This window comes from Microcebus murinus, chromosome 15 (assembly GCF_040939455.1).
Source record: "Microcebus murinus isolate Inina chromosome 15, M.murinus_Inina_mat1.0, whole genome shotgun sequence".
In the NCBI taxonomy this organism is placed as follows: Eukaryota; Metazoa; Chordata; class Mammalia; order Primates; family Cheirogaleidae; genus Microcebus; species Microcebus murinus.
The window spans coordinates 63,778,200-63,914,848 of record NC_134118.1 but is presented as its reverse complement, the minus strand read 5'-3'; the positions used below and the strand labels follow the sequence as shown (position 1 = coordinate 63,914,848).

Sequence of the window (136,649 nt, the reverse complement as noted above, 5' to 3'; positions counted from 1 at the left end):
TCTGCCACCAGCAGATTCATCAGAGGCCTGACAAGTAACTGGTAACTTGTTTGACTTCCGTGGGACTCCCTTTTAACCACTTCGGTACCAGCGTCGACTGTAGTCGACAGCCACAGATGAACGTGCACAGCGACTTTAGCCGACAGCCGTGATAAGACTTTTCTAATTTTTCATTTATCAAAATAAAATTGTGAACATTTAAAAATAACGTCAATGTTACCTATTCTGATTTACATTACAAGTAAAGCTGCCTGTAAAGTAAAACAAGCTTTCTGTGCTTTTAAGCTTTCCTCATCACACGAGAGCAAAAGGGATGCGTCGTCAATGCACAGCACAGACTGTCGTGCGGACTGTGAGTGCCGGCTGTGGGCGAGGTTCCCTGGCCAGTGAGCGCCGTACCAAGGTGGTTAAGGATGGGCTGAGAATTTATCTTGGGAAATTATTTTGGAACCTTCTTACATCTGTGCCTCAAGCCAGCGCCTGGCGTTCTTTATGCTGCATTCTGGGAGCAGCTCCCCCTGCAAGGCACCTTCTCTAAAGCCGGTAACAGCTCAGTGGCTCTGGCATTTAGGGGTCAGGACATCTGTCCGACACAAAGCAGCTTCGCATTGTTCCTCATCGTTGATAAGACAAGTGCGACAGATGACGAACAAATCTTAAATGGATTGGAGAAGACAGTTTTTTGCCCCTCTTTTGTCCTTCATATGTTATTTGAAGGCCGTTGATGAGAAGGTATCTGTCAAAGGATCGATGTTCAGATTGGGAAAGTTTCAAGATCCTCGGGGAGGGAGCGATGACCTTGGAAACAGAAGATGTCATTTCCCTCCCGTGTCTCCTTCTGTCTTTAAAAGGGACCTAATTAGGTGGATGAGGGGGCTCCAGATGGCCCCATAAGAAGTCAGACAAATGAGCACAACACAGGATATCTTTTACATAAATTGACTTTTGCACTTGCCAGTTGGTAGAAGGACCAATCCTTTAGAGAGACTTTCCTAGGAATTTCATCAGTCAGCATGTTGCGTAGAAAGTTCTTGTTGAGTAAAGCACTTCCATTGCACTTAAAAAAAAACCTTTTATAACATTTTAGATGTACAGAATTATTGCAAAGATGGGACTGAGAGTTCTTGTATACTCTATATCCACTTTCCTCTAGTATTATTAACATCTCACATTGGTGCGATACATTGGTCGTAATGAATGAACCAATATTGATACATTATTATTAACTGAAGTCCACATTTTCCTCGGGTTTAAGTTTGTTCCTACTGGCATTCTGTTCAAGGAGCCCATCCAGGATACCATATTACATTTAGTTGTCATATCTACTTAGTCTCCGGGATCTGAGTCCGTGTCTTGAACTTTCCTTGTTTTTGATGACCTTGACAGCCTTGAGGAGTGCCAGTCAGGCGTTTTGTGCCATGTCCCTCAGTTTGAGTGTATCTTACGCTTTTCTCATAATTAGGCGGGAGTTAACGTGTTTTAGGGAGGAGGACCACAGAGATAAAGTGCCATTCTCATCATATCATGTCGAGAGGACTTGCTAGTGATCATGACTTCCAGCAGGGTGGCTGCCAGCAGGATCCTGGGAGGGCTGAGGACTGTGGTGTGGTCAGGCGCTTCCCCCCTAAGGAGTCCCAGGGAAGCTGCTCACTAGCTGCTGCTCCCATTTTGCCTCCGTGTGTCTTCCTTGTCACCAAAGGAAACTAGGAACTAAGCTGTGGCCTTTGAAATGTCAAGAAGTTGTTAAAAGATTGGAAGCTGAGTGGGAAGCTTCCGGCACCTTCTATCGCAAGTGCACGTGCTGCAGAGCTTCCAGCCCTTGGCTCTTGCCTGGGATTCTGTGGAGCAGTCATGTCTCTGCACAGCACCCCGTGTGTGTGTGTGTGCGCTACACCAGGTGGGGGGCAGTTAAAAGGGGTGGAGAAGGCCACCGAGCCACAGGCCAGAAGCAACCAAGCCCTGCTCAGCAGAACGCAGGACCTTCGCCGGGAAATACACGAGGCTGTGTGCTCCACAGGGCTGCAGACTGGGGGACAGGACGGTCCTCCCCAAAGCGGTTGGAATATTTATGACACAGTCACAATGTGTTTCCTTTTAACCATATCTTAAAATCTGAAGACATCTGACTATTGTTTATGCAAACTTTCCATAAAAGTATAACAAAAAATTTATTTTCTCTCTCTCGATTTAAGTTTTCTCCCTGCCTCCTGCGTTTGGCCACATGTTTTTCTTTGTTTCTTGTCATTTCTTCCCCCAACCTCCTGTTCCTTCTCTTTTTGCATCTGTGAGATTTTGCCTGCAGCTAATTTTTCATTTCAATTGTTCTCGTTCTTCTCCCCCCCTGCCCCACACTTCTAAAACAAGTCCTTGAATTTGATTTCTTGATAACCTTTTTCATATCTTCTTAGGGCAGTTTCCCCACCTATTACTAACTCATTTTGAAGCCCTAATGTGGCTATTTTTAAAGCTTAACCAGGGAGGTCTACTACTAATGAACTATGTGCTATTACTCCAAATACTCAGGTTAGTTTAAAAAAAAGAAAAGCCAGCATCTCTGCTTGAAGCCTTGCTCTGATTGGCATAATACCAGAAATCTCCCAAAGCTCTCGTTTATCTGAGGGGTTGGGAATTGGTGCAGCCAGAGGGATTGCTAGAACAAAGTTATTCCTGTGGCACCAAGATTCAGACACAACTGAGGCTGGGTTGTAGTTAGGGTGAATGGAGTGACCACAAGGTCAAGTTCCTACTGGAAGATGTGGTCTTACAGGTAAATTGCACAGGGTCTTCCAAATCCACGCTTCTTGAAAGTCTTGTCTCTATAAGAATACACCTCTCAATTTTAGTTGTCTGTGTGTTCCAGTTTTTCTACAGTAAGCATATGTTATTTTAAAGTCAGAAAACTGTTTATGGAAAAATAAAATCTGTAAGCATACAATAAACAAGAGAAAGGTCACAAATTGGGACTTGTGGGCATCCTCTCTTTTGACACTCGAGCTCAGCAGTCTTCTGGTGAGCTAAGTGCTTCTCTCTCCACAGCATCTCCTGGACACTTGGGTCACCTCTGACTGAGGCTGAATTTTGAAGCTTACAGATTTCTTGTGAGTATAAAAACCCTTACTAACTTTTTTCAAGTTGCAAATGGATGTGCATCCCGCTGTACCCAGAGCAAAGACGCCCTCCTGGTGTCTATACAGCATAATCCAGAAATCCTTTATAGGAGGTAGGATTGAGGGGAGGTAGAACTAGAGATTGTGTCATTTCCTCCTTTAGGCACAGAGTAAAACCATCATGTAGAGAAGACAAGTGGATCGTTAGTAGCCATATAAGTTGGGGCTAGACTTGTTCTTCTTACTCCTTACTTCAGAACGTAAACATCCTTCCCAAATGGTGTGTCGCAGCCAACTCACTTCCCTTCAGAATCAGGGGAGAAGCTGCAGACACTTCCTGCAGACCCAGAAATCTAGTGCTTATCAATTAATGTTGTGCTTAATTAATGCTTACCATAATTTGTAAAAAGTATGTCTAAATCACAGACTTTAAAAGTATCACCCCCCAACAGGCAGTCCACTTTGTGTGTGGGATTTAATTTTTTTTTTTTAATTTAGCATCTTCCTGTTGCAGACTAGGTTTTTGCAAAGTTAGATGAATAAATGAGGTTTAAATTTGATATTACCTTGAACACTGCTTTTCCAAATTCTGAAATTAATAATACGTGTTTGAGGAAGGAACCCAAGTCAATAGAAAGATTATACACAAGGATGCCTGAAAGACACAATGGCTATTTTAACAGATATGATCAATATTTTAAGTAGCAAATAGTCAGTGCTTTTCTCCTGGTTGTAGGGTATGCTGGTAGGGTTGAGGGACACAAAGTAAAAGACCTGATCGTTGCCTTCCAGGGGATTCGGAAGGGAAGGCCACCCCTACACATGGAAAAGCAGCGATGCAACCGGGCTGCAAAGTGCTCAGGGTACCATGGCAACACGCACCTGCCGGAAGCATGTCCAGGTTCCAGAACTGTCCCACCTGCTCACCAACTGCGGGAATTGGCAGCCAGCACCACTCATCTGACCTCTGGGGCTCAGGGTTCCGGCCTGTTACCAAAATGGGGGTGGATCCTGCCTTCCCTGCCTCACAAGGACTTCTGTGAGGATTAAATGAAAGCTGTACATGCCAGGTAAGGTACGAAATTGCTATTGTGCATGTTCAGGGGAGACAGAGCTCACTTTGTGCTGTCACAGCAGGGGTATTCTTACAGAGAATTGGGATTTAAGCTGGGCCTTTCAAGAGGGGTGAGATATTGGTAAGGACCGACGGGTCTGAAGAGTATTCCAGGCATGCATGGATAATAAAGGCTTAAGAGCAGGAGCAGCAAAGATAACGTTTGCAAGACAGGATATATAAGGAATCTTCCTCCAGACTCAGCATTGTAAATGCTGTGTGTGTGTGTTTATAGGGGGAGGGGGATTAACATCACAAATAATTTTGCCAACACAATTTTGGTACAGAACATTAAAAATGAGTGTTGGAATGTGACACGTTGGAAGGTGGTCACATGTTGGTGTTTTGTGCCTTGCCTGTAGGTGGGCCACCACCCCCACCCCCAGCTTCCAATCACTGCCTAAAGTCTGGCTTTCAGTGTGAAGCCCTTGTGTTGGTGTGCCCCCCTCCAATGCTCTCCTGCTCCATACTTTTCCTTGTGGGCATGTCGTGTGTCCCCCGTTGGATGACGACGTCCTTGAAGTTGGGAATGTTTTTCAGTCACATTATCTCACAGAGCCTGATGGAGTGGCTGGCTCCAGGTTGGTGTTGCTGGTCCAACGCTGACAAACTGTTCTTCCTCCTTAATGTCAACACGGTCACTAATCCTGCAGTCAGATCTACTTGCAGTCGCACCAGTGGGTTTCAGGGGATCACGTGTAGAGTAGTATACTTGCACTTGAGTGGAGAAAAGCCAAATACGTTTTTAAGACTTCCAAAACCCCACAGTCATGAATTTTACATGCCATGATCTCACCATATTTTATGTTTGATTTGATATGGTTAAATAGCAACATTAGATTCTGAACCCCAAAACCACACTTATCTGAATTTTCTCTTACGATTTTTGGCTCTGCCTTCGAAGGTCCTCTGCCCACCCCTTGAATTATGGGGGTTCCTTGAGCATCTTAGGGCCTCTTTCTTCTTGTCCCTGGCCCTCTTACTTTAATTTTCATGTCAGGGACTTGGCGTCTTAATCTCCAGCCCAAGCTTCCACCTTGAGTTTCAGATTGGGCATCTCCATTTCTTCAAAACCAACATTTCCAGCTAAGCTTGCGTCTTTCCCATCAGAATGTGGTCTCCCTTCTGTGTCTGTGTCTCTCAGAAGGGTCTCCGAGTAGCCACCCAGCCACAGCCCACGTGTAGGGGCTCCCTTGTCCCTTACAGCTCAGAGTTGGGGATTTCCTGTCACAGCCCAGGTTCCGGGATACAGACACTGGGACAAAGATTTATGCAGGAGGAAATGCTCTTGGGATCGGTCCCCGTGGAGAAGACAAGGGAAAGAAACGGGGCTGGCCGAGGGGAGGATGGGCTGTGTCAACACCTTTCCGCTGAAGACCACCAGCAGACCACCTGATGTTAAGCTGAATTTATTACTCATTGCAGCGAAGGAGAACACACACACACACACACCCTGGGCAGCCGTCGGGTGTCTCAGTAAAATATTGTTAGAAAGAACCTATTCCGGGATTTATACTTCCTGAGTGATTTGGGAGAAGATCTAAAGCTCATTTAGATAGGACGCTTCCAGAAATTGGAAGCATTTCTGTGACTGGATATCTTCTGACATCTTACAGGGAGGAGAAAATAGAACAAGGAAAAAGTTGTAATTGGTTAAAACAAAAAGTAGCGGTCACTCGTTTTAGCCAAGAAAGGGTTGGGAGGGAGACTTCGTTATCTTTTTGTGTAACACAGTGACCTTGTTTCTGCCGTGTTTAGACAAAATTACGAAGAAAGCTTGCTTTGTTTCATTTTCATCGTGGCCTCAGCATACCCTTGGTTGAGGTTGGTGTTCTGTGAAGTTGCTTATGTCCAGTGGGAGAGTAACGTGGCTAGCCAGCTTCCCAATTCCAGGGGCTGCCTTGTTTTTCTTCTAAGCAGTGGTGCAGACTCATCAAAGCCCTCAGCTGACCCGCAGGGAGCTGCCAAACTGGGGGCGTCCTGCAGAAATATCCTCTGGCGGGTGAGGGAATCAGAGCTTTCTACCCCGCTCCACCTGTCAATCACTGGAAGCAGGCTGCCCTGGGAAGGAAGGATTTCCTCGGACAAGGTGGCTCTCCTGAGCCCAGGCAGTTCCTGAAGAGAGTGAGAGCTGAGAGCTGTCCGACAGCAACACGCCCAGCGGTCAGGTCCTTCATTCCAGAGGGCTTGGGGGGCGTCTGAGCCACCCCTCCACCCCTTGACCTTTCCGTGTTCTCTCTTTGACAATAAACTCTGCAAAGACCAGTTACTGAGCCTCTCTTGATCTTCATGGTATCCTCAAAGCCTAACACAATACCTGGCCCTTAGTAGGTTCTCCATTAATGTTTGCTAAATAAATTAACCCTTTGCACTCGGATGTCGAGCGTGACTCGACACGATTAGCAAAAGTTATAGAGATTAAAATTACTCTTTGAATGTATCAATAATTTGAAATATAAAAAATCCAAATAAATAAGTTTGTATGAAAAGAAACTCCAGCTTTTTATTCTACTGCCGCGCTTTGTAAAATCTGGGGTATTTAAAAAATTAAATCCCGAGTAGAATACAGGAATCGAGAAAAAAGCAAGCGAGTGCAAAGAGTTAATGAGCTGCGTGGCATGTGGTCTCGATATTCTGCTTGACTCAGTGTTTTACTTCTAGCCTTTGGGTGAATCCTTTTCTCTCCAGTTGGCAACTTATTTCCTGTGGACTGTTGGTGCGTTGTCCAGAATATCTAGGGCGGTTGTTCTCATCAGTGCATGGCGGTGGCATGAACTAGTTACTGGAGGAACTTCTCCAAGTGTGCATGGTTGGCCTCCAAGGAGACCCTCATTCCCTCAAGACTCTGACTCAGTGAGTACAGAGAGGGCGGGCATGCGTGTTTAGACAAAGCTCCCTGACACCCACCCTGTTTCCCCTACGCCCTGCCCCTTCTCTCGAAAAGAAGTAGCTGGAGTCCGGTGGTGATCTCTGAAGATGATCTGCAGAAATCAGAGAACACTTTTCACGGTTTTTTCCCTCCTCAGACATAGTTCTAAAACGCCGAACGTGAAGTCGTTTGTGTCCCTGCCACGCTGGGAGGTCTCAGATTAAAGACGGTTCTGTGGAGGCGTTCTGTACAGCAACTCACGTGTGCCGAGGACCTGGAATCCCTCTTTAAAAAAAAAATTCCTTCCTACAATTACGAGAAACCTCTTTAAACTGACAACTCCATCCTTAGGTAATGGTAGAGACTCCCTGGAGATGTCAGGGTTTGCACTGTGTGGGGATAACTTGCTGGCCCACGGCACCAATGCAGACCCCCCGGAACGACTGCCTTGGGATTCAATGTCACGTACAGCCTCTGAAACGGGCCTTCTGTAGGGAGAGGAAGCCATACCCAAGGACACCCCCTTGGCACATGTGGGGAGCAGGGAAATATATCTCGACCCACTATTCTGTTCTCTGCCCGTCAGCCCTGTCCGTCCTGTGCAGGAGCAAAGCCAATAAGCATCTCAAACTGTTGTCTTTTCCAGGGTATCCCTATTATAAAAGAACCTCCAGTGGGAGGATGCTGGTGAACATGACCTCTGCATAGTTGCACAAAGGTTCATTTATGTGTCTTTCTGCCCTGTTAAGAGTGGAGCAGGCTTTTTGAGGAGAGGGGCTCTTTCTTGCTCATCTTTGTACTTTCTGTGCAGACACAGGCAGAGTATTTATTGAATAACTCAATGAACAAATGAATGAATGCATTCATTCATGCATGAGAGCAGTACAGGGAATGTAGGCATTTGGGGTAGGGTGACCTTCGGCAAAATCACAGATCCGTATAGGCGCCTGGCCCTGATTTTATTTTTAAATTTGAATGGCTAAATGAATGGCCTATGAAATAGAGGTCCATTCTTTCAAGAAGCTTTCCAGAAGCATTTTCAAAGCATTTTTCAGGAAGCAGCATCTCGTGGCTGTGGTGCTGGTATACTTTTAGAGGGGCATTCTTCAGCCCTGGGGCATTTCTAGGGAAGCATTATTATTCATATTTTCTAAACAAAATAATTGACGCTTGAATAGTATTTGAGATAGAATATATTTGTGTACTTGAAAAATAACTTGAATAAAACAGAAATTTTGATAACGTCAGGCTTATAATACAGTCAGCCCTCCGTATCTTATGGTTCCACATCCACAGAGCCAGCCAACTGTGGATTGAGAGTATTTAGAAAACCAAAACAATTCAACAATATAAAATAATGCAAATTAAAAAACACAACACCTATTTACCTAATATTATGTTGTATTAGATATTATGAGTAATCTAAAGATGGCGTAAAGTACATGGGAGGATGTGCGTAGGTTATATGCAAATACTATACTAGGTTATGTCAAGGCCTTGAGCATCTGGATTTTGCTATCTGTGGGGTTCCTGGAAGGGATGACTGTTCAAATGTATCCTGAAATGTCTCTAGCTTTGTCTTGGAACCCCTGACTGCTTGTGCCGCCTTACCTCTAAATTCTGCATGGCCTGAGAGATTCCAAAACCCAGACAGAGGTTTTGGAATATGCGTATATGTTTTCCCATAAGCAATACAGGTGCAGCATTAGACAAAAAGGGGAAGTACAGGGAGCTGTTCATGGAAAACAGATAAACATTCAGAATGTCTGGTCTGTTTGTTAAAACTCACTGATATTAACATCTATTACTATTTTTATTAAAAATGAATATATGTTTATTATAGGAAGTCTGAAAATTACAGGAAAGCAGACAAGAAGCAAAGGAATTAACCCATTATTACATCAACCAAAGATGATCACAAGTAATATTTTGATATACTGTATTTCCTTTGAACAATTTTACATATTTTTTGACCAAAACCAGGACCATACAGTCCAAAATATTTTGTAAACTGCTTTTCCCCCATCGTTATCCTTAACATTTCTCATGATTTTAAATCTTCTTCTACATTACTCCAAATGACTGCATAGTGGTGCCTTCCTTAAATCATTTTCCTTCTGTTTCTCACTGTTGGATATTTCTTTAAACATTTTCCTGATGGGAATTTTTAGGCTACGGCAAACTTCCTCGAAGAAACCTGGACATGTTCTGGAATTGGAATTGCTATGTCAGAAGCTATATGCATGTTTAAGGTTTTTGTAATATATTGTCAAATTACCGCTCATGACTTGTTGTGTCTAGTTATTATGAAACTTATTTTCCATTATAGCTAAAGGTCACTTTCATTTTGGGACTTTTGCAGCTGTATCCATTCCTCTATTACACGCATTCAAGGGTGGATTTGGTGTATAATCTGGAAAATTATTCTGCCTGTTGATTGAGTCTTTCCCAGATAAGGTGTCACATCTTCTAATTAAGTTTCAATTAAACAGGATTATGAAAAAGGATTTCTTTAACATTTGAATCTCTAAAAGTGCACCGTGAGAAACTGTATTAGTCATTTCTAATCAGAAATATTTTGAGAGAAAATAATTTCTAATAACTTTTTCACCTGGATGGCCAAGAACAGCATATTCAAATTCAAAATTGTTTCTACTTTCTCGTTCTCAGGTATTCGAGCACCACGCAAGTCTGATTTATTTGGTCTCCAGCTTGGTAGGGAAACATTTACAGTACAGCCCAGATATTTTCATCCTGTTTGCATGGGTTGTATGAAAGGCATCTCTAATTCCCATGAATATCCAGCCTCTCGTATAAGATATTTTTCATTTTAACCCCAAGTGAAAGCTGCACAGAAACTACTTCACTGTATTCTTCTCTGCTGGTAACATTAGATTCCCAAGATGCAACAGGCTTTCAGATTTATTATTCTTCCAAAATGAAGAAACTCAAGGATACGAAAACCTGGAAGAGCTTTTTATTTGACATCTTCCTTTCAAGGTAACAGTTCTGCTACAGTTTTCATAATATGCACCAGGTTATTAGCAATAGCTTTGCATGAAAATGTGGTTATAAAAAAAAGGTAATATTTAATAAAGAGCAGCAGCTCCCAATCACAAACTATTCATAAATAGCTTCTCCTCTCCCCTCAAAAAGACCCTCTATTCTCTGGTTATAACAGTCAGCAGAAAATTCAAACCCCATAGGATGATAAATAGTTTAAAACATATTTCTACCCAATGTTTTAAATGTTGTCATGTAATGCAGTGCACTTTCACTGAACCAGAAATTGTCTGCAATAAAAGAATATTGGGGAGAAATGTTTAGATTCTCATTGAATTCTAGAACTTAGAAGGAATGTTCTGGTTTTACTGTTAAAGGTTAATAGCTGAGTATATGTCATAGGCTGCAGTAAAATGAGAATTTTTAGTCTCTTGCCCCCAATAAACAGTTACAATTTTTAACACATAAAAGCTGGAGACCTTTTTTTCCTAATTTAAAATAACAGCCAAATGAATTTCTTGGCAATAAGCAAATGATTGCTTTTAAAAAATCCTATAAATATTTCATTTTTTAAGTCATCAAAAAGAAAACAAAATCACTTCTTTCAGCTGTCTTTTGACACAAAACTATCTTTTCTGTATACACAGTGAACAAATATTGTTCTTGGTGATTATAGTGATGCCTTTTCTGACTATTAATCATCTGTTTATACATGATATTGGCCATTCCCTCAAGGCCCTCTGAACTCCAGCTCCCCTTCCTTATAAAAGGAAATCGAGACATCACAGAAATAATTTTAGAATTTCCCAAGACCTGTTAAGACTGAGGTGAATTCTAAACGACCAAACCATGGTAGTAAGTTCATTGTCAGTTCTAGGCTGTGATTTTCTACTTGAAGAACTTGGTTCCACCAGAGGTTAATTGACTGTCTGTCTTTCCTATAGGGGACTCTTCAAACTATTAGCAATCGTCAATATCTATCTCGGTTGTAAGTGGCTGGACTGAGTCTAGAAAATGCAACCTTGTTCTTACCCTAGCTGACTGATGTCTCAAAAGTCCTCGAAATTTCATCTATTCTTTGGAGTATGTGCTCAGAACAAAGAGAGTGAGCCTGTTTTGCGCAGTCTGAGTCTTCCATAGAACAGACGGGGCTTGTGTTTATCTGGATGGGCAGAGTCCTGAGGACTCCCACTTTGACAGTGCAATGAAAACTTTCCCTGCAATCTCTAATTCTCTCATCTGGCACAATAAATTAGAAAAGCCTGCTGTTCCCTTTGGTAGGCTTATAGAGTGCCCCCATGTTAGATTAATATCCCGAAATCATCTCCTCTCTGGTGTAGCAGAAGGCACATGATGAGTCCCAGATGTTTCTTCAAGGCTGTCATTCCCAGACATAATAGATTACATCAGGGAAACCAGCGGCAAGGACTTGAGCGCTTTCTTCCTCTCTTCCCCCCCCCCTCCTCACCAGCCCCCACTTCTGTCTCTGTCTCTGTCTCTGTCTCTGTCTCTGTCTCTCTCTCTCTCTCTCTCCTATCTTTTTCTTTCTTTTCTAAAGGATACAGAGGGTTTGAAGGGTGACCAATAACCTCCCTTTATGGAAAAACTTGCCCCACATTTCAGTAACTACAAACTGGCACTAAAAGACGTTTGGTTGGTTGGAAATACTCCAGATGTTGCAAACTTGGACGTCACAGTGGAGGGCACTGCGGCAAGAGTGGCACCTCAGACAGGGCCCTGCTAGCCACCTCTGGCCTGCCTCCTGCAATTCCATTTTGGAGACGAGAGCTGTGGTTAGTTGCTTCCTACTTGCTTTCTTCCTCCTTGCCTTAAAATCATAGGGAAAGCTAACAGAGCTCCCTAGGAAACGCCCGAAGGTCTCCAGCTGTCCTAGAGAAAGTGACCTTAGTAATAATCGAACTTCCCTTATTTCTCCAGTTTGGTGCGAGGCACTTTTCATAGATTAGAGATAATGACCTTCAAGATGAATTCATCACCGTGATTTCATAGATGAAGGGCCTACGATTCATGAGAGCACACGGTCCCAACTCATGGTGCGGAGCCGACAAGAGGGTGAGCCCAGTGACAGATCCAAATCCAGGCTCTGAGGCTTGAGTGCAGGGGCGTGTTGGTGGTAAGTGCTCCCACCAAGGCTGACTTCGGGCTATCACCGTGACCTCAGCCAACCCCACGGGGCTGGGAAGAGCCTGTGCCTTCCCGTGCATCAAATCCCGAGACTCTTCCCAACGTGGGGGAAGAACATGGATGGGAAAGAGACAAGCTGTGGGTCTTCCTGTGGCCATGGAGTTTAGAACATGCTTTTTTTTTTAACCACAGAGCTGTCTCTTTTAGTGCTCTCAGGTCTTCATTCACCTGGGCCATGCTGGAGTTGATTTTTCTCAAATGATTCCCCAAGTGAAAATTGAGAACAGACGGAACGGCAGGCACCACACTGGAGCTCTCCCTGCGTGGCTTTTGCTCGAGTAGACTTGCCTTGGCACCCAAAACCGTGAGCAGCACCTTCCTGTTCTGCGGCTTCCCCTCTACCTGTGCGAGTATCAGGGGCGCCTAGAGGGCCACCCTCACCCCTACTGGCTGTGACCCCACTGAGGAGTCAGGTGCTGGAGGGAGAGGGAGGAGCTTGCGAGAACCCGCAGACCCCTCTCTCTCTCTCTCCCTCCCTCTCTCTCTCTTTCTCAACCCGCCATCCTTTGCTCAGACTCAGTTGGCCGTGATCCTTTGGGGCAGAAAGTAAGCTGGGACTTTGGCCTCCCTCTCTTGCTGATGAACGCAAGCCTCTCAGAGCCGGGAGAGGATGGCATGGGCCCCTTGCTCCACCCCCAGCACCAGGCTTCCTTCCCTGGCGGAGTACACGCCAGCTCCTGCCCTGAGCGCGGCACTGGCACGTGGGTGCCTCCCGTCGCCTGCCACTGTTAACCACTGTGGCCACGCCGTGTGGACAGCATAACGTGGCTGGCATCCTCTTCCTTTCAAGAAGAGGGAATTCGGACTTGGAGGTCCATTGTGTTGTCCAAAGTCACATGGCTGGTAAACATGAGAGTCAGGAACCAGACCCTAGCCAGCCTCACGCCAGAGCCTGTGAACTCTGGCACCAACAGAGCCTCTCGTTCCGCCTCCTATTTATACGACTGAATCAGTTACAAAGATTATGACTCCACTCTCTTGGGTACCTACCGTGCCAGACTAGGCTCACAAAGGGTGTAATATGTCCACAGCCCAACCGTGATGTTGCTTACCAAAGACAGACTTCAGGGCAAGATAAACCCCACAAAGCATGCTGAACGTGTTTCTGTGATGCCAGGTCATAAGGAAGTTCCTTTTTAAAATAATGTTTACTTTTTTCTGTTCATAAATATAACACACAATTATTGGAAAAAGAAAATCTAGGAAAATATAAGGAAAAATATAAAAACCAATCCATAATGTTAACATTGCAGCATACGTAGTTTTAATTTTACAATTGAGCGTATGTTCGAAATGACTTGGATTTTCTCTGGCCATGGCATCTTGATATTTGTAGCATGTCTCTCTCAATTTTCAGTTCTGTGAGTCTCGTTGGACTCGAGTTGGGGCTGTTCTAGGTAAGGACTGCCCATCATGGTGTTTCCTTTGGCACTTTTCCAGAGTGAATTTTGAGCATGCCACCGATTCTATAATTAAGTTATATAATTCCAAATTTGGCGAAAACCTGTCCAGATATTTTGTGTGATGCAGGGAGACTGATTGTTTATTTATGTTTTGCATTATTTTTGGTTGTGTTGACCAATACTCTTTAAAACCAGGTTAAAGTAATATATATAAAAATATATATATATACTGTATTACTTTAACCTGGTATATATATATATATATATATATATATATATATATATATATACACACACACACACACACACACACATATATATGAATTAAGCAAGTGTCTTCATGACAGTGATACTGAGAATAAAAATAGTCAATGATGAGAAAGTTCTTATTATATGCCAGGCACTGTTGTAGGGAATTTGCATTAATTTATTCGTTTTGTCCTCGCACAAGCACAGGAGATAGCTGCTGTTATTATCGTCATTGCACAGATGAGGAAAGTGAAACTAGGATAAAAACCCAGACTTGCTGGCTCCAGAAGGAAGTTTTTTTTTTTTTGAGACAGAGTCTCGCTTTGTTGCCCAGGCTAGAGTGAATGCCGTGGCGTCAGCCTAGCTCACAGCAACCTCAAACTCCTGGGCTCAAGTAATCCTCCTGCCTCAGCCTCCCGAGTAGCTGGGACTACAGGCATGCGCCACCATGCCCGGCTAATTTTTTCTATATATATTAGTTGGCCAATTAATTTCTTTCTATTTATAGTAGAGACAGGGTCTCGCTCTTGCTCAGGCTGGTTTCAAACTCCTGACCTAGAGCAATCCGCCCGCCTGGGCCTCCCAGAGTGCTAGAATTACAGGCGAGAGCCACCTCGCCCGGCCCAGAAGGAAGTTTTTACGGAAAGTTTTTTTCTTTTGGAAATGGTCCAGAAAATACCTGGTCCTAAGGAAGAGAGATGAATATTAGAATTACCAAGGTGGGGAAATAGGAAGGAGGTGAATGTGTCATTTTAGAAATCAGAAGATGATAAAATAGTTCGTTTAGATTTGTAACAATTTGTATAGGAAGAACCAGGTAGAGGAAGCCACCAGAGCAGAACATCCAAAAGAGACTAGGCTTTCTGACTTTCAGAATAAGCACTACCCCTACACACACCTGTGTTAAAATTCCTCCACATGCTATGTTCAATCGTGCCTTCTAGCGTACAACATTTTCAAAAGGATTGTATACCTTCATGCACACGTTTACTCATTCATTCAGCAAATACTTGTTGCGTGCCAACTTTGTGGCGGACCTTAGAGGGAGGGAATATGTTAGTGAGCGTATTCCTGCCGCAGGGAGCAGGAGTGTGTGTGGGCTGGGTCCAGTAGCAGCGAACATGAGAAATGGGTGGTGTGCTAGGAGGGTGGGTGCTTCATGGGCAGACGTGGAAGCCCACAGAAGGGCTGGGGCAGGTTGCAGTGTTCAGTGTGGTGCAGGGGCAGCCTCCCAGACCAGGTTAGATTTGAACTAAGACTTGAAGGAGGTCAGGGAGTTAGCCTTGCTCCCTCAAGGGGAAGGGTGTGCCCCCCAGAAGGAATGGCGAAGGCAGGAGCGTGCCCAGCGTGTTGGAGAAACAGCATGGAGGGTTTGACGTGGTCTGACTTGCATTTACAAGGAGTGCTCTGGCCACTGGATTGAGAACCGGCTGTGGGGGGATTCGTGAGGAGCAGAGACCAAAGCAGTAGCAGGCGAGCGAGGACGGCAGGACGCGTGACTGTCACTGCAGCAGGGGAGGTGGGGAGAAGTGTGCACATCTGAATGGTTTTTGAAGGTGGAGCCAGCAGGGTTTCCTTACTGTCTGGTTTGGGCTGTGAGAACACTAAGGGTCCAGAATTGGACCCGAGGGTTCGGGCCTGAGCAGCTGTGCTGCTGCTGCCACCAGGTGAGCAATAGAAAGCTGCAGGCGGACCAGGTTTGAGCGCCTCCTGTTGAGGTGGCAATGGCAGTTAGACCCCCAAGTGCCAAACAGCAGGTAGAGCGTGCAAAGGCAGAGTTCGGCAGAGAAGCGTGGGCTAGAAATATCAATTTTATCTGTGAATGTGTGTCTGTCTTAATGTAGTTAATTTACAGCTGGCTATCGTTTTTGCATAATTGTCAAGAACATCCAGGAGTTCTTAATAAAGTGAGAACCTTTAACCTACACATTGTTTTAAGTAAATAAAATATTTGTAAATTCTAAATTTAGTGACCATATTCACAGAGCAAATTTTATAGATGCTATAGGCTGAATTGTGTCCCTCCTCCAAAGTTGATATGTTGCTGTCCTAACACCCTGTCCCTCAGAATGGGGCTGCATTTGGAGACGGGGCCTTCACAGAGGTAATTAAGGTAAAATGAGTTTATGTGGGGGTGGCCGTGATCCCACAGGACTGGCGTCTTTAGAAGAGGTAATTAGGACACAGACACAGGCAGGGAGAAGATGTCCATCCACAAGCCAAGAAGAGAGGCCTTGGGAGACATCAACCCTTGATTTTGGACTTCCGGCCTCCAGAGCTGTGAGGAAATACATTTCTGTTGTTTAAGCCCCCCAGTCTGTGGTATTTTGTAATGGCGGCCCAACCCGACTAATATAGTAGATACATAATTGCACCTGCATCCATGTTGGTTGTGTAGTTTTGCTTTCGTATTTTTTTTTTTTTTTTGAGACAGAGTCTCACTTTGTTGCCCAGGCTAGAGTGAGTGCCGTGGCGTCAGCCTAGCTCACAGCAACCTCAAACTCCTGGGCTTGAGTGATCCTTCTGCCTCAGCCTCCCGAGTAGCTGGGACTACAGGCATGTGCCACCATGCCCGGCTAATTTTTTATATATATATCAGTTGGCCAATTAATTTCTTTCTATTTATAGTAGAGACGGGGTCTCGCTCTTGCTCGGGCTGGTTTTGAACTCCTGACCTTGAGCAATCCGCCCGCCTCGGCCTCCCAAGAGCTAGGATTACAGGCGTGAGCCACAGCGCCCGGCCTTGCTTTCGTATCTTAAGGGCAGTTAGGTTTCCTTTTAACCCCTCAGCGTTTCGTAAGCCCCGGGACACGCTCAGCCTTGGCCCTGCGCCAGGGGCTGAAAGGACAGGGACGGCCGGACAAAGCTATCGAAGGCGCCAGCGGAACCTCGCTCGGAAGTGACTTCCCTCCTGTGAGGATGGAATGTCCTGTTTTCAATGTGCATCTGTAGGGACGATACCTTTGTGTTTTCTTTATTTTCACGTTCTGCCTTTTCCTTCTTCCTGTCTGAGCGTCGCCTTTCAGAGGGAGTGCTGGGAAACACTTTCTTCTCAACTCTGCTCTTTCAAAATCAGGGTTTATCAGCGTATTTATCTCCCCAAAGTCTAGCAAAGTCACCGTAATTCAATCTAGCTCATTACCCTGAATCTGGCGTGTACTCTGTATCTATTTCAATTTGTTAGAGGGCAAGATATTGTTAAAACAGTTGGTGGGGATTTAACTTAGTGTAGCTACGGGGCTGGCGGCCGGGGTGGCAGCGAGTTTCTGCCTGTTATTTACTGGCAGGTAAACAGACGGAGTCACCTGGCCATGTGCTACATCCCATGGTGCCCCCAGTGTTGCAGAGCAGTGAAAGGGAACCGGGTTAGCTGGGATTCGTGCCCCAAATTGGCCTTTCACAGACCCGAGGGCCCAGAACACTGGCCTCCAACTGCTAGTGACATGGGATATTCTTTCAATAGAGGATAAAACATTTTCATTCACAGAGAGAAAGCTTAGAATGGAAAGAGCTGGGGGCCCAGCACTGACCAATAGGATCTCAGCTCCCAGAACTCCTGCAGCCTCCAAAGCATCACCTGGAGCCTGGTACCGGCACACCTTGAATACACCTTTGCTGAATAAATAGGTCTGTTTTTTGTTGTTGTTGTTGTTGTTTTTTTTCCTTAGAAGCAAGTTTTGCAAGGAAGTAGAGGGCAAGAGCCTGGAATGTAAAAATCACCACTTTCCTATTAAAACAAAATCCGGAGCCAAGAATCAGAATGCCAAACCCAGAGTCAAGGGTCAGAAGCAGGAAGAGGAGCTCTTTGCCGAGAGAGCCAGCTGAGCTCTGTTCCCAGGGTTTCAACCTCTGCGAGGCTTCTTCACTTCATTCAGCTCTGCTGCTGTTCCTGGCCCCAGAGGTGTGCTGAACACACTCGAAGGCTCTTGCCCACGCGTGGACGCCGTTGCTGTCGCATCCTCCTTCATGGAGCCAGGACAGGGCCCTTCAAACACTGCTCTAAAAGGTGGGGCAGATGGAAAGTAAAGCACAGCGTGTATGAGCATTAAAACAGCCCTGCCGTCCAAGGCGGAGCTGATTCCCTTCCAGCTCCACAGACCTGACCCAGACAAGGCCGCCCGTCTGGGTTCCTGATTCTGCTCTTGGCTCATCCTTGGAAGGCATGCTCATTCAAGGTCAAGGCCAGGGAGCCAGGTCCCCTTCTCCGTCCTATCTGGGGCTCTCCCTCCAAATTCCAGGCTCAAGTTTGAGAAGTGGGCTTCTTGTCCTGGTGACTGACCTCTCCCAAGTGACTCTCTGTAGTTGAGGCTCCCCCCATACGCAGGGTGGGGCCCTGATCCCAGCACAGGATGTGTACATCTATACCACAGGACCAGAACAGCGTCATATGACAACAGGTGCATGTCACATACACCTGTAAGAGGATTATCCACCACAGTTCCAGGTACCACATGCAGACCACAACGAATTTGGAGGCTGAGAGGAAAGAAACATCATGAAAAGTCTCAGGTGGAGAAAGCTGGGGTGACCCAAGAAGCTAAAGGTTGCCTCCTTTGCAGTTCTGCCCCAGGCATCCTGCGTATTGGTCATGTTTGAGCTGGCGACCTGAGGACTGACACTGAGCAGCTATGTCTTTAAAATGGTCACAGGAAGCTCGAAAGCAAGTGGCAACCCTGTTTTGATGGTTTGTCGTTAGCACCCCGAGCTCTCCGTGTCCCTGTATCCAGAGTCAGGTTTCCCTGCCTGGGAAGGGAAGAGCCCTCCCGGGAGAGCAGAGGGGTCCAGTTCTGTGTGTCCTTGTTGGCATTGTTGGTGCACATCTCTCAGGAGCAAGGCTGGCCTCTCACACCTGCTCCTTCAGTGTGTTTGTGAGCCGGGCCTTTGTGGACCTGTCATTGGCTCACGGGTGCCAAGCGGTCTCATGTTCTAACGCTCCCGCTGCCAGCTTCCCCGCCAGCGGTGCACCCCCTTCTTGATGGGCCCGAACTTGCCGCTATCCAAACACGAGCTACTGAACTGAAAGCTCAACTCTATGATCTAATGCATGGGGTGTGTTTTTTTCTTTTTTTTTCTCAGAAAACTTATCTGATTTTGGCCAGCTTTTAGTTTGTCATTAGGCTTGCACATTGCAATGTTCTTATATTAATCTGCTCACTCCCTTAGCTTTGGTTGACATCAGTCATGCCCTGTTCATAAATTCCTTCCTTATTCACATTCTGAATACTAATGTTTTAAGTAGACATGGGTAGTTTTTTTTTTTTTTTTTTAAATGGGCTGGGTATTTTCATTTGACCAAGAGAAAATATCTTCCTATATTTTGTAAGACATAAAAAGTGCTTTTCTGTTTTTTTGTTTGTTTTTTTTTTAATGGATGATCTGGGATACACTTGAGGCTTCTGGAGAGATTGAGAATGTCTTCGGATAGATCCTGGTCACTTACAGTCTGGCACTTTTATCTTTTGCTACTTCCTGTCTCAGTTTTATTCTGTGTGGGAAAAAATGTCAATGTGGCATCAAGCAGAAAGTCGACTTTAATACAAAACGTTAGAGGTGACCTCTTTGTTCTTTACCAAAACATAAGGGAAGGGAGATCCAGAATTTAAACTTTTCTCCTTTTTCTCCGTTAAAATATCAGCTCTTCTATGGAAATAGCTCCATACCAAAGAGTCTTCTTAATCACACATGTTTTTTAATCTCTGTGACTTTTATGCTAAATAAAGCAAATGTCTTTGACTTTCAGTTCAGATTCTAAATGAGGAAACCATGTACTTGGTCCCTCTGTGGGCCTTTTTGTGATTTTTTTTAAAACTTTTTTTCCTCCCAAATTATGAATGTTCCTCAGTGAGTCTTGACAATAATTTCTAAATTAGCTCTGTCTGAACTTGTGTGTGATAATCTTAGGTATTTAATTGTAAGTGTCACAGATTCCTAGCATTTCCAGTTCAGGTGTCAGATTAAGAAAGACAGTTTGACATCCTCATTGTGCAGGTCATTGTAGTCATTTTCCATGCCAGGAGCAAGGTGATTAATTCGCTCTTTCGCTGCAGGGCCAGAGGAGTGACTTTCTAAATGTTACACTTCACGTACATGGAGATGATGAATATTCTGCTTGTGATTTGTCTAATGTGGTACCACAAACGCTACTGTGGTTAGAGAGCCATGCCATGGAGGGCAGTTCTCTCCAGAAGCCAGGTAGCCAAAGTGAATATGCAGTCTTGTTTGCTGCAGTGTTTATTTTACACAATTAATGAAAAGTGAATGGAATCCATGATTTCAAATCTAATTAAGAGAGATTATGTTATGGGGGGAATCAGATGTGCAAAGTGTTTAAAGGAGATCAATCTGGAGCTTAGAGTCAGACTTTGTTGTTGTTGTTCTTCATCTCCCTACAAATTGCTTCCCAAGGCTCCCAGCTGGTTTAATGGCAGCAGGAGTTCTAGATGGGGTGTGAGGAGAAACAAGAATGGGGACACAGTGATTTCTAGGTACTGATTCTGAAATGTTTCACGGTGATCATTTTTCGGTGCTTCTCAAATAGTTATCCATTTCCAGGGATCAGAATGCTCATGCCTTCCCTTTTCTAGTTGGAATTTCACCTGACAATTTAAATAAGCCATCAGTAGATTTCTTGGTGAGCAAAGAATTTGGCGCTCAGGGGAGTGAATTATTTCAGAAGAGGCTGCATGAGTGGGTGGGGTGGATCTGCCCATCTCTGCAGACTGCAGCCTAGCACCTCCCCCGACTGGATTAGTATCCATTGATCCCTGTCCTGTGTCTCTCTTTGTGGATCGTACCTGTCAATCTTGCCAATCTTTGGTTATTTGGCCCTAGCTCTTTACCTGAGCTCTGGACTGCATTCACACGTCAACTAAGTCATGCACATAACTTGGTGCCAGTTTTGGTTCCCAGTCTTTCTCCAATCAAGGTGCCATGCAATTAATTACATGTTCCTTTATTAACTCACACTCAAGTCCCTGCCTTCCCACCCCATATTGATTTTAATTGGATCAGAGACATTTTCAAACTTAGTTTATTGAATGACCGTTCACATGGTTTGTACATAACGTTGAAACTGAAATATGTCACATTTTTCTTCTGGAGATATCCAAAGGAAAACAGAGCCCAACGAAGACTGGTAGAACAGAAAAGAGTACCCCAAATGCGTAAGTGGTATTGCTCATTTCATGGAATCATATAATTATTTTCAGTTTATATTACATAAAAATTTCTAGTCCATCACACCTCCTACTGTAAAAAAAAAAAATCATTGAATGGTACACTTTAGACCAAATTTGAAATAGATTAGCTGTCACTTTTCTGATCAACTGCATGTAGACTTATTTACCATGAGCTAAGAGAAATCAACGGTCAACTCCAGAATATCCCAAGTTAATGTTCTCAAGCAGAGGAATATGCAAGAACCTGAATATTTCAGACTTTCGCTAGGGGTCAACAGCCTCAGAAACCTTTTAGACAACCCCATGCCCCCCCCAGGAGGCATGTTACTGCAGTTCTCAGGTAATGACGGTGCTTCACACACGTTTGAGCTGCCTTTGCTGCCTGCTGTGCCTGCAGACCCTTCTTTGGACTTCCATGGGGTAGAGCAGAGGCCGGGAGCAGAGCCTGTGGGCTGGGGAGTCCTTGGATAAGCAGAGGCAGGAGGGAGAGTTGGTCTGTCAGCCATGGCATTGAAAGAGCAGAATCCCCAGAATGGCGGAGCCCTCTCGTAGGCGGCAATGGGTGACCCCATCCAAGGCACCGATGACAGCATCTCTAGAGCTGCCTTGCTCCCTGACCTCTGCCAGGGCTCCGCGAAGTCTGGCTGGGCTGCTGCTGACCACGCCTTGCTCTGTCCAGGGTCCCCATGCGTCCCCACCCCTAACTGCCGAGACAAAGGTAGCCTGAGTGTGCCGTGCTCCTCTCGGCGTGAAAGAGCTCATCGGCCACCACGCTGTAAGGGATCGGGGCTTTACGAGGGTGGCTGTGCCTTGCGGAAACATTTGAGTTTCCATTTCTCGTCTAAAAGGTGGTTTTGTGAGGAGGGCTGCTTCTCTGCGGAGCACTGACCACGTGCGGGGCAGGGGCTTGGCGCTTCACGCGCCGATGTCTTGCAGGCGTTGCAGCAGCCCTGTGTGCTGGGAGGCATTACGGTCATTTTTGCAGGTGAGGGACGGGCACTGGGAGCTCAGTGACTTGCCCAGAGTCACTCCTGAGTGAAGGGCTGAGCCCGGTTCTGCACCCTCCTCTGATTAAACCCAAAGCAGGTGTCCTCGGCCACCATGCGGTGCTCCGTGGTCTTTCTTGGCTCACGTTTATCACTGGTGTTGATTCAGGAGGCTGCTGCAGTGCTCCATGGATTGAGGCTGTCAGACACGAAGTCACAACACTTGGTGCTTTCAGTAGGGTGTCATCCTTTCTACTCAAAGACAAAAAGGCTCTTAATTCTGCCAGTACGGCACACACTTTGAGATTTAAAAAAAAAAAAAAGCAGTAGGAGAATTCTGCTTATTCCTCTGTATTCTGAATGGGTTCCCTTTGTCTTGCACCCTGCAGCTCACAGTTTGCAATATCTGGCATTTAAAGAGTAGCTCCATGAACTGAAGATTGGGGGTGGGTGGCCCAAGCATTTAGAAAGACTAGAAAAGGACAATTTCTCATGCTGCCCCTGACTGCGGATGCTCTTTATTCCAAACAGGAAGTCTCACTCATCAATTTCTGCATCAGAGAATGACTTGATAAAGAGCGACAGAGAATCTCTGAGTCGCCCTTCACAGTGTGTGTTCATGTTTGTGTGTCTGTGTGCCGTGGTGTAGCCACCGTACAAAACCCTCAGGTCCAGTCCCCGTGGGGTGTTGGGCTCCTAGGGAATGTGTGTGAGGATGGGAGACACAGCACTAGAAGGCTTACAGTTTTGGGGTGGAAATTGTTGGTTTTACAGTTGATGGAGAAGGAAACTTGCCTTTCATCTGATGTTTCTTTTCTTCTTTTTAAAACTAGAAACATTACTTTATAATCTTATTATAAAGATAATAGATCTTCATTTTTGGTAAATTGGAAAATACAGAAAGCTCCAAATTATACAGAAATAAAAATCTCGACTTTTATTTTTGGTCCCTTTGTTTTTCCCACCAAGGTTGCATAAGACGTTTTCAGAAAGACAGAATGCCCACGTCTGAATCTTGCCTTCCCAAAACTCACCTCCCTCGAGGAAGGCGACGTCTTTCTCTCCGTCAGCCCCCACTTGCCAAGGGGCAGCAGCAGAGCTTGGGTGGGGCCCTCTCCTCTCTCCCTCGGCCCACCCATGATTTCAAATATCACCTCGACTCCAAAATCCAGATTTTCAATCCTGACATTCCATATAATTCATCTTCCATTGAAAATTTCACATTCATGCCTACTTTTCACTCGCCATGCTACCACACAAATGCAAATCTTGTTACCAAATGCCAAGACTGTCACAGCATCCTCTTAACTGGTCTCTCTGATCTGGTGCCTTCTTCCAAGCCATCCTTCCTCCTCGGACTGGTCTCATGTTTCCAAAGCAGTGCTTTTCCCATTGGCCTTCCCCTCCCGCCTCTCTGACAGGGCAGCGTGCTAACACTCTAACCTGGAAACCCAAATGCTTTGCGAGCTTGCCCTCGTTTACCTGTTCACTCTGCCTTTCCCGTCACGGTGCAGGTTTGGCAGAATGTTCCGTGGTGAACGTGTGACTGAACCTCCACGTGCTCCCCGGTGTTTCCCAGCCTCACTGTTAGACTGGGCCTGCCTCACCAAGTTCTGACTAAAAGGGTGTGAGTAGAAATAAGATCTGTCACTTCTAGGCCTTAACAGCCCCTTAACATGGCTTTCCGGCCTCCTTGGCACATTTCACAGCATCCTCGGGGCCTACAAGGGCGGCAGCTTTAGAAGGTGCAGCTACAAAATGGTGGAGCCTCCATCAGCCCGATCCCTGAGTGACCATGTGAGCTAGACCCATGTTGGATGTATAATATGCATAAGAAATGAATTTGGTTGTGTATTAATATTAAGCCCTTGAGATTTCAGGCTTCATTTGTTAATGTAGCATCATCTATCCTATCCTGGCAAACACCCATGGGAATACGTCTCTGGTACCTCCGGATTTAGCCAGAGGCTTGATCTACTACAACCAACCAGAGAGCGAGAGGGAGAGAGATAATGACCAGTGCAATGATCCCCAGATTTTGAGATGTCACCAACTAATAAGAGTCTAAATAGAAACTGAGAGCTTGACAGAGTTACCAGCTTAAAATCTTGCCAAGAAAAGGCATTTAAAAACAATCCTGTCATCTACAATTACAATCATTTCATAAAATAAAGAATGTGTAACACTGCATACTTCCTCCCAGAAAGGGAAACACACTATTGAAATTAAGGGCAAATTTAAAAATTAAATATATTCAGCTTCATAAAAAAACGCAACTCTCTACATTATTTCCCAATAAACACATAGCCATGGCAGAGCCTTCACCTTGAGCAGGCTGAGGAGGAGGAGGGGTTGGTCTTGCTGCCCCAGGGGTGGCAGAGATGGGAGAAAGGCTGCACGTAGTGGAACACACACTTCAAATCGGTGTAGTTCGGGGGTCAGCTGTGTGTCACAGCCGGGTACTTTCCGGTCTGCTATAATTACCTGCTTTCCACGTTCCCTGGTTGAGTTGTTCCAGGGCAGGCGCTGACACCATAGCTCTGTATTCCCTTCGCCTTGTTAATCTTGTACATCCCAAGCTTTTGACATGCGTTTGTTGAATGAATGAATGAATGAATGAGCAAATGCCCCAATATTACGCTACTTCTCATTAGAATAAAGGTATGTTAAGTATTTGCGATTTTTTAAAAAAAATTACAGTTGTTACCTAAAGGGTTGAAATTTTCTTATTTCCATTGTATCTGACTATAACTTATTGCCATTTAAGGTCTAAAATAGTATCTAGCAGCTTTTCTTTTGTGCCTGTTTTCAGATCCCCCTGATGGGACATGTCGGAAGGTGAATTACCAGTACAGCTGTCCCTCGGTATCCAAGCAGGACTGGTTCCAGGACCCCCAGGGATACTACACCCCGAGGATGCTCAAGGCCCTGGTGTCCAGTGGTGTAGTGCTGGTACATAACCTACTCATATCCCCCTGTATCCTTAGGTCATCTCTAGATTACTTTTAACCCACACGATATAAATGCTATGTACATAGTTGTTCTACTCTACTGTTTAGGGAACCATGACAAGGAAAAATAAATCTGGACATGCTTAGTACAGACACAATTTTTTTTCAAATATTTTTAATTTGCAGTTATTTGAATCCATGGATGTGAAACCACAGATATGGAGGGCTGGCTGTACCTCATGCTCGGTTTTGTAAATAGGTACTGGACTGTTTCTGCCAGGATCTAGCTTCTGTTGCCTTTCACCATTTCTTTTTTTCTTTAATTTTGAAACAGGGTCTCGCTCTGTCTCCTGGGCTTGAGTGCTGTGGCGTCAGCCTAGCTCACAGCAACCTGGAACTCCTGGCCTCAAGCAATCCTCCTGCTTCAGCCTCCTGAGTAGCTGGGACTACAGGCGAGTACCATTATGTCTGGCTAATTTTTTTATTTCTGGCAGAGATGGGGTTCTCCTATGTTTCCCACACTGGTTTTGAACTCCTGGTCTTAAGCGATCCTCCTGCCTTGACCTCCCAAAGTGAGTGCTAGGATTATAGACATGAACCATCACACCCCCCTGTCTTGAACATTGTCTAAGATTTTAGATTTCACTTTCTTGCCCTGAATATGGGAATGATGGCTTTCTCTTCCCCATGCCTCGTCTGGTGCTTAGAAGGAGTGACAGAAGAGGGAGCTCTGAGTTAGGCAACAGCTGCCATTGGTGGGAAGATTTGCCTTGCTTTAAACCTTCAAGATAGACGGCCTACTATTAACAATTCCAAATGGGAAGAGTCTGGGAAGGAGAAAGTCTCAGGATTGGCACCTCCCTGGCCTGGCCCTGTGTGGGGAGGAGGTAACCACCTGTGGTAAGAAAGACCTCCCGGGCCTGCCTCCCCCTGCATCCTACTGAGATCTTCCGGCCTTACGTTCCCTGCCCGGGGGTGGCTGACCCTGTCACTCAGCACCACCTCTCTGGGAAAGGGCACTGAGGAGAGAGAGAATAAATAGCAAGCTCCTGAGCACCCGTAGTTTCCTCCCATGGCTCTTCCTACTGCAGGTCTTCTTGAGTTGTTGTGAGAGACAAGAAGGGCAGGACGGGCAAGAGCCAGCCTGGCAGCACCACACATGCCTCTGGAGAAGCTTCTGGAAAAGGGGGAAGAGCCCTCAAACCAGACACAAGATTAAGCTTTCTCCCAGCTCATCTTTTAAAAACTGCCACATCCCAGGACCCTATTGTCATGGCCGGGTGTCTCAAGAACCCGGTGAAACAGATCCGTGCTGCACTTAAAACCTCACGCACTGCAGTGCGTGTCTTCCCTGCTGGGTTTACCTGAGACCAAACCACTGGTCAGTCAAAATTGCCAGGAAGTCAAAATTGCCATCCGGTACCTGGCTGCCAGCCCTTCCTGCCTCTGTCCTCCTGCTAACACTCACACAGCGATGGTCTAACTAGAATTTTCCTTGAGAACTCTTGGATTTTCTCTCTGGCAGAGTCTTTCAGTGTTCCCCCCCAGCCCTCTCCTCTCCATTCATAGAGATGGCAACAACCATCAAATTCAAGTTGTTGGCTGAAGGCACCACACCACTGAAGGACAGGGGTCTGGGAACCTGTATCCTGTCCCTGGGAACCTGTCCCTCTGCCCCCCGCCAACAGATGAGGTCCCGCTGCAAATATGTCGTTCTGAGTCAGACCCCCTTTTCGACTAAATAATTCCTTCCTGACTTCATTTTTCAAATAAAGCCAATTTTTATCTTATTTGGTCATTAACAGTTTTATAATAATGCTAAATCAACATCCAGAACTCTGACAAAGAAAAAAATAGCAGGTCGGCAAAAAGCATCGCATTGATATTGTTATTTTTTAGTGATCGTTATTACATTATTCTACTTTAAAATGATTTTATTTTCAAGTCATTAAATTATTTTGTCATTAGTTATTTTTCACTGAGGTAGAATTCACGTAGAATAAAATTAACCATTTTAAAGTACACAATTCAGCGGCATTTAGTACATTCCCTTTGTGTCTGACTTCTTTGTTAATTATTTCAAAGCACTGTTTGAGACATTAAGAGGTAGATAAAGTGAAAACCAGTAAATTTAGTAAGATTGTTAACTGTTCACTCCTTAGCTTCCATGTTCAAGGGTGGGGTGGTACTTTACTTATTGTCAATGTCTCCCTTTGCCTTGGCAAACTAGTACCATTGTCTTGTTTGTACCTTATTATTATTGTTATTAATAGGCTTTATTTTTTAAAAAAGTTTTAGGAAACTTAAGCATGTAGTACACAGAGTTCCTACATAGTTCTTCCCTGCCCTTTACACAATTTCCCCTATTATTAATGTCTTAAATTAGTGTGGTACAGTTGTCGTAATTGAGATACTGATACATTATTATTGATTAAAGTCCACAATTCGTCCAGGTTTCCTTAGTTTTTACCCAAATGTCCTTTTTCTGTCCTCAGATCCCATCCAGGACACCACATTTAGTCGTCCTGTCTCCTTAGGCCCTGCCTGCCTGTGACAGCGTCTCACACTGTCCTTGTTTTTGGTGACCTTGGCAGTTTTGAGGAGCGTGGTCAGGTGTACTGTAGACCTGGCCTTTGGTTATGGGTCTTGGGAAGAAAGGCCGCAGGTGTAGAATGCCGTTCCCGGGACGTGGCATCAAGGACACACATCAGCATTATTGATGACTAACGATACCGATCCACCTTGCTCACCCAGCTGAAGTGTTTGTCAGGTTTCTCCCCTGTGGAGTCCTTCTTCTCCCTGCTTCCTGACTCTCTTAAATTTCTAAAAACCTTGTTCCCATGATTATGCTGCACTGCTGGTATAACACCGCCAGCCTTGAGGGTCTGGATGGCCTTGTTGTCTGCTCCGCAGTCCAAACATAGACCGGAGCATTCAGAGGCTCAAACTCAAAATCTTCCGCAGCTGCAGCGTGGTAGACAGTGCACGTCCCACAGTGCACAGGAGGAGTTTCCACTGCAGTGCCAGGTGCTTTCCCGTGCACAGCCAGTAGCTCTTCTCTGCTTGAATCCTTATTTAAAACTCTCCCCAGTTCTATCGGTCGTGAGATCCCAGCCAGGAGGAACAAAAGCGTGAGTGCAGGAGCAGGTAGCAGAATCCCGTCTTCACTTATTCATTCGACAGACGTTTCTGCAAACAGGCCAGGCATCCGCAAGGCCACTTCATCCAAACGGATGAGGGGGCTCCCGTGACGAGCACAGATTGTCCTCTGCAGGGTCAGCCACCACGCTTAACAAACAGCGGGCGTCTATTCAAGACACGGCCGACAACTGAAGCCCTGATAGCCGCAAAGCTCTTGTCTCCGCGAAAGTTTGGAAAAACAAGGGGCTCGCTCTGGGCTCTTGGCACTTGGACTCAGGAAGGAATTTCTGCCTGGATGGATTTCAGTTAGAGATAAGGGTTCCAAGACACAGATTCAGGTGATGAAGTGACAATGCTCTGAGGCCCCTGCACTGCAGTGACAACGCTTCTAGAGCCGGTCGGTGAAAGCTCCTTGGGCCTGGCACTGTGCCACTCTTGATTTCAGAAAAGAGAGGAGAACAAGCATAGGCGCTCATCAAGTAAGGTGGCGAGGTGGCCGAATACAGTTATCTGGGTAGTAGGAGGCTTTACACAGTGAGATGGAAATAGCGTCTTGGGCCGGGACCTTCAAAAGCCCAGGACATGGCAGCTAGAAGGGCTGCCAGGTAGCAAGGGGGACCCATGAGCCTGGCTTGGCCCCCAGCGTGCCTCCTTTCCTCTCTCCAGCCACCCGCTCTGCCCGCTGGTGCCGTGCAGCATGCAGACAGAGGGACGGAGGGCGGAGTGGGAAGAGGAGTGTCTGGCAGCCGGGCCAGGCAGTTTGGGTCCAGGGGAGGCTGCTCTAGGACGCTTTTGAAAGCACAGGTGACAGGGCAGATGCAGCAGACAAAAGCCGTTGACTGGTAAACACACTTAGAAAGGTGGAGAAGAGGAATTGGGTGTTTCAGTAGATGACAGAAAACAATGTCCTGGTGTTTGGCCCTCATCACTGACTGTCACAGCAGAATCACCTTGGGCGGGGCGTCTGGGCCACCAAGGGCTGTCACATCCATTTTCTCAACCAACCTTTGAGAATGGGGATTTAAAACTGGCCAGTTCCTTCTGGTGCAGTGACATAACCTATGATCACATTTGGAGCAGCCTTACGCCCGTGTTCTGCCTGCCACTGAAGGTGAGGAAATAGACAGATCCAAACCTCCTCATGTGCTGGGACTTTGCAGTCACTGCTTCAGAAATAGCTGAGTGTCCCCGGAAAGAGTGAAATGAGCACTGTCTTGAGTTTCGGTTACTATCTCTGGTCCACCGGTAGGGTGACCGACTCATCCGGGTTTGCCAGGTTTTAGCACTGAAAGTCTCACCCCCTGGAAATCGCCCAGTCCCCTGCATACCTGGGCAGTAGATCACCTTGCCTCCCAGTGATCTGCTCTGCTGTCTTCCCTTTGACAACTGGGTTCATGGATGACCTGGGTTCACTGTGGTCTAAAGTGATTAAATGGCTTGAGAGGTGTTCCTTCCCGGCTCTCGGAGGGCGACCTAATGAGAAGGCAGCTCCAGGCACCGCCCCCACCGGGACAGGTCAGATGCTTCTCAGGAACGCAAGTGAAACCTTGAAGGCTAACGTAGCTAACGTATATTGATGCAGCAATACCTTTTTCCAGAATGCAGAAAAGCTAGTACTTGGCACCAGGGAAATTTTGGTAGAAAAACTGGAAAAAGCTCCTGAGCTTGTGCTGAATTGGGAAATGCTTGGAGAGGAATTCCCGGGAGAAACTGAATCGTGGAAGGGTCCCCAGGGCCTGGCGTGGATGCTCAGAGAAGAAATCCCCCAGAGGGGGAGTAGGAGAGTGAAGTCTGTCCCAGTCTTTAGCTGAGGCTTCTTTGGGACTGTCACCATTCCTGTGACTTCTAAACAGCTTTGATCTCCAGGACAGGCCAAATGGACCCCTTCGATTTTCTTAAAATTACAGTATTTATTTGTGTTTATATCATATCTGCAGACATGCATTACGTGGATTTCCTCCCCTGTGTTTCCTCAGCTGCAGTCTGATAATTTATTCTGCCAGGCTCGGCATGTCCTTGACATACCAGGCCATTAACTTGAAGTTAGAAAAGTTCTGTGGGGTCTCTAAATTCTTTCCTCTGATTATCAGGCCTCATGCGAGCCGAAAATACAAATCACTGGGCTGGGAGAGAGAGAAAAAAAAAAATAATTGGCCTAAATGGTCATGGAAAAGTCTAAACAGAAGATTTTCTTTCTCTCTCCACTTGCGATGATTTATTTTTATGGTTTTATGAGACTTTAATGAGGAAACCTTATCTGTACGCCTGGTAATTATCAACCAAATTCCCGTTTCCTGTCAGAAAATCCACGCTAAGTAAAACAAAAATGGTGGGATTGGAAGGGTCTCTGGCCTCTGACCCGCATGGCTGAGGAATGACTCCCTGCCGTGGAGAGTCTGTGACTACGGCGCACGCCTGTGACTTTTCTTGTACCCTATTGCTTAAACTGGATCTCCACGTTCGACTCAGCAGGGCTCAGGGCGACAGACTGGGACGCGTCCTGCGGGTCAGCCTTTGGGTGAGGGAAGGTATGGCTTCCCTCTTTAGGGTTCCGCGTCGTCTCGAGTCTGGTCCAGTTCACAGCCGAAGCCAGGGCCTAACAAGACGCCGCGAACTTTGCATTGCAAAAAGTTGGAGTTTTTTTCACCATCCATCACAGCTCTTGCCTATGAATAAAGATGCCGCAATGTGGGTCGCTCAGCACAGTTGCCATGGCCACTGACTCCAGGATGTAGGGGCCGATGCCTGGAAGCGTCTCGAGATCCAAGCAGAGAGCTCGTCGACAGCTCACGGCCCGGTGTCTCCGCAGCCTCTAGAACAGAAGGCACAAGCGAGAGGAACTCAAATGAGCACAGCAGACAGCTGGAGGCTGGTGAGAGTTCTCGAGTCTTTTTAGGATTTCAGGGCACTGTAGCACCCAAAGCAGCCAGGAAGTCAGAACACATCTGAATTCTCAGTTCTAGCTCAGTTAACAAGGTGAGAATCTCTTTTTATTTCCTCACACTTTTCTCCAGGTGTAAAATTTGTCATGCTCCCAGATAACCTACAAATTTATCTCTGCTTGTTCTGTCATTTACAAAGAATCTTGCTAATGCTTTAATTGTGTCTTTATTGGCATCTGGGCCAGTGGTAAAAAGAACCTAAGTAATAATGACTAAGTGTAATGATTTATTTTAAAGAAAAACTTTTCAAAAATGTCATTTCAAGACATTGTAGATGGGACCAGGTAGGTTTGTATCAGGTTCAGGGTCTACTCCTGAGAAAATGAGATGGTCCTCATTTGCTCTTGTCCTCTCTAGAGTAGGAGGTACCAATTCCTTCACTCTGTTCCTACATCCCTTCCCTGTCAGAAAGATAGGAGCAGGTCACCAGGAGATAGCAGCTGCTATATAGCACACAGTGGTCACAAGCTTAGGACACGGCTGGATTTTTATTATCTTTCCAATTATTAAGTATACCCTTGACTCCTTCTCTATATAGTAGTGGTGTTTATATTTGGCAGGCTTTCTGGACTGGAGAGTGAGCTGGGCCAGGCCTGTCTGCTCCTTATCTCTCTTGGGGGCTACTGCAAGTAAGCCACCCTACTAAGATAGCAATAAAGGGGCTCCAGGCACAGCAGTATTATCTAGAAGGAACACTGTCCAAGATCAAGGAATTCTATCCATCAAGACCTAGACAGTATATTGGTCTAGAACAGCACTGTCCAATAGAAATATAATTCAAATCACATGTGTATTTCAATTTTCTAGTAGCCTCATTTCGAGAAGAAAAAGGAAACAAGTGAAATTAATTTTAATATATTTTATTTAATAGAATGTGTCCAAAACATTATCACCTCAACATGTAATCAATATAAAATATTAAGGAACTATTATGTGTATATCTCTCTCACCAAGTTCTTAAAATCTGATGTGTATTTTGCACATACATTAAATCTCAATTCTGACCAGCCACATGTGGCTGGTGGAAACCGTACCAGACCCTAGAATACTTGCTCCAGGTGACTACGTGGCCTCAGTTAGTGACCACTGTTGCTCTAGGTACTCGAGTGACTGTATTTAGCAATGGTGGAGAGTCTGTCCTAGAAAATTTTGCTTTTCCTGTCCTCTGCTATTATATTTCTCTCCACTGTTCATTCTGGAACAAAATTTAGGACTAGGGTTAGGATTTGGGTGTCTTCAGAGAACGACGTGCCCATCAGTTCCCTACAGACCTTTGGACTGGAAAGTTTAGACCCCTGGTTGAGAATAAGGGTTTTCTTATTAAAGTGCAGGTCCCTGGGCACAACCCCAGACCAACCGATGAGCGTCCCTGGAGGGAAGGCATGGAGATCCGCCTTTTGTCAACATCACCAGGTGATCCAGCACACACCGAAGTTTGAGAACACTGCCACAGACTCTCAGCGTAGGATGGTTTCTCTAGGAACTTCTGTTTTTTTCTCACTCCGCCTTTGTTCAGCTTCCTGCGACAGACAGCCCCCTCTCACACATATGCAAGGCATGCGCGCCTCCCTCAGGGCTGCCCGTCGGCCCGTGCGGGGTGCTCGGAGCCCCTTGCTCTCAGCCAGTCGCATCCGGAGACCTATAGGACACCCGCGGCAACTGAGAAGCCGCTCTGGGGTGTGTTTTTAAGAGTCAGACTCTCTTTTTGGACTTTTTCCCCTCTATTTTTGTGTATGCCAGGATAGCTCTGCATTGCAACACCTCATGCTTACACAACCACTTGCACTCAGGGGATTTTTGGGATATTTATAAACATCTGCTCATTATTCTTCATCGCACTTCTGGAAAATATATAAGTGAGATTGCCTTCATTTGGCAGGAGGGAAATCGAGGCATCTGAGAGTCACGTATAAAGAAACTTTAAGTCCAAAGTAAATGGTTGAGTTGCCGCTCTCTTTGGTAGCTACCATCCTGGCGCCTTCACGTCCTTGGCCACTGAACTCTGCTGTGGTCGTCGAAACCCATTTGGAAGGATTTCTGAGGAAAGCATTTCACTAAGATGCTACGGTATGTGTGTCAACTTCCTGCCTCAGGTGAAGAGAGAGGATTGTTTTAGTGGCTGTGCTGCAGGACTTCAGGTGGGTGATGTGTTCTTCCATTTCATACTGATTTGGGATACCATGTCTTCTGGAAAGAAGTTACCTATAGCTCCCAGCCCCCTGCAGCCAGGTGGTAAGCGTTTGGAATGAAAGCTGGTGTCTCGCCCCGTCTATGTGCCTTTGCTCCCCGGCAGAGCTGACACAGCGTTACTCATTCTGGGCTGCAGGGGGCGCTGGCCTGCATTTTTTTCCGCATCCCAAGGCCATGTCTCCCGGCCACAGCTATTGAAGAAAACCTTTGCCAATTTCATAGGCAAAAATCTTACTTATTTACAATTTGGGTTATTCATGAAGGTATATAAAAATTCGGTTTGTTAAATATTTGTATGTAGTAATCTATTTCCCTTATCCGTTTATTTACTGAGGTCTAAATGATTTCTGTTTGCTTCATGTGGGCTTTTTTTTTTCTGTACTCTACCCAGGGTGACAGAGCAAGACCTTGTCTCAAAAAAAAAAAAAAAAAAAAGGAAAGGAAAAAAAGAATATCAACAGTTGGGCCCCCTCCAGAACATTCGAGTCAGAATCTCCAGTGTGGGGCCCAGACGTCAGTACTTTTAAATAATTTCCTCAGATAATTTTCGACAGCCAGTTTTGAGAATCAGTGACTTTGATTAAAGTCATTTATTTGTTCTAATTATCATACAATACCCCTAGATAAACAGTACTCCCCTTTAGGAGTTTATAGAGGCCATGTGATGGGGTCTTTGGGGTCATCCAAAAATAGTATGGAGGACCCTGGGGTGATGGTTTGACCGGGGGCTATGCTGAGAGTAGGTCTGAAGCTGTTTGCAAAGAAAGCCCAGCCTTGACTTCATGTCTTAGTGCGTTTGTGCTGCTATAACAAAACACCCCACACTGGGTAGTTTATGAATAATAGAAATTTATCGCTGACAGTTCTGGAGGCTGGGAAGTCCAAGGTCAAGGCCCTTGACGGCTTCAGTCTCTGTGGGCAGCCGTTCCTCGTAGATGGAGCCTTCCGTGTCCTCACACAGCGGAAGAGGGTGGGGAAGCTCACTCAAACCTCTTTCATGGGGCACCACAAGGGCTTCCGCGTCTCCTTTGTCCTGGACCAGCACCCCTCCGTCTCTGCCCCTCCTCCCCAACGGCAGGAGTCACGAGGTGCTCTGAGCACCCCCTCCTTCAAAGATAGGGGTTGGGGCCCAGCTCCCAGCTTGGCAGGACTTTCCTCACCAGCAGAACGCAGGGAGAGACGAGAGGTGTCAACAAGGCCGCCCCCACTTCCCGGGGCTGCTGGAATGAGAGGCAGATCTGGCTGCAAAGGCGTGGGCGGGAGGAGACGGTGTCGGGAGTCTTCCCCCTCTTCCACGTGCTCAGTCGCGGGCGTTCAGGACGCTGAGCCCTTTCCAGTGTGTCTTCCCAGGCAGGGGGAGTTGACAGTACGCGCTTGTACCACCGTCTTGCTGAAAAGTCGAATTAAGTGTGGTGAAGACAGAGCTAATTTATCTTTTCTTCCTTTCTCCTCCTCGCTCCGCTTCCTTTTGTACATGCCTAAAGCAAGCGGCTGCTGAAAGGCTGAAACAGAAACCCCTGCCCTCTGGATGCCGTGTCACACAGCCGTCATTTCTCAAATCCTGATTCTCTCGGCAAGACATTTCCTGCGTCTGGCTTCTCCGCCCCAGGGCTGCTGTGTCCAAACTCAGGTGCTTTTCTGACCAGAGCACCCTGACCCCTCCGCTTTATTTATTCATTCAATCGATAGGTCATTCATTCAACAGACAATTATCCACTATTTTGTGGCAGGCGTTGTTGGCCACTGGGGGAGACCCCCACAGTGAAAAGACACGAACCCAGCATTCTGGGTTACACTTACAGGTTCGTTGGAGAAAACTTGAAAACAGCCGATTACGATACAATGCGGGTTATTCTGCAATGGACAGAACGCTAAAGAGCACGTGAAAGCACAACAGTGCGACAGAGGTTAAATAAGCGTGCTCTCGGCCGAGAGCAGGAAGGGGGTTGGACACATGGCCGGCGCAGGGGGGTCGAGAAGGGCACGGGCGGCGCTCCGCTGCGAAATGTAGGGGAGTCACAGAAATGGGTTGGAGGCAGACTTTGGGATTTAATGCTACAGGAATGCGACAGACAAGGGTGGCTTATAAGCAGGCGAGTAACGCTGTCCTCTTCCGCTGTTGGTGACAGAGAGTTGCAGGGACGAGGCGGACAGCAGCCTGGAGGGGGGCACTGGGCGGCCAGGAGTGAGATCCCCAAGGAGGCAGTGACGACGGGGACGCCATCGGGAGCGCGTGCGCGGGCGGTTGCGCTTCCTGCTGCAGCTGCTCTCTTCCTCTCGTGTGCCACTGACTCCTGTCTCCTCTGGGGTTCTCCCCACGCACTGCCTGTAGCGACCGGACACCACGTTGTCCCACGGAAGTGAGAATTCAGCTCTGCTCAAAAATGAAAGAATGCAAGGACCACAGGGTACGTTATGAGAGGACAGCAACCACATTTTTGTCTTTGGGGTCTGCCCGGAACGCAGGGCAGTACCGGGTATGAAGGAGGAGCTGGAGAAATCTCAGATGGCTGGATTGACTCCACGACAGTTTGAAGGGCGTGGTAGCCTCCTGTGGCCACGGTAATAAGTTGCCATAAAGCAGGTAGCTTAGGACAGAAGCATATCTTCTCACAGCGCTGGAGGCCAGGAGTCTGAACTCACGGTGTCAGCAGGGCCGTGCCCCTTGAGAGCTCTGGACCCTTCCTTGCCCCAGCTGAGCCTCTGGGGGCTGCTGGCAGTCCTGGGCTTGCAACGGCAGTACTCTGGCCTCTGCTGTCATTTCATTGCCTTCTTCTCTTTGTCACTGAGTCCAGATTTCCCTCTTATAAGGACACCGGTCAGTGGATGATGGCCCGCCCTTATCCAGAATGACCTCATCTTAACATGATTGCATCCGCAAAGCCCTATTTCCAAGTAAACTCACATTCATACCTTTCTAGGGGCAATGACTTGAACATGTCTTTTGGGAGGACACAGTTCCACCCGGACTCATTTCCCATGGGGCAGGTTGTCCCAGAGGCAGCTCCAGAACTTCCGGTAATTATTAGATTACACAGTCAGCACTCTCTCGTCTAATATTTAGATTCATTCATTCTTCCAGTGTCTGAGGACCCACCGCATGCCTGACTCTGTTTTAGGATCTGGATATGGAGAGAGAAATAAGCAAGGCCAGGAATCTGCTCTGATCAACTAAAATTGTGCTTTAAACTTGCCAAGAGTAATAAGGAACTCTTCTGGCAATTATTAACACATGCTTTAAAAAAGTTTTAAGAGGAAAGAAAATTAATCTTTTTTTTTTTTTTTTGCCAAGAGTTAAACTAAGATACATGATTGGGAAAATGTCATTTTATAGAATTATGGCTTAATCACAAGGGCTCTCGGAGTGCCCATCTCTGAGCACGCCAGGGTGGCAGGGGTGGGCGGCCTGAGGGCAGGGCAGAGGGAGGGGAGCCTTGGGGAGCTCCTGAGTCTTCCTGGGGCCGCTGGAACCACCAGGAATGCTCCTTAAGAGCTTATCTGGGTCTGGTGAGCGCGCTGGCTGGTATAGAGAATTATCCCCGCAGGTGTTCACTATTCAGGGAATTGAGTCTGTGTCTTTGTGGCTTCTTCCCTGTCTCAGTTTCCCTAGCGTGGCCTCTGGCTACCATCACACCCTTCCTGTCCTAGGCCTTCTGGCTGGACACGATGTTTGCCTCCCGTCCTGCCTCCTGCCTTTGACTTCAGTCCTTGGATTCTGAGCAGCTTGTCTCCCCCGTGGCAGCACTGAGAATGTGCAACAAATGGCAGAGCCCCGGGACAGCTGACACCTAAGAACGGGTCTGTGGGCAGCTCCTCCAGCCAGGCCAAGCCTGCAGCTTCCCGGGTAATGACAGCAAGCGAGGTGGCTGTGACCTGGCCCAGGGATCTCGGGGTATCCCCAGCAACAAAAGGGAAAGCTTAAGATGCAGAATGAAATACGTGGATGAAACTATCGTTGTCTGCTATAACCCCAAATAACTGGGAGCGACTCTCTGTCTCTCTCCAGCTTTTCACTTGATGATACGCGATGTATGTATGAGAAGGAAGGAGGGATTCTTACACACGTGGTTCCTACACACAACTTGCAAGCACCATCAGTAGGTTATGGTTATAGTAAAAAATCCTGTCCAATTTCTCAACTATCACACCACCATAGGTGTTAGGATTTTTTTGTTGTTGTTCTTCTAAAAAAATTATTTACTTAATTTTTAAAATATTTGTATATATTTAGGGGGTTGTGCGCAGTTTTGTTGCATGGCTATACCGCAGAGTAGTGAGGTCTGGGCTTTTAGTGTAGCTGTCACCCAAATGGTGTACATTGTACCCATGTGTGTTAGGATCTGAGTCATCATGACCTGCAGGTGAAGTTTAGTGTTCAATAAAATGGGCAGCTGTCATCTCTGGCTGTCGCCTGGTATACTGTAGGTTGGCGTTTCCTACTTATGCTATAAACAGACTTCCTGCCCTTATTAATTCCCAGGCTGGGGTTCTAGAAATCAAGCACCTATGAAAAAATGGCTAGACTTTCTTCCTGAGCTATCAGAAGTGGTTTCATAGTATTTCGTATTCATCTGTTTGAGATTTATATTCATTTACCTTTTTTTTTTTTTGGCATTTTACAGGAGCACAAATATTTATATCCTTTTACTATTTTTTAAATCCTTAATTCTAAGACTTGAAAATGAGTTAAGGAAATCCATGGGCAGAGCATTTAAGTTCAGGACTCACAGAAAAACACTACAGGTGGCCAAGGTAAACTTTTCACCAAAAAGCTAAGGAAGACTCCAGATACTTGTGAGGCCGAAAGTTCTCTATCCGATGTTTTATTCTGCTGACCTTGAGATGCGTCCGTGTGAGAAGCGGAGACGCACAGTCCTCGCGGAAATAAAACACTGCATTTCGTCCATCAAATTCGTCCCCCACGTCCCAGCGAAACCCTTGTCCATGCAGAGGCCGAGACGTCCCTGCACGATGGCATTCTGGTGGCACTGCTGTTCTCCAGCGCGAGCCTGTGCTTCATCCACAAACTGTCGTCATGTTCCACGTGCGTCGGCCTCCCGCTGCTGTCTAGCCCGGCCGGGCCGTGCCTTCACTAAGCCTCCACCAGCACGTCTCACAGGCACGGAAGCTGCTTCTGGACCTTGCAGCCTCTCGTCCTCTCGGTCAGGAGAACGTGCTGCGGTCACATTCCCAGCGCTGAAGAGGCTCCACGTGGTGGGGGAGCATTTGCCCCCACTCCTGGCACCTCTTTCCTTTGCAGATGCCTTTGCTAGAGTCCCAGCTGTGGCCTTTCTCTGCCCCCTGCACCCATGTCTCCCCGGGAGAGGAGAAGCGGTTTGCCTGTGCGGTGAGCGTGGGAAGGAGCCGCTTCCCCTCCCTTCTCTCCGAGCGGCCTGTGCGCACCAGGCGCACGGTGCTCTGGGCCCTGCAGGTGCAAGGCCTAAGTGGGCAAGTCTGTGTAATTCAGAGGTGTGCCGTTGTAAGCCATGTTTTCCAATAGTTATCAGCTCTGTTGTAAGAAAGGGAATGCTTTATTCTCTGTCTGCCAAACCCTGTGTCTACATCAGTGAGTTCCAAAATGATTAGGGTGCAGGCATGTCAACTCATGTAGTGTCCCTCAAACTCTGACATTCTAGAGAGAGAGAGAGAGAGAGGGGAAGAGAGGGAGAGAGAGAGAAAGAGAGAGAGAGAGAGAGAAAAGAGTTTTCTGCTTCCGAGGAAACTGTAATGAAACAGAGAAGAAAAATATGTGTACGAATGCAAGGAAATAGAAATAAAACTACTTGCGAAGTGCAGTATTTCTCAGTGCTAAAGGGAAACAATAGTGAAGTAATTGAGGAAAAATGGGGTTGGATTAGAAGGCTGGCGGTTAGACTAAAATGGTGAAGCATAGACTTTAAACAATGGAGCTGGAGGGGGTGGTGTTGAATGAAAATGGGAAGAAAATGCAATAAAATGCAAGTAAAAATGCATAGTCATTCACGCATTCAACAGGCTGACAGATTCATGCCAGTGCTGGCGGACCATGCTAAAAGTGTTCAGTTAAGACAACAGAAAGTCACTGAAAGGTCTGGCGCCTGGGAATGGCCTGATCTGACTTGCATTTTAAATGCAAAGTCCTTCTTCAGGTGACAGAGAGGAGAGCGAGCTAGAGCCCTAAGGATCTCAAGGAAACCCGACAGGAGACCACTGCACCAGGATGAGGCAGAACTCTGGTCAGGGCGCTGGTGAGGAAGGGCTGGGGTGTTGGTGGGGTTCTGCTGGATGCTTCAGGAGAGGTGGGGGAATTTGCGTGGCAAAGCTGGGGGGACACTGGACGGGCTGTCTGTCACAGGGGTCGTGGTGGAAACGGCCTTGACACCGTCATGGCTAGAAGATGGCAGAGACTCCCCTTGGTGGCGTCTTCTGCCCTTGGATCTTCCCGTGGGCGTGAGCTATTTTCAAGAACAGCAGTTGTGTTCGCCTTCTATAGAAGATATTTCTCTTTGAATTTATGGGACACTCCTTTAAGTGTTGCACATCCAGTGTGGTGTAACCAGAAGTACAGAAATTCAAATTCCTAAGTGATCTGGACCTTTTTTTTTTTTTTTTTTGAAAAGAAAAGAAAATAAGTATTTTGATCCACAGAATCATTTTCAGACCTATCTAAAATGTAAACATGCTTTGCAACAGATCCTGCTGGGACGACTGGATATCCACGTGGAAAAGAATGACGGCGTGTCCCTTCCTCACATCAAACACAAAGAATGAATCCAAAATGGATCATAGACCTAAATGTAAGAGTTAAAACTGTAACACTCATAAAAAAAATTAGAGGAATAAATCTTCCTAATCTGGGGCTAGGCAAAGCGTTCTTAGATATGACACAAAAAGCACAACTAACAAAAGAAAAAATAAGATAAGTTGGACTTCATAAAAAATTAAAAGTTTTTGTGTCTCAAAGGATGCCGTCAAGAAAGTGAAAAGAAAACCCACAGAAAGGGAAAAATATTTGCAAATCACACATATGATAGAGGACTTGTATTTACAATATATAAAGAATGCTTACAACTCAATAATAAGAAGATAAATAACCCAATTAAAAATGAGGAAAGTATATGAATAAACTTTTCTCCAGCAAAGATAGGTGGATGACCATTAGGCACACAAAAAGATGTTCAACATGAGTGATGATTAGAGAAATGCAAACAAACCCACAATGAGATACCACTCTGAATTCACAAGGATGGCTACATTTAAGAAAGACAGATAATAAAAGTGTTGGCAAGGAGGCAGAGAAATTGGAACTCTCACACACTGTTCATAAGAATGCAAAATGGGGCAGCCAATTTGGAAAATAGTCTGATAGTTCCTCAAAAGTTTAACATAACCCAACTAAATGACCCAGTGATTCTACTCCTAGTGGTGTTCCCAAGAGAAATGAAAACACAGGTCCACAAAAACGTGTACACCGGTGGTCAGAGCAGCATTATTTATGATATCATAAAAAGTGAAAAAAATGGGCATTTATTGAAACCTTAAAATCTGTACCCCCATAATATGCCGAAATAAAAAAAAAAGTGAAAAAAAATGTCTTTCAATGGATGGACAAATAAAATGTAGTGTATCCGTAAAATGTAATATTCTTTGTAAATAAAAGGAATGAAGTACTGACTCCTGCTATAAACTTGGAAACATTATGCTAAGTGAAAGGAGCCATCCACAAAGCACAACATATTGTGTTATTTTATTTTTATGAAATATCAAGAAGAGGCAAATCTGTAGAGCCAGAAAGCAGCTTAGTGGTTGCCTGGGGTGGTTTTGGAAGGAAATGAGGAGTGACTGCTAGTGTACTACTGGGCATGGAGTTTCTTTTTGGGGTGATAAAAATGTTCTACAATGGATTGTGTGACGGTTGCACACCTATGAGAATATACTAAAAGCCATTGAATTGTATACACTAAATAGATGAATAGTATGGTATGTGAATTCACTCTCAATAAGGCTATTATAGTTTTAAAAAGTTAATAAGCATAGTATATTTAAAATCTAATCTCTCTCCTCCCGGCCACCTTCTTCCTTCTATCTTTTCTTCCTTCCTTCCTTCCTTCCCCATATCTAATCTATAAGTCTGGGATAGAACATGTTTACTCCATGAAATAAAGTGTAATTATATTGTCAGTGGGGTAACAAGGAAAGATACCAAACCCAAAGCAGAAAGTTCATTTAATTTGAGAAACTACAGAGAGAGAGAACATCTGAGGTTTAAGCAGTTCTCCTTAATGACATTTATTCTTTTTCTCGTTCAACACATATTTATGGGACATTTATTAAACATCTGAGGCACTGTACAAGGTGCTATTTTGTGATTTCAAAGCAACACATGAGTACATTTTCCATAGCACAAACCTGAGACCAAGTTTCAAACGCTTTATACCTAGTCTGTCAAAGCTACCTCCTCCCTTTCTTCTAGCCAGTAGTTTGCAGTAGCTGACTTTGGTTTGTCACAAATTGCTTACAAAGATAAAACACACAATCACATTTGGAAATCTCTTGATATTTACAGAAATGCAAAGCACTTTCTTAGAAAATTCATAAAATAGTTGTGTGTCTTGACCAATGTCTGAGTTTGTCTGATAGCACCGCTGGGAATCTTAGAGCCACAAGGCGTGGGTGGTGAAGAAGCCAAGTTTTCCTTTTTGGGATTCTTGCTCCACCAAGAGGGCTTGCAGACCTACTTTGGTTTAGGAAGCCTGGAAGCTTGGCTCTGCTGAGGTTAGTGCCCGATGTCAGCCTAATGACCTTTGGAGAAACCTGCTGATTATGAAATAGCTCTCAAGGAGACTCAGGTCACCTCTCCTGGAAGCAAACCCAAACCTTAGATCAGTACTTGAAGTTGTTGTCTGAGGCCCCATCCCAGATCCCCTGAACCTGCATCTCTGGAGCTGAGTCAGATGACGCTTAAGAGCCCAGAAAGTTTGCAAACTCTCTTCTGTGACTGACTCAGATCTGATGTGGATTTCTAAGGTCCCTTTAAAAGTAAAGGGAACTGGGACTTTATAATTCAAGACTCTTCTAGGCTAAAAAGAAGTCCCTGAACCTATGCTAATTTAGTTATGCTAGGTCTTCAGATGCAATTGAATTGGGTTCTGGAGGTTAGGCACACAGGTAGGGAAAGCAGCCTTCATCTCATCTTTGATTTCAGGTTGTTCCTTTCATTTATGTGTGGTAGGCCAACCCAATTATTTTCTTCCCGGAATTAGGAGTGAAGTCATAAAACAATCCAGGAGAAAAGGTGTCTACACGTATTCCTAGTACAATTTGCTCCTACAGAACAAAACACATTCAGAGAAAGTATAATTTTCCTGGGGAGAACAATGTAACTTTGAAACAAAAATAAAAGGGAAAATATTTGAACCAAATAATTGAGTCATCAAAATATATCCATTATTTTAGGCAAAAAGGTTTTGTTTCCACCCAGTGTCTGACTTTTCTTTATTATTTACCAGTATTCATGATTTCTTTTGTGTCTTATTCTCATTCATTTATTTAACATTATTTATTGAACAATTACACTTTTTCAGACAAATATGTGAAATTTTATTATGTAACTTGCAGATTTTTCAGGATGAGTGAAGGAGGAAAATGGCAGGAGAGCAAGAAAGACAAATGCCAGACTGTGCAAGGCTGGGTGTGGTGGCTCACACCTGCAGTGCCAACATTTTTGGAGGCTGATGCAGGAGGATTGCTTCAGGCCAAGAGTTTGAGATCAGCCTGGGTGACATAGCAAGACCCCATCTCTGCAAAAAATATTGTGGTGTATGCCTATAGTCGCAGCTACTCAGGAGGCTGAAGCAGGAGGATTGCTGGAGCCCAGGAGTTGAGGCTGCAGTGAGCTGTGATCATGCCATTGCACACTAGCCTGGACAACAGAGCAAGACTCTGTCTTTAACCACTTGTGTACGGCGCTCACTGGCCGCCAAACCTCGCCCACAGCCGGCACTCACAGTCCGCACGGTAGTCTGTGCTGTGCATTGAGGACGCATCCGTTTTGCTCTTGTGTGTTGAGGAAAGCTTGAAAGCACTGAAAGCTTGTTTTACTTTACAGGCAGCTTTGCTTGTAATGTAAATCAGAACAGGTGACATCTACATATATGTTTTCATTACGTTATTTTTAAACGTTCACAATTTTATTTTGATAAATGAAAAATTGGAAAAGTCATATCACGGCTGTCGGCTAAAGTCGCTGTGCGCGTTCATCTGTGGCTGCCGACTACAGTCAACGCTGGTACCGAAGTGGTTAAAAAAGGGAATGAACAAAAGAAAGAAGAAGACTGTGCACATATTAGCCTCCTCTCCATTTTGATGATCTAATTTTAATTTAATCACGTGGATATCTCTTAGGGATCCTTCCTTCATAAGACAGGAAAGTGGGCCTGGCCGAATTCACCGGGACACTGTCCTCTAAGGAGAAAGAAACTTTGAACAATAGGTTTCTTTTGCAAAAACTACTACCCATGTTTGGAAAGTACTGATTTGCTTTCAGCCAGATAACAAAAGCCGGTTTGCCTTCTTTCCAGTGGATTCGATGGTTTGCCGGAGCTTTAAAAACACATTACATAAATCCTTAGAAATCTTTTGTGAAGGCAAATTCAGTATTTGTAAGCAGTGATCCTTTGCTCTCACGACTCAAGGCACGGAGTCGGCTCCCAGCCTTCCTGAATCGGGCTGAGTGTCGGGATTCATTTTTCAAGGTAAAACACCGTGTAAGGGCTGCCTCATCCAGAGAAGACCTGGTATGTTGCCTTTTGCTGACAAAAAGTCTCTCTTGTACTTGTAGGTGCGCCTCATTTAGGGCAGACTCGTTTTTAATGCAATAATAGGGAATGTGTGTGTGTGTGTGTGTGTGTGTGTGTGTGTGTGTGTGTGTAAACGACTCATCATGTGAAAATGCCCTTATCCCTTGTTTCACAAGTTCTCCTACAGCAAACTTAGGCAACTCAACTAAGCTATTTCAAGTCAGGCTCAGTGGTTCTTCTCAGGGGTTTCTAAAGAACTGAGGTGGCATTTTGCCCAAACTGTTTCCTAATCAAGTGGCTGGTCAGTTGGTTAGGGCTGGGGCTCAGCTCCCATTCCCCGCCCACTGCCATGTTTTAGGAGTTGCGTGTCACTGGAAGGTTCTCTTCGCCATGGTTAAGCCAGCCTGCTTCAGGACTGCTCCATGCAGTGAACTGAGCGCCTGCCAGTAGGCACAGCCATATTCTCGCCGGTGACACGCCCTTTCCCGGCCTGCACTGCCGTGTCCGGTGTTCCTGTGGTCTAGACCCTGATCCGGGGCCAAAGCATGGCACTGCCTGGGGAAGCTCACACGGGCAGGCGGCCCACCAGTCTGATGAACGCTTCAGACCGCGGGACACCATGCGGGTGGGTCTCACAGAAGCCCACATCTGTTGGAAGCGTTTCTGCTCCTCAAGGCAAGGGAGAAACGTTTGTGCATTCAGACTTAGCGAGGGAACCCACATCTTTCACCGTGTTCTATGAATTCTTCAGTTCTTAGTGGCTTATATTTTCTTTCTTTTTCTTTTTCTGGTTGATTGGTGGTTGGTGCTAAGATACATACTTCCTGGGACTTTGTATAAAGATGAAAAAATTTTGCAATCTGGGTGACAAACAGACTGTAGCTTTTGCTCTCATGCTCTTCTTTTCTGGGATGGAAGAAACAGTCCAGGATTGTGGCCACAGACCCCGAAGATGGCTCCTGGGTGTGGACAGGGAACAGATAAGGGCCCAGTCTGAGGACCACTTTGTACAAGGCAGGACAAAGAGGGGCCCAGGATGACCAGCCAGTATCCACTCAGGGTTTGGTTGCTGCAGGAGCAGGCCCCTGCTCAGACAGTTCAATCTATATGAACTATATGAAAAGAAAGGAGAAAATTACGTATAGCTGAACAAATGAACGGCTAGGATATTTCCTACCTTCAGGGTAAACAAAGTTGTTTTTTTTTCTTTTAAAGAAGTAGGTACTTTTATGTATCGAATCATCCAAGAATAATATATTTACAATTTGTATGGCTTTGATTGTGTTAATGAAGCTATCGTTCACACAGAAGATGAAAATCACCCCACTTTGGAGGCACACTTTGCTGACAGTGCTCTGGGACAAGGACCGCGATCAGTCACGCAGACAGTAGGAGCAGGAGCAGGAGCAGGGCGTAGCTGCCGGGCGGGCCGGGCGGGGCGGTGCTGGCCTGGCCCTTGAGCATGCACACCACCCGGGACCAGGACCCGTTGTTGGGCAGAGGGGCGATGCCCGCCGCGTGGCACATGACGTTGTAGACATCCACCGATCGGATTGGCGCGGCTCTGAAGTTGGATTTGAAATCTGAAATGGAAAGGCAAACAGACAAGCTGTCATAACCGTGCGCCAGGCAGAGAGGGTGGACCACAACGCGGAGGGATTACACTCAGGCTCCCGGGGACTGTGGGCTTGGGAAATGGCTTCCTCACCGAGGTGTGGCCCAGGCATTGCAACCGTGGAAGAGGAGACGGAAGGCTGCCTGCTCTTATGGAGGGAAATAGCTTTCTATTTCTATGTAAAGAGGAGCTTCTTTAAAAGATGGGTCAGCAAACAGACTTCCTTCGTGCACGACTGTGCTCTCTTTGTGACAACAGCACTTTCTGCACGGGGGGACCGGAAGGGCCGTCTGAAGCTGCTCCGTGTCTGCAGAGCACTGGGTAGCTGGCCTGGTCGGCAGAGTGACTGTCGTGCTAGACTCCCTCCCCTTAACCAAATTATGGTACCCTTGTCTCCCAGAACATCTGTCTAGCCAGGACCGATGGCCAGGTGCCGACTTCTACTGCAGAGACCCCACAGCAACTCAAGATCGGTTTCTCCTCTTTGGGGATGTGAGACCCGCAGCTTCCTCGGGACTGGCTAGCTCAGCAGCAATGGCGACGGTTCCCTAAAAACGCTTGTAAGGTCAATGGGACATTCCTCGGGAGCCTTTCTCCGACGGGCAGAATGAATTAGCCATGTGGAAAGCGAGCAAACTGGTATCGGAGTAAGGGGTGCAGGTAAGGGCTGAGAGACCCCCCGGAGGAGAGGGCTGTGCCTCTGCCAGAGGCCAAACTCAAGCACTCGGGGAACACACAGGAAGGGCTGGCCATTCACAGCGTACTAAGGACCGAAGGTGACTCTAATTCTCGAAGGAGTGTTAATGCAGCGAATCTTCCCCTTCTCCACAAGGGGCACATAAGATGCTGAATTCAAAGCACTTGTCCATCTAAAGAGTAAATATAAGATTTCAGGGATACACATAAGCACCTTCACTTTTAGGCCCCAAACCAGAGCTTCCAAGAAAATACCTAAGGCTCCATTAAGGTTGAATTCAGGGAGGAGATTTTATCCGGGATAAAGCCCTATGCATGTGCTTTTAGTTTACCTGAGATTTTTAAAGGAAATGAGTAGTTTAGGGGCTGTAAAATCAAGTCTTTTGTCTTAGAAAATGATTTTTATAATTGCTTTCCTAAAATGATCACAGATACTTTATTTAAAAAGCAAACGGATAACAGCAGCAAGATAGTCCAGAGGTCCAGACACCAAATCCTGCTCCTGTATTTATCCTAGAATGGCAAGTTGGAAAAAAGTTACGTACAGAAAACTGTGCTCCACAGTATGTTATATCCAACGCAACTTCCCAAGTGACAGGGTTTGCTCGCTTTGGAGAATTAAAGTAGAATTCAATATAAAGAGGTGTACGGGCTTGACTGGCAGCCTGCACCCACTTACTAGCTGGGGGACCTCAGGAAATGGACGTGGGAAGTCATGGTTTCAGGCACACTGTATATGCTCAATAAATGGTAGCTGCTATTATCAATAAACACGACAAGAGCAAACTGTGGATGGAATATATTTACCTTATAAATTATTTGGAGGGGTTTACTTTTCTTTTGAGGCAGGGAAGTTAAGGGTCCCCATCCCCTCAGAGTAAAAACTGGCTAAACAATGACTTAAACCCTGCCTGGGGAGGAGAAGGGAGGGCTGCCATGTGTCCTGGCCCCTCAGTATGAAGACAAATTAGACAATTAGACGAGGATGGTGGTTACACTTCCCCACCTGAAGAATCAGCTACAGCATGGGAGATCAATGGGAAGGTTGTCCCCATGACACCAAAGCAGCTCATCTCTCTCCTTCCGACTGCCTGTGTGCCCTGGATGTGACAATCCTACTGCCACCACTGTGGCCACGTCCTTGTTGTGTGTGGGGATCGGAGGGCACCTGGGGTGGTGGCCCATCAGAAGCCTTTCAAAAATCTACTTTCTTAACACTTTGCAGGAAAAACTGAGATCAAGTTCTCCTGACAAAAGTGTTAGAAAATATTATCTTTTTACATTGAAAGTATAAAATCCAATTCTGTGCACGTAAGCAGGAAGAGAATTGGGTTTTCTTTCCCGCCCCCTCTAGTTTGTGGCTTCCTGTTCTGCAGGGATGGGACTTTGGGCTCCATGCAGAGATGATCCAGGCTGGATTGAAAACTTCTAGAAAATTCCTGAATAGCAACTGGGGAGGACCCATGGCATTGCAAACCTGCACTGGGAATCCAAGTTACCCTCATGGGTTTACATTTTTTTTTTTTTTTTGAATATTGAAAACGTGTCTCCTAAAGAGAGAAGGTTGTGCAGCCCACGCATGCCTGGCCGCCTTGGGCTGCTTTCCAAGGGAGGCTTGCTGGCTCTAGGCAGCTCACTAAATCACACCCCTGCTGTCTTATCTCGAATGTGGAGTTCTCCAGGGCAAGATTAGGTTGTTCAAATTAGAAACTGGGATTAACCAGAGAGAGGCTTTCTTCCAGAATAATTTCCCTTTCTCTTTGCTGGACGAGACTTAGTGATTTCTCAGGCCGTCTCTGGGCAGCTGCAATGGTGCCGGTTGCCTCCCTGAGCAAGAGGCACGCACCTTTATCTCAGCGTGCAGCTAGACAGCTATTAAAGGCCTTGCTCTTACATTCTCTCCTCGGTAAACAGTCAGTGCATAAAGCTGTTTAATCTTTCATGAGACTTGGAGCCAGAAACGTGATGGTTTGCGGGAGGCTCTCAACGCTCTATCTGCCTGGAAACATTTTGCAATTAGCCCAGTTATTTTCATCGGGGGTCATCTTTCCGTCTATAAAAGACTGAGGGCTTTTAGTTTTCAAGAAACATATAAGGAAGGTCTCTGTTAATGGAAGGAATCTCCCCCCACTGAACTTAAGTTAATGCGGCTTTGGATACTTTTTTAAAAATTTGGGTTTGGGGCTAGATTTGGTTCTGCTTTAAAATATACCTGAAACTCTTGCTCATGTATGTTCCCCCAAACAGACAACTGTTTTGCATTCACGATCTTATTTCCCTCTTCCAGGGAAAGAGGAGCAGTGCTTTTGAATGACAGCCCTGTTGCCTGATATTCCCCCACAAGAAGGCCACGGCCCTGGAAGGTCTCCAACCTAATCTAGCAATTGACCTTAACATTGTCCATTTCTAATTCCTTTAGCTTTGGCCTCTGCATACCTGCCCCTCCCTGGTGACTGTTACTGGTCTATGGCAACATGCTCAGGCATCCTCCCAGCTCTTTTAGGCCACTGTCATGAACCCACTTATCACTGCATAAATGTTTGCTGCTACTGGTTCTGATGCTCACTTCAGGACTTGGAAACTTGGATCACATATGAGAAAGCATTTGGACCAAGGTGTTATGTTCCCTAAACTCAGGCTTCCAGAAGCACCTGTGAAGGGTGCAGATACTGACACCTCATAGTTCCTAACAGTGATTTTTGTGGTACGTGGAATGAACCAAGGCAGACCGAATGAGGCACGTTGACATATGTCTTTGGCCTTGCCACATGCATGGGAGAGAAAAGCAGAGCTTGTGAGTGTGATGTCTAGCCTGTAATTTGAAAGGAAAACGTGGACTGTGTGGGCTGAAGCATTTGATCAACATCCATAAGAAGGCATTTGGAATGCAGAGCTCTGGGTAGGCACATGATACTCAGTGAAGTAGCGTGGACGGTAGCGAGAAGGAAGAGTAGCCCCCGAGCCAGTCAACGGGTGGTTGACGGCTTTTTTCCCTTTTTTATTTTTTGGAAGAGGGCAATGTTTAGGTGGTAATACAATCTTCAGATTGTATTATACTGATTGTATCAATGTTTGGTAAATTTTTACAAAGTGTGAGCCTGCAATGCTCTATCAGTTAAATCAAATGACCAGATAGACCCTGTCCATCTCCCCTCTCCTCCAGCCCTGGGAATTAGTCTGATTAAGAAAGGGCACAGCAAATTTGCTTTCATCCAAGACATCCATGGTCATCCTGGCTCAAAGTCAGTCTCAAGGTCATTTCCGAGCCTGCCCTCCAGCCTGCCCTAGCTTCTGGTTGGGCCCTGAACTGAAAGAGCCCCACAGGGTGGGTGCTGTGGGCGGGGAGGTCTGTGGAAGAGCCAGACCCCAAGAATTGATCTCATCAACCTCGAGACTCACAGCTGTCAGCAGCCTGGTGTCCAATAAGCTTTCCTGGACACCAGATAGCTGTGAAATAACATTTTGATGAATTAAATAAAAAACGAATCACCAACATGTGGAATACATTTTCTTCACTGCACTCAGGATTTAAAATTTACAAGGAAAAGTTTTTGGCCATATTTGCCAAAACCAAGAAGCATTTGAAAGGAAGCCAGCACAAGCTGTTTCCCGGAGCCCGGCCGGGTTTGCTGGGCTCTGCCCAGAAAGGCAGTGCGTGAGGAAGTCGCTGCAGCCACTACTGGCACCACCAGCCCCTAGGAGAGACGCCTTCTGGGGAATGGTGGACTGAGAGCATTTGGTCATGTCCTTGCCTACCAGGTCCAAAGGCCAGGAAGATGCCCCGCATGTCCATCAGCTCGTTGTCGTAGCCGTGCCACCCACGCTGCCAGCCTTCCCTCTTGCCGGTGCTGTTCATCCAAAACGGAAGCATCCCTCGATTCTGAAATCAAGCAAGGCAGTTACATGACACTGCGTCTTGACAATGGTGATGAGTGGGCGTCTGCTCCAAACTGCCACTCAGGGTGGGACTTCCTCCTCAGCCTCCCCGATGGGGGTCACCCCACCTCAGCAGGCTCACTTGCCACCCCAGGTAGCTCGGACCTGGGGAAGCAGCATGTTACGCTGCAAGAGCTCTCGTTCAGAAGAGCTGAATTGTATCTCATCATCGGTTTTAGATCCACTAAATATGGCACGTTAGTGACAGAAGGGAAATTAAAGTTCGAAACCAGCCTGAGCAAGAGCGAGACCCCGTCTCTACTATAAATAGAAAGAAATTAATTGGCCACCTAATATATAGAGAAAAAATGAGCCGGGCATGGTGGCGCATGCCTGTAGTCCCAGCTACTCGGGAGGCTGAGGCAGGAGGATCGCTTGAGCCCAGGAGTTTGAGGCTGCTGTGAGCTAGGCTGACGCCACGGCACTCACTCTAGCCTGGGCAACAAAGCGAGACTCTGTCTCAAAAAAAAAAAAAGTGTATATGTGGTGTAATAAAAATGTATTTGATCTTTATCCCAGGTTCCTGACCTAGAGCTCCTAAAACCCAGGGAATTTCCTGAGTGGTGGGAGTGTCTTTGGTTATTCTTAAGAAGCCCCTTTCTCCCACACCTGAGTTCATGCTGATGAGATGAGTTGTGGGGTGGGCTTGGGGGACCAGGTAGCTTCAGGGTCGGGCTGGTCACCAGAGGAACCAACCCAGGGGAGGGAAGAGGCACTGGAGACTGGGTTCAATCACGTGACCACGATTTACTCACTGGTGCCTACAGCGTGAGATCCACGCAAAGCCCACGGGGCACCTGGGTCAGGAGCTTCTGGGGCCTGGAGGCTCTGCGCCCTCCCCTCCCACACTGTGTGCATATTTGCTACTTGGCTGTTCCTAAGCGGCATCTTTTATAATAAAACTGCAATCATAAGTATAGTGCTTTCCTGAGTTCTGTGATTCACTCTTGCGAGTTATCGAACCTAAAGTGGGGTCGTGAGAAGCCTCGAATTTGTAGCCCAATCCAACACCAGTGCCGGTGGCCTGGGGACCCAGAACTTGCAGCTGGCATTTGAAGTGGGGGCCCCGTCTCGCAGGACTGAGCACCTTGACCCGAGAGGCCCGCTCCAGCTCCAGGTATCCGTGTCAGAGTTGGCTTGACCTGTAGGATACCCAGCCGATGTGGGCGAATTGCTGCCAGAAAACATAGTATCTGGCTAATCGCTTCACCAGCAAAGCAGCTGAGGCCCAGAGGGGTCCCCTCGCTACCTGCCAGCGCCCTGCCACCGTGCAGCCACCTGGCCTTCCTCCCTCCTAGTCCACCTCGGGAAAACTCAGGGCGGTCAGCCTCTTCGTCTTCCTTCATGCAGGCATCCAGGACAGCGCCCACGCTCCTTGGCCAGGCCCTGCGGGTCCTCATTTCCCTCAACCACTCTTCATTTGGGATGGGTTCCAGAACCATCGCTTCCCGTCACCCTCCGTTCCTTCAGAACCAAATTCTCTTAGACTCACATGCTCACTTGTTGCAAACCAAAGGGCTTGAGGGTTCTGTGAATCCTAACGAGGATGCAGCCCGTTGAATGCAACCCCCGCCATCCATTGCAGACCAACCACTCATTCCTGACACTCCCGTCATTTCTGCTAAGCAGGCTTTAACATTACAAATATTTCAAATGCAGGAGGTAGACTTGGCTGGTTGTGAAGAATGAGTAGAATCAAAACAGCTAAACGACCAGCAGTTGACAGGTTGGCTGTCAATGCCAGTGACAGGGCCACGTCTAATATTTAGTGAGCCAAGCAATTTGCAGAGAGCTGACACTGACGTCCACTTAATTGTCAAAACATCCCAGCACGGTTATTTTCCCCATTTTGTAGTTGAAGGGACTATGGCACAGAGAGGTTATGTGGCACTCTTAGGGTCACACAGCCAGTGCAGGGCAGCACTGGGATTGGAAGCCAGGTCGTCTGCTGCCTGGTCCTTGTGCCCCTTCAAATGCCCACAGCCAGAGGTCGCTGCAGTGCTCCTGCTGGCACTAGACAGCGAGGTGTCACCTTGTCCCTTGCATTGTCACTTACTCAGTGTGGCCAGAGATTTTGGGACTGGATCAGCACGGAGTAAATTCCAGTTGCCAGTTTCTGGCTGTGTGATCCCAGCTACTACTTCACTTCTCTGAGCTTCGGTTTCCTTGCTGGGTCTGAGGATGGTGACCCCTGCCTTGCAGGGTGTTTAGGGGACAGGCTGACTGTGTGCTAAGTCCCCGACCCACCCTAGGTGCTCAGTGAGTGGCTGTGGTCTGGCCCGCAGCTGCCGCTGGCAGCAGGGCCGTGCGTAGCAGGCAGCGGGGGCCGGGCGGGCCGGGCCCTCTCTTGCTTATTTAGCTGTCATATCACATTGCACACCCATCCGGTCTCACCCCATAAATCGCCCCCTTGCATTGCTGCCTTCCAAATCTCTCCGTTTCCTGAATTTCCATCATCCCCGTCCCTCCTTCTCCAGCTGTGGCTTGTATTTTTCCATGGGAATGCTTCGTTAACTCGGTGCAGCTCCGACTGTTTCTTTTTGTTCTTTATCTGTCTGTGGTGATGATCACACCACTTCCCAGTTTAGCTTCGTCAGCTAACTTAATGTGTTGCTTCTGCCTCTCGCAGTCTGCCAGGACGCGAGTCCCGAAGCACTAAGTAGGGCATCTTTGTTCCTAACGACCTTACCAGGTATGACCCCCGCCGTGCGTGTGTTTCCCGTCCCGGGCAAGCAGGGGAAGGGGGATGAACACGCGTGGCCCGATTAAAAACTTGCTCTCTAAATTCTATAAATGAGCACAAACACCCATGAAAACTCAGCCCTGAAGGTAATTTGGGATCTGTCTGGTCATAGGCAAATCCACTGGTTTTCAACAAAATGACAAGTTGCCCCAGCAAAACAACTGCTCTTACTGATTTCGAACAATTATAATACCCTTGTTGGTTACATGAGAAGGGGACCGTTTCGTCTACGTGAACAAATGGATCACACTCCACACACAGCCTTCAATTCAAAATGGTGCATTGGTGACTTTCTTCCTTGTCTTCTCCCTCTGGCTTCTGGCATCTCTGTTTTGTGCCCCATATTGTCCTTTCAAGGCCATGCTGATGAAGGGCTGTGCATCACCCCCCTCTCAGCCTCTGCAGCGGGGACCCCCAGCCTGCCCTCCTCAAGCTACTGGTTGGGGCTGACCCCACCCAGCCCCTACCAGGCCCATGGGCTGCCACACAGTGCCACCTGGTGACACCTTGGGGAGGTCACCAACCCCCCCCCCCAGCTGTTCAAAAGTGAGAAACAAGAGTAGAGGAAGGGTTGGCAGGGGCAGGGGGAGAGGAGAGGACGGCCCTAAGAGGGAGCCCTCAGGTGTAGGCTGGGCAGCCAGTTCCCAGGGTTGCAGGAAGCACCTGTCCTGCTCCACCATGTGCTGGAAGGGGCGGTCCCCACAGACAGACTGGTGCAGGAGGGCATCATGGCATCTTCACTCCATGAAGGTAGAGAGGAGTGGCCTGGTAGGGACTCTAGGTGATGGTGGGGGGGGGTCCTTGCCAGCATGGGGAGAACCAAGGATCACAGGGCTGGTTTATTCGGTTTCACAGATGTGTGCCGAGCTGCCAGGTACCCTGCTAGGCTTTTGGGGTCAGGAGCACAGGGGAGGAGGGCAGCTCCTTCACCTAACAGAGCTCCTCCTTAGTGGAGGGAGGGGGCTGCAGGGAGGTCAGCGGGGCAGGGGCTGTGTGCATGTGAGCGGGAAAGTGTGTGTGTGTGTGTATTTATGTGTAGTGTGTGCACAAGTGTGTGCATGTGTATTCCTGTGTGTCAGTGTGTGTGTGCACGATTGTGAGTGTGTGTAGGGGTGGGGGAGGGTGAGGGAGGGGGAGGTTCCACAACAAGGAGGCCCTAATAAAGAGAGTGGGCATGTCCCAAGGCCCCCAGTGACAGGACCTTGGGGACTCTGTTAGTGGGGAAGTCCTGACACAGGAGGCCCTGAGAGGAGAGGCCCTGTGTGACCACACACGGGAAGAGCATCCATTAGAGGGAGATGCCAGAGGGGCAAGGAGGTGAGGGGACCAGGGCTCTCAGTGGCTACCCAGGGCTGTGCCAATCAACAGGGTGGCCAGCTGTCCCGGTGTGAGGCTGAACAGCTTCCAGGGATGCACAACTTTCAGTTTTAAAACCAAGACAGTCCCAGGCAGGTGACGATAAGTTCAGCACTGTACCATCAACACCGTCTCTAAATAACACGCGCACCCCGCGCAGCGCATTCACTCCCCAGAGCCTTCCGGGACCCCCATACATGGGTGGACAGCAATGCCAGGACCCTCCTTGAGAGCCACTCAGCCAGGCGATCATTTCCAACAGGAAAGAACCAGAAATAGCTACACACGAGGAAGCGCTGTGAGGAATGGGTGAGTTGCTCTGTTGGGAGTGTGGGCTCTGCTTGGGTTCCTTTGTGCCGGAAGCCAGGGACCAATTCTGAGATAAGAGTTATCATTCTTAGACTAGAGTTTGTCCCAATCATCCTTAGCATAAAAAAACAGAGAAAAAAAGAAGAAAGAAAGAAAAAGGAAGAAAGGAAGGAAGGGAAAGAGCGAGGGAAAGAAAGAAAGGGAGGAAGGGAAAGAAAGAAAATGTAACAACCACTCTTTACCCCCAAATCGGAAACCCAGGGATGAAGTTTGTTCTGCCCTTGCCAGGGCTGGGCTCACCGAGGTCACCGTGTTGGGATCCTTCATGGAGCTGGGCTGAGCTGCTTGGGGAGCCCCCTTAGAAGTGTGGGGCCGGCTTGGGCATGAGGGCGAAGGCGGAAGGAGGGCTGGAAGGGCAGAAAGAAGAAGGAAGCGCAGAACAGTCTGTGGTCATTTTTTCTATGCTTGCACAGGGGCAAGGGACTTGCTTTGGCAAACACGTGGGGTGTTTACCTGTTTTTTCTTGTTGCATTTTTGGAATACATGAGCACACGTATTTCTCACCTGTTCCTTCCTATTTCTCCTCACTGCAGATCAAATGGCTGCTAAGTCGCAGAGAAAAACACCCCTGAGGAGGTGGGAGGTTCAGCAGCTGCCCGACATGTGGCCCCGGCTCTGCCCTGCTGTCTCCAGATGACTCCTTGCAGGGCAGCTGGGGAGGTTGAAATTGGTCCTCGAAGTTTTCCTTCCAACACAGGATCTGTGGCAGGGTCTGGTCTGGTCCTTCCTGCTCCTCCTGCTGCTCCTTCTCTGGCCTTCTTCCTATGGAGGCCACTGTCGTCGCTGCTGCTGGAATCCGGAACAGGCGCTGTCCACACGGGACTGCCCACGCCTGCCTGCACTTGGATATTTGCATCACATAGGTCTGGCTGAGGCTTAACAATGTCTTCTTAACAATGTCCCTCTCTTCTTAACAATGTCCCTGGGTGATCGGCTGTCAGAGCCCCCGGAAGCCATGCACCATGTTCAGTGATGAGCTGTCCTTTCCAAGGAGATCCTGAGATCGGAGACAGTGTCTCACGTCCCTCTGCGTGGCCCCGGCCTTAGCAGCATGGGCCTCCCTCCCAGAAAGTCACTGGGGTCTCAGTGACCCCAGAACCAGGTACAGCCTCAGCTGACACTTGGCTGCTTTCCGACAGATGGGAGCCAGTGTGGCCTTAACCAGCTATTTCCTCTGCGCCCTGGTCTCAGTGGCTGGCGCCTGTGGGTACGGCTAGTTGCACATTGGACCATCATCCCGCCTCCCAGCTACTAAAAGTGTGATTCTTCCAGGGTGTGGGGGCAGGGACCCAAGTTTCCCCTTTTGTCCTTTGAAGCATCTCAACAGACCTCCAGGGCAGTGGGAACACCACTGAAATCTGGCCAGATTAAAATAAAGAAAAGGTGAGAACCTGTCTAAGGTGTGTTACGGCCTAAGGAAAATGAAATCTACTTTATTCTCCTAGGACATGGTTACAACCAAAGCCTCCCATCTCCTCGAAAATACAGTGACCTTCTGACATCACCCCAGGCTGAGAAAAGCACCCAGCGATGTATGTTCAAGTCAGGGGCAGCTTCGAGCTTCCATGAAAACTCCTGTGACACGATGACAGCGTGGCTGGCTCAGGTGTTTTTGCTGCCAGGGTTGAGGTCGAGCTATGGTTACAAACCATGGCTTCTCGGATTTTGTGGCACTGCTGTTCTCAATTGTCCTCCGGAGCGGCTTCCGCTGAGCGGGCCTCTCGGGAGCCCTCGGGAGTGCAGTTAGGAGCCTCTGCGGTGTGCTGGCCACGCGCCGCTCCAAAGGGGCGTCCCTCCAAGCATCCCCTTCTCTGTCTTTCGAAGACAGAATGAAATCGCTGGGGCATCAGGGCTCCAGCTTGACACCAGAGAGCCCCTTGCCACACACGGCTGGATCCTGAGATGGAAAAGCCACGCGGCGGAATCAGCAGGAGCAAGAGAAGCGAAAGTCCGCGGAGGGGAGCAAAGTGTCGGAGGGAAGCACTAAGTGGACAGGGTCTCTTTTTTCTCTTTTTCCCAGATCACGTGTACACAGAAGGGCAGTGGGGAAGGAGGGTACGCGTGTGCCCCACGGCGCTCACACACTCGGCCCTGGTCACCCCCAGAAAGCCCAGGGCCGCGGCGCCCTCGTCCGATCCCCTGGGGCACCGTGCTCTGCTCCGCTCCTCTCTCGCTCGCTGCCTCCAGAACGCAGGGCCGGGCTTTCCAGAGTGTCTGGATTTCCCCAAATATTCTAGGTGCGGGCCTAACTGCCATCCAACCACAGGCTTCGGAACTGAGCCTGGCATCTCATATCCTTTGCCAGTTTTCAAAATAAATCTTTCCTCCGGAGAAAAACATTGGCCTCCCTTAGAGCGTGGGCCTGGATTTGCTGCCTTCCTCCCGGCCCAGGCGGGAGTCCGGATCGACAGTGCAGGCCCAGGTTTCTTCATCCTTCCTAGGCTCTGGGCCCAGCCCGCCTTGTAACACGGGAGTGGCGGCCCGAGGCGGACACTGTCCAGGAGGGGCAGAGAAGGGGTTGGGGAGAGCAGGGGTGTCTCACCCTCAGACTGCAGCGCTGGGCTGACCGAAGCTAGGAGAATTGCCATTAGTGGTTTCAGCACCTCGTCCCTGCTGAAATGCCTCTGCTAGGGCTGACTCAGCCTTCCTGTCTGTTGACTCGGTAACCGATTCACAAACCCGCAAAGTGAACAACCTGTCAGGGAGTAACCCACTGCCTCAGGAGGTATTAATTCATTCAATCCACCAATCCATACTGAGACCCTAGGGTCAAGATGCCAAAGACCTGCCCGCCCCAGGAGGGCAGAGCCCACGAGCAGGTGAACGTGCCAGGTGGAGTGAGCAAGGTCTTAAGAAAGTTCTGAGACGGAGGAAATTTGGAACTCCTTGGGTGTCTCCTGGAAGAGGTGGTGTTTGAGTTGGGCTTCGAAGGACAGGCAGGAGTCAGGATGGAAAGGGCATTCCAGGGATTCCACTGACTGTTTATGAGCTGATGGAAGCTATTTGGAAGAGCACAGTTACCCCTCCCTGGCCACTTACTTCCCAACACTTAAGTCTTGGACTGGGAAAAATTACTTCCACAAAAATGAAAATTTTGATTCAAATATATACAAATCACCCATGTTGGTGATGGGAAAGGAGAGGGCTGGGTCAGGAAGAGGAACAGGGGGCAAACTGAGCCGTGGAGCAGCTGCAGAGGTTTGCAGCAGCACACGAGCAGGGAAAACAGAGGAAGATGATGTCAGAATGTGTGTTCTACCAGTGTGAAGGAGCTGACACGCATCTCTAGACCCCACGAGAGCCAGCAGGGTGAGTCTGTCTCGGGGAAACATGAGATCAGAATACACTTAACATTCTATAAAAGGTTTGGGAGATTTTTAGAGAACTGGACAGGACTTCATGCTTAATGGCCACATTTGAATCCAAATCCTGGCTTTGTTACTCAGAGTTCTGCAACCTTAGGCTAAGGCGCCTAAAACTCAGAGACACCTTGTCCCTGTTGAAATTTCTTTTCTAGGGCTGTTAATAATTAGCCAATGTCGAAGGCCTGACTTAGCATCCTTAAAGGGTCAGAGTTTCAGGTACCTTGCCTAACTCAGTGAAATTGAACTCAGTAAAATTGGGATAACAATGTCCACAATGCAGAGGTAGTGCCCAGAAGGTACTTAATTCAAGATACCTATTATTGTCATTGTTGTTATTGAGTGAATTTGTTTTTAATTCTCTGGATATATTTATTATCTGCAAAATGTAAAAAAAAAACAAAAAACTTTATGTGTATGTCATTAAAACTTTTTTTGGAGTTGTAGGGGGTTCATTCCAAAGTCTCTAAGGACCCAGGCATGATACATGAAGATTACTTTTTACACTACCTGGTATTACTAATTAAAGGTGTATGAAGTAGCATTAGTAGTCTCTTTAGTGGGTCAACATAAGATATATAAAAATTTCTATGGGAAGGGCTCATGACCTCAGTTCTTTGTCTGTTTTCCCCATGAGCTGTGGATTATATACCCTGAGGATTATGGATCATGGATCACCTCCTGCCCCCTTGTTAAGATTCCCTATGGTTTCCCATTGGACTTGTGATAAAATACCAGTTCCTCTAATTCTCGAAAGACTTTCCAGCCTCTGGCTCTTCACGCATCCAGTTCCTCCCGCGGAGGGCAGCCTCTCCCTGCCCAATCCCTGACAACTCCTCTTTCAGGTGTCTGCCCGAGCTCCCTTTCTCAGAGGTACCCCTCGTCCACATGGGCCGCCTCCTCTAGATACAGCACTGTCTCTCATGGCCCCCTCTGTGTTCATGACAGCAGCGAACACATTCTGCGGTCACGCACTCCTCTACTCTTAGGGCTTGCATGTGTATTTAGCATTTGGCTCCTTCGCTGGACTGTAAGCCCCTGGGGTGGGGCAGGGACTCCCAGTGGGTCCCCACTATGGAATTAGGACTTCGCGTGGTACGTTACGCATAGCCTTTGTGGTTGAGGATGGGAGAGGATACTTGAGTTTGGTGGAAACTACCCACGGTATTTCTCCACTTGGCATCGTGCCGTGTTGTTCCTGCCTTTCCCATATGCCAAGGACATTTAGCACAGCTGTCCCTGCCTCCTCAGTGTCCTTGGACCACCCCCCATAGGCATTGTGACAACCCAGTTTGACCCAGCCCTCCTGGGGCAGGGAGTGGCCGGCGGCTGACTGAGAGCCCCGGTGGAGGTGAGCCAGCTCGAGTGGAGCCCCCATGCAGGGCTCCGGTACTCCAGGAAAGAGTGGCCCTCAGCCCCTGGCAGGAAGATGCAATGCCAAAGCTTTCCAGAGGGCAGTGACCAGGCCTTAGGTGGGGCATCAGTTAGGAAGCCCCATTTCCTGTCCCTGAAGGCTTGGCTGGACCTTTGGAAGTGGCCTGCGTTTTTGCCTCTTTCCTGCTCTGGGAACAGGAACCCCTTCAGATTCCTGCCCTTTCAGGAGAGAGATGGGAGAAAGGACTGACAGCAGCTGGAAACCCAGCCGTTTATTAAGCAGCGAGGGGCAGGTGCACAGTGGGGGGCCCGGGCAGGGAGCTTGCTTTCTTGTGGCAGTGTCAGCAGTCGGGCTGGATCATTGTGCAATTCCAGGTGACATGTTAAATCCCTTTCCCTGTCTTTATCTCTTTCAATGACAGCTCTCTAAGCAACCAGAAGAAAAAAGGAACTCAATTAAGTCTTCCTGTTAGAGCAGCTTCCTCAGAGTCTGCGAGACTTACATTGGTGGCAGAAAGTTAGCGTTTGTACGGGAATGGCATTTGTACCAAAGAAGCCAAGTCACACATCTGGATGGGATGGCAGCTGGGGGGAGAAGGCAGGGGGTGGGGCTCTATTTTATGGGCTCCCTCCAGCACCACCTTGCCCTGACTCAGCTGTTCTGCTAATCATGTCTAATCCAGAAAACAGTCCTGTCTTTCTCCAGACCCAGCGAGACTGCTTCCGGGGCTGGCAACGATGCCGCCCTGCAGATGTGAAGTGTGACCGACCCCGCACGGGAGCACCGTCGCGTGCACTGCGGGCTGCGTGTAGGTTTCAGAGCCAAACGTGACGTTCTTGTACCATTTGGGGAGAAATTTTGCAGATAGGAATGTGGGAGATTAATGGCCCTGGCATAGAGCAAGAACTCCATATAGAATGGAGTTTTTAATTCTCTGCAGCCAAGAAAGTATAACAAACAATAGAATGATGTTAAAAAAAAAAAAAGTCTAAGCCAATAAAGAAAGAATGGGTGCTTGTCTTTTAGGATTTTTCAGAAAACAAAACAAAACAAAACCTCAATGTTATATATATTAAGGTAGAATCAGAAATGACAGTTTTTTGATAGAGGCCAGTCTCACTGGGGTTAGGTGATATCTCATGGTGGTTTTGATTTGCATTTCCCTAATGATTAGAGATGTCGAGCATTTTTTTTATATGTTTGCTGGCCATTATTCTGTCTTCTTTTGAAAAGTTTCTGTTCATGTGCTTTGCCCATTTATTGATGGAGTTGTTTGGTTTTTTTTGAGTTCTACATAGATTCTTGTTATCAGCCCTTTATCGGATGTGTAGAAAGCAAATATTTTCTCCCATTCTGTGGGCTGTCTATTTGTTCTAATGATAGTTCCCTTGCCTGTGCAAAAGCTTTTTAATTTGATCGGGTCCCATTTATTTATTTTTGTTGCTGCTGCGCTTGCACTAACTGATCAACACGAAGGTGCTCGCACAGTAGGAATATCCATTGAGGGTTGGGGGGATGGGAGTGGGTAAACTCACAACTAACGGACATGGTGAGCATTGTATGGGGAAAGGGCACATCCCAAATTCTGGCTTGGGCAAGGCAAAGTCATAACATGTAACCAAAATGTTTGTAACCCCATATTATCCTGAAATTAAAAAAATAAAATAAAAAGAAATTACAGTTTTTATATGTGATGTCTTAACATCCATAAATTCAAGGATAGGAGTAAAATAATTAAGGTATGCAGTCTAGGAGACTACAAAGGTACAAATAGATGTCACTAAAAGATACATACATTTTTCTGAGGGCTCAGGGTCAATTATGATTTTCCAGAGAAACATTTGTGTTCATACGGATAGACAATATAAGTTGTAGCAATAGAATTGATTGTGCTTTCCTCTTTGGGTTGGCTGCTAGGAAGCCCAAACCCACATTTGTGTTCCATTTTATGTGGTGGTATGTTATTTTCAGAATAAACAATACCCACAATGTAGAGTCATTGGGAGGACTAGAAATAGTAACGGGGAGGTACTTTATTCAAGTTAGCTATTGTTGTTGTTGTCGTGGATCAACGTTTAAACAGAAATTTTTCTTGATATGTTTACTATCTGCAAAATGTACAATAACTTCCTGTGCATGTCATCGGGACTCTGGGGCAGAGGTCGTTCTGAAGTTTCTAACGGTCCAGGCGTGACACACGGAGGTTGGTGTCACAGTACTCGTCATCACCAACTCCCGGTGTGCGAGATGCCCTCGTTAGTCTCTGCATTCGTCACACTAAGCTTTCAGAACTAATCTTGTTTGTTCACATCCTATTTATATTATTTCCGATTTCTTTCTTTTTTCTCAAACTTTCTGCTTCACATATCTTTGAGATTACCTCAAATGTCCCTTTTGCAATAATTATATATTTTTCAAAGCTGCTCAGGTCATTGTCCATAGTTCGGCATTCTTCCTTTTCTGTCCGGTGGCTTCTCCCCTCTCCTTAGGACGTACGCTGCAATAGCGGGTGGCCCTTGCGAATTCATTGACTCTTAGCTCTGATTTACTCAAACAAGTGTGTGCTTGCTCAGTACCAGCGAAAGTGAAATATAACGTAACATAACATGTACCGTCTGGCCTCAGCCTCAGAAGGCACTAACTGGCCAGTTTCCTGCAGGGGAGCAGGTACTTGGACCCCCACAGAGTGCCAAGTGTGCGGCAGGGGTGTCATCGGGGAAGGGACGGATGCAGAGCTGGGGCAGAAGGAGGCTCCTCGGACTTGTCACTGGGCTTCCTGGTGGGTACCAGGAGTCCCAGTGCTCTGGGTGGCACACTTTTTCTCTCTCTCCCCACCTCCTCTTTGCTGTTCTCACTTCAGGGACCCCATCTGCCTGATTCTGGCCTCAGCATCATTTTTGTCTTGTGATTGTGGCCCTCCCGTCTGCACTTCAGACTGTGTCAGGTCTCAGAACCAAAGCTGACCCAGGGCAGGAATTTTCTGGCCACCCTAGTCCATCAATTGATGAGACCCTAGTGGAAGCTGCCAGTGGGCTCTGGGCCGAAGTAGGTTCACAATGCAGTTAAAGAAGTTTGAGCATCATGGTCCCTACACCTAATTTTGTGTTCATAATTATGTTTTTTTTTTTCTTCAAGAGAGATTTCCCTTCACCCAAATTCCATAATCTTCAGGGTCTCACAAAACCTGCATGTGGCTCTGCTACATATATTTTGCTCCCCGACAAAAGCAGGAGACATTCAAGAAGAAACCACGACCTTGCTTTCCTGCCTTGGGGTGTCCTGAGGGGATGTGATGCTCAGAGCTGCAGCAGCCACCTTGTGACCTTGAAGGGAAAGCCTAAGGAACTGCAGATGAGCGGATGCAGAGACTTGGTATTGCGGAGTTGCTGGGTTAGCACGCCTGGGAATGCCTACCTCTAGCCAACGTCAGAAAGTAAACTGAATGCGAAACCGATGGGTCTAACCAGATCTGCTGTGCACCAGGTAGGTGTTCCTCTTTGTCTGAGGGCACACAGGGGTCACTTGGTCCTCCTGAGTATCTGAGGTTCATGTCATGGAACCCCCACTTCTCTAGTTCCTGTGTCCCTAGCCTCCCACCCCTTTCCTAATCCACATCTCTGCTGATCGCCACCTGCTCTCTGCCGGCTTATTCACGAGTCCTGGGTCTTACACTTCCTTGGCCTCAACCCACTATTCTCTTTTATCCTGTAGTTCCATCTAATTGCTCAACCCACCTTCAGATGCATGTCTCAAATACCCCATGCTCCCTTCAGGAATTAATTTCAAACATGACATGACCGCAGATTCCCCTGGGGCGGGGCTGGGCCTTCCCGCCACGGCCCAACATCCTGAGCTGGATACAAGAGCCGGGTGCGCCTGGAGTCCAAGCAGACTGGGAGGAGGCTATTGAGGTCATTCAGGCATGAGGCAATTAAGGTTTGGCCCCAAAATGCAAGACAATATCTCCCGTAAAAATCAAGTTTTCAAGCTGGGGACCTGGATCTACAGAGTCTCGTTTGCCAAACGTTTTTCTGCAAGGTGAAGCGAGGCTGCGCCTCTGCCTGCTTTTGACTGCCTGGAGCGATTGCTTTGGTTCGCAGTAATTGTTCCGCTTCAGACTGAACAGGTTACGTTGTAAGCCTGGGTAATCGAGTTAAGGCCCGTTTGTTAAAACACGGCAAGTCTGGAGCCACGAAGTCTAAGCCGTGGCTCTGGGTGCAGGGCTACGGCTGCGTCTACAGCATCGCTCGAGCAAGCCTGCGGACTCTCTAAAGAAGGCAACGGTGCAATGAACGGCGCTTAGGTGGAAACATCTTTTACATGTCAAAAGTGAATAATTATCATTTGTCTTTGGACTGTGTGATAGAATTTGTATACTGAATAAATTGTCATATATTTTATAATTACCTCGGTTATGAACCACCCTTCATCGGCCACTAACGTCAAAGGAGAGACGAATTTCCCTTTCTTGTAGTAGAACCTGCTTGGAATGGCTTCTTTCTCGTAGACTGTCATGTGTTCCACGGCACTCAGTTTGTTATATATCTGCAAAGAAGATCAAGCATGATTGGTTTTGTGCTCTCTTTCTTAAACATATGTGAATATTTATTGGACCTCGGTGGGGAGAAGTTTAAGACCAAAGAAAGAAATTACCAAAACACCTGATGGATTTGACTATGTAAAAAATGAGAGACTTTTCTATTTTTCAGAAAACAAAATGGCCTTATCTAGTAAGGCTGAAGGTCCACACACTCTCTGACCTGTCAAGTTAACTCCCAGGGATATAGCGAACACCCTCATGCATGTGCACCTGCAGACGAATATATTAGGTCATTAAATATGAAATGTCCAATTCCGAATCAAAAGTTTAGTTTATTGTATCTCAAACAAGAAGCAGTACAATTAATCAAAGCATGCACCTAAACTATCAACACAGTTTTGCCATCTTAATGGTAGCTTGTTTACACCAGCAGTGAAGAAGCTTGGAGAGCGAGTGGTGATGCAATTGCAAAAGGCGTTGTCCACAGCTTGTTGAGAATTGACTATTTTTCCTTGCAAGAAGTGGCCCAAAGCCTGGAAGAAGTGGTAGTCAGTTGGTGCAAGGTCTGGTGAATACAGGGGATGACAGTTTCCAAGTCCAGCTGCTGTACTTAAAGCAGCATGGTTTGTGTGACATGGAGTCTTGCAAGAGGATTGGCCTGTCTCTATTAACCAATCTCGGCTGCTTAATCACAAGCATCTCATCATTTCATCCAATTGGTTGCAGTAGACATCCACCGTAAGCAACTGGCCAGGTTTCGTGAAGCTGTAGTGGATAATATCAGTGCAGGACCACCAAACAGATACCATTAGCTTTTTTTTGTGAATATTCAGTTTTGGACACTGTGTTTCGGCACTTCATCTTTACCCAACCATTGTGCCGAACACTTGTGATTGTCAAAAAGAATCCATTTTTCATCACATGTAACAATGCAGTGTAGAAATTGTTCGCCTTTATGTTGTGACGGCAAAGAAAGGCAAGCTTCAACACAATTTCTCTTCTGACGCTCATTTAATCCGCGTGGAACCCATCTATCCAGTTTCTTTCTCTTGCCCATTTGTTTCAAATGGTCCAATATTGTTGTAATAACAACATCGAACCTTGCTGCTACTTCACAGGTAGGTTGAGACGGACTCGCTTCCACGACAGCTTTCAGCTCATCATTTTGCACCTTGGTCTCACCCACATGGCTCATTTTCAAGATTAAAATCATCAGAATGGAACTTCTCAAACTATCGACATACTGTGCGTTCCTTAGCCACATCCTTCCAAAACACTTCATGGTTACTTTGAGCTGTCTGCAGAACTCACGTTTGAAAATAACACAAAATTTTGACTTACTCATGGTTTCACAAACATTGCTCTAAAAAAAAAAACTGTGAAAGATAATCACAAGCTAAAATGTGCATTTGAAAGACTGAGGATGTACTTTCACAATAAACTTAAAACAAGAACTGTCTAAGTGAAATGTCAGAGATACCAACTGTCAAACTTAGTACTTAAGGAAATCGGACATTTCATACTTAATAAGCTAATATATTGCAAACGGGAACAGCCCAAATGCCCAGCAACAGTGGGAGGATAAAAAATCATAGTGTAGTTCTACAGTGGAATACTATACAGCAATGAAGATGAATGAATTATGGCTACAAAGACATCTGTTAGAATCTCAGGGATCTCAGCTTGAGAAACAAAAAGCAAGTTGCAGAACAAAATTATTTCTATTATAGTTCGAATAACTAAAAAGCTAAACAACACATATGATAAGTACTATAAAGAGAATTAAAGAAATGTAACCTAAAATTTAGGACAGTGGTTGCCTCCGAGGGGGTGGAAGAGGTGACTGGAAGGACACACAGATGTCACAGATAACAGTAATGTGCAGTTTTCTCAAGTTTTAGTGGATTCAAAGTTTTCGTTGTAATATTATCCTTTACACCTTACACATTTTACAATAGCTCTTTTCTCACTCAATAATAAACAAATTACAAAAACTTGTGGATGTCAAAAAGTCCACGCTAAAACTAAAGGGAAAGTGAGACATTTATCTGCCTGATCTTAAATATCACAAAGATCAAATAAAGAGGATTTTTTATTTTAATCTGACCTAGGGCATATCTGATCTATACACGAATCTTTAAAAAAACTAGTAATTGTTTGCCATTAATTCCATTGCTGATTTGATGATGAAGACGTAAACGTTGTATCGCCAGTGTTAGCAGCCGCTGAAATATTTGTGGCTAAAATTAAAGTCAACTGGTTGATGTTGACTTGGCCTTTGGCTAAATCGGGCATATAGCCCTGGGTATCACAGAATATGAAATTGAGTTTATCAACTCAACTCTGAAAAATAATTTAGTAGAGGGCTTCCGATGGCTCCCTGAGTTATGATTTCCTGTTTAAGAAAATCCAGAGTTCCGAAGGGAAGTAGGGTGCGTTTGTAGAGAGAGTCTGTGTAAGTGAAAAATCTGGTGACAAACAACAGCTCTCACAAACTGTTGCGTCCGTCGCGTGACAAACTGTTGCTCAAACACAGCCCCCACTTTGGGGTAACCTCCCAACTGCTCCGGGCGGCTTGCAAGGCCCGACTTACACACCGCCTGGAAGAAGCTCTTCCCAGCTCACACGCTGCTGCCCAAGCATTCTGGAGACCACGCTCCTAAGCGCCAAATGGAGACAAAGATGGTCTTCCTTGCCAAAAAAAACCCCCCGGGACTTTTCAAGAACCTGCCAACATGTGAAATATTCTTCCTGGTTTCACATTTAGGGAGCTCATGGAGACATTGCATGAACACATTTTGCTCCTGCACTTTCTGACCTTGGAGCCTGAGAAAAATGGCAAGGTGCATGTCCCCGGGGATGGGACAGGCTGGTGACAGTGGCATTGTGGGCACCTGTGCTCCTGCACCCCAGAATGGACAGAACTTCTATGGGAGTGGGCAGAAGCCACCAAAGCTGTATTGGAGGTGACTAGGAACACCCAGGCCAGGCAGTCAGCCAAAGGAGCCATGTGCTCCTCCTCCTTTTCTTGGGGTGCTTCACCCCTTACTGCCAGATATAATGGTAGCTCTGAGGGAATGGTAAGTAGAGGTTTGGTCATCTCGGGGTGTGAGTTCCTGCAAGGCAGTGGCTGTGGGGAGGGGAGCTTTGCCCCGTCTGCACACTGTGGGAGTGTGACCACGCCCTCCTGGGAGCATCCCCTGAGATGGGGTCACCGTAACAACCGACACATATGTGGTCTTGCAGTGGGCTCAGCATGCTTCTACGTGCTTCTACGCCTCTACATGGCGGGCAGCTATGACTGCATCACCACGAGCACGCACGGGGAGGCAGAGGCCAGCGTGGGTTGCTTGTCCGGTTTCTGATTGATGTTGGAGCTGGGATTTGTCGCTCCTGAGATAAAAAGCTGAGACTACTGCGCACGTGGCCTCAGCTCCCATCATTCAGCACCTTGTCCCCAGTCCCCCACGGAACAGACCAGACTGGAGCTTCCTCCCAGAGAAGAGCATGCTACGTACGCACCTGCTCTCCCTCGGGTTTGCCGGAGAAGTGCTGCGTTCGGGCCGCTAATAAAATAGCCCTAGTGAGGCTTGCTAGCGTGTGCATATGCTGAGCACTGCGCCTCCTTTAGCGCATTTAATTCTCCTAACAGTCAAGGGGGTTGACACCATTATGCCCATTTTAGAGAAGAAAAAACAGAGACAGGGAAGCTGAACATCTTAAGAGAGGTCACTCAGGGAGTGAGAGGCAAACTAAGTCACCTGCCAGCGTTGGAGGCTGATGACTCTAGAGGCAGATGACCTAGTTTGTGTTAAAACTATGAGAAAAGGACAAAGCCCAAAGAGGTGGCAAACGGGGGTGTGTCCCACTCCCCGCCCCCGGTGTGGTGTCTCTTGCCTCCGCGTGTCTCCCGGGGGCTGGCCAGAGGCTCACGACAGGCCCGCGGTCCTTCACTTGCTGCAGGTCACTCAGGCTGATGTACTTGTTCAGCTCGATCACTTTGTCCATCCAGAAGATGTCAGTCATCCCATGATCTGAGAAAATGATGACATTCAGGTTGTCCTGCAGGCCCCGCTCCTGTGGGTGGGAAAGCAGTCATTATAGCACAGGGAGAGAGAGAGAGAGAGAGAGAGAGAGAGAGACTCTTATACTTAGAAAAGCCAATAAACTACGAATGGTAGGAGAAGGGTTACTTTCTCAATTCTGAATTTACGTGTCAGGAAACTACCCTGCCCTGATGAGACACAGTTGCAATCACAGCAGCCGCCCTTTGGGGAGGGGCGTGTGACAGCACGGTCCCATTCCTGTACGTGCTGATGTGACGCACAGTGCTTTTGGCTTTTCAAGGTACACTCTCCGTTTTCATCTTTTGTGGCTTCTTCAGCAAAGTTCTGGGCTAATATGAGAACTGTCACCTGCCCATGGTACAGAGGCAAAAAATAAAGCATGGGAAAATAAGAAAAAAGAAAAACACAAAAACACGTGTGTGAGGTCACTCAGCAAGTGTGTGGCAGAATCGAGACTGGAACTCGTGTCCAGTCCACACTGAGCTCACCAAACTTATCAATCAGGATTCTAAAGAACTGGGCCGTCTCCGCCTATGCCAGGTAATAGTGCACATCTAGGTCATTTCATTGCCACCCCCCAGCCTGGCTGTGGCCCAGGGCTGTCCTGTCCCTCAGGGGGCATTGCCTGAAGCAGAGGGACTCGTCACAGCCTGCACTGGCCCCGCCAGCCACGAAGGGTAAGAAGGAAGATGCCAGGGGCGTGGGGAAGAGACCAACAGAGAGTGTCACCTGGATCCACTTGGTCATGTACTTCAGGACGGTGTCCACAGCCTTGAGGGCATCCTTTCTCTGTGGAGACGAAGGGCCATAGTGGTGGCCTTCCACGTCGATGCGCTCGTGGTATATGGCTGCCAGGTCAGCGCGGCCACTCCTGGGGGGGCAGGAGAGAGGGGCGTGCTTGAGGAGGCCCTGCCAGCCTGCTCCCTTGTCACCCCTAGTCCTCCGTGAAGGACTCGGATCCCCTGAAACCCTGCCCGCGGGCCAGCACCTTAGAAGGAACAGGGGGAGCTGTCCAAGGAAAAAAACCGGCACACGGAACCACAGATTGCCAGGCCTGAGCACCTTGGTGGTGAAAGTGAGAGAGCGTGTCTGTTGTCACCCCCTCTTGGCCAGATGGTATTGCTCATCATGCTCCAAAGAGGGGGAGGATGTGGCGTCAGGCAGAAGCTAGTTCTCATAGCTCCGCCCTCACCCCCCGCCATGCAACCATTTGAATAACTACTGCTCAGGTATTGCTGGACTTTAAGGACTTCTCTAAATAAAGTGCTACGTTGTGTGTCTACTTGACCAGCAAGAATAAGAACAGCATTGCTCCAGCAACCCTGTGGGAGATGAACAGATGGGTGTTTGGGCCCCGATGTCAGCAGACACCCCAGGTTCAGGGCCTGACATCGGCAGACACCCCAAGACCCTGGCGCTACGGGGACGTGTGAAGGGTCAGCTCCAATGCGGAGAGAGAGTGACCACACTTCCAGGAAGGCCCAGTTCTGACAAAACGCTCCCTCTGAGCCGGAGTATTGATTGTAAACCTCCAAACTATTTCACCCTCGATGCTGGGCTCACAGTGACCGGGCACTAGTGACATGAATCGGAGGAGGAGGCTGGCAGGGCCAGCGGGGGAGGGCAGTGCCGTGGAGTGAGCTCTCCTTTCTCCACGGTGCTTCCCACCGGGAGTCCCTCCCCAGCTCTGGCTGTGCCCGTGCCCTCCCCATAAAGCACCTGAAATAGATCAGAGCAATGATGATGATGATGATGATGTTAGCAGTGACCGACACAAGGTGAAGCAATGGAAATCAAAGCTGATTTCTCTGCTTGGACTTTACAAGGGTTAATAGCTAATACTCCTGGCAGATTGCCTTATTTCTCTTGAAAAACTCTGTTTTAAACACACACACATACACACACAAGCAATGAGCTGGCATGGTTCCCCCCGCCATGGCCTCCCAACACCTGCAACATGAGGACTGAAAGGATTCATCCTCGGCCCGCAGTGCTGTGGGTCTTGCCGTCCACAGGGGAGGGAAAAGAGCCCAGTGTTCATTGTTAAACAGCCCCCGCTCCCTCCAGGTCCCAGGGGAGGTATCGCCTCTCCAAGAAGCTTCCTCTGATGCCCGAGCCTAGACCTGGTGGCCCTCCTGTGTGCACCGCAACCCTCTAGGGTCTCTTATGGGCTGTGAATTTTTAAACTGTGTCCTTTAATTACCCATTTATGTGTCCTTTCCCTCTCTAGATTGTGAGATTCTTTCACCCTAGGGGCGATGCTTCCTTGTCTGTTGTATCTCAGCGCTAGCCCAGCGTTTGGCATACAGCAGGAGCTCTGTAACTGCCGGCTGAGTGCATGATAACAGTAAGGGCTTGATAAATGACAGCGCCCATGGGTCTGGCACTACTTAGAGGGCTTTTACATATATTACCTTATTTAATCCTCAAAACTTGAGAATGTCTTGAACACAGAGTTCAAGACAGTTTCCAGGATCACACAGCTAGTAAGGGGTGGAGCCAGGGTCCAAACCAGGCACGGCTGACTCCAAGGCCCTGAACACCACCACTGAATACTCTCAAAGAACTCGGCAGCCCGCGCCAACGAGGAAACGTTCTGCTTAGCCCAACTTGTCTTTGGAAATGGTTCTTATTCTCTTACAAGAACCCTATCAACCCCTAGAGAGCTGCAAGAGCACCACCGTGACGCTGAGTCTCTTCCACTTCCGGATGCTCTGCGCTCTGAGTCTGTGTTCGATATGCCTCCAAAGTCTGGAACTGCACCGCCAGGGAAGCATTTGCAGATACGGATGAGGAAACAAGCCTAAAAGGGTCCTAGAAGTTACTCAAGGCTCCACAGATTTCTGAGACAGGACTAGAACTGGAAATGCAAATCTTCCACGTCTGTAGTCAGAACACTTTTAACTCTACACCAGACTGGGTCTTTGAACATCCACATCTACTCCATCCAGTATGTTGGGGAGCAAGTTCCAGATTGTTCTGCCTGGCATCTTCCCTCATTCTGGCCATACTTGCAGGTGAGCACACTCGTTCGTGATGCCGTGATGTTCTGCTGGGGACCCTGAGGTTTGCTTCATTAGTGGTTTGGAGGATACATTGGTTTCAAGTTAAGTGAAATTGCTAGTCAGATGTTCTTTTCTCTTCTTGGAATAAAACAAACTAGCCCCCCATTAATAAGCCCCATTACCACCCTCCTCCACACTGTGGATTGCATTAGGTTATTATGTAGGTCTTTCTCACAAATGATATTATCATTATTCATACTCACTAATGTGTGAATGACTAATCCAAACTCCCTCTGCATCTATAGACAGCAGAGAACAAAAAGTCACTTTAGGGTCCCACAAGTGTGTAGGTGGTGGGTAAAAGCTCATACTAGATAATAGCGTTTTAATACATATGCTGAAACTTTTTTGAGGCCCATGTTCATTAGACTGACTGAGTTGATAACACTTTCTCTACTGCTATATTTGAACATCATGGAAATTTCCATAAAATCTGTCCTTCAGAGAAGCCTCAGCACTTAGTTGTTTTAGGTCCTTGCATCTTCAGCATTCCAGGTGTGCTGATTCACACCTGGTAGTATATCCTATGTTTTAGGTGTCCACACTTCCGGACCAGGGCTTCTATGTAAGGAAAATCCTATTTAATACATTGGTGACTTACTACGGTGAGGAGTTTTCAGGAATAAAGTTAACTGTTGCTCTTTAGTTCAATGAAATACTTTTATGTCTCTTCCTAGTAGACACTTCACCTTAATGCAGCAATCACTGGGCTGGTTTCTTCGGGACTATTTACCATTTTCCCAAATCTCCATGTGATCAGAAAGCCAGTAACTGCTGCAATTTACCTGACGGCTTTGCATCGGGAAGCTATCAACCCCAGATGCCAGGAGCACTGGCTCTGGGATGCGTGCAATTCAGGGATTATACACGTGCCTTTTGTGCAAGGATTCTACGTTGAAGTTTCACTGAATCACTGGAGACCTAAATCTTCAAGGGCTGAGAGCACTTGCCTGTCTGAAGTGTGGCTGGCAGACTAGTTGCCAGCTGTTTTCCACATGGGTCTGGACTCCGTCCCAGGTTAGCTCACTTGCAGTGGGTTGGCTGGGCGAGGAGAGATGCGTGGCCACGTCTGCACATCTGCTATTGGCCAGCCACGGCTCTAGGGTCCAGGAACCAGGCCAGAGGATGTGTGGCCATCAGCCCAGTTACCTGCGAGCTGCAAGGGGCGCCCAGTCCTGGGGTTTCAGGGACACTCGAGTCTCCCATCACCTTAAGGTTCTGTCTGAATTTCTCTGCCATAAAAAAGTTCATAATGTTACATCCATTTTTCCTACTGAAGTGGGCTGTAAAAAGAAAAGGACTAGGGAGAGGGAAATAGAGGCAGCTTAAAGAAATGGCTCGTTATTGACTGTTAAGGAAAATCTTTCATAACTGAGAAATAAGGCCCCCAAAATGACTGTCTGTCAGTGCCATGTTAGAGCACTGTCTAAGAAGCTTGCTGGAGTTACAGATTTCACTGCTGCTTAGATTTCAGACTCTGTAAACCTAGCTGTTAATTTGTAGGAAACCAATAAGATGAAAATTATGTCTGGCTGAGAGAGAAAGCAGTCCCAGGAACTGTGGTTGGATTATCCTCTACGTTACTATCGTATCTGTATCTGACAACAGCCGCACCCCATCATCCTCCGCTGTTCTGTGTCTTCACCTGTGCGTGTGCGGCTCCCACGTCCTCCGTTTAACCGGCCTTGTCATCCGTCCGGCTCCCCTCTGAGAGAAACTGGGCCAAACTTTGGTGTAATCCTCATATGGACACATGCCAAAGTTTTGACTTTGAAAATTCTCTTTTGACAGGGGCCTTAGAACTAGACAAATCTGGGATGAAACCCTGGCTTCTCTTCTCACTAACCTGGAGGTCTCAGATGAACCGCAAAAGTGTCTGCAAGCCTCAGTTTCCCCATCTGAAAAATCTACTAAGAGGGCTTTGCTGGGTATTAAAAGGAGCCGATGTTTGCAAGGCGCTTGGCACACAGTGAAGGGGGGGGGGGAGAGAAATGCCTCCCGTGTCCCCTTTCCTTCCAGATGTCCCTGGATCGCTTTCCTGAGTACGTGTGTGGAGCAGGGAGCAGGATCCAGGCTCTGCTGAGTCTGAGCCTGATTCCTGTCCCGTCTTCCCCGCAGTCCCCAGGGAGGAGGGACCAAGGCCAGGACACAAGAGCCAGCTTTGTCGTGGCTCATGGAAAGGGCTGCGCCATCATCCATCCATGCCCTCACTAGTGCCAGCGGCCTCTGAGGCCCTGGAGTCCCGAAAGGCAACCTCTGGAGTCTTCAACAGCCTGGAGCTTGGCCAAGGACATTGGCTGGGCCCACTGCTCCTGCGGCACAGCTGTTCCTTGGACAACCGTGTTGTGAGGCCACACAGTCAGTCCGCTCCGGGGTCCCCTCTAGATAGCCGGGTCTGGCTGTGGGTGTCTTCCCATTCCTCCCATCACCCCCAGTCTGTGAGCCACCCGAGGCTTGTTTGGGTTTTAGCACCAAGCACCTCTTTCTGCCCATGGAACCATGAATATCCCACAAACAGAACCTCTGGGAGGTTGGATTAAGTGATGCTGACCACAAACTGCTTTCTTTTTTGACAGGGGAGGGACAGCGTGTGCAGGGTGCGGGGCTGCATTCCTGCGTAGCCCTTCAAAGCTCGAGGCCCTGGGATGGCCCAAAGAGGGGAACTGCACAGAGGTGGTCCTCAACCTCCTGTCCCAAGCCGGCTCTGCTCCAGGGCATCTCAGAGGTGTGGGTGCAGACCCGGGTGCAGGGCTCAGGGGCTGACCCTGGAGTAGTTCTCAGTCCCTGCACACTCAGGGGGGCCCCAGGAGACGGGGCGCAGAGCTCCTGTGGAAGGAGCAGGGCTCTGGCTCCACCACCTCTTAGCCCGAGAGAGCCCAGGCAAGGTGTACAACCTTCAGACAGGTGGCGGCCTCTTCTGTGAGCTGGGGAGAGCGACAGCTACGTAATATGGTGGGCGTGACAGCAAAATGGGTCACTGGAAATAAGGCCCTTTGACACAATGCTAGAAGACGAGTGTCAACCACGTCAGTTCTCTTTCCCTCTCCTTTGCTCTGTGCCAGAAGTTGTCTGAGTCCAGAGGGAGCGCCCCCCCAGGGTACGACTGGGCCAATAAAGCATACGAGCACAGAGAGCCACGCCCGGGTCAAGTACGAACAATGGGTTGTCCCTCCTGCAGACAGGTGACCCTGCACTGACTCATCCCTTGCAGACCTCCTTGTTCAAGATCTGAGCAGCCCCACCTGCTTTCTGCTGAAGCCCACCTATCCTGGGTCCCATTCTCCCTGCTGCTCAGACTAGTAGAACAGTGGGCAAAGAAAGACACGTCATGGGCAAGTGCTGACTCAGAGACGCTCAGGTACAAAAACTCTGAGTGCCCTCCCACAGAGCTGGACAGAAAGCAAGAGGTCAGCTATGGAGCTCTAGACATACTCTTCCTTTTAGGGCTCTCTCATGGAAAGATAAATAATTATGCTCTTGGTCTAGACATGCCAAGAGAATTAATGATTCCTTTGAGCCACATTATTGCATGGACATTCTGCTACATGCAAAGTGGTCTTGATTGGTCTAGACTGTTCTAGACTGGACACTTCTCTTACTTTGCTCCTAAAGAGGACTAAGTTTGGATCCTTTTAAAGAAAAATGTTGACCTACACTTTTCAGTCCTTTATAAGAAGGGAATGCAGGGGATAGCTGAAAGGAGGTCCTCCTTTGTCTTTGGGGGAGGGTCTAAGTCATCGCTGCCTCCCCCAGACTATTACTGTTCTTCCTCTGTCTCTCTCCTTTCAAGCACTGACTAGTTTTAGAGATGGTGGGTCTCCATCTTCCCACCTATTTGCAAGGGGGCTGTCTCTGGTGTCCTGCCAACTTTGGTAGCATGAAGACCCCATAAGACAATTGCACTGGCCTGGTTCCATCCTCCCAGGGCATCATTCATGTCGCATCCCTGGAGCTCAGGGCCATTTCCACAGACTACATTATGCACGGTGCTATGCTGGGCAGGGTGGCAGCCCAGGACACATTAGAGGACATGTCATGTAGAGGCCTGGCCTGGGGCCACTTCCCTGGGCTTCCGGCTTTTTGTAGCCTTTTCTTTCCAGTGGAACCCAATGCCTTTGGTAATTGACACACACACACACACATACACACACACACACACACACACACCATCACCACCACTACCAAACCCCTCCCCATTCCTAAATGTTCTCCAAGGTAAAGATGTCATTCCCAGTATACTGTCGCCTTGTCATGCTTGAAAAGGGAAAAAGAAGAGCTTCTCTAGAGGAAAGAGAGCCCAGTACTTATTCCTCTGCATTCTGGTGTCCCTCAGCACAGGGAAGTCTGCTTAGACTGGCAGCCTGGGGACCAGCAGTGCCCCAGGGCGCTCTCGGCTGCGTGCTGTGTGCTGTTCTACCTGTGGTAGGTGGGTGGCAGAGAGCGGGAGTCCCTTCGGCTGTTACGGCGAGATAACGTGAAAAGGATGACACTGCCGAACAGACTGTTGGGTAATTTGGAGCTATTTGTATGACATCTATAATCCAAATTTTCGCAAGTGGCAAGGCAGTGGGCTGTGGGGATGGCTAGGGTTTTGGACACGTTGGAAGCAGCACTGGTTGCACGTGGAGCTGTCCCAGAGTTCCAGCTCGGCCCGCTGCTGCGCGTGCCATGCTGTTCTGCTTGGCTTGCACAAAGCCAGCCTGCGGCACAGTATTCCAGCTTGCCACATGTGTGGTTTTCCAGCACTTGTGGGCAAGAAAAAGAAAGGAGAGTAGGTAGGAGGCAGGATCACATAACACACAGGATTTGCAAACCATCTGAAGAGTATTTATTTAAAGGTTACTCCCCCAGACTCTGCTCCTTCCTTCTTCCCCCAGAAAAAAAGAATTATACTTTTAGATTTGTTACTTCTCAATTTTTAAGTATTTTAAATCCATTTTCTCTCCAACCTGTCAATCAGAGCATGAACCTTGATGTGCCCAAAGGGCCCTTTTGATAGGTTTCATTGGGAGTGGGATCATTCTAAGAAGCGGTGAAAGAAGGGTGGTGTTTTCTCCTTTTATAGATTTGTGGGGGTGGTGGCTGCTCACCAGGATGAGGCGGGCATGGCAAGAACAAAGCCCGCATCGGGTCAGCTCTGTGTCTGGAGCAGTCTCGGTCGCAGGCCGGTTCATGTGCGTAGTGCCAGTGATCTGCGCGCTGGGCTTAGCGCACGCTGGCTCTTGGGGCGCGCTGGCTTGAAACCAGGCTCCTTCTCCGGGAGGATGAAAGTCCTACCCTGGTCTCTACTCTCTGATTCCTGTGGGTCGCCCGGCTGGCCACACCCAGGAAGCCCACTCTGCAGCCAAGGTGACCTCAAGTCCACCCCTGGGAACCTGAGAGCCCCCAATACCCTGAGCCTCTTGGTTGCTGGTTTCTGATGCAGACCCCCACTCATCTCCCATCTTCCACTTCCAGTGATTTCTGAGACCGACTGGAGGCTTTGTCCTGACCTTGTTGTCCTGATATGTCTTGTTGATCAGTTTCCCTGACAGACTCATGTGTGCCGTTCAGGATAACATTACTGATTTCTACATTTTTCAAATGGCATGTCATGATTCCACATGGGAGGGAAGAAACAGATTCTGTGTTCTAATATGCTAATAATGTACTTTGTGCATTTCCAAGAAGGGTTAGGTTGGGCAATCTTCCCAAAGTTATCTGACCACAGATCCTCCCTTTCTGCCAAATACTTATTAATATCTTCTGAGATCCAATGGTTCACTAAATCATTATTAGAGAAGTGCTGACATTTACATTGCTTCTCCATTGTCCAATAACATATTAATAAAAAAGGAGGTCCCAAACCCTTGGAGACTTTCTTGCTGTCAATTAAACATTTCCAGAGACTGCCCCTGCAAAAGTGAAGTCACTTGCTCACAATTATCTTCTACTATCAGTTAACCATCACCATGCAAGAGGCTCACTGCTCTCTGAGACATTATTATTTCACCACCACCAGGCCTTCTCAATTCACTTTAGGATCCATGTGTGTCTGGAAGCAAAGAAGAACAGTGGTATGGCTGAGAATTCAGGACACTTACTTGAATGAGTCAAGAGCATCGCTGACTGCATTGGCAAAATTGATATCCGTCGGGACATTTTTATATTCTAGGCAGTACGTAGGTCTGACACCAAGAATCTCAACCTCACAGCCTGAGAAGGAAAAAGATGGCAAACAGTTACTCTCTTCAGTAACCAAGGTAGGGGTATGAGTCTGTTTCAGGAAGCAAGCACCATCAGTCCAAATAAGGTCTGTTATATTTTCACAAACTAAAATAACTCATTGCTGATAGGTGGTGTATGTAACTGTTGCCGAGCTTAACTGGAGCAGAGGTTCTCAAATGTCACTCCCATGCAACATGTGTCCCATGGCAGAGACTGGCGAAGGTTAGACAGTGGCTATCACTCTCAATTTGAAACAAAACGAAAATTAATTAATGTGCGCAAATAATGAAAACTTTTTTCCTATGGATTTTTCATGATGATTAAGTCTTCTAGTGTACTTTGCTTATTCTAGAATCAAGTATTAGGTAATATCTGACTAGTCAAAGAATCACAAAATAAACACCACTCTCCTGTGGTGTTACACAAAGACTTAGAGGTAGATTAGCAAGCTGACGGTCACTGAGTTAAAGCAAGGATTCTGAGCCATGACCTTGCCTGTCCCAAAGTGAAGTAAAAGAATCAGGGGTGTTTAGATATGAACAAGCTCAGCTCCTCTGCCCCAGACTCTTGGAAAGTAGCTGTAGTGGCCCTGAGGAAGAGACTCCCAACCATGTTAGGAGAACACAGAGCAGGAGAGGCATGAGCCAGTCTCAGTTTAAGGCAGTTGAATAAATATTTATGGGCTGCTACTATGAACTAATCACTACATCCAGACATAGTGGAAACAAGAATGATCAGTTGGGGTCTCCCTCTTGGAACATTCCAGAGTCCAGTGTAGCTAGAAGGGACACTTGGGAAAACAGGTGCATGCTTCAATGTGGGGTGTTTACTTCAGCTATCATTTCCTCCTGAAAGCCTTCCTCAAGTCCCCACGCTGGGCTCAATCTTACAGACTTGTGGACTTGGCCGAGGCAACGGGGGATGAGGTGGGGCTGGGAGGACGTCCCAGGCACAGAGAGCAGCATGACCAAAAGCTCAGAGAACCGAGACTGCTGTGTGTGTGGAGAGCTGGAGTACAGTAAGATGCAGGCAGCGAGGCCAGGAGACCAGATTGGCTCTTCCTGGTAGCCCAGGGAAAAGGATTCCCCAGGTGGAAGCGAGTGAAATGGGACACGCAGGGAGTGTGGGAGGTCGGAGTCCCTCTGTTAGGAACCACATCGACCCCATCTCAGGGGAGCAGGGCAGCTTCTGGGAAGAATCCCTTCATCCAGGGTATCATAGCAAGACCTGAGTGGGCCGTGGGAGACGCCGTCCCGCTATGCCTGATGTTGTATCTAGGGAGCAGGGGCTGTCTAGGACAACCGAGAGAGAACTTTCATAGAAGGTAGAGAGGGATGCTCCCTTTTCCAAGACAGGTTTGAGTCGGACGAATAGGCTAGGTGACCCAGAAATAAATCCTACTCATAGCTTCTGGGAAAACACTCATCATAAGAAATGCCAGTGGAATCTTGACTGGTTATATCACTTTAGATATCTGTGTTTTGTTTGTTGAAGGTTATTTTTGAACCCCATGTTTAGTGCCAGAAACCCAAAAGCAAATAAGACATTGCCTACTCTTTCAAAGTTTAACAGCCATGTACAACGTGACCAGGTGTCTGCTTCTGGCATCTCTGGCACGTGAATGTGAGCTTGCAACTAATGCAGTTTTGGCCATGGTTTTGCAAATAAAAGAAACAGCATGCTTTTTTAGTTTGGTGTTTGCACATGAACTTCAAACCATAAGTATTTTTTGTATTATCAGCAATAAGCATGTTTGTTAGTATTATCAAACATATGTTCTCTTAATACTTTTATTTGATTAAAATGAATCTGGACTTAACACTGGTATAGTAATATAGTTTGCCTGAGAAATTTACCCTTGCCTCAGGTTAAAGCAGGGGAACAGCTACTTTTTATTTATTAATTACATGTAAAGTTCTATATAACTTGGCTAGAAGCAATAGGTGACAAAGTAAAGCTATTGTTACACTGTTAGGAAATTATTTATTTTTAAGAATCATAATTCTTTTTAATTTAGTCAAGGGGCATGGCAGAATCCTACCAAAGGCTAAGTGTAGGATAGAAGTATTAAGAGAAATTCCCCCAAAGTACACAAAATTTTCACTGAGTACAAGGTAACAGTTTATCAAAGACTAGGGATAGACCATCAGGTTGAAGAGAGATCTTCCAACTTGCAGAAAGTTGTGGATAATGATGGAGAGAAAAATAACTCCTCAATGACCTTAAAACTTGGCAGCATAAATTCTGTGTGTAAAACAGAGAGTTCTCTATTGGGCAAATTCCTGCTAAAGTGATAAGCCTTATCTTTCCTCATATTTGATGCTAGTGGCAAAATGAATCTAACTAAATCTTCAAAAAAGCCCAGACCCAGCTCATCTACAGATTAGGTTGACTTGGATGCCACCCTAGAAGCCTGATATCAGAAGAAATATGGACTTTTCTGGGGAAAATATAACTTGCTACTGTTCTTTTTCATACAATGTTCAACATATAATAAAAAAGCATGAGACATACTGAAAAGCAGTAAATGTGCCCCATAATTAAGAGAAAAAATAATCAGCAGAATTAGATCCACAGATGACATAAATATTGGCCAGAAAGAGTAAATGTGAAAAAAATTCTTAAAAAAATTATTGGCTATTTAAAACAACATTAATAGCAATACATTATGGGGTTTGCAACATATGTATAAGTAAAATATATGGCAATGAGAATATAAAGAGTATATATGTGGACAAATTGGCATTATAAAATTCAAAAAAACATCATTTGTGAAGCAATATAATATTTCAAGCTAGAACATGAATAAGTTATGGATGTGTGTTGAAATGTCTAGAGTAATGATTAGAAAAAACATAATAAAAATCAAAATCAATAGAGAAGATATAATAGAATTCTAAAAGTACTCAATTAGTAGAAAAGACAGGAAAGGAGAAACACAAGAACAAAAACAGTTAAGACAAGTAAAAAAATAGTCAACATAGGAGGCTTAAACCTCCAAATATCAATAATTATATAAAATGTAAACCAACTAAACACTTTATTTAAACGGCAGAGATGGTCAGACTGGATAAAAAACAAGACCCAAATATATGTTGCTTACAAAAGAAATTTTAAAAATGTAAATACACAGACTGGTTAAAAAGAAAAGGGTGAGAAAAAAGCTATACCATGCAACACTAAGTACAAGCAAGTTGATATATTTATATATCAGACAAAGTAGATTTCTATAAAATACCAAATGATTAATTATGAACAACTGGAACTCTTACAATTTGGTGGTGGTACAGTAAAATGATATGGCAACTTTTTAATTGTTCAGTGGTTACTTAGAAAATCAAATATATATCTACCCTATGAAACAGTAATTCCACCATGGGTATTTACACAAGAGGAATGACTACAAAAAGCCTTGTACAAGAATGTTCATAGTAATCTAGTCATAATAGCTCTAAACTGGAAATAACCCAAATATCCATAAATGTGAGAATGGAAAAACAAATTTTGATATATTTATGCCATGAAATACTACTGAACATAATAAAAAAGAATAAATTACTGACACATGCCATACAGGGTGTGCCTCAAAAACATTATTTTGAACAAAGAAGACAGACACAAAAGAGTATTTATAGTATATTAATAATATGATTTCATTTATATGAAGCCTGAGATTGGACAAAACTAGCCAATGACAACACAAATCAGGATGAAGAGTAATTGCCTGGAAGGAAGAAGGATGATGGAAAAATTCTCTATCTTGACCTGAGTGGTAATTACACAGATGCATGCAATTTTGAAAATGCATGAAACTATGCTCATGTGATCTGCCCATGTTATTGCATGCAAATTATGTCTCCAAAATTAAAACAATAATAATTTAATTGACTACCTATAACATTCATACTATTTTATTAAGATGTGAATAAACAAAGATAGTAGTGTGCAAAGATTAACAATAACAATCTGTTATTGACTGGCTGCCATGTGCCAATATATACTTAAGTGGACAACCACTTCACTCTGTACACTCCTTACAAATCCTGTAAGGTAGCTCATGTTACCTCCATTCTACTACAAGGAACTGAGTCAGAGAGGTGAAAAGATTTCCCCATTGTCACAGGGCCAGCACCAAGAAGAGCTAAGATTTGAATCCAGTTTATTCTGACTCTAAAACTTTTAGGTATTATTTTAAAATGGGATCTGGCAACCTCGGACATGCAAGGGCAGAAATTATGCTTTGTATACTATTAATATTTACTCAAGCTTACTGAGAAAGAAGTCAAAATAAAGAACTCAAGACTGAACACCAGTGGGATTTCAATATAAATAGCATCAAGCAATGAAATGGCAAAACATAGTTAAGCCTAAGCAATAAATAATGAGGTGGTTATGTGAAAATATTTTATTGAAAAATAAGGTGCATATTGAGCATTTTCAACGTAATAATCTGGATCTAAAATTAAAAAAAAAATTTTTTTTAAACAAAAGTTGGGAGTGCATGCCAGGGAAGGGAGAGAAGGTATTTTCACTGTTGATGAAGGGAGGGGTGGTCACTAGATAATGTTTCACTCTAGACATTGATTTAAAAGATTTGAATACACAGAACAATAGTCGTATGCATAACTCCCAAATCACTAAAGGAGGAAAAAAAGAAGCATAAAAAATTAGTCAAATATCAAAGTACATGAAAGTGAAAAAAAGAAAACATCCAGGAAGCATAACAAAGGAGAAAACCAAATCTACTCATTTCAAAATGATTATGAACGGATTAAACTCTATTTTTAAAGAATGTCAAGGTGATGCAAGAAACAAAATCCGACTGTAAACTATTTACAAAATTCACACTCAAAATAAAAGGACACAGAAAGAATAGACACAAAGGAGGGGACCAAAAGAATTCCCCAAAGGTAAACCGAAAAATCGGGTATGTCAATAGTATTAAAATAGATGATGATATCAAAAGCCTGAAATAGATAGAAATCCACATAAATAGTTATGAATGTGTATCATGGTTTATATATCACAAATAAATGCACACACAAAGAAATCTTGGAAGTATAAAGTGCAAAACTGCCATCTTGGAAGTGGAAGTTTTTAATGACAATTCAAGATATAAAGAATAAATAGAAACATAGAGGATTTGAATGGTACTACCAATAGGCTAGATTCAATAGATATTGAAAATTTTATCTTATTAGCATAGAATGTGCATTCATTTCAAATATAACTGTTGGAAAAACTGATCATATTCTGGTCTGAAAAAAAATCTCAATAATTTCCCCAAAGCAGAAATTTTATAGGCCACAATGCATATTATCTGATCACAGGTAATAAAATTAGTCGTTAATAGTTAGCTAAAAATAAATCCAACTACTTATAAATGAAAAAGAAACCTTTATGTGACTTGACGTAAAGAGGAATGAAAACTTTACTGACAGGCTAGTTATTAACCACAGTGAAAATTCTACATTTCGAAACTTCAGGGGATGCGTTTTCTTTTAGGTCACAAGCAAATCAGGAATGTTGCTGTCACCTCTGTAATTTGTTACTGTTACAGAACTTCTCATCAAACAAGAAAAACAAATAAGAAATGAACGCTGGAAATCCGGAGGCAGCATGAGGGTTTCTCTGGGGGAGCATGGTAGGAACTTTCTGTCTGTAACCCCTGGCAAAATGCTCACGCTGCTTCATGACGCAGTACACAGACACGCACACACTCCACAACGAAAACAAAATTTCACCAGATTATGGGCAATGCATACAAATACTCTCTTCTTCTGTTGTATTCTGTTCTATTTGGGTTTTGTTTTTTTTAATGTTGATTTAAATCAACGTCACTGCCACTATGGACCAAAACCTGTGTTTGGAAAATACCAAGATGAGGCAGCTATCTAGGGGTGTGTTCCTGAACCACTCACATCTGTTGAGACTACAACTTTTATTGTATACATGCTTTGCCTAGAAAACCAATGCTGGGAATATATTCTAAGAAAATAAAGTTGTATATATACCAGCATCTTCTCACAATGTTATTTATAAAATAAAATTGAGGAGCAATTTAAACTTTTGATAATACAGTTAAATTATATTATAGTATATCCAGCATAATGAAATACTACGCAGGCATTAAAATAATTATGTCTTTGTATTTATTGACATAATATTTTGAGTGAAAAGGGGCTACAGAAATACTGTATAAAGGATGATCTCCTTTTGTAAATATTTAAAGTATATTCATGGCTAAAAAAAGAATAGAAGTAAATATAACAAAATTTCAGTGGTGACTGATTTGGTAGACTTTTTGGGGTTTTTAAACTGAAGACATTCCAAGCACCCTTCTCCCTTTCCATCTCGTACCATAAAAAAAAGAGGAAAAGCTTTCTCACTTTCCCAGGTTCCCTTGCAGCTAGGAACGGTCACGTGACCTCGCACAGGCCTTGAGATCTGCTGAGGAGCTCAGGGTGGGGAGCTTTGCTTCCTTGTGAAAGATAATGGTGCCCTGTGTGCACACTCCCCTACCCCCTCTTTTCCAGTTTGGAATCTGGGGTGAGGACAGGATCTCTCCACCTGCAGCAATCATCCTGAAACTACACGGCCACAGCATGAAGATAAAAAGTCAGTGTGCTGAAATGAAGCAGAGGTGTAAAGAGCTGGGGTTTTTATGATGCCATCGTTAAGCATCTGAACTGCATAAAGTACTTCTTGCTGTGTGGTACAAATAAACTCCTATGTGTTTATTCACTCTAAACTAGTTTCTATATTACTCACAGCAAACAGTTCCTAACTGGTACAGAGGGATCATGGTGACTTTTATATTTTTATTTATTGCTTACCTGATTTGAACTAACTTTTCCAAAATAAATGCTATTTTTGTAACAGGAAACCAAAAACATTTTTTTGGTGATAACTTCCAACTTCCTCTAATATACTGATTAGGACACACAAGTTCCATTGCATGAATATATCACTATTTATCCATTCTAGAGTTGTTGCACATTTGGGTTGTTGCCAGTTTTTAAATATTATGGATATGAATTTTTTTGTGCATGTTCTTTGCTGCACTTAGGTGTATGCATTTCTGTTGGGATACACACGTGAGTAGAAGTGCTAGATTTGGGGTGTGTATATGTTTGATTTTATTAGATAATGTCAACAAGTTTTTTGAGGTTGTTATATCCATTTGCTCCCACTAGCACCTTGAGACTTTCAGTTGCTCCATCCTTATTGATGCTTGGATTGGTTGGTTTTTAAATTACTCATTTTCCATTTTAGTGGGTGTGATTGTCAAGGTCTAGAGAAACAGGACCAATAGGATATCCACACACCTGTATAAATAGATTTCTTATGAGGAATTGGCTCACACAATTATAGAGGCTGAGAAGTCCCAAGATCAGTCACCTGCAAGCTGGAGGTCCAGGGAAGCTGGCAGTTTTAATTGTCCGAATTCAGTCTGAAGGCACGGAGAGCAGATGATGATGTCCCAGCTGAAGCAATCAGGCAGAAAGGGGCAAAGTCTTCCGGATTCCTTAGCCTTTGTTCTGTTCAGGGCCACCAGAGGATTGGATGGTCCGCATCCACATTGGGGAGGGCCATCTGCTTTACAGGGTCCACAGATTCAAATGCTAATTAATCTGTAAACAGCCTCACAGACACACCCAGAAATAATGTCTAATGTGGGCACCCCTCAGTCAGTCTAGTTGACATGTAAAATTAACCATCACAGTGGGTATGAAGAGTTATGAGATCATTGTAGTTTTATTTTGCATTTTTTCTAAAAACAAATGAGGTTGAATAACTTTCCATATGTTTATTGACCATTTGAATGCCCAGTTATGTTAAGTGACAGCTCAAATCTCTTCCATATCTCTTCCATATTTTTCTATTGAGTTAGCTTTTTCTCTTTTATTTGCAGGAGTTGTGCATATATTCCAGGTGGGCAACTTTTTGTTTGTTTTATTTCCTCCCACTTTGTGATTAGCTTTTGCCTTTCTTAAGGATGTCTTTCCACGAAGAGAAGCTTCTCTTTTTAATGTCTACTTCATCATTTTTCTATATTAGTGCTACTTTTTTCCTGCTTAAAAAAATATTTTTCTTATCCAAGATCATGACGATATTTACCTATGTTTTCTTCTAGAAGCTTTATGTTTTACAGTTTATATTTAGATCTACAATCCACCAGGAATTACCTAAAATTAATTTTCATATATAGCATTAGATATGAGTTAGAAGATCTACATTATTTTATGTATATATTCAATTGATCTATTATAATTTTTTGAAAAGCCATCTTTTATTATTGCTCAGCAGTGTAATTCTTGTCATAAGCCAGATATTGGACCATATATTTGTGGGTCTGTCTCAAAAATCTCTAACCTTACACTTAGACTATTTATTTGTCTATTCTTGCAAAAATACCATTTTGTCTTAATATTTGTGGCTTTAAAATGGGTCTACGTCTAATGGAGTAAGTCTTTGTGTTTCGTTCATTTGACTCCAGATAGTTTCTGCTATTCTTGAGACTTTGCATTTCCATATCCATTTTAGAATCAACTTGTCAATTCACACACACATGTGTACACACACACACGAGGTGGGATTTTGATTAGGATAATACTGAATCTATAAATTACTTTTGAGAAAATTGATATACTATTAAGACTTCCAATTTATAAGCATAAAATATTCCTCCACTCATTTAGATTTCTCTAAATATTTCTTATATAAAGTTCTTAGCTATTTTTGTTACATTTATTCCCACACCTTTTATGTTTTCTATTTAATTATACATGGTATTGGCTTTTAAATTTCATTTTCTAATTTTTTTGTTGCTGGTATATATAAATACAAAATTCTTTAAATATTAATTTTATATCAAAATGCCTCTTATTAATTCTAAAAATGAATTCTTTGGGGCTTTTTCACAAACAGCCATCGGTGGATAATGACAATTTCCCCCTTTGTAATGGTTTTACTTTTATCCCTGCCCCACTCCCGAGCTCCTGAGCCGAATGGGACCCTCAGCATGATGCTGGGTAGGGGTCAGGTTTCCAAACACATTTCATCGTGACCATGATGCTTGCTGTAGGCTTTGGCAGATAGTCTTTACCAGATTAAGGATGTAGTTTACTAGTTACCCAAATTTAGCTAATAAATTCTAGTTTAGTTTACCCAGTTTTTATTAAGAATGGTTGTTAAATTTTATCAATTGATTTTTATGTGTCTACTGAGATAATAAAATGATTTTCTCCTTTATCCTATTACTGCTATGAATTATACTGATTGATTTTTAAATGTTAAACCTGGGTTTTCCTGTAATAAACCCAATAGGTTGGCATATATTATTCTATTTATATTTTGATGGATTTAGTTCACAAATATTTTGTTTAGAATGTCTGTATCTATGTGTATTTGGAAAAGGGGGTCTTGTAATTTTACTTTCTTTTCATATGCTTGTCACATTTTAGTATTAAGATTATAATAACCTCATTATGGAAGTGATTATATATTCTCTGAAAGAATTTGTGTAATATTGGTTTTTTTTTTTCCCTTAAATGTTTGAAAACTTCACTAGTGGAGGCATCTAATACTGGGATATTCTTTTAGGGAAGATTTTTTAAAGTTTAATTTAAAAATAGATATGGAAGTATTCCAGTTTTCTATTTCTTTTTGTCAGTTTTGGTAATTTTCCCCCAGAAATCTGTGTATTTTATCTACATTTTCAAATACATTGGTATAACATTTTTCATAATATTATGTTGCTGGCTTTTTAATATCTTTAGGTTCTATGTTGAGGCCCTTTTTCCATTTTGTTATTGGTAATTTGTGTCTTCTCTATTTCTTGATAAGCCTTGTCAAGGTTTCATCCATTTTATTAAATTTTTTTTCTAAGACCAAATGTGGCTTTGTCAATTCTCTTTATTGTTTATTTATTTTCTATTGTATTCATTTCTGATCTTTATTAATTCTTCTCTATAGTTTGGAGGAATTTAATTCACTTTGAGATGGAAGCTTAAATTAATTTTCAACCTTTATTCTTATTTAATATGTACATGTACGCCTATTAATTTCCTACTAAGCATGACTTTAGTTGCATTCTACTTCTCCCACTATACATGTACTATTTTCACTATCCCTCAGTTCAAGATTTTTCTAAATTTTCATAGTTACTCCTTTGAACCATGAGTTAATTAGAAGTTTCTGGTTATTTTCCAAATATGTGAAGATTTAAAATTTTATATTTACTATTGATTTTTGTTTAACTGCACTATAATCAGAGAACATATAATGTATGATTTCAGATTTTTAAGATTTGTTGAGAAATGCTCTATGGCCGACATATGGTAGTTTATGATAAAATGTTCCATGTATACTTGAAAATAATGTGTTTTCAGCAGTTGTTGGGTGCAGTGTTCTAGTAATATCGATTCGGTAAATATTTTAATTATTTTATGTAAATTTCCTGTATCTTTCTAATTTTTTGTTCTCTTATTCTATCAGTTACTGAGAAAGATGTGTTAAAAATCCCTGTGATCATTGTGAGTCTACCTATGCTCCTTTTAGTTCTGTCAATTTTTGCTTTATTTATTTGGAGAGTGTGTAATTAGGAACATTACCATTTAGAATTGTTACATCATCCTCATAGACTGAACTTTATATCAACATGAAATATCCTTTACTCAAAAATATTCTAGGCTAGAGTCTACATTGCCTGATATTAGTATAGCAGCACCAGCTCTCATTTGATTAGTGTTTGTGTGATACCTTTCAAAATTGCTATTACTTTCATCTTTCTGCATACTTACAATTAATATATGTCTTTTATAAGCAGTTTGTTTTAGTTTTTGTTTTTGTCTAGTCTGATGATAGTTGGGTTTATGTAAATTTCTATTAAAGTTTAACATAGACACAAGAAAGTGAATAAATCGCCAAATGTACTCTCTGGTGGATTCTTGCAAAGTGAAGGCAGCTGTGTAACAAGTACAGATCAGAATACAGAACATGATGTTCACACACGGCACCTTCTCATGCTCCTTGCTAGTCACCGTTGGCCCAAGTCTAAAAACTCTTCTAGCACTGTATAATGTTTTAGCTGCCTTGAACTTTATATAAATGGAACCATTCAGATTAATTGGACTACTTACTGAAATAGTAGTAAAAAAAGTAAAATTTTGCATTGAATGCATTTTTGATACCTTTGCATTTAAATCGGCCATTTAACTGTATGTCCTGTATTCATCACACATTTGATAGTTTTTGTCTCCTTTCTTGATTTCTTTTGAATAAAGTATTATTATTATGGCACCATTTCTCTTCATCTATTAGCTCGCTATTTATATATTCTGATTAATTTCTTCCTTGCAAAAGGCCCTAAAGATGATAAAAAATTGAAATATTGGTCTATTAAGGCCTAATATAATATTTCAGTTCCACAACTTCCCAGATAATGCAAGTACATTAGAACACTTTAACTCTGAATTTTATATTTCTCTCACCTTCTATGCTTCTGTTGTCATACATTTTAATCCTTTACAGGTCTGTATTATTATTCATTTAGGTTTACCTACATACTTAGCCTTTCTGTTACTCTTTATTTCTTCCTGCATCTCTGTGCTTCCATATGTGACCATTTTCCTTCTTCCTGAAGAATTTAGAATTTCCTTTACTCTAGACCTACTGACAATAAATTCTCCCAGTTTGCTATATCTAAAAAAATGTCTTTATTATGCCATCATTTTTGAAGGATATTTTCATGGCTATAGAATTTTAGGTTGCGACTTGCTTTCTTTTATCACTTTGAGGATATCATCCCATTGTCTTCCCAGATTCCAATATTTTTGCTGGAAAGTCAGCTGTTAGTCTTACTATTGCCTCTTCCAACAATTTTCTCAGGCTGCTTTTAAAATTGTCTCATTGTCATTGGTTTTCAGCAGTTCTGAAAATCATAATGTTCTTTCCTGGATTTCATAGCACTCCTTGAATTTATCATTTGATATCTCTGGTCAGTTTTGGAGAATCCTTATTCATTATCTCTCAAATATTACTTTTGTCCCATTCTCCTTCTCCTTCTGTGGCCCTGTCAGTAAGTCTCACATCTCTCACATTCTTTTCTGCCATTCTAATCCCTTTGTTTCTACACATTTAAGCTGGATAGCTCTGTATTTAGTTCTAGAATTACCTTTTTGTTAAAAAAAAATTAATTTACCAGTACAAGTCTCCATTTTGTCATTTAGTTCTTTTTATCATAGTTCTTTTAAAGTTCTTATCTGATATTTGGATCATCTGTAGGTTTGAATCTATTGTCTGGTTTTTTTTCTCTTGATATTTTATTCAGGCTTTGTTTTCTTTTACATATATTTTAAATTCAATGCTACATATTGTATATAAAGGTCATAGATATCATTTGATGCCCCATATGTTGTTATCTTCTTTATTCTGGAGAACATCTGGTTTTGCTTACGGTGGGCACTTAGGCTATGGGCAGACCACTTTAATCCAGAGTGGGTTTAACCAGGGATTAAGATGATTCAAAGCTCAACTTGGTCTTTACGAAGGCTTTTCCCTCTTATCTATTTCTAGCTCATTCTTCCTTCTAGAGGGTTGCCCTTTATTGTTCCAATTAAAAGACTGAGATGTTTACTAGATCTCTTCTCCTTGGTAGGCCCTGAACTCCAATTTTTTTCCTTTGCTGTGTCCTGTAATGCTCCCATGTGTCTTAGCCTCTCAACTGATGCTTTGGAGATCAGAATTTGACTAGAAGAGAGATGTGGTACCAATTGCCAGTTGCACTTCTTTCTCTAGGCCTTGAGATGTCCTTGGTCCAGCACACACATGCAGATAGTCCAGCAATTTTTTTAGTTGTTCTTGGAGAGACAAGTTGTTTCAAAACAACTTAGCCTATCATTTTATCAAGTAGAAACCAAACTTCAATAAATAATTGTTAAGCATAAAAAGTTATATTTTATTAGAAATGCATCTCTTAATGAAAGGAATAGGGGTGCTTTTTAAAATTAATTCATATATCCATGGATGAATAGGACTGATCTCTAGAATGAGTCAAGTGCTCAGAAAGTTGTTCATATAAACAAGTAGATGGAAATAGAAGTAGTTTGTTGTACCAATGTCATTTAATTCTTTGAACTGCTTCTCTGAATGCCAAAATTCACACTGTGATCTATCATCATAAATTTTTAAATAATACTTCAGCTGACAATTAAGTTTTTCTTAAATAATTTAAAAGCAAACATTGAAATACCTTTTTTGAAGTTTTGCTATTTTGTCACTAGTTTCATTCAGTTTCTCAGCACTTACACCAGCATTTTGAACTGTCCATCTGTTTGGTGCTGGAGGCATTTATATGCTGCAGCAATGCCCCTCAGTAGGATTCTTTATGGGTAAGAGGGAGGCAAAGTAGGAAAAGGACATTTTTCAGTCAGCATGATTTTAGCAATATATATGAAAGTTGAAGATTTTGGAATTGATTCCCTTAAAACTAATATTGCCCTTGGAAATTCTGGAGAATTCAGTTTGAAGCCCCTGGACTGGGAAACTAGGCAGCAGTAGCTCTACTCTATGGGGACTGTAATATCCAGAAAGCAGCAGAGCGTGGAGTGGTGTTGGGAGTTGGAGGTGAAAGGTGAGATCAAGTTATTCTCTTCAGGGTCGGATCCCACCACTGAGGCTCTGTCAGCAGAGCAGAGAGTGAAGAATCTTCATAGCAGATGCAAATGGGGCATCATAATTTGCTATCTGACGGTCAGACAGCCCGACAAGGGGGTTGAAGATCCCATCTCAACTCAGCAGAGATGCCCTGGATACAAGTCCCACAGACTCCCTGAGTTTGGGTGGAAGCCATGCACCTCCACGGGCCTCTGAGGAGGGACTGGACAGCACCCAGGTGGATGGAGACTTGGGCAAGTGCAGTCCTTCTGCTGCGTCTGTCCCAGTAGTCTCTCCCTGGGGAAATCTCAAAAGGAAAAGCATTTTCCCTTACATCTAACGCTAAAACCCAGAATGAGTAAATGACTGGCAAAGGAGGCAGCCAGCAATATATGACAGTGACAATGCAAGAGAACACGGACTAAGTTAAACTGGTAGTTTCGAGAGAGCAGAGTTAATTACTTCAAGGTGAATTTGTGTGGGTGCTTTGTTTTGTTTTCTCTGGTCTTTGTCAGATAGAAACCAGCAGTCGGGAGGGGGTAGTGCTGTGTGGGTCCCATGAGCTGGCTCTCCAGGCGGGAGTTGGCGGGCTCCTCTCTGGATCTTCCACAGGCCCCATCAGTGCTGTGGGCGAGCATTGCTCAACCTTGCAGGCTGCTGCCATGGCTCAGGGGAAGCACGGGGCTTGGTCAAATGGGGTCACTGTGAGTCACTCCAACAGGACCCAAAGAAAGCAGGGATTTCTGAATCTCTGTCTCAGGGATCCATGGGGAAGAAAATCTCAAAGGCAACGGCCTAGATGTTGCAGTTTCAAAAGTCAGGAGCCTGGGAGCAAGACTTTGGTTTCATGAAAACTTTGAGCACATGTTTTAGCTTTCTTCCATCTTGTTTCCTCATCATTCCCAGGGAATGTTGAAGGGAATTGCACCTAATTAGGGCTCACTTTTTAAGACCTGTTCTTATCTCTGTCTAGAGCCCGCCTTCCCGCTGGGAATTCCCACCTCAGGCTGGCTCCTTCCCTAGCCTAACAAGCAAACCCTGAGTCGAAAACACAGAGTTAAAGGGAAATTAAAGGGCAACCAATGAGGGCCGTCACTAAGCACAGGCACTTTTGCACATGCACACAAAATTTTTAAAGCAGTCTTCTTCAAAACACTTAACTTCCATCCAAACATCAGAAAATTGTGCTAATATGCTTATTTTTTTCATATCACTTTATTGGCTTGGGCCCAAAATTGTCAAAACAAATATGCAAATCTGCAATGTCTACCATGGGGCTGGACAATGCCCCTTAGACGTGGCATCCTTGTGCCATTAACAGCGTTCACAGCAGTCTGACATCAAATCCTTTCACATACAGCTGAGAAAACAAAGGCCTCGGGTGGGAGAAGTGAGCGTCTCAAGGTGTCCCTGCCCGCCAGCCACCGCCCCACGCTGGTGCGTTCCCACTGCATACTCGGCTTTCCTGAGTGAGACCTGCTTCCTGGCAGCTCTCTCCAAGGACCACCAAGTGGAGCCCATAAAAATCACATTTCTCCAAACTTCCTAGAGCACAGGTCTCCCCTTCCAAGTGCAGCTCCTGCCTGCCAACCCTGACACATCTTGTAACAATAACCCCTGTGAGCTGCATTTTATGTGATGCGAGACAGGTGTGCAACTGTTGAATGCATGTCTCAAGAGAGCTTATTAAAACAGCTAAGCCAATTAACTCTCTTAGAAGCATGTAACCTTTTCCAGGAAAACACATCTGAGGCACAGAAGCTTGTGGGAACAAGTCCTTGGGGGAAAACATGGCCTTTGATCTCAGAGACAGTTTCCCCAGGGTCGGCCTGGGCCCACGGGACCTTTGGCGTGGGGGCTGGGAGGGGCTGGCCTGGGCACGGCGTGGCCCTGCAGACAGGCCTCGTGCACAGGGTTGAGGGCGAGCTGGGAAGACAAGCTCGACGAGAGCCAACTTGCCCGTTAGAGCTGATTCTAAATTCAACTGAAAGTGACCCACTGAGCACAACAAGTGGCTAATAGGAAAGCCAGATGAGGAAAAGGGTGCCATCCCCAGGCTGGGGGCCTTAGGAAGGGCAGGTGGTGAAACCACAGCAAGGCATAATGCGGCCGCGGGGAGGACTTTGATGTCCATATCCGCTGCTTAGCCTCAGATCGGGAAAAGCCTCTGGCCCAGGGTCGGGGGCTGCACTCCTCCCGCGTGCGGCCAGGTGGGGAATGAATGACCCGACTGGAATTCCAGCCTCCTGATGTCCAGCCTCCGGACACAAGCGACCAACAGCATCTTTGTGTCTGAGGCCACACTTCAAGGCCTTCCAAGTTTTGAAAACAATGAAATGGTTACAGTGACTCCTTGCCCCAGACAAAGGAAGCCCCCCCGACTTTCTGCAGCACGTGGTAATCCTGAGCGAAGCCCCCTCTCGGAGGGGCTGGCTTCCTGGTACCTGGGTCACAGCAGCCTGGACCTAGTCAGCATGCAAGATGCTAGACGCCCTTTAGTGCAAAGCGCATCGGGGTTGCCGGAGCTCTAAGCTTCGGACTCCTTCCCCACCCCCTCCGGTTTGAGCCGGGGGTCTCCAAGGCCTGCACATGATGCCCTCACCTCCCGTGCTGTGGGGGCCTTTGGTCTCCCAGGCTCTTAAGGCAGCTCTGAGTCACTCCCAGGCACAGCTAGAGCTTGACTAGCAATGTCAAGAAATTAGTCGAGACAACCCGAGTTGTTTCTCGTGCTATAAAAACAATGCATCTTTGCTGCCAAAAAAACATCAGAAATTATAAAGTTAAAGAAATTAAACAGCTATCAAATTCTGAGCTTGCTGGTGACGTCCTGGTTAATAAATCCGGCTGCTCCCTTTGCGGAGCCCGCGTGGTCAGTGGGCACCACGATGCCGCTCGTCTCTCGCTTTCCTGGGGCCTCTGTGACAAGTGTGTGTCCCCAGATGTCAGCTGGCATCGCTTTCTCGGAGGATCGGGCCCTTCGTCAGATGGATTCCTAGAGAGCGACGCTGCTTTCCTTTCCTTGCCGCAGCTCCTCTGTTTTCTCCTGCGCCCCAGCCCCTCTTTCTTGGTTTCCTTCACAGGCCCACCCTCGTCCATCTGGTCAGGAAAACTCACGTGTCCCCGAGGCTGTGTTGGGGACCCGCTTCCCTTTCCACGTCTGTGCTCTCCCTGGGCCAGTTTGTCCACCCCGAGGCATCACTGGCCTCCATCACGCCTTTCCGTCTCCAACTCTCTTCTCCGAGCTCCAGACCTGCCGGCTCAACGTCCCGGAGTTGACTCCGAGCCACGGTCCCCTGCCTCCATTCTGCTCTCTTTCAGGCCCGCAATTTATGCAAAGGATCACCATCCCGCACTCTCTGCAAGCCAGAGTCCAGGCCCGTGCCTGTCGATGCCCAATCCTCACTCCCAAACCCAGTCCGTCACCAGGTCCTGGCCATTCTAGCCCCCAAGGATGCCTCCAAGCAGGCCACTTCTTGCCACCTGTGTTGCTGAGTCCAGGTTCGGGCAATGATGTCCTGACGGTCGGTCGCCCCTCATCCATCCCCCCTGGGAGCCTCCGTCTCATCCTCCACGTTGCAGACGGGGTCAGTTTTTCAACATGCAAGTATGATGCTGTCACTCTCCTCCTTGAAACCTTCCAGTGACTCCTCATTCCTCTCGGGAGAAGAATAAATTCTTCAGCTCGGCTCACAGAGCCTGGCCTCAGCCCCCTCCGTCTCGCCCACACCACACCCACCCTCCCCTCTTCCCCGTCTTGAACCATCCTCGCTTCTCCTCGCCCCTTCAGTCTGGATGCTCCTTGTCACCGACACCCATCCTCTCAGATGTTGACTCTTGTCACTTTCCAGGGACACCTTTGTCAACCCTCTCAGCTGGAACCAGACCCCTTATCTGACGATGTCATCAGGTGGTATACTTTTCATTATTGCACTTGCAATAATTGTGCCTTCACAGTCATTTGGGCGAATGTTAGATCACCGGTCTCCCTCACTGGATGGGGTGCAGGGGGAGCCCGTGTCTGCTTTTGCTCATGACTGTCTTCTGAGAACCATTCCAGGGCCTCGAGTCTCACCTTTTAAAGATTTTTGTGAAGAAATGGATTTGCCATGATTTGTGAAGAATGGATGTTCGTCCCTGGATTTCTCTTTAAGACGTTCTAATTAACATAATGGATGCTGCTGCAAAACTATGCGCTCTTCTGGCCAAGATGCCACCCTGCAAAAGGAGATCAGGTGAGCAGACGGCTCTGGAAAGCTCGAACACAGGAAGCATTGCTTCTGCAGACGGCAGTCCGGAGAGGCAGCACCTCTTCAATATCTCTGCAGGAGACGTGGTCGACGCCCAGAAACCCTGCACAAATTCTTTTGAAGATCGCTTTTCTGGAGACAATCTGACACTTGCAATGCGAATTTGTGATCTTTCTCTTGCTGGCACAGAAAAGAGCAATGCAGACCTTGCCAAAGTTACTGACAGAGGAAATGATGCAATATGAATTCAACCCAAGGAGTCTTACAGAATTTTGACCCAAGCCTACCCTTGCCAGACAACTTTAATTACAGGAGCTTAGGTTTAATCTGATACTTTGATGAGTTTTTAACACGTTTCCATTGCATTAAAACGTCAAATCAATTAGCCGTCATAGGTATGTACGTGTTAGCATGTCAAAGACCACTCGGCAATCCTCATCATTGTAGTCTCCTATATAACATGAGCACAAAGTTGTGAGTAGAGCATATGTGGGTGTATTTTTCTAGAAAGGGGATCCATAGTTTTGATAAATTTTTTACTAGTGTAAGAACCAGCAAACTATGTCCTAAGGCCTCTTCCTATTCTAAAATTACATAAATCTCAAAGTCTAGTGTCAAATGTGTGACATTGTTGGAAAATTTAGTGACAATCCAGATTCCTCACATTTTCAGTGTCAAATATTTGCCTGAAAAAAAATCCAGGTTTTACCCCGACGTTTGGTGTCACGTGCAGAGAGGCAATGGCCTAAGCTGTCATGTTAACGCACACCTTCGCGTGAGCAATGCTGGGCACCAAACTTCCCCTGTGCCTGGGCGCATCTAGGGTCAGCCTGAGACCTCATGGAACGTCGTCAGGGACCCAGCAGGGCAGGAAAGAGGGAGAGGCAGCAGACGACCCACAATTCTTCACCAGTAGCCAACACGTGCCTCTTACTTACCCAGATGAAATTGCCGTGATTATAACAACCAAGATTTGACAGGCGCTGAGTTGGGTCCCTACCCCTGAACTCCCTAGCCAGCCCACTTCTGGAAAGCGGGAGCCAGGTGGAAATGAGCCTTTCTCTGCACAGAAGGTGCCTTGTTGTTCTGAACACCCGCCCAGGACAGGGAGAAGCCAGGAGAGGACCCCAGACCCACACTGCACACCGGCCCAGGGGCACGCGAGGGTCGCGCCCAAGTCCTCCTGGCTGCTGGCTGCAGCGAGTTGACATTGCAAAACGCAAGATGGAAGGTGTGGAACCCCGAACTCAGAGAGTTTTCACCACAGACTCTTGAAACTTTATTATTCCTTTTTTTTTTTTTTTTTTGTATTTTATGATGGCTATGAAAATAAACTTAAAAACTGCAGCCACCACGTAAGGTAGCACGGATTATCTAAGAAAATCAAACTCTATTTCCATACAGTATCTAATTATCCTCCCATATTATCTATCTTTCCTCCTTCCTCAAGTCATTCCTTTTGACTTTGGGTTACTGTCTAATACTTTGTATTAGAAGTAATAGACGAAGTAACTACCGGAGCCCCTTCCTTTTCTCCCTCAATAAAATTCCTTTGTCATCAAACTGGAAGGGCGGGGTGGAGGAATAAACTTGGCGAACAACACACACCCAGCTCTCGTCCTTTGCAGAACACTGCTGGGTCCTTGCTATGCAGTTCTGGCTGATTTCTGGGGCCTGTCCAAAGAAATCTTTGATTTAAGGCCCAGGATCATTTCCTGAAGCTCATTTCTCTCTGCACAGCTCAATGGCACCATTGGGTGGAGCATTTAGCTTTGTCTGCTGACAACGCTAAATATTAAGGTGGGGCATTTTGGAGTCTTCACCACGGATCAATTCTCAGCCTGCTGCTTTCTCTACCTGACACGGAGGCATGCACTACCGCCACTTCCAAATTGCACTTCTAAATATTGACTAAATGGCCAGAAAGTGTCATACCCCAGCCCACTGGAGCAAGGAAGATTTTTCCTTGCTCCAGGCCTCATGGAGAGCTCTGTGCAATGTCCTATGGCCAGTGGAGAAGGAAGAGGAGGATGTAAGGAGGAAAATAAAATCGAGTCATGATTAGAAGAAATGCCCCTGCACTTCCCTTAATCTTGCAGAGACAATGAGCACGCCCTGGGCTGGTGGCTGAGGCTGGAAGGGACCAAAGTGGACAGAGAAAGAGCAGCAGCGACCAGGAATCCCACAGCGCCCACCAGGAAGGGCGGGGGGAGGCGGCAGTCCTGCAGGGCGGGCGGGGCAGCGAGCTCCGTTTGTGTACTCGGTCTAGAAGGATTGGACGGCGGAGTCTAAGACACAGAGACTTTTTATTCCGTTTCTACAAAGACTTCAACACAGCCAGGTCTTTAGCGAACCTCCATGTAGGTCACTGCGGAAACTCTAGGAGACTATCTTTTTAGCTTCTCTCCTCCTGACAGTTAACACGCTAACTGATCTTAAGGCATTTTTGTCACATCACATTAGCTGATGTTGAGCTGTGAATCGAAGGAAGTGATTGGTCCCTTCGTGCCCTTAAGGAGCTATTTTGGAGGAGCAACAAGATACTTTTCATGCAAATTCGCTTTCAGATTTTTTTAGATACTCGGTGATATATAACTTCAGAATCTCCAAGATGAGATACGGAATAATGCTCCGACCGGCTGCACAGAGAGGTGTGAAATACAGTGACCGTCCCTCTTTGGGATGTCCCTGCCCTTTGCCACCAGCATTCCCACTATCCAAAAGGGCTCCCGACAGGAGCTCGTGTGTGGAGGAGGCCTGTGGGGCGTGGGGGGCTGTGTGAGTGCGGGGTGCTTGCTCTTCAGAGCACGGAGAACTGAAGTTGTAAGATAGAGAAGGTTAAACTAGCCAGATGTCGTGGAAGATGGCCCTGATTCATCGTGACGGTCCTTGGATTTGTTTTAAGGCGGTGCCCGATCCCTGCCTGTGCGTGCATTTGGGGACAGTCCTGCTTCCGAGAGTGCACAAAGGGCAGCAGAGTATTTTGGCCTCACACGGTGTCACACTGGCCCCAACCTAGAGCCACGCTCCTCTCACAAGCCCGAGTGGCCTGGGCCTGAGCCAGCTTGCTTCCTCAACCTAACGTCCGCCTCCATGCAAAGCCGAGTCTCCTTGTCAGGCATGGAGTCCTTCTGAACCCTTCCCTTGCTCAAAATGCTCTCCTGTCAGCTGAGCTGGTGGTCAGGGACGGAATACTGGGTGTCTTCTGAGGGAACCGAGAGCAATTCCCCTGTGACTCTATCAGCTGGCAGAGCCGGCCTGTGTCTGTCTGCTCTCCCGCCCAGTTTTGAATTCCTGCAGGCTGCTCGGGCCCTCACGACCTCACCCAGGGATGCCGTCGCCAGCCGGGGCCGCTTCCCCAGCACCCACCCAGCCGGGCTGCGGGCTGCCTTCCAGGTCTCCATCTGTCTGTGCTCTGCACTCCCGCTAGAGCTGGCACGGCCCTGGCACCCCCGCAGCTCTCTGGGGGGCCACCCCCAGCCAGTGTCCTCCAGACTCCTGCTGCTCCACGCCCTCCGCAAGGGCCATCTGGGTGCAGCCTGGGCCTGCCCACCTGCCTCCTCTCTGCCCCCTCCGCTGCTTCTCCTGCCTCCTACCAGGCTGCTCTTGATCTTTTCTAGGCCTCCCCCGATATCCTCTTCCAAACGGCGACCTCCAGTATCACCCTATTGAGAATTAGGGAAAAGTGTCTACAGCCAGGTGCATGGGAAAGTCAAACTGACCTCTTACCTAAAGAACAAATCCCACCCATGGCAAGATGTTGGTAAGCTCATTACTTTGCTATTGCTGAATCCTCTCATCCTTAATGAAAGATACGAAACTGTCAAAACTGAGAGCGTCCGGAGGACGCAGCGGTTTGCATGACTGCTTACCTGGTTGATCTGAGGTGCGCAGGAGGGGTCTTAATCCAAAGGGATTTAGTTGAATGCACCACCAAAAGCTGTGAGTGCTTTGAATTCTCTTTTTAATATCCATATTTTTCAGAGGAGCTCAACAATCAATTGTGCACCAAATTCTTTGTTAAGGCAAATAAGCACCCTAACACTGACTGTCCTGTATACACAAAATTTTGCACATGAAAGAAAAGCACGGTAGGCCGGGCGCAGTGGCTCACGCCTGTAATCCTAGCACTCTGGGAGGCCAAGGCGGGTGGATTGCTCAAGGTCAGGAGTTCGAAACCAGCCTGAGCAAGAGCGAGACCCCGTCTCTACTATAAATAGAAAGAAATTAATTGGCCAACTAATACATATAGAAAAACTTAGCCGGGCATAGTGATGCATGCCTGTAGTCCCAGCTACTTGGGAGGCTGAGGCAGCAGGATCGCTTGAGCCCAGGAGTTTGAGGTTGCTGTGAGCTAGGCTGACGCCACGACACTCACTCTAGCCTGGGCAACAAAGTGAGACTCTGTCTCAAAAAAAAAAAAAAAAGAAAGAAAGAAAGAAAGAAAAGCACGGTAGCCTGCTGACCCAGGGGAATCAAGAAATACCAGTGTGTCTGCTCTGATGTTAGGAGAGTTCAAAGCAAAAATTTGTAAAACGTGTCCATAAGACATAGTTCTTAAATAAAGATCCCATTTTCCAAACCCTGGCTTGGTGTTCAGACAGTAACTCTATACCAGTTTGTCCCCAAAGATTCCATGATGTTTTGAGACGTGGCAGGTTGGGCGGGGGGGGCGGCCTGAGGCCGGCACTCACCTGGCCAGTAGTACATGTAGACCTTCCTCTTGGCCTTGGTCAGAGTGACCCACAGAGGCTCCGATCCGTTCCACCAGAGGGGCATCAGGCTCTCTGTGTTGACACCGATGTCAAAGGACGTGTTGGTGCTGGGGTCCCACATGTAGTTCCCGACCATCTGGTGGACCTCACAGTGGCGGCCTGTGTCAACGAGAACCCAAAGCTGTCGGTTTATTGTGCTGGTCCTTTTCATTTGTATCTTTGTTTCCTGATTATAAAAGTGATTCATGCTCATTTAGGAGGTACAGAACAGCATAAAGATTTGCTTTCGATTTTTTTTTTATTAACATGATAGATGTTTCATCTTTCTTAAACTGTGCCATTAAGGCAAACAGTCCATTGAGATGGCCACTAATTGGTTGAGGGTGGGGCCATTTTGAAGTTAACCTCTCAAGTCTGAGTTGTTTTAGGTTACAGCAGAGACGCTGTGTGCAGGGCTTGAAGTCCAAGTATGAATCAGAATGGAAATCCTTGGATTCCTCCAAGACTTGGGTCAGGTGCTCAGCCCAAAGCCCTCCCTGCACCTTCCAAACCCACTCCCGTGAGACCAGAAATCTAGCTGTTACGGAGTTTACTCCCTCCTTCCTCGGATAGGAGCTGTCGCTTCCGCGCCGGACAAATGCTACAACCTATGACATTCGGAACACAACGGCGACAAAGAGATCCAACTTTGAGAAACAAAGGCAGAACACACCTCTGCAAATGGAGTGTTTTGCAGCAAGGAGGGCTCGTTCTGTTAGGCGCAACCTAGTCCCAGAAGACAAACCAGAAACGAGAGACGAGAGCGCTTGGACTCTTTTGAAACATTATGCTTAAATTATTTATTTTGGAGCAATCTGTTACATCTTTAAAGTAAAAATAACACAAACATTGGCAAGTGCATCAAAAATTGCTGCAATTTGAGAGAGCGTCATTTGGCACCAGAATGAAACACGCTTCGCTGCGCTCCCTCACTGTGCCGAATCAAAGTGGCTTTTTCTGTGTTTGTTTTGCTGTTGTTGTTTCTTCTCCCCCCACCACCATTTTATTTTAAAACAAAAACAAAGAGAAGCCATAAAGTACAATTTTGAAAAATTTGCACGCTAAAAATATCATAAAGACAAACCTTTTATTTCATCACAGAGAACCAGGCATTCCACAAACCACGCTTTGAATGCGGAGCCCAGAGCACCAGACAAAATGGGTCTTACCCACAGCTGTACGGTTAGTGTTTTGATCTTGACCAAAGCTTTCACCCGTGGACTAATACAATTTAAAAATAAAATAAAATAAAATCGTGGAGCCATTTCTACAGTTGTTAAAGAACTTATTGCTTGTATTCATTCCTTCAACCAACATTTATTAGATGCTCTTCTACGTGTTTGCACACTGTGATAGGCGCAGAGATTCCAATCTGAATAAATGTCCCCATCCGAAAGTGGCTTGTCATTTACTACCCAACAAAGGGTCTTCTGCGTAAAAGAGAGAGGTCCCCCAGGGCTGGGGCTGATAAGGGGACCGGGTTGCTGCCGTAACTTGAGAATCCTGATGTTCCCACTCTGTGGCTGAGGATAATTCCTGTTATGTTCTAACTAACTCTTTAAAAGTCAGGGCCTACTTCTTATTGGTTCAACTATACCATCTTTATCAGAATATAAACATTTAATAACATTAAGAGAGCCCCCCCTTATGAGTAAAAGTTCTTGCCTATTTTCTTTATTCAAAATGATGCACTCCACATCAAAAATTTTTACCATCCTAACGATGCTTACTCATCCTTTTCACAGCGCCAGGGAATCATGGTAATATCCACGGGAAAGGGTCTCCTTTGGGGACAGTCCCCGTGCAGATGCTCTCGAAGTGCAGGAGGGCGTCTCGCCTGCAGCCGGTGGACACAGCGACGGCGGAAGCGCAAGATGGGAAGGGAGTGTGGAAAGCATTACTGAGGTCAGCAACCAAGAAGAGTCTCCGAATGAGCCACCAGGGAAGGACCGGGAGGGCTGGGATATCGGATATGGGAAGAATGGGAGTGGTGCTGTGGGGTACCGGGATCTCTGCTCAGGTTTGGACTGTTGGGACCCTCTTAGGAGAAGCGCATGGACCCCAAAGGTAAGTGAGGGCTTCCTGAGATGCGGCGTTCACGAGGCGCTGCATTCAAAGAAGCAGGAAGCCACCAAAAATAATTTGTACAGTTCTTACAATCTGTCCTCGTCTAGCTCAGAAGCCCCACGATATCATTTGGAAAAATTCCATCTTTTCTTTTCATCACAGCACTCTGGACCCTAAAGAGTCCAAACGCTCTCATGCTCCTTGGTTCTCTGCTGTCTGGGTAGAAAGTTATAAGGAGCTTCCTGCGGATTGAAGAGCTGTTGTATGACTGGCTCGTGTGTGTGTGTGTGTGTGTGTGTGTGTGTGAGAGAGAGAGAGAGAGAGAGAGAGAGAGAGAGAGAGAGAGAGAGAGAGAAAGAGAAGGAGAGAGAGAGGGGAGAGAGAGAAAGAGAAGGAGAGAGAGAGAGAACATTCTACCAGAGAACTTCTGTAGGGTGAGCTCTTTCACCAAGAAGGTCCCCTCAGACTCCTACTTAGAAAGTTGGTTTCGGTTATTTAGGTGGGCTGAGCTGGGAGGGTGGGCTCGTCCCCAGGGCCTTCCCTTTGCCCTGGAGGGGGCTGCCTCCCCTGGAAGCCAGCAGGAGGATGGCGCCTAGAGTCCTCTCTCCCTGCACAGCTGGTTTTCCTGCCCACGAGCACCATGGAGCTGGCAGTCTGTGTCTGCAGCAGTCTCAGCTCTTAAGCTGATCTCCCTACCTGCCCTCTCTCTCGCTCGCGTTCTTTTGTTTTTAGTGCCTGGGTAGAAGTGGTGGCTGAAAGAACAGAGCAGAACACAATGTACCAGCTTCCGCAGCCCACAAGCTCTCATCTCCATATTCCTGCCTGACCCGTATCTATTTTTACACTTCTGCAACTCTTCTTGATTTTTCTGCGGTTTGTGCTTTCCAAACGGAGCTTTGCTGTGGTTTGCTTATTTGGACCCTCTGCTCAGGGCTTGAGTAGAAACTTTCCTGACATCCTCACAAACCACAGATCTCAGGTGGTTTTCCAGTACAATGCAAGGAATGTCTATTTCTACTCTTGCTTCTCCAGGTGACAACTGTGGGGTGCTTTGAAGTTTGCCTTCCTCAGAGAGAGCTCCTGGAACAGTTCCCATGCCTGGGACTGCAGTGTGAACAGGGCAGGATGTGACACCTTCGGGTTTTATTCCCCAGAGTCTTATCCAAGTGTGTTCTGATGTAATGACCATCACGAGAAGTTTCTTGGCAAGCACCCGTAAACCTCCGTACCACGTTATTACATGTTGTCAAACATCTGAGAATTGGCTGGACTTCACACTTTAGGAGAAAATAGAGGAGCTGTCCATCCTATCTGTAACTGATGGTCACAAAGTCTTTCTCCTTGACCGCATGGATCAGGCTCCTCTGAGCCCTGTGCTCCACTAGACCCAGCCTTGGGCAGCCTTCTCTGTCCTCGTAGAGGCCAGTTTGAGCAAGAATCCTGCCAACTCGGTTCAGTGAAAACCCTCCATCCTTGGTGTGAGACCGCCCTCAATATCTTATCTGCCTCCAGCAAGAGTTCTGTCGAGCTGATGTAGCCAGACTCTCTCTACCCCTGTGTTTCCTCATAGCAATTTCCCACCACTGCCTCTCGCCCTGCTTCTCGGCTACCAAAGCCACCCGTCCTTGTATTTGGAGTAGAGCCCGATGCTCTCCCCGCTGCAAGCCTCCATTGCGGCGGTCTCGATACCTATCGAACGGTCCCGCCTTGAAGAAAGTCTGCCGCACCATCTTTAATAAGTGTCATGAACAAATTTATCTTTAACAATGGATATTTATAAGGTTGATACTACTTCATTTTCAGCCTTAATATTTTATCATTATTTTCACCAGTAAATGTCAGTTCCTTTTACAGTTCCTTACTTCATTTATTCCAGTTTTTTATGCATTCGATGTGCATTTATTAAATAAAATGTTTACAGGTTAGGCATATAAAGATGAAAATATATGGTCTCTGTCTTTGGCTCACAGCTCGGTGTAGACAGTAGCATGGCACAGCAGTTAGGGGAACAAGTCTTAGAGTCAGATTGCAGAGAGGTTCAAATACAAGCTCTACTATTTACTATCTGCATGACTTTGGACAAGTAGCTTTGACTCTCTGAAGCCTCAATTTCCACAACTGCAAAATGGGCATAATAATAACTATTGTGAGATACATACATATTCAGTCATCCTTTTGCATGGCAGTGTGAGACCATACAAATGACCATGCAAGCTGAAACCATACAATGCTATCTTGATAATCAGTGGGAAAAATTACTATTGCTCTGTGACCCTTAAAAATTTTTGCCAAAATATTAAAAATTCTCTTACTGTAAGTTATAACTATATAAGGAAAGGAAAAATTATAAAATAATCATTTATTGGTATTGCATAACTTGAAACATTAGAAACATTGAGAATTAAGGAGGTTTTTGTGATTGTAAGAAACTTCAAGAATGGTTGGGACAGTGCTTGCCTGCTTCTTCTAGAGGTATAACACACTATGAGTGAGCATCTCTTTTATGTCTTGGTTAATTGCCATACGGTTTCTAGGTTTAGATCAGCTTCCAATATTTCATCCTTTGTGCTTTAACATCATGAAATATCTCTAAGAATTCCACTGAGGTGAAATTTTGTTGCTAGCATCACTTCCTCTGAGATATCGTCATCCTTTTTGTCATAATCACTTTCTTCTCTTGCATCAATAAATTAACCTTCACTAAGTTCCTTGGATGGTATACCTAAGGTTTGTTAAATAACTCCAGTGCCCATATCTACTTGGTCAACTATTTCTTTTATAATTCCATCTACATTTGATTCAAATCCTAAAAAATTATTTTCCAGTGCAGTAAAAGTTTCTGCCATCCTGCATGCATATTGCTTGCTGTTACTTTGTGCCATGATGCTTAAATGTTTTTAGTTGCAGGTTTCATGTCATATTTCTTCCAAAGCTCAGCTAAAGAAATTGCATGATCTCCTATTGTGGCCTCAATAACCTGTCTGAAAGTACATCTGAAATGATAGGCTTTAAAAGTTGAAATGACTCCTTTGTCCATATGCTGGATTATTGAAGTTGCTTTTGTAGCAAAAAGCAAATTTTCACATATTCATTCAAGTTCCCATGAGCATCAGGGTGACCTGGAGCATTATCCAATAATGTTCATGTATCAAAAGTTAAATTATATGGGTTTATTACTAGGAGACAAGGAAGCAACACAACTACATACTTTGCTGTCTGTGCATGAGCTAATGAACAGATGAGCAGCAGCCAATCACCAGCAGACTTTGAAAGCAGTGATGTGATTGGCCACTGATCATCATGCTCATTTGTTATTTACACAGTAATTTATGGACAGAGGAGATAGCAGTGAAGTTTTTTATAGTTTATGCTACAATAGCTCCAACTAGGGCTGTCAGGTTTATTTTAGTTAATATATTGTAGAAACTGAAATTTGAATCATGTTGTTGGAGACTGGTATTACCTAACTAAAATGTGGTAATTGAGTTTTTGCCTATCTGAGCTATGCAAACAAGGGGTGTGTGTGTGTGTGTGTGTATATACATATACATGATTATATATGGCAATAGTAAGCACTATTAATATAAACTTATGTGTTATCATTAGAGGAGAAAGTCATATAAGCAAATGTAATCCCAAGGTCAGTTGGAGCTTTCTCTCTCATGAGCTGGTTCAAACCCTATTTCCACAAAGATTCCCCCAATTATGTGCAGGAGAGGCACATAATTGCAGGCATCTCAGCCTCTAGACTCTTCCTTCCATAATATATGGCACCTGGAAAAGAAACCCAGCCCTTTGCTATGCGACACAAAGAAACCTCCTCACATGAAATATTCCTGAGTAGAGTGAACTTTACTGGGGCTTCAGTGGAGTGAGGAGGGGAAGATTGAGAACAATACAAAGAACTTGAAATTGAACATCAGACATCAAAGTTCTTACGTGTCTTTCCAGCTGTCTTTCCCCTGTCCCCCATGGGTGATGTGCCCACCTCTGGAATGAAGTATGTACAGTGGGGAAATGAGAGGAATGTGCTCAGACAGACCAGTTTGAGTAGGGGTCTTCCCACTTTCTAGAAGTAGGAATTGGGGCAAATTCCAACTTCTCAAAGCCTCAGTCTTTCTACCTCTAAAATGGGAATAATACTACTATTTCCCAGGCTAGACTGCAGTGAATATTGAGATGAAAGCAGTTCATGCATATGTGATGCTTGCTATATTCCAGGTATTGCTCTAAGCACAACTGTTCTGAGTTGAATTGTGTCTCCCCCAAAAAGATTTGTGGAAGTCCTAATCCCTAATGCCAGAATATGACTTTATTTGGAAGTTGGGCCTTTACAGATGTCATCAAATTAAAATGAGGTCATTAGCATGGGACCTAATCCAACACGACTGATGTCCTTCCTTACGAAAAGGGGAAATCCGGACACAGAGACAGACACGCAGAGGGAAGAGGTGCGAAGAGACACAAGGGAAGACAGCCATCCACACACCAAAGAACGCCTGGAGCTACTAGAAGCTGAAAGAATCAAGGAAGGAACATCCAATAGAGCTTTCAGAGGAAGCGGGCCCTGCCAACATCTTAATTTCTGACTTCAGACCTCCACACTGTAAGACAGTGAATGTCTGTGGTTCTAAGCCGCCCAATTTTATGGTACTTTGTCACAGTAGGCCTAGGGGACTAAGACAGCATTTAATCTTCACTACAGCCTTAAGGAATAAGTACTATTATGTTAACCCCACTTTACAGGTGACGTAACTGAGGTCCAGAGAAGGTGACTTGACAAAAGTCTCACACCAGTAACGGAGCCAGGATTCAAAGGCAGGCAGCCTGGCTCCAGACTCGTCCAAGCTCACACGAACCAGCGCGCACTGCAGTTCTCAGCCCTTAAGGAACCCGCGGGAAAGGGCAGCTGCTGCTGTCGTGCAGCTGTTATGCAATGCGCAAGGCTGCCACCCGCAAGGACAGGGTGAATTCGGGGGAACATGTCGGTCCAGGAGGAAGGTCCCAGGGAAGTGCTCAGGACAATCTAACCTGGGACTCTGGAAGGGTGAAAGTCACAACCTGGGGGCAAAGGCTGAAGCCAATGTGACCGGAATTTGCTGATCAGTTTAACAATGAGAATAGTTACCGGTCCTTGGCCACCTCCATGTGGCTGGAACTAGGTGCCTTACACTTGCAGCTTAGTCTTCAACGTAAGCCTGAGAGACAGACAGCAGTATCCTCACTCTGCAGGTGGGAGAACTGAGGCTGGAAGGAGCTGAGTGATGAGGCTGGAGCCCTGCAGCTGGGGAGAGAGCAGAGCCCCAGGCCCAGCCAGGCCTCTGCAACCCAGCCTCTGCCTTGCTGGCACCAGCACCCACCTGCCCCTCCAGTGTGGCGCTGCCTCATCGGCTCACCCAGGCTTGGTCCTTTTCGTAGAAACTGCCTCTTAAATCAGGCTTGATTCTGAGACTAACAGCAAAAAGTAATCACTCAGAGGGGCACAGATCTCCAGAATGCCGGACATACTCTTGAGCCTTGCAATCAGCTATCGTGCCCATTTACTGCAAACACCTCTGAAGACAAAGGACACTAGCAAAGCAGACAGTAATGCTAGGTTTCCTCTTCCTCTGGAGGAAAGCCAGCTGTGGAAAGAGAGGCTCCCGAAGTTCTGAAATCTGGGGATCTCAAGTTAATGAGTGCATTTTAGAGACTTAATGTATATATTAATCTATCATCTCAAATTGACACAGTTCCAAGAAGTAACTTTATATACCTGATTCGGAGCCAGGCAGCTTGAGAAATGTTAAATAAGTCAGACTTTCCCACTACGAGACTTCTCTCAGTACTTTTCCTTGAATTTGCAAAGTGTAAAGATTAGTTTAGACCCTGCTTGGATTAGGGAACTTTCAAATAACTACTTTATAACACAAGACACTTGAAAGAATTAACCATGCATTGCTCAAAGTACCTAACTTACAAATTGAAATTTGCCTTGCAGATCACCTCTGTTGAGAAATAAATTTTATTTTCTTAACTCATTCAAAGAGAGACTTGGGTATGTGAAAGAAGTGGTTTCCAACAAAATACGTAAGATTAAGTTGAAAGAAAAAGCTCACAATTTGCACATCTTTAAAAGCAACTACTGATGTTTGTGCCAGACACAGTCGTGATTAGAGTCTGAGGCACAAATATTGCAAGACCAAGATAACAGGCTTTGATTACAGTGTGAAGTGTAGGGACTGCAACAAAAATAACCCCAAAATGTTAAAAGGAGAGACACTTTTGATTGGAGACATTCACACTCATTCTTTTTGAGGTCACTAGACTTTAAAAAGTGCACTGTTTTCTTTTTCTGCAATGCCCACTAGCTTGGCACGATGATTTAACAACTAGAATACAGGAAAAGAAACAAAAATTAGTTTTCTGCATAAGGACAAAAATTCTGAAATTTTTATTTAAACATGTTTTACTTTTGGAAAGCTAATTTTTATAGACACTCAGAGAAATTTCCAGACAATTGAATCCATCCTCACCTCTGTACAGAGTTGGAAAAGAGCTGAATTAACTACTGAATTTAAAATGGAATCTCTTTTGGGAGGGGGGGGCATGAGCAATATACATAACCTTAACATTTGTACCCCCATAATATGCTGAAATAAAAAAAATGGAATCTCTTTTGAGACACATTCCCATTTTACTGAGTTCTTATAGGGGCTTCTTAAAGGATGGTAGAGGTTTGGAGAGAGAAACTTCCCATTTGGGGCACTTATCCTTCCATATATGAAATTCTACCAACACCTCTATCCTGAAGCACCTCCATCCTACCCTCTCTTCCCCAGAAGCATCAGATTGACTGTGTTCCTCACACTCGTGGAGGTGGTGTCTTTGGCAAAAACCAGGCTCCAGCCCCCCACACTGTGCCTGCAGGTGGGGGGTGGGGCATTGCATTCTCTTCCCCTGAAAGCACTCAGGACAGGAGTTCTCCTCCTGCCAGGGGCAGAGGGATTGCTCTCATTCTCCAACTGCCCCACCTGTGACAGGGGGAGGGGCGGGAGGTGAGGATTGGGAGTTTAATTTAGTTAAAAAAGAGAGAGAGAGAGAGGCACATTTAAGACTTGGATCCAAGCCGAATTCTCCAACCAAGCTTTTCAACTGGTGTAGAATGGCCAGTGGGTGATCTCTAATAAAAAGGATGAGATACCAAAATATTACTGGATCCACCATGAATGCCAGGAATTGGTAGAGAACAATCAAACGCAGGTGTTTAGGAGTGAGAGCTAACCAGTGACTTCAACAGCTCAATCGAGTGTGAACCCACCAACTGACAGGAACCCTCATCCCGCTACCTTGTATTGGTAAGGAGCAAGTGGAAGAAAACTTTCTGTTGTTGGCGTGGCTAGTTTTGTCATTGCTAGGAGGTGTGAGGTGGGGATGGTGCTGGTCTGTCCCAGTTCACTGCCTGGGGCCAGGTGTGCCCGTAAAGAAGTGAAACCAGCTTCCCAAGACTCGGCAGTTAAGATCACTGCAGCCACAGCTTATATGCCCTGCCCACTGGTCACTGGTGAGCAGCAGCCGAGCACATGCTGTTTGGAGCAGACACCGTGCCTCACTAATGATTCCTGTATATGATTCTCAAGTGCTCCTCGCATACACCAGATGTGTTGAAAGATCATTTGCCTTAGGGATGAAAGAGTAACCCAAGTGAACAATCCATCACTTTGCTAGGTGCAAGAAGTCCGAGTAGTAGAAAAGGGGAGCTTTTTGAGTTAAAATCAGAAGCATCAGGTAGGATGCGAACCAGCAGGAACTCAGAACCTATGACAACAGCCCCGGGGAACGAACGTTGGAGCCCAACAGACCAGGCCAAAGTTTGCAGCCTGTTTCCAACACTCACCACCGGACACCACCGGACCTCACGCAACTCAGGAACCTTCGGTGAGCCTCAGGCTCTGCACCTGAAAAAGGGAGATGATTCTACCTTCCTGCAGGATGTGTGGCACATAGTAGGCCTCGGTAAATGACTGCCAACGCCTAAATTCCCAGTTAAAAGGCGGCCCCTCCAAACAGCACTTACTGTGGCATGGCCTCCAGGGAGGGTGGGGCTGGCTGCAGCTTTCTGACTTGGTATTTACGCCATCTTCTGAGGCAAGCTCTCAAAAACCCCTGACGGGAGAGATAAAAAGCACTACCACGCCTGCCTTGCCCAGGACCAGAGAGTCTGGAAGGTTTGCTAAACTCAGAGAGTGCCGGGGCGCGCCCCCAACCGTGCGCCGGGCGGTGCCTGGCCGCGCACTGCCCTCTGCTGGCGGCGCCGCGCACCCACGCCCCCTCGCGCCCGGCCCGCGGACACGCCGGCTGCTCAGCCCCGTGCACTTTGCCCTTGGGTCTCTGGGTTTGAAGGCCTCAGAGGAGTCACAGCTCAGGGCTGCTTGGGAATATGCTAACGACGCCAAGACTGCAGGCAGAGGCAGGCCCCCACGCCCCAGGGCAGCACACCCGAACTGCTGTCGCGCTAAAGGACAGGACTGTCGTCGTTTTAAGTGTCACGTCCCACTGTGTTCCCACGTCCTCATTCTCTCACCCATATCTTCATTCCTGTTTTGGTTGAGGCCAGTGATTTTTTTTTAACCACAATTTGGGTTGGTCACTGTAGTGGACGTTTAACTTCTAGCACTCCTTGGCCCGTACTGGTGCAGCCCCTCCACCCCACCCGGGGTCAGCCTAGGACCCTCCGAGAGACGGCGGAGGGTGGGCGACTGGCCCCAGCCAGGCAGTGAGGGAACCGTAGCCCTGCCACAGCGACCCTGTTGCTCCAGGGTCCAGGCTGGGTGGGAAGAATCCCTCCCTCTTGGTGGCTGAGCTGGGAAGAAATGTCCCCAGTGTAATGGCTGCTCTCTGGAAAGGGACACTGAGGCTGCAGTGGGGCTGAGGGGGCAAAGGGAAGGGGGTGACAGGCACAGGAGGTGGGAGGGGAGCCCTGAGTCCTGCTTCTGCTCCACCCCGCCTCTGCCTGCAGGAGCCCGGGCCTCCCCTCTGCCTGGGGCAGGAGACCGTGGACGTTTGCTTCCTTCGCCTCTTCCTGGGCTGCTCTGCCTGCGGCAGCCACATTTCTGGCCTCCTTGTTCTCCTCCTCCAGAGCTCGGGTGCCTGGGCTGAGCCCTGACTGTGGAGGGTGACACCTGAGCACCTCTGCAGACCAATGCCCTGGGCCTCGGCTGGGGGCGGCCTCTGAGTGGCAGGCCACAGCCGCCCTGCTCTGCTCCTTGCCCCAGAGCCTACCCCGTGGCAAATCTCACGCGCTGGTTTGTGTTAAAAGTACTAACAGCCCAGGCGGACCTCTCCTGAAGGGCTTAGATTCAGTTTAAAACCTCTCTGTCTTTGCAGTTTTCAAGTGTACAAAACCAGTGTGACAATAAGAACAGTGTTCTGCCCGGGGTTCCTGTGTCTTCCTCCCCACACTGGAAAACTTTTAAAGCGAATTCTGACATCCTGTAAGTCATCAGTACTTCTCTGCCTGTCTCTGGTCCCGAAGGATTTTCAGTAAGCCCCACGCTGTTGTTACCACACCCAACAGCACAAAAATACCTCCCGAGTGCCATCCACCACCCAGGACGCGTTCGGGTCTCCCTTTTGGTGGATTCCAAAGTGCCTCTGCGATTAGCACTCAAACAAAACCCATGCCTGGCATTTGGTCATGTCTCTGGGTGTCCTTTAACCTGTCATGGTTCTTCCTCCAGCTGGTTTACTTGTTAATTATTCTCCATTTATTTATAGAGGAAACTGGGTCATTTGTCCCAGTATTCTGGATTCAGCTGATTATATCCTGATGGTGTCGTGAACATGTTCCTTCTTCTCCTGTATTTCTTACGAACTATTCGATCCATCTGTAGGTCTGATTAGGTTCAGGTTTGATTCCTTTTAGGCAGGAGTCCACTGTAGGGGGTGCTGTGTGCTTCCTCTTGCACCACAGCACTCGGCTCGCGGTGTGCGTTCAGATGAATCCGGGGCCTTGGACGGCGCCGGCCTCCTCTCTCTCTCTGAAGTTCCCCGTCAACCTTTATCTCGTGATTTTAGCAGCCACTGACCGGCCCCTATATCATTCCTTTTGTTCCCCAAATCTCTCCCTTCCCAAGTGAAACTGTTCTCTGGAAACGGTTTCTTTCTGGCATTTCTATCAGGCACGTGCATTCTTCACGTTGCAGTGAGCAGCTGCAGCAGTGGTTTGGTGCAGGGTAGGGTAGCGGACAACCTCAAACCTTAAGCGGCCTAGAACAACAAGAGCTATTAATTCAGCTCAGAAACCTGCCGTTCGGGCGGGGCGTGGAAGGGAACGCCCTCCTGTCCTCTGTGGTGTGTGGCACCAGCAGGGGCAGCTCAGAGGCTGGGATCTGGCGATCAGGGGGTCTCGAGTGCGTGTTGGACGAGCAGTGATGGTAGAGGGATGGCATCACAAGTCTAATGGCTATTCAGACATTCGCCCAACTCTGGGCCGGGCTGGAGCCTCCTAAAGGTCTCTCTGCTGCCACCCTGAGCCTCGCCAGCCCCCGTGCTCCATGCCCCGGTAGCCCAAGTGATCTTTCTAGAATGAAAACCCTATCATACCATTCATTCCTCTACTCAGACCCCTCCAGGGTGCTGCTCACACTCGGAGCGAGAACACAGTCTGCAACACAACCCCCAGGACCTGCTGTGGCCCCTTGTCAGTTTGGGTCCCTTAAGAAGCAGACACCAAGACAACACGTGACACACAAGAAAAGTATTGGGCGAGCACTTGTTACGCACAGAGGGGAGGAGGCAGGGCAGGCAGGAAAAGCTCTCGGTGGTGAAAGGACACGGGGAGGGGAGGGATTGGGTAGAAAGGCCCTCTGCAAGTCTGGGGAAGCTGTGGCCAGATGGCCGGGGGTCCTGGAGCTAAACTCACCCGTTAGAGGACTAGGCCTGCGCTGGGACCTGCCCTTGCTCTGGCATTGGTCAGGTCACCTGGGAGCAGTGATGCTTTGCACCAGGGCGGTGGACTCAGGGGGCAGCAGCTGGGACACGTCCCCTGCAGCGGGAGACCCACAGCACGAGTCAGGCCTCCGTGCACCTCACACCTCATCTGCCACGCCGCTTGTCACCCTGGCTGCTGTAGCTGCACCGGCTCTTGGCTGTTTCTCCAACACCCCAAGTGCGCACCTGCCTCGGAGCCTTTCCCCTTGCTGCTCCCTCTGCCTGCAATGCTTTGCTCTCAGATTCCTAGAGGCAGCACCAGCGCTCTCTTACCGTCTCGGTTCAAATTCGTCCTATCGGACAGGCATTTCCAGGCCACCCTGTACACAGCGGTTCTCTCTGAGCATTCTCAGTGCCCTGAACCTTCTCTAACTTTTTCCATAGAATTTATTAGCACCTGACTTGTTTATATTTATCTGTTCATTTATCTGCCTGTAGCATTTCACAAGGATTTAAGTTTCAGGAGGGTAGACACTTTGCACTGTTCTGTTCATTTTCATCCTCACGGGCTAGAGGAGTATATTTTTAAGCCCATGGAAAGCAATGGGTACTTTCTATTTTTTTTTAAATAGATACCTTTTAAACAAATAAATGATGAGTACTTACTGTGCCCACATAGCCACATCTGAAAATGTTTGTTTAATAAATGAACAAATGAATGAACCAGGACTGCTCCAGGAGCTGGGGGTATAGCGCTGAACAAGACGAAGTCCCTGTCCTCAGGGAGCATACATTCTTTAATAAAAACAAGGTTGAAATCCTAGCACTCTGGGAGGTTGAGGCAGAAGGATTATTTGAGGCCAGGAGTTTGAGACCAGCCTAAGCAAGAGTGAGACCCCATCTCTACTAAAAATAGGAAAATTAGCTGGGTGGGGTGGCACGAGCCTATAGTCCCAGCTAGTTGGGAGGCTGAGGCAAGAGGATGGCCTGAGCCCAGGAGTTTGAGGTTGCTGTGAGCTATGATGTCGCCACTGCACTTTAGCCAGGGTGGCAGAACGAGACTCTGTCTCAAGGAAAACCCAAAAAACAAAAAAATCCAAGATTGGTTACTGGATACTAAAGTCTCCTTGCGTTAACTCTAACGGAGCATGCCCTCGTAGAAGACTATCCCAGGAAAGAGTATAACATGGCCCATGGCTTGAACAAACCCGGTCTTTTGTTTCTAGTCTCGTGTTTATCTTTCACTTCTGTAAGTCACGTGTTGGTTTATATTGTGCCTTAAGCCTTTCCCAGTGATATCTCCTTATGAAAACGTTAACTGAGGTTGGCTTCTGTAGGGTAAATTCCAAGACTTACAATGCAAACATTCTCTCAAAATACCAATCCCATTTAACAAAATCAAATATTGTTCTAGGTTTTTGTTCCAAACAAAGAAGGCAATTTCTTCCCTAACTGCCATTTTCACCCCTTCCCCACCTCCCCAATTATCTAAAGATCTGGGAACCTGTGTCCTACTTGTGTCACAGGCAGGGAAGGCACACGACTGGAACATTCCACCCCGCAGCTGCGGCACGGTCTTGCCACTCGCTCTAGGTTCGCTGGTGGTTGCTAGGAGTAACTTCATGGGACCACAGACAGGCATCTCACGGAAGAGGTAAAACGAGTCCAAAAGAAGCCACATGTGAAAACCGATGCTCCAGAGGTCGGAAATTTTAGGGGCAATTTAGCTGGAGGAAGAAGCAATTCTTACGAGAAAAGCTCCGGGAAAATGTGTCATCAATTACACAAGGGAAGCTCATTTCAAAATAAAGACATCTGAGAAGCTCACACATGTGAGATTCGTTGTTAGTCCCCTGTGCCCATTGATACAACGATTTTTGCGTTTCATTTGTTGTTTCTTTCTGTGATAGACGAGGTCCTGACTTCACGTAGAAGTCTAGCTCTGGCCCTATTAACACTCAGACTTAACCCTGAACAGATCTAGAAAGATTGCTAGGAAGTAAAATGACTGACAAGGTGATTAAGCAAGCAAATGTACTTGCCATTCTTTAAAAACTTAATTTCCTGGACCTTCCATCTGTGGCTCCAGGGTGGCCGTCGGTCTGGGGGGCTGCTCGGGGACTGAGGCTCAGAGCCTCGCGGCTCTGTGTGCTGAGTGAGCCGGGCTGTGCTGGGGAGATGGATTGGGGTTGGTGTAATAAATACTGCCTCAGTGGGCGCCAGGGGACTCCTCCTCTCGGCCCTCGCCCTTCCCTGGCCAGAACTCTAATTGGGGGTTACTCCACGGAAACCAGAGAGGATGGAATCTATTAGATATTTCCCAGGGAGAATGGAACCGTGTTCCTCAGGGAAATTGGTAGTGAAGGACGTGATTTGAAACAGAAATGTCTGGCCTCGATTTCTAACCCCCAACATCCTACCTCAAGCCAGGCCATTTTCCCTCCTTTTAAATCATAACTTTGAGTCGTAACTAGGGGTGGGAATATTTAAAGACTAAATTCATGCTTTTAAAGGTAAATGTGCAAGCATACACCTTCCTATGCCAGCCAAGGCTGAGGTGCCAGTCGGGCTCAGCAGCCAGGGCAGGGAGCGGCCTTGCCTCCCCATTGACATGCGTAGGCCAGGGAGTTTCTGGAGGAAACAGACCAGAAGAGGTCTAAAGAGTAGAAGATTAAGATGATATTGCAGTAGCATTTGAAGTCACTCCTTGGAGTCCTCAACACCCTAAGTTTTCAAAAATACTTGAGCCCAGAGAGACTTGGTCTGAGGTTGCAAAGTTTAGACCAGACTAAAGCTCATGTCTCTTGCTGCTAGTCTAGCCTGGATCTTCTCCCATGGATGTGTTCAAGAGACAGAGAAGGAGTGAGCAGGCCAGAGCGCAGGATCTGCCTATGAGCCTGCAGAGGAAGGAAACTCACAAGAGGGGACAAGTGGTTGGAGTTGGCAATGAACTGAGAGAATATAAAATACGGCTGAGTAAAATGCAAGGTAATCTTGTTTTGGCAGAAGCATTGCCTTTTTATTTCACGTTATTAAAAAATCATATTCTCCTGCTGACCACAAAACCACCTGGAAGCAGGATGGCTGGGCTAAAACAGAGTACCTCCTACCGCACACCATGTCGCCCGAGGGAACTGTTGTTTCTGAGAACTTTTCCAGACCCTCCGTTATATATGGCTTGAACTCCCAAACCTAAAATCTCTTGGGTAATACAAAAGAAGTTGTTTAAACCGCCAGAGAGCTGGATTACTCAGCAATCAGGAATTTAGTGAAAAGGTAAACCGTAAGAGTTTAAGTTTGGTGCCCACTTGCCTCCTGCAGTATTTGACAGAGTTTGCAAAATATTTAATTATTTCCATTTCTGCTTTGTGTGCCTAGAACCTATCTTGGGTTGTATGTGGACTGGCGTTGGGGAGAAGAGGGCAAAGAGAATCGAAGAGCTATGTTGGATCTTTGCCATGTGTGTGATCGTTCCACGCCTATTTGCATGTTTTATCTGCTGTAAGACTAAAGATATCACCCATGATAGATTGGCAGCAGGAATTCCTTTCCTGTTAGGAGTGGGAGTAGGATGGGGGAGAGGACAACTAAAAGGGAAGCTGGCTAACAATTTAGGATGAAGTAGCTTCAAGTAACTTTAAAACAAATGCAAGGAGACATTTATTGAGTGTCTACTGAATGCCATGGAGCATGAGACAGGGTAAGTAGGATGTAGGGTGAGTTAGATCCTGCTCTCCTTGGGACCACTGTGCCCCAAGGCCCTCATAACCAAGTGAACTAGAAGCAACTTGTCCAGAGCTTGGTGGTCTGGGTCAGTATCCCAGATGTGGCTTTTCAAAAGAGGTCTGTATAAGCCATTGCTCACAACTGTGCAGCCTTGACCATCGGAGATAAGTAGCTGAGTGTCTGAGGTTGAATCCTCTCTTTTATACTCACCCCCAGAAGCGCTTATTGTTCACATTGTCCATTGAGACACACAAAGGAGGGCTTAAAAAATAGTTCCCCGTGAGATTGCCTAGTCTGGAGGAAGCCTGGAAGGGCAGTGACTCATGCACCAGGGGTGTCTGTGTGTGCAGGCGTAGGCCGTGTGCATAATGCAGCCGCAGGATCGCTGGCTAAGGCAGGGACACATAGGGGGCTGCACAGGAAGGACAGTGCTGCTCTGAGAGCTGCTTCCGTGGACGCAGGAAGGAAGAGGCAGCATGATACAATGGGAGGAGCATGGGATTTTGTACTCAAAGTTCTTCCATTTAAGGCTCTGTGATCTTGAACAAGTAATTTCATATCTCAGAGCATTGGTTTCCTCATTAATGAAATGGAGATAATTGTGACTAGTTTCTAGACTTTTATGAGGATTTGTTGAAATAGTATTTGAATGCACCTAGCACTGAGGGTGGTACAAAACACAGTACTCATTTGGGAAATGTACATTCTGCTCCCTGCTTGGCTGGATCTGGCTGCTTGTGACAAAGGAAGACAATAGAAGTGCTGCAGAGACACAGGCAATCCATTGTCTTTTCTGATTCTGAATCTCCCGACTGGAGGCGGCATGTGGAAAATGCAGAGTGATGGATGGGGAGACAGGAGTCTTCTATTCTAGTCCCAATTTACTCACTTCCTGGCTAGGCGACCTGAGACAAGGTACTTAACCTCTCTAGACTGCAGTTCTCTTGTCTGTAAAATGCCTTTATACAACTCCCGAGGCAATTATAAGGATCAATGGAAGGCATCAAGATTAGGAAGGAAGATGTAACTGTTTTTATTTGCAGAAAATATGATCTTGCATATTCTTATATACGGAAAATCCTCAGGAATGCAAAAAACTATTTTAACTCATAAAATATATTCATCAAGGTAGAAAGATACAAATCAACACCCCAAAATCAATTATATTTCATATACCACTAAAATGAAATTCAGAAAGTAATTCTATTCACAATAATCTCAAAAAGAATACTTAGAAATATTTAACAAAAGAAGTGCAAGCTGTACACTGAATACTACAAAGCATTACTGAAGGAAATTGGAACTGAAATAAATGGAAAGACATCCCATGTTCATGGATCAGAAGACTAAGAAGGCAATTTGGTCTATAGATTCAACACAATCCCTATCTAAATGCCAGCTGGCTTTTTTGCAGAAATTGACAAGCTCATCTCACATTTTATAGGAACACACCAATGACTCAGAATACCAAAACAATCTTTACAAAGAAGAAAAAAGTTGGAGGATTTACACATCCCAATTTCAAAACTTACCACAAAGCTGAAATAATCATGACAATATGATCCTGGCATAATGATAGACATACAGATCAACAGATTGATAGAATGAAATCAGGAACCCAAGAATAAACTCTCACCTTAAAGTTCAGTGGATTTTTTAACCAATGTGTCAAAAAAAAAAGTGGGAGAGAAATAGTCTTTTTAACAAATGGTCCTGGGGCAACTACCTCATATTATACACACAAATTAACTCAAAATGGGTCACAACCTAAATGGAAAAGCTTGAAGTATAAAACTCTTTAAAGGAAACATAGAAACAAATCTCCATAATGTGGGGTTAGGAAATTATTTCTTAGATATGATGCAAAAAACACAAATGGTAAAAGAAAAAAACGATAAAATAGGACTTCGTCAACATTAAACATCTGTACACTTCAAGACTCTCCATCAAGAAACTAAAAAGACAATGATGTGGTTTGGATGTTTGACTCCTCCAAATCTCACATTGAAATTTGATCTCTAGTGTTGAATGCGGGGCCTGGGGGAAAGTGTTTCCATCCTGAGGGCAGACCCCTATGAATGGCTGGGTGTCCTCCCTACAATAATGAGCGAGTTCTCATTTTGTTAATTTCACACTCGAGCTGGTTGTTCAAAGAATCCTGGCAGCACCTCCTCTCTCTTACTCCCTCTCTCCCCATGTGGCACGCCTGCTCCCCCTTCACCTTCTGCCTTGATCGGAAACTCCCTGAGGTCCTCACCAGAGGCAGATGCTGGTGCAATGCTCCCGGTACAGCTACAGAACTGTGAGCCAAATAAACCTGTTTCTTTATACATTACCCAGTCTCTGAGTAATTTATAGCAATGCAAAACAGACCAACACAGACAGCCTGGGTGAAAAATATTTGCAAATCATATATCCTGCATGGAGTTTATATCCAGAATATTGAAAGAACTCCTACAACTAAAAATAAAAAGACGAAGAACCTAATTTTAAAAATGGGTAGTATAATTGAATAGACATTTCCCCAAAGAAATTATTAAATAGCCAATAAGAACATAAACATATATGCAACACATTCGTTTTTAGAAAAACACAAATCAAAGCCATCACGACATGCCACTTCACACCCACTAGAATGGCTACAATGAAAAAGACAATACCAAGTGCTTGTGAAGATGTGAAGAAATGAGAAAATGAGAACCCTCATATGTCGCTGGTAAGAATGTGAAATGGTGCAGCCATTCTGAAAGTCAGCTTGGAAATCTCTAAAAATGTTAAACATGGAACTACCCTGTGATGCAGCAACTTCACTGTTAGGTATCTACACAGGAGAAATGACAACATATACCACACAAAGATTTGTACATGAGTGTTCATAGGAGTATTATTCACAATTGCCTGAAAGCAGAAACAACCCACATGTTCGTCAACCGATGAACAGATGAACAAAATGTGCTCTATCCACACAGTGAAATACTTCTTGGCAATAAAAAGGAATAACCTACTAACACAACCTGGATGAACCTCAAAAGCATTATGCTTAGTGAAAGAAACCAGACATACACACATATTGTAGGATTTCATTTTTTTCTGAAATGGAATATAAATAAATAAAATATAATTAAATAAAAGTAGATATAGATTTTCTGAAAAAGTAAATCTATAAAGACAAAAGAGTTAACAGTTGCCTGGGGCAGGGCTATGAATGAGGAGCAACTATAGGGCATAAGGTTTCTTTTTGGGGTGATGGAACTATTCTAAAATTATATTGCGGTGGTGGTTACATATCTCCGTAAATATACTAAAAATCATTAAATTGGACTCTTGAAATGTGTGGATTTTATAGTGTGTAGCTTGCATCTCAATGAAGCAGCTAATAATAATTTTTAAAGATCCACTGAGATCAGCACGGCAGGTCCATCTGTAGGACCTAATTAGCACATAGAGTCTAAGTTACACCCTCAAGATTCCCAGCTACGCAGGCAAACACCAGCCCCTAAACCTCCGAAATGCGGAATTTACCTACAAGAGCGTTTTTCCTCCTTTCTGCTGCCCAGAGGTCCCGCAAACCCTACTGCTAAGTACAAGTCCCCTAACCTAAAGACGTTTCTGTTTCTTACTTTTCAGTTTGATAACTGACCTTCTTCTGTGAGGAGCCTCATCTTTCCTTGATTACTTTGACCTTGCTCGGATCCTAATTCTCACTTGAGGACTTTGCTAGAAGGCTCTTTGGTAGCTGTTTGCTCTTAGTCTCCGTGGGTGTTTCTTCTTCCACACCCAGCCCACTGAATATGAGCGAGCTCCACGAGGTCCCTCTTCCTCTTCTCTTGCCGTAACCTTCCCTCATCTACTCGCACGGGTCCCCACCTCTGCCCTTGGCTTGCGCGGTGCCGTCCACACACGCAGCCCTTCCCCCAGGTTTCAACCCGTCCGAATCCTCCCGCTGCACTCAAATAACCGTCACACCAGCGAGCCCTCCCTCTTCACCACACGCCGTCAGACGTGGCCTCGGCCTCCTCGCTGCCTAGGCCACTCTGACTTACGATTGTGTCGATTTCAACACACATCTCCTTGCTTTGACTTCACTGCAAGTCCGAGACAGAGGCCATGGCCTGGCCATCTTTAGAACGGCACCTCTCGCGTGGCAGGCGTTCAGTGTGTCCTGGAACGGATGACGTGCACACGGGAATGTGCCGTAGGAAGGTGTGTGTGTCGACTCTTACGTTGGTGGAATTACCAAGATCTGTGCTCCACACAGACAGTGGGAAGGGATCAGCAAATGGGTGAAAATAGCAAGATTTCCAGGCACCATCTAGCTCTGAAACGTTACTGTCTACCGGTCGAAGCCTTTTAGAGAGGGGACATCTTATAAGATTTTGGCTTGCAGGGGAAAGATAAGTGGAGGGAAGCCACGCCGGGCTGGGCTGTGGCTTGGGAGGAAGCGAGTAGAGCCCTTGCGGAGGGAACATGTGGGATCAACAAAGAGGAGGACGGACAGTTCCCAGAGAGGCCTCCAACAAAAACAGGGAACTGCAAGGGGGGGAGGGGAGAGGACCTGCTGAAATTCCATCCACGCAGGGGTTCATGACCGGCCAGAACTCGACTGTGATGAGCCCACCCTCGCTAGCTGGCTGGGGATCGGTCTGCTGTCCACGGAGGGGGCCTCCTGGGGGGCATTTCCAGGACGCCCGCCCAGCTGGCTAGTCAGTTCAAAAGAACAGGCAAACAGGTGGTTGGGAATTGGGTAAAATCACTGTGTTTTCATTTGATTCTTTCAGCTTTGAGCTAGAGATGCTGTCATCCGTGTTGACACAGGCTGCGAGTGAATTCCTTGGAACGAGCTTTTCTTATCTGTTCCATCAGAACTTGGTGAAATTATGTAAGGACTTGAAGGGAGAGCAGCCCGTTCAACATGACCCATGGGGCATTAGGGAGTCGGGAGAGTGGCTGAGCCGAGGCCAAGCACCACCTGCCACCTTCTGGGTGGCTCCACCTCCCCGTTGGCCAGATCTTTGGTGAAAGACACACACACACACACACACACACACACACACACACACACTCTCTCTCTCTCTCTCTCTCTCTCTCTCTCTCTGCTTTGAACCACATCTCCATTTCAGCTTACATATCCTGGGTGATCTTAATGGGGGTGAGAAGAAAGCAAAAGCAACCCAGCAAAGCCCGACCAGGAGAGAGTGGAGTGCCCAGAGCCACGCTGAGAGCCCAGGCACAGGTCAGCCCGGGTGCGCAGACAGGAGGGGCCAGAGGGAATGCCGCGGCCTCCATCTGATCACCAGGGGTGGGGGGCAGGCACCAGCCCCAAATCCAGACCTGCACTGGTGTGGTCCACCCTCACCCAGCTGCCGGATCTGACTCTAGGCCCACGCGTCCTTCTGCACAATAAGACAAATGCACTAGCATTTCTAAGTTCTCTTCTGCTTTTTACATTTTGCAATTCTGAATGTCTTTGGGTGGAAGTTTGGATTGGGATTTAGTGGGTTTTGTTACAGATTCCCAAGCCCATTCACATAGTTTCAGTGTTATATTTTACACAGAGAAAAGCACGCTGAAATGAACTATGAACGTCACACAGAGAAATGTACAGGGAGGGGTGTCATGGTTTGGGACAAGGCCAGCTGGCTAAGCCACAGGAGAAGGGACCAGACTGGGAGTAACTGGAACCTGGAAATAGATCCACCCCCAGAGGGATAGCCCAGGGCGATGGGAGGTCCAGGATGGCAGGGTGAGCAAGGTAGGGTGTGGCTTCCTGCTCTGAGGAGGAGAAGAGAAGGACGTCCCGTGTGAAGATGAGAGGAGGGAACTTGGAGGCATATGGAGTGTGGCTGGGAGAACCCAGGATCCAGGGAGATCAGAGCGGGATATGAGTGCACTAGGTAGTTTGTTAGAAAACACTGCAACCTCAGCCAACAGGTGAGGTCCAGCAAGAAAGCTCTAGTGCCTAGAAAGGTGGATAACTCGAGGTTTCCACCATGGGGTGGGACAGAAGTTCAGTTACTGGCACCGAGTCAGTGCGGTCCAGCGAATGTGAACCAGGTGCCTCTGCTGGGCGAGCAGGGGCCTGGTGCGGAGGGAGCGCAGCCAGCAGCAGGTGGAGCAGGTGCGACTGGCCTGCCCTGCAGAGACGCTGGCGCACGCACCCAGGGGACGGCAGCCCTGCAGAGAGCACTCGAGCTGGGCTCATGCACTGCCTTTCGTCCTGCCCCTCAGAGGGGCGGTGGCAGCTCCCAGAGGAGGTGGTGTTCAGAGGAGGATGGTGACAGCCACCTTCACCAGGGGTCTCCTGAGCCCGGGCTGTTCGCCGTTTGCGTGTCTGCAGTACGGACGGAGGAAACCAAACCACAGAACACTGCTCTGTGGCCACTAGGCTGGGAAACAGCTTTTAAAATAATTTTTGATGTGAATATATTTCCCAAAATCACAAGTGGGGGGCTTAATCAATACTGAATAAAAATATCTGCTTAAGCAGAGATGAACAAATCCCATCGGATATGGATGCATTTTTTAATTTAATATTTCAAATAGACAAGGAATTCACATCGTTCAAAAAGATAGGCAACAAGACGTCTGTGTTCTGTCTTTGTCTCCCCTCTGTCAGTTGCCACCAAAGTAGGTAACCACGGTTCTTTAAAGGGACGTTTTCCCTCCAGTTGACAAACATTCTTTGCTGGGCCCTGGTGTCTCTGGACGGCGCAGGCGTCTCCCCCGGGGCCGCCCCCCCTCCTGCCTCTGGCAGAGCCTGGCCGCATAGAGGGAGGGAGACGCCACCTCCGAGCCACGGAGCGTTCATGACCAGAGACCAAGGGACCCTGTGTGGAAAGGTTTTAACGTAACTGGCCACGTCCACGCAAAACACGCTGCTTGGAACATCTCGGGCTAAGTGACTTGGTGGCACCTCCCGAGCGTCTCCTCTGCAGTGCCCTGCTGCCTGGACACGTCCCACCCTCAAGGCCACCACATCCTGCCTCTCTGGTGGGCTCGGTGATGGGATGTCCCGCAGGCCAGGGAGTGCCATGTGCCCTACGAATGGGAAAGCTCATTGATGCCCAGAGGGGGAAGGGGGTGCCCACATTCACACGGCCCAGGGGGTGGCCCTGAGGCAACGACCCTTTGCTTGTTGTCCTGTCTGGGCTACGAGGTTGGAGGCTGGAGGGGGCTGGGGGCCTGAGCCAGGCCAGGCCCGTCGCCCGCTAGTGAGTGGCTGAGGACCCCGGTATTTGAGGTTTTCCCCCAAACACCTACGTTTGTGTAAGGTTTTCGCCTTCAGCCGTCAGAACAGCACGTTCTCTCGGGTCCAGCTGTGAAGCCAAGTCCTTGCACACGCAGACGGCGTCTCGCGTGGGCCAGTCGTCCCACTGGGCGGGGCTGGCGTGTGAGATTCGTGCGCAGGATCCGGAACAACAGAACCTGTTGGCCCAGGGACCCCTCGGGCAAACTCTGTGGGTGTCCCCTGCCCGGCATCCACAGACAGGGGACTTCCGTATGCTGCCGCCCACCCCTCCCTCAGGCCAGTCCTCGTCACGGACCCTCAGGGCCCAGTGGGGGCCACTACAGGCCACGTTCTTCTAATGTGCAGAACAGGTCAAAGTGGAGTTGCTGGGGTCAAAGTAGGGGCAGGGACACAGAGTGTCACTGGGAGCCCGTCCCAGCCACCCTTTCCCTCTGTCGTCACCAAGTGGCCCCTGGGAACCTCACTGCGGCATCTCCAGCCTCTAGAACATTGCCAGCACACACCTGGCACTCACTTAGCGCACAACTGAGCCCAGGGCCTCCGACTGGCCCCACACCAGACGTTTCGGTTGGGGAACCTGGGTTGAAGGGAAGACCGCTCACAACTGCAGGCGGCCTCCCAAGGGCCTGCCCGCCCCCACACCCTCGACCCACGCGTGGGTGGCTGTGCTGCTCTGTTCAGACTTCACACACGTTCTCACCACAACCCCACTGCTCCTGCAGCCTCAGACTGGGCGACCACAGACGCACTCACTCTCCAAGGCACCTAGGGGGAGTTATTTCAGCAAGAAGCAAAGTAGCAGTCCGGGCGTGGTGGCTCACGCCTGTAATCCTAGCACTCTGGGAGGCCAAAGTGGGCGGATCACTCGAGGTCAGGAGTTCGAGACCAGCCTGAGCAAAAGTGAGACCCCATCTCTACTAAAAATAGAAAGAAGTTAATTGACCAACTAAAAATATATAGAAAAAATTAGCCGGGCATGGGGGCACATGCCTGTAGTCCCAGCTACTCGGGAGGCTGAGGCAGGAGGATCGCTTGAGCCCAGGAGTTTGAGGTTGCTGTAAGCCAGGCTGATGCCACGTCACTCTACCCCTGGGCAATAGAGTGAGACTCTGTCTCAAAAAAAAAAAAAAAAGAAGAAGAAGAAGCAGAGTAGCTTCCACATTCTGCACCCAAATTCCAGCCATGGCAGTCCGTTGTCTCAGTCACACTGCCCACACATCACTCCGTGACCTGCATGTTGCATCTTTTCTCCTTGTTACTGAAAGGGCCGAGGATGGGAGCTGGTTGAGATTAAGCAAAGTATCCAACAGGAGCCAAATGCTACACGTGGGGCCCAAGGGAACCCCAGACCTGCCCCAGGTCCCTGCCTGGTTGGGCTGTGGACACAATGGACCTATTCACAAAACACGAGTAGGTGTTGTTTAAAGTGTCTCTGAAATGAGTGTTAACCTGCTGAGTCAGGCTCCCTCCAAATTCATTTTAAACGTCCTTTAACTCGTTTTTGGCGGAGGGTTCATGATGGACCCAGAGCAGCATGGCTCAGGCAAAACTCCCAGAGGCCTTGGCGGGAGGCATATAGGATCTGTCAATCAACAGCGGGACGGGACGCGGGAGGGGGCCGGGATGCCGAGGTTTGCAGACCGCGGTGGCTCCACACTGGTGAACCCTCGGAACAAGGCCTTGCTGTTATTGCAATCAAAAGCTTTCACCAGGTTTTAAAGCTTTACCCACTCCCCTAACCACTCCCTTCTTCAGGGAGTGAGTTTCCAGCAACCGAATGCCCTACAATCAGAACCACCTCTCATCACCATGGAAGCCAAAAGAAACATACTTTTTGAAAAGTGACACTTCAGTGCAGAGAGATCTGTTGATGGGAGCTTAAATAATGACATGCCAGGAGACGCTATTTTTGGAAATTCTTAGAATACATTTTTTCCTCAGAGCATGGCTGGTGAGCACTCTTCCCGGCTTCTGTGGCCCAACCCCTCAGCTACCCTGCCCACTTCTTTGGGCAGCTTCACCCTGGCTCACGACAGAGACTGTAGTTTTAAGTGGAAAAGTGGAAAGATGTTATTAGGTATCTCATAAAGGTAAGTGACACAATTTAGACAAAAGTTCATGCAGGTGAGGAAATAGATTCTAACTGTGCATCTGTGACAAATATTCTCCGCCAGCTGTGTGGCAAGCAGAGAGACAGGAAATCCATTTGCTGGGGTCTATGGGGACCCACAGGATCGATTTCTCTCCATGTTTCTGAAACCTTCCTTTAAGACGTTGTCTCTGGCCCCCTAAAGAGCCAACTCCAGGTGAATACCTTACTCAACTTGGAATCCAATTTGATGAAAATTTCCTTCTCCAAATAAATCTCGCTGAAATAAATGAACAGCCCTTCACACTCTTTCATCTCTGCTAATAGGAGCCCCTTTATTCAGACTTCTGAATATCTCATGGCCTTTCAGTTCATTCACATTCATGCATCAGCCAATCAGCGAGCTCCACCTCAAAGGTGCCCTACCCTAGATGTTCAAATGTTTGATGTGGAAAAGGAGGGAAAGAGGAGCTGACTGGACTGTCCTTGAATTAGACCCATCCATGTGGTTTTTGTTTTGTTTTATACCCATCTCTCTGTAAGCCTCCAGCCCACACCTGGATGGTGCGTGGGCTTAGCACCGTTCCACTGACTCGTAACACTCACTTCTACCTTGCCCGTGCCATGCCCCTGGTCTCATCCCAGCCTCTAAGCGCTGTCACAGTGTCCTGCTAGCTCCCCTGTCCCCTGTGCTGAGAGAGCAGCAGCTCTCCTGTAGAAGTTGCTTTTTCAGCCTGGATCCCAGAACAAAGAGGAAATGGGGCAGAGTTCATTGCTGACAGCCGGGTACATGGTGAGGAGTAAACCTCAGTCATGGGGACCCTCAGGAACAGGTGGGATTGCTTGTTACTACAGCATGACTTAACTTAACCCTGCTGATATGGTGTGTAACATGCACAGTGTTAATAATGGTGATTTCACACATATGTTTTCTCGTTCTGTTTGCACAGCCACCTCATTGGGTAAGTTTGACTTTCTCCATTCTACTAGTAAAAAAATACTAAAACTCAAAAGGAGCCTGTTCAAATTATGGAAGTAAAAAAGTAATCGAATAGATTAAATTAGATCTTCGGCAGCAAATCCACAGCTCTTTCCACTCACTCTACTGTCTGTTACAAGCTGACTTGCCCCCCCCCCAGAAAGGTATGTTGGAGATCTGACCCTCAGTACCTGCGAATGTGACCTTCTTGGGAAATAAAGTCTTTACAGATGTGATCAAGATGAGATGATGTCATTAGGGTGACCCCTAATTCAATATGGCTGGTGTCCTTGTGAGGAGAGGAGAAGGGACACACAGAGACACTCAAGGAGAAAGCCATGTGAGATGCTGTTTTAAGTGACTCGGTGGTGATTTGTGGCGGCAGCCCTAGAAAACGAGAATACCACCATGGCTCAGTCTCAGGGCAGAAATCACCAGAAACTCTCCATGAGCGGGCGTGTGGCTGAGGTGTGCTGTCTAGCCTTGCAATTACGTGTGTGTCCGATTACAAGGGCTGCGCTGACAAAATACCACAGCCTGTGTGGCCCACACAATGGATTGGCCCACAGAAATGGATTTTCTCACAGTTCCGGAGCCTAAAAGTTCAAGATCAAGGCGTCAGCAGGGCTGGTGTCCTCTGAGGCCTCTCCCTTGGCTTGCAGATGCCTCTTCCCCCTGTGCCTGTCTGGGCCTGCTCTCCTTTCTTATAAAGATACCAGTGGTACCAGACTGGGGCCCGCCCTAATGACCTCATTCCAACTTCGTCACTTCTTGAAAGATCCTACCTCCAAATACAGTCGCATTCTGAGATACGGGGGATTAGGACTCCAACACACGGATTTGGGAGCCAGGCCCTCACACTGCCTCGTGTTTTTAACATCTAAGGAGCCTCCCGTGATGGGTCTGGCCATATACGCAGCCTGTGATGGAGGCTGAGGACACAAGGATGGCCTCGCCAGGCCCTCGAAGTTGCCGGACCCATGCCCAGGTCCCCCAGACAGGACCACGTAACGCTGAGCCTTCCATATCCTCCCACCACTTTCCATGTTGGCTCTGAGTCTCTGTCCCTTGCGGAGTTTTGCTGTTGCCTCTGCCCTCATGGCCTCAGCAACCCTGAGGACCCTTAGGTTCTCTTTTGGGCTTTGCTGGCCACCAGTGTTCTGGTGCAAAGTTCTCCTGATTCCCCGCCTCCCTCACCCCTGCTTTGGCACAGCCATCCTCACCCCTCTCACTGCTTCTGACCTTATGGTCAAAATTTAAAACACAACTGAAGGACACAGTTTGCGACGAGAGTACATAAGATGACCAGACATACATGGCAGTGAGTTCGCCTAAACGGCTAATTGCTTTCCCGTGAGCAAAGCACACCTTCAGTGTTTTCTCCTCCGTATTAGTTTAGGAGTAGCTAAAATCAAAGTAACAATCAACAATTTCCCTGAAACTCTGAGTGTCTTCATCATTAGTACAATGCTTCTTCCTACAAGACATTTTATTTGGAGAAAACAGAAACCAATAAGCAAGTGGGTGCTATGATGGACAAGGAGGCGGGCAGGTGAGCCAGGGGTGGCGCCGACCGTCTCAGCTCGAGTGCCCGGGAAAGGCGGATCCGCTGCAGTGACTTCGGGGAAGAGATCTGAAGAGAGCAGAGACGCTAACACTGGGTCCTTCTAGGGGACAAGCAGAAAGGAACCAGCCAGAAGGAACAGGGAGGTGGGCACATGCCCGGCCCGGCGGGACCCCACAGCAGTTGCAGGGAAGAGTGGTGTCAGAGAGGGGCCGGGTCTGCGAGGACTTCCAATCGCACTTGCAGGGTTGAAGAGAGGAGCAGAGGAGCGAGGAGTGGCAGGATTGGAGGTGTCTTCCAGGGCTGCTCTGGTTGTGCGCGGAGAGCTGGCTGCTGTAGGGCAGAGAGCGGCCAGACAGCCAGTGTGGCCAGGAGGCTCCAGGCAGGGGGCGGTGGCCTCAGCCCGGGGACAGCAAGGAGGCAGGAGGAGGAGAGGCTGCAGGGAGAATTTGGAAAGATCAGGGGATGGAAGGGACCAAGGAAGAGTCAGGGAAATGAGAGGAGGAAACCAAACGGAAAGACGCCGGGCCCTGGAACTCAGTGGGCTGTCAGGGGTGGAGGAGGCATGCAAATGCTTTCCTGGGCGAGGACACCAGAGCGGGGGGGTGGCGGGGGGCCACCAGGAGGGCACTGGGGCAAACAGAAGCATGGCTGGGTTTGGTGCAGGGAAGACCCGGAGGAGAGGAGGAGAAGGGCACGCCAAATACGGATCATTGAACTGAGGAGTTGCTTAAATCCATCCTGAGGCAGATGACAAGCTGGGGAATGTCCCTGTGCAAGCCCCGATCTTGGGGAAGGAGAGGGGAGCAAGCTGGGAGGTCGTCAGCACCCTGCATGGAGCTGTGGGCATGCAGAGGTCTGTGAACATACGTGAAGCCTGATTCTGTAGGAGGCTGAGGATGTGGGCTTTTTCCAAAATGTGATTGTTCAAGTACTTTCTGCATCGATTTCCTTTGGTCCAAGTGACAGCCGGTTTTCATTTAAATCAAATATTTTCTTAAAAGTAGCTGGTGGCTGGGGGCTGTGGAGTGTGGGGAGGAAGCATAACTTACTCTGCTGTCTGTTACTCCAGAATGTTGGGTCCTACTTATCTGGTTAGAATTTGTGTCACACGTAATGTCTAGGAGTGTGACAGGAAACACAGCAGCACAAATATTAATTCTAAGCAGTTAACATCTGGGGTTTTGCTTTGGGTCCATGGAGGAGCACAGTTATTCAGGCTCCCAGTGCCTCCTGGAGTGGTCCTGGGGAGACCTCCACCCCTGGGTCTCAGGCCACGTGGACAACCTCCTGGCCAACCCAGGACGCGGGCCAGGCCCTGCTGCATGAGCACCAGGCTTCGGGGGCCTGCTGTCCGGAGCAAAACACCCCACCTCCCTGCACTCCATTTGCAAGTATCTAAATTTGAAATGGTAACACACTGTATAGCAAACGTGTTTCAGCCTATGTTCATCTCTCAGTAGGTTATTTGCAGTAGAGATAAAATTCTAGACCGGCTTCCCTGCTACTTAGAACTTTTCTGGGCCACTTTCCCTAACTGCTTAACCAGAAGTGTTGGAGAATTACAAACAAATGTCTCAGCAAAATGATGCAGTTACGCTGCCTTTTCTCTTCCCCATGACCCGGATGGAAGTCACTGCTTTCTTCCACTGATTTCAAGGGAAACTGCACTTAAATCAAATGTGGATTTACCCCAAAGAGAGAATGACTTTACTATCGCGGGCCATAGTGAGATATTAATAGATTAAACCAGAAAGCACTCCAATGGCATTTAAACAGTGGTTGTGCTTTAACTAAAGTTAAGTTGATCCGCACACAGCTCTTCCGAAAGAGAACGCATGCCCAAAGCTGAGACAGAATGGCATACGCCACGCTGGGGGCTGTTTCCTCCAGCTCCGATCTCACCTCCGCAAAATGCTTCTTCACGCTACTCCAACTGGAAGGGAATTCTCCTCTCCTCGGGTCTTCCGTAGCGTATTGGGAGGTGACCCCTGTCCTTTGTGTATCAGCTTGCTCGGGCTGCCGTAACGAAGTCCCACAGACTGAGTGGCTTAAACAGCAGCAATTTATTTTTTCACAGTTCTGGAAGCTAAAAGTCCACAAACAAGGTGTTAGCAGGGTTGGCGTCTCCTGAGGCTTCTCTCCTCGGCTTGCAGGCGGCCTCCTCCTGCTGTGTCCTCACGCGGCCTGTTCTCTGTGCAGGAACATTCCTGGTGTTCTTTCCTCTTCTTATGAGAACATACCGGTCATCTTGGAACAGCGTTCCTCTAATGGCCTCATTTTACCTTAATCATCTCTTTAAAGACCTGCTCTCCAAACACAGTAAACGTCTGAGGTCCTGGGGGTTGGAACTTGAATTGGGGGTGGGGACACAGGGACACAATTCAGCTCATGGCACCTTGCCGTCTTTTTCGTTAGTGGGAGTCCATTCTCGGAGTGTCTGTCCTCCCCGACTGAATGCATGCCCCCTGGGGGGAAGGCACTGTGTTAAGATTTTGTGTCCCCAACAATGATTGACCTTCTTGACCACTATTGGAATTCTGTCCACATTTGTCCTGAACCAAACGTGTTTCGAGGGAAGTAAGTAACCAGCCACAGTGGCTTCACGTTGGAGCCCGGGCTAGGGGATTCCAAGGTTCCTTACAAACGTGCCTGTTGACTTCCCATCTCCATCCGCATGCTTCCCTGTGAGATTCAGCTGCTTGTGAGATTCAGGGAGTTTCAGCTGTTTGCTTAATTTCTACATGAAGGCCTCCCTGGAGGGGGCCAGTCCTAGGTCTTTTAAATTCCCTGTGCATGGCTCAGTTCCATGTCTGCATCCGGCAGCACCTGAAATCGTGGCCTGATGAGGACCTGGCAGTTCATCTAGTTCTGTTTTGCAGCTGGGAAACAGGCCCAGGGAAGCGCAGTGGCCTGCCCCAAGTCTCCCTGCAAGGACTGCAAGCAAGCTTCCTCAGCTCCGAGGCCAGCATCCATTCCAATGGCCCATCTCACTCCTCGTTATGCAAAGAGGAGAACACCATGGGCTTTCTCTCTCTAAGCAATAATTCATGTAATGAAGTGAGAGTACAGCCTCTCTTGTGAATTCTGAGGAACCCTAAAACAGCATATCTTTTGGTAGCAAGAAGATCTAGCATAACAATTTCGTTGGTTCATAAAATGTTCAAATGCTCAAACCATATGTTTAAGTACAATTCGCAATGGCTATATCCTTCCTTATATGAAAAGAAAAGAGTTTTTCAGCATCAGGTAGAAAAATAAGCATGGATATTGGGGAAAATATTCTACATTTAGCCCTGAGTCAGTTCCAAGACAGGAGAAATGATACCAGCTTCGTGGTCTGGCATCTCCCCGCTGCAAATCCTGCTCCAAGTCTGTAAGTTTGCTCAGTAGGTACACGAAAAATCATGCTCAGAGACATTTGTACATAAACATGAGCCGTGCTAGTCACATCCTGTGTACAGTATAGCCTCTATGAAGATGCAAAAGCCAACTTATAGACCAAGTCAACTTTCAAATCAGAGAATATATTTTGGCATCTGACAATACAGAGACAGGGCACATCCAGAGATCGTGCAGCTTCCTTAGGCGAGCCTCAGTTTGGAAATGAGGGTGAGATCTTCTGCAGATACTCATGCGAGCTGCACTGTCCCACCTTGGGAAGGGCTATTCTCCTAGGGCCACACAAAGGAAAATACCCCAAGACTGAAAAGAAGGTGTGTCTCAATGTGACAGAGGCTTTGTGCAAATTATCCCTTCTGCCACTATCAGGAGGGTGGGTCTGACAAACAAAAGGCCATGTCACGGGCTTGGTTTCTCTGTAGAGCCTGTAATGGTCCCTTTTTACTTACTCAAGTCCTTTCTAAAATGGATTTTGTTCATTTTCCACTGAGATCGCAGAAGCTGCACGTGGCGGTTTATGAACTGGGCCCCCCAGCAAGGCCCTGCGAGACAGCTGGAGTGGGGGTGGGCTGTGTATGGGAAGCCCCTGCACGGAACTGAAGCCGGCTGTGACACACAATCACATCTATGTGTGACCCAGCAGCTTGCAAACCGCTTCCCTGCAAGGGGAGAGGCATGCCAAGCAAGGACGAGAGGGACTTTTGTTAATTCTGTTTATGTTACAGACTGGTTGTTTGTCTGTTGGGGGAAATAAAAAGGACGAATAAATAAATTCCTTGCTTGTATGCAGTCTGAATTTTTTCTATCTCTCCATGCCTTTATATCTAATTCTCCAAAGTGTCTCTTCCCTTCAATGCTGGGCATCAGTTTATGGCTTTTTTTTTTTTTAACACATATGGCATATAGTACCCATGCACAGAGTTAGAAATAATTTGTCCATATTTCCAGACTCCTTAGGCTTTGGTGTTCTGTGACAATCCATAATGAGACAGCTGAGTTCTCATCCCCTTTCTGTTAACATAATTTGCAGTTTTCCCTGCACTCGGAGCACATGGCTAAGTCCCTCATAACCAGCAATAACAGTGCATTCTTAACTGCCTCCCTGGATAGTTTGTTAAATTCTTTCTGGGAGCCTCTCGCTGCCCTCAGAAAGGTTAGCTGAAAAACAAAGCAGAGCTTGGAGCCCGGCTATGTGAGCAGAGAGAAACGGCGCACACCGGAGCGCAGACAGCAGGTCCGGATTGCTGGAAGGTCATCGTTGGGCAAACCAGCTCTCCCGAACCCAGGCGGCCTGCTTAGCTGGGGTTGTGTTTGTTTTGCTGAGTTTTTGTTTGTTGGTTTTTTTTTTTTTTTTTTACAGATGCTGGAAGTTAAAAGTGGGGAATCTGAACTACACAACAGTTTGTTTTTTCTTCTCCTTGTCATTTGACCTGGCCAAAAAAGGCAAAATAAAAAGGCGATGGGGGGCGGGTAGGGGAGTGGCATTGCTGAGTAACACTGAATGATGGGACCCGAAAATTCACACCCTCCCCAAGCAATGCAGGAACACGGCTCCCCTCCGAGGAATCCTATGGGCACTTCCACAGTCTGACACATTGATAAACAAGCCAAAAAGACTCGAGGGTGACAGATGACTGCAGAGCAAAGGGACAGGAGGAATTTGGTGTGGATGCAAGAAGACCTGTCGACTTTTCAAACTTGAACTTAGAAAATAACTAGAATTTCTATTTCTAAAATAAATAACCACTTTTTAAATCGTCAGATATCATCGACTGCTGCAGTTCTCTGTCCTCCACACTGAGACTCCAAAACAGGTCCTTGGGGTAACTTTTGGGGAGCAACATAACTGTGAAAACAAAAATCTTCTTGGCCAAGAACACAGACCTCGTCTGTCTTTGGTGTCCCACGGGACGAGGGAGTCCTGGACATTTAAATAAGACTCCGATGCCAGGAGCCAACTGTTCCCTGCCTGACCCCAGCCCTCCCCTGCCCACCCAGGAGGAGACACGGTACTCACCAGTCATCAGGGTATAGTAATTGGGGTACGAGAGACTGGGGAAGTCTGGGGTCAAGTAATCCACTTTTACTCCCCTGCTCACAATCTCTTTGAAGCCGGGCAGCGACTCCAGGGCCTCGTCCCCGATGTAGTCCGAGCGAAAGCCGTCCAGCAGGAACACCAAGAGCTTCCGGCGGGCAGAGGCTGGCCGGGCCAGGCCCAGCGCGAGGGCCAGCAGGAGGGCCCCGAGCTTCGCTGCCATGCTGCCAGGAGCCTGCCAGAGCCCGGCTGGCACAGCCGTCGCCTCCCAGGGACTGAGGATGGAGAATCCGTAGCTCTTCTCTCTTCCAGGGGCTGGACCCTAAGCTGCTGGCCTTCCTGAGCCAAGCTCACTTGCAGGATTTAAAGGCACAGCACCCCCTTTTCCACACATCCACGCTCGCCCTTCACTGGGAAGTCCAGAGGCCACCTCCCTCCGATAAGCCGGGCTCCCGGACAGCCCAGAGCCAGCACCAGGGGAGAGAGCGCAACCTTGTTATTTCTGGTGAATGTTCCAGAAATACAAGCACCCACAGAGAGGTGGAATTTTAGAAGATGACAAAGTCCACACTAACTTTGCAGTCGGGCTAACCAAAGGGAGGGGCCACGGAGAAGAACAATCTTCTAATTTGATGTTATCCCAAGCGTCGTTGCCTAATTTAAACTCCGACTTTTTCACTCACAATTTACTAACGCAAACATCTTAACTCAGGGGATAAACAAGAGACAACACGTTCTGGTGGCCCTACCTGTAAACTTCCCAGCAGCGTCTCCAGAGCCATAGCTTGGAAATCAAATCCTTTGTGTCTTAGCCACTTTTTTTTCCCCATATGCATCTATAAACAGTGTTATTATTTTAATTTTCAGATACAAATAAACTGCTGGTGCCAGGAAAATGATGGGGGAGGGCCTCACAGAAGGGCCGTAGATCCAGAGAGAAGTTTCCAGAGTTGGACAACGGGACGTCATTACTGGCAGGTTGGTCGGAGGCAGCATTGCCCCGGGAGGGCAGGAATGAAATAGGGAGCTGGAGGTGGGACAGTAGAGCTAGGAATAGCCATGCAGTTTCCGGACAGGACGGACGGGGCAGGGTGAGGTCAGTGCCGGGGAGGCAGGCACAGGTGGGTGGGGAGACAGAGCCAGCACCACACGTCCAGGTTCTGGGGCTTCCCTGGAGTGGTTCTTTCACCTGGTATAAAGTTAAATGATACAATTCATGGAGAAGTTTATAAATCAGGCATGGCACATAGGTAGTGCTTAAGAAATGTGACATATTGCTAGAGTCACTGTGTTGCTTGGATCCTCATGAAACTTGCCAGGTTCAGGGCAAAGCTTCACAGGACTGAAGACCATCAGACACCTGGCCACACTGGCCACCCTAAGCTCCATCAGTTCTAAAGTGCCCCCCCACCTCTGCCCTCTGCCTGAGCCCCTCCTCCTCCTCTTGTTCTGCTGTATTTAGAGTCAAGCCCTTGCATGGGACCACCATGTCACTTCCTAAGTGATGCTGCAAAAGAGGAAACACATAGCCCAAGTGACCGTTCCCATCTCAGCTGACTAGGACAAAAGTCAGACTTCTTTTTTCCAACAGGAGACAATGCTTTTCACAATTAACTTTTTAAAAAATTTTTCTTATAAAAAATTTAAAAGAGGGAATTTGTCACTTTGAAAACAATGTTATTCTTATTTATTTGCATTGTAGAGTATTATTGTTGCTGTAAACAGAAAAAAAAGGAGAAAGAAAGAAAGAAAGAAAGAAAGAAAGAAAGAAAGAAAGAAAGAAAGAAAGAAAGAAAAGAGAAAGGAAGGGAGGGAGGAAGGAGGGAGAAAGGAAGGAAGGGAGGAAGGAAGGAGGAAGGAAGGAAAGAAAAAAAGGAGAAAGGAAGGGAGGAAGGAAGGAAAGAAAGAAAGGAGAAAGGAAGGGAGGAAGGAAGGAGGAAGGAAGGAAGGAAGGAAGGAAGGAAGGAAGGAAGGAAGGAAGGAAGGAAGGAAGGAAGGAAGGAAGGAAGGAAGGAAGGAAGGAAAAAGAAGGAAGGAGGGGTGGAAGGAAAGAAAAGAAAAAAGAAGGAAGGAAGGAAGGGTGGGAGGGAGGGAGGGAAGGAGGGAGGGAGGAAGGAAGGGAGGGAGGGAGGTGGGTGCATTCTGACAAGCTAATGGGCTGCCCGGTACTAGAAGAAGAAGCTCTTCTTAGGTGAGGTCCCACTGAGGCAGCAGACCCAGCTAGACGTGCTGTGTCAGTGCCCGGGAGGCTCTGGGGTTTTCTGGACTGTGGGGCGGGAGCAACAGTGCCAGTGCAGATGGCTTGCCTTGGGGTGGTCCCTGCATTCACTTTGGGGTAGGTTAAGCACTCCAAATTTTAAAGATGAATATAAAAGGGGCATCTACTTTTCTCTACCTCTAAAAGGAGGTATACCCAAAATATGGCTCCCTGAGTGCCTCGCCCAGCTTTTACAGATGGCAACTTGAACTGACCTGCTCCAAATTATAGTACCCACAGATCCCCACAGGTTCCCAAGACTC

At 46.6% G+C, this 136,649-nt stretch overlaps 1 protein-coding gene across 2 annotated transcripts; it reads right to left on the bottom strand.

Moving 5' to 3' along the window:
* Positions 1–41,576: 41,576 nt before the first annotated feature.
* ENPP6 (ectonucleotide pyrophosphatase/phosphodiesterase 6) lies at positions 41,577–134,636 on the bottom strand. Of its 2 annotated transcripts, none has more exons than XM_012784974.3 (8): positions 134,112–134,636; positions 100,048–100,227; positions 77,324–77,435; positions 68,905–69,046; positions 68,006–68,185; positions 63,976–64,113; positions 50,184–50,307; positions 41,577–45,699 (listed from the first exon to the last, which is right to left on the bottom strand). In XM_012784974.3, exons 1-8 carry the CDS (start codon positions 134,350–134,352, stop codon positions 45,494–45,496), a joined length of 1,323 nt encoding a protein of 440 aa, XP_012640428.2. In that variant the 5' UTR covers positions 134,353–134,636; the 3' UTR covers positions 41,577–45,493. The 2 variants fall into 2 exon arrangements, with proteins under 2 accessions (XP_012640428.2, XP_075866809.1); XM_076010694.1 differs by lacking the exon at positions 134,112–134,636 and adding an exon at positions 110,231–110,371.
* Between the last annotated feature and the right edge of the window lie 2,013 nt (positions 134,637–136,649).

Coding starts and splice junctions, on each gene's coding strand:
- ENPP6 (XM_012784974.3), bottom strand. CDS start 134,352: ATGGCAGCGAAGCTCGGGGCCCTCCTGCTGGCCCTCGCGCTGGGCCTG. Junction 68,186..68,904: donor ACATGACCAAGTGGATCCAG/GTGACACTCTCT, acceptor TCCCACCCACAG/GAGCGGGGCCTGCAGGACAA. Junction 45,700..50,183: donor CTTCCTGGCCTTTGGACCTG/GTAGGCAAGGAC, acceptor TTTCCATTTCAG/ATTTCAAATCCAACTTCAGA.